The sequence below is a fragment of the Pipistrellus kuhlii genome, unplaced genomic scaffold (assembly GCF_014108245.1).
Source record: "Pipistrellus kuhlii isolate mPipKuh1 unplaced genomic scaffold, mPipKuh1.p scaffold_m20_p_9, whole genome shotgun sequence".
Classification (NCBI taxonomy): domain Eukaryota; kingdom Metazoa; phylum Chordata; class Mammalia; order Chiroptera; family Vespertilionidae; genus Pipistrellus; species Pipistrellus kuhlii.
In genome coordinates, this window is record NW_023425595.1 from 29,813,487 (window position 1) to 29,941,131 (window position 127,645).

The 127,645-nt window shown below is 52.4% G+C and overlaps 6 protein-coding genes across 8 annotated transcripts; 4 read left to right on the forward strand and 2 right to left on the reverse strand.

The window, feature by feature from the left end:
• Positions 1–775: 775 nt before the first annotated feature.
• DCHS1 (dachsous cadherin-related 1) lies at positions 776–34,666 on the forward strand. Of its 2 annotated transcripts, none has more exons than XM_036427265.1 (21): positions 776–1,084; positions 14,080–15,988; positions 20,982–21,170; positions 21,268–21,499; positions 21,627–21,863; positions 22,198–23,223; positions 23,463–23,656; positions 23,890–23,986; positions 24,079–24,236; positions 24,441–25,308; positions 25,403–25,642; positions 25,781–25,906; positions 26,764–26,973; positions 28,275–29,153; positions 29,273–29,386; positions 29,587–29,798; positions 29,886–30,040; positions 30,217–30,347; positions 30,464–30,747; positions 31,108–31,246; positions 31,589–34,666. In XM_036427265.1, the coding sequence occupies exons 2-21, from the start codon at positions 14,201–14,203 to the stop codon at positions 34,198–34,200; spliced, it is 9,891 nt and encodes a 3,296-aa protein (XP_036283158.1). In that variant the 5' UTR covers positions 776–1,084; positions 14,080–14,200; the 3' UTR covers positions 34,201–34,666. The 2 variants fall into 2 exon arrangements, with proteins under 2 accessions (XP_036283158.1, XP_045434035.1); XM_045578079.1 differs by lacking the exon at positions 776–1,084 and adding an exon at positions 13,728–13,746.
• A 709-nt stretch (positions 34,667–35,375) lies between these two features.
• On the forward strand, positions 35,376–43,434 carry TPP1 (tripeptidyl peptidase 1). Of its 2 annotated transcripts, XM_036427267.2 has the most exons (13): positions 35,376–35,468; positions 35,584–35,655; positions 35,924–36,063; positions 38,315–38,465; positions 38,688–38,815; positions 38,964–39,142; positions 39,417–39,615; positions 39,782–39,970; positions 40,201–40,270; positions 40,637–40,757; positions 40,861–41,019; positions 41,175–41,300; positions 41,481–43,434. In XM_036427267.2, the coding sequence occupies exons 1-13, from the start codon at positions 35,425–35,427 to the stop codon at positions 41,619–41,621; spliced, it is 1,719 nt and encodes a 572-aa protein (XP_036283160.1). In that variant the 5' UTR covers positions 35,376–35,424; the 3' UTR covers positions 41,622–43,434. The 2 variants fall into 2 exon arrangements, with proteins under 2 accessions (XP_036283160.1, XP_036283159.1); XM_036427266.1 differs by lacking the exon at positions 35,376–35,468 and having other exon boundaries at positions 35,490–35,655.
• Positions 43,435–43,902: 468 nt separating this feature from the next.
• TAF10 (TATA-box binding protein associated factor 10) lies at positions 43,903–45,263 on the forward strand. The gene is made up of 5 exons (XM_036427271.2): positions 43,903–44,176; positions 44,295–44,449; positions 44,642–44,706; positions 44,795–44,909; positions 45,093–45,263. Exons 1-5 carry the CDS (start codon positions 43,945–43,947, stop codon positions 45,180–45,182), a joined length of 657 nt encoding a protein of 218 aa, XP_036283164.1. The 5' UTR covers positions 43,903–43,944; the 3' UTR covers positions 45,183–45,263.
• ILK (integrin linked kinase) lies at positions 45,232–51,860 on the reverse strand. Its single transcript, XM_036427269.2, has 13 exons — positions 51,746–51,860; positions 51,147–51,281; positions 47,755–47,920; positions 47,509–47,604; positions 47,216–47,312; positions 47,042–47,125; positions 46,856–46,941; positions 46,630–46,739; positions 46,396–46,523; positions 46,190–46,311; positions 46,019–46,118; positions 45,785–45,915; positions 45,232–45,637 (listed from the first exon to the last, which is right to left on the reverse strand). Exons 2-13 carry the CDS (start codon positions 51,233–51,235, stop codon positions 45,488–45,490), a joined length of 1,359 nt encoding a protein of 452 aa, XP_036283162.1. The 5' UTR covers positions 51,236–51,281; positions 51,746–51,860; the 3' UTR covers positions 45,232–45,487.
• Positions 51,861–51,913: 53 nt separating this feature from the next.
• Positions 51,914–56,294, forward strand: RRP8 (ribosomal RNA processing 8). Its single transcript, XM_036427268.2, has 7 exons — positions 51,914–52,136; positions 53,971–54,334; positions 54,536–54,995; positions 55,085–55,214; positions 55,394–55,500; positions 55,587–55,683; positions 55,906–56,294. Exons 1-7 carry the CDS (start codon positions 52,038–52,040, stop codon positions 56,023–56,025), a joined length of 1,377 nt encoding a protein of 458 aa, XP_036283161.1. The 5' UTR covers positions 51,914–52,037; the 3' UTR covers positions 56,026–56,294.
• An 8,647-nt stretch (positions 56,295–64,941) lies between these two features.
• DNHD1 (dynein heavy chain domain 1) lies at positions 64,942–118,972 on the reverse strand. The gene is given in 43 exon segments (XM_045577898.1): positions 64,942–66,156; positions 66,344–67,161; positions 67,376–67,525; positions 67,687–67,778; positions 69,048–69,249; positions 69,336–69,452; positions 69,657–69,843; positions 70,039–70,998; positions 71,129–71,307; positions 71,483–71,635; positions 71,875–72,144; positions 76,161–76,632; positions 76,848–77,279; positions 77,425–77,607; positions 77,861–78,010; positions 80,964–81,066; positions 81,142–81,346; positions 81,595–81,791; positions 81,981–83,586; positions 86,458–86,734; positions 86,969–87,161; positions 87,317–87,494; positions 87,706–90,595; positions 90,723–90,820; positions 91,138–91,263; positions 93,327–93,528; positions 94,036–94,127; positions 94,474–94,672; positions 94,779–94,906; positions 96,973–97,255; positions 97,257–97,487; positions 97,977–98,134; positions 100,845–101,088; positions 101,185–101,462; positions 103,478–103,529; positions 103,662–103,799; positions 103,911–104,165; positions 107,568–107,724; positions 109,913–110,023; positions 110,117–110,317; positions 113,307–113,477; positions 117,200–118,101; positions 118,895–118,972. Coding segments are annotated over 43 exon segments (14,472 nt in total). The 3' UTR covers positions 64,942–65,802.
• Between the last annotated feature and the right edge of the window lie 8,673 nt (positions 118,973–127,645).

A 127,645-nucleotide genomic window follows, 5' to 3' on the forward strand; every position in this document is an offset into this window, starting at 1 on the left:
ATCTCTGCTCCAATGCCCTCCAATCTCTAGCCTCAAATCTTATAAGAAAGAGGTTAGGGAATGAGAACTAAGCGATGAAGAGGAAAAGGGGATAAAGATAACGGGATAAATAGAAGTGACTAGGAGAGGGCAAGGAGAGATTAAGGAGGGAAAAGGTGGGAAAGAGGAGGCCAGAGACAGGAGGAATGACAGAAGGGAATGGAGGGAAGGCAAGGAGGAGAAGCGGGTCTGAGGAAGAGACGAAGAGAAAAGGGACGGGGAGAAAGATGAAGAGAGGAAGAGATGGGGGAAATGGGGTGGGAAGCTAGGGAAGGGACAGGGGCAGAGGAGAAGAGCTGGGGAGAGAGGACCGAGGAGAAGGGATGGGGAGAAGGAGCGGATGGGGGAGGACGGAGGGAGAATAGAGGGAAAAGAACTGCGAGGGAGAAGGGCTGGGCGATAGAGAGAGAGAAAGCGGACAGTGAGGGAGAAGAGGGGGCGAAGGGGGAGTGGGCGGCGGGAGAGAAGCTGGAAGGGGAGGACGAGGCGAAGGGGGCGAGGAGAGAGGACGCAGAGAACGGGGCGGGAGGAGGGGACGGGGCGCAGTGACCTGGAGCAGGGAAGGGAACTGGGAGGGCGCAGAGCCCGGGCTGGATCCGGCGCCCGGGACAGGGGCCGGGAAGTCGAGGGGCGGAGGAGGCCGGGCGGGTGCCGGTGGGGGGGCCGCCTCGCGGGGCGCGGGTGGGAGCGGGGGCGGGGGCTCGGCGGGCCGAGGGGCGGGGGCTCGGGTTACCGCGCGGAGGGCGGGGGAGGAGGGGAGGGGAGGGGGCGCGGGGCCGCGGCGGCGGAGCTCGCATCCTCCGCGGGGCGGCTGTGGAGGAGGCGGCGCCCCGGTGGCGGCGGCGGCGGCGGTGGCGGACGGACACACCGACGGCCGGGCGCGCGAGGACCGACGGCGGTCTCCCCGGAGCTCATCGCGGGCCCGGAGGCAGCAGCGACGGACGATGCGCAGCCCCAGGCCCCGGGCGGGCGGGCGCTGCCCGGGGGGCTGACCGCGGCCGGACGGCACCCCTGGACCGGGCGGGAGAGCCCGCGCCGCGCGGAGGTCAGTGCCCGCGGCCGCCCGGCCCCCTCGGCCGCAGCCGCCAGGCCCGGCCTCTGCCTCTGCGGGGCGCGGCGGCGGCGGTGCAGCCGGGGGCTTTGTTCTGAGCCGGAGACAATGGGGGAGGGGGGGCCTGGGCCTGCGGGGCGAGGGGGAGCGTGAACGTGTGCGCGGGGGCAGGGCGGGGGGGGGGGGATGTCTTTGTGTGCGTGTGTCCTCCAGTCAGGGTGTGTGTGTGTGTTGGGGTGAGAGTGCCCCCGGGGTGCGGGGTGCGGGGGGGGGGGGTGCAGGCAGGGTGTGTGTGTGCATCCTACTCCGAGGGTGAGTGCATGGGCTGTGTGAGTGCGTGTCACCAGGAGGTGGTGTGCCTGCGTGTGTCTGCTGGCTGCGTGTGGATGTGCGTGTCACTCCGAGGGTGTGTGGGTTAGAATGAGTGTGTGTCATGGGGAGTGAGTTCGTGTGAAGGAGTGTGTGTGTGTGTGTGTGTGTGTGTGTGTGTGTGGCTGCCTCTGTGGGAGCCATGTGTCAGAATGTGGAGGATTGTGCGTGTGTGTGTGTGTGTGTGTGGTGTGTGTGTGTGTGTGTGTGACACAGAGACAAACGGAGACAGAGACAAAGAAACCGAGGGGGGAGAAGAGAAGGGAAGCAGAGGAGAGACAGGCAAAGCCTCAGGAGGAGGCTGGTCACCTTCAGGTGGATGTCCTGAGTCTGTCCTGCACGGGGGACGGAGGGAGGTCACCACAGGCCTGGTTCCACGTGGAGGGGGTGGGGAGAGGGAGATCTAGCAGCACAATGAACTCAGTGTGGCGTGGGCTGGGCCCGCCGCCATGGGGTTATAGGCCAGAAAAATATTGTTGCTTATGTCAACTCCTCAAATACCCAAAGGGGACACAGTCATAGCCCTACTCAACCCACAGGGGACCCTGTCCCAGGCAACACACACATTTGGAAGAAATGCCCTCCGAGCCATCACACACACCCAGAAAGCGCAGTCAGAGCCAACACACACCTACGGAAGATGCTCTCAGGACAACACACACCTACGGTAGGAATGATACAGCCAATACATTCCCACACGATCACTGTCAAGACCAACACGTACTGTGGGGGGTGCGGGGGGCCACTGTCACAGCAATACATATCTATTGGAATCCTTGTCACAGTCAACCCACCATCTAGGTTATCCTGCAGCAGAGCTGCATACAAAACAGGTATCCCAGCTCCGACACGGACAGGGAGCTGTATTGCAGTCAGTCACCCTTACCACACACCTACCTGTACAAGCCACAGGAGACACGCGTTTAGGTGACAGGCACACAGCACACCACCGGGTGAGCTGTCCCAGCTGCTGAATAAACTCCCATTAACTTATGAAGCTCACACCATGACTCCTCATCTCTAGACTGCCAGGCTTACCCTCCTCAGGCCTGAAAATTTGGGGGCCTGGATCAGTCTTCCCCCGGCCCTATATCCTGCCGTAGCTCTAAGGGTCCCTCCAAAACGTCAACCTCACAGTTCCTTAGCTCCTGTTACCTTCTTCTGCCTTCCCAGAACGACTCTATGGAACTGATCCATCTCTAAAATTCTAAACTTCTGCATTCCACTCTCTGCCCCAAACTTCCTGTGTCCTTCCACCTCACTTCCATTATACTTATGCTTCCACTCATAATGATCGTTTGCCCTTGACCTCTTTGCTTTCTCCTAATCTGCCCCACCCTGGCTTTGTGCTCTTCTTCCAGTTTATACTGCACACGTAGGACCCTCCCTTCAACCACTCCTTGGTCACTTCTTGGTTACGTTGTCCTCGAGCCCACCCATCCCACAAAACCTTAACCCTAGCTGGAATGAGCTTTCAACCTCACCAAGCGATGCTTCTATCAATACATGCTTCTATGAATTCCACCCTCAGCGAGGCCCTCCGTAAATAAATAAATAGATGACTTTTCTTTTTACATTTTTGCCACACCCCTTAACCTCATATCCCTCACCCATTGTTTTCAGCAGATCCATCAGTCATTTGCTGGCTCGTTCATTTAGCAAACACACGTGACACACTTAACTCTGTGCCAGGCAGTGTGGTAGGTGCGAGCATGACAAGGGTGAACGGAATGGCCGTGGTCCTTGCCTGTACGAAGCTGACAGGCTATGGAGGAAGTGCTACAACCTGGCACCACGTACGTAGCCAGTGCAGTGAGGTCAGAAGAGGCTTTCCGGGGGAGTGACAGTTCAGCTTCAGGTTGATGGAGAAGTAGGAAGTTGCCCAAACAAAGGCTAGGTGGGGAGAGGTGGAGGTGAGGTGGATGGGTGGAGAATACTCCAAGCCAAGGGAGCAGCGGGAGAAAGCCCACGTGAAGAAAGTGATGTACGTTGAGGTATAAAGCAATCCAGTGCGCCTGGCACTAATAGCACTGTGTCCAGAGAGGTGAGAGTCGGAGAGAGAGAGAGGTCGATGGAGGGTTTAGTTCTATCATGCGTTTTTATAGTTCATGGGGGAAAATGTGTATCTAGCCCAAGAATAACGGAACATCACCAAACCAGTTAAAGTTGTGATGCGATAGGACCAGATCTGTTTTTTGGAAATACCACTCTGACAGCCGTGTGGAGACTGGAGGGAAGAGTCTGCAAAGGGGGATAGTTGGCTGTGGCTGGAACCCGGGAGGGGATCTCGCTGGCCTGGACTGGAGTGGTGGCGGTACAGAGGGAGGAAGTAGATGGTTTCAGGAGGTCTTCAGGCAGCAAGGGCAGCAGGGCTCTCGGGTAGAATGGACGTGAAGATCGAGGAGAGGAGGAGGTAGGAGCACCTAGCCTGGTTCTACTTGAACACGGAGAAGACGGAAGCCATCCCGCTTAAATTCCTCAAATTTCTGCCTCCTCCCTCAAATTTTACCTGCCTCCTCCTCAGCCTCTTCTGCTTTCCTGTAAGAATGAGGAGGCAGCGCTTCTGTTTCAGACCTGTCCTTCACCGGTGCCGTGGGTCCCATCTCCTCCATCTCCACAGGAGCATGACTCAAGTAATTACTCCGTGTCTTGCCCAGGTCTCCAGTTTCTCTCCATAAACCCAGTTGTCCTTTGAGCATGTGACTAGCCTCCGGTCTCTCCTACCTGCCTTAGCCCTGTAATATCCAGTTAACCAAGAAACTCGCATTGCTTCACTGCCACACTTTGTGTCTCCCGCACAGAGCTGCTCCCACTTCTTCATTCCCACTTACTTCTGCCCTTCCCATGTCACTGCTCCCCCTAAGAGAAGGTGGCCTCTCGCCTGCCAGATCTAGGGACTCTTTTCTAAAGTCTTAACCTGCTTGACCTCTTGATGACCATTCTCTTCTGTTTGAGTCATTTTTGTCTGGTGGCTTCTGAGTCGTTATTTTATTCTGTCAACACTTAATGAGCTCTCGTGTGCCAACCACACTGCTAGGTAATGGGAATACTATGATGGAAGATACTATTCCTACCCTCAAAAAGCTTAGACCTCAATAAGAGAAACAGGCAAAGAAACAAGTGATTACTGGTATAGTGTGGTGGGAATATGTGCATCTCTCTCCTGACTGCTCCTTCTCAGTCTGCTTTAGAGGGTGTGTTGGGTGGCCTCTGAATGTTCCTGATCCTTAGGGTTCTGGCTTGGACCTTCTTATCACTTTCCTATATACACTCCTCTGGGTGACCCATCTCGTTCATTTCCAGGGCTTTAATTATCATTTATTTAAGCTGATGACTCCCAAATATCTACCTCTTTCAGACCTCTCTTCTGACTTCCAGACCTTCTGCCTCCTACCTCATCTTTACCATATAGCTCACAAGCCCCTTAAAATGTCCAAACCTAAACTCATCATTCCTTCCTCCCCAAGCCATCCCCACTCAGTTATCAAGCTACAAACCCAGAAATCAACGGTAGCCACTCCCTTCTCCACACGTCTCCTAACTCAGTCGTTGGAACCTGTTGGGAGATCCAAATCTGTTGGGCCAGGTGCCTGCTGGGGTTCTTGGAAGGTGTGAACAGTGAGGAAGCTGTGACCTGCCATCAGGCCCCCTTCCCTGGAGGTGCTATAGGCAGCTCCTTCCTCTAATGCCCCCTTCACATGCATCCACTCCACATCCTCCAGCTCCTGGCACCCTAGCCTCTTCCTTCTCCTCCTCAGATCAAGTTCCAAGATACTGTGCTCTTGCCTCTTCCCTCTCCTGCCTTTCAGCGGGAATGGGAGCAAGACTGGACTCTCTAAGCGCCTGGGTACCTGCAAAACAAAAGTCCCTCCCAGGGGTTCGTTTTGTTGGATCCCTTTTTTTTCCTGGCTTCCCCCTGCCCGCCCCTTCCTTCATCTCCAGTGTCAGTATTTCCGGGGTAACCCTCTGATGTCCAGGCATTTTCAATCAACGCCACATGGAAAGGTCTTCTCGGTTCTTGTGTCCCCTGGCGAGAGGGTACTTCCTTCAAGAAATCCACGTGGAACCCCCAGGCCTGAGTCAGGATGCCCCACTGTGTTCTGCTTAGCATACTAGAATTTCTTTATTTATGTTTCTCTCTCTAAGCTACTCAAAGAAAGGAGCTGTTGTCTTTCAGGGCCTAGAATTCCCATAAGGTTGGAGAGGAAGGAGGAGGGGAGGGAGGGAAGGAGGGAGCAGGGGTACACATCGGACCTTCCAGCCACACCATCTCCACCTGATTGACCCTAGCTTCTCTGAAGTCCCCTTTCCTCCGGTGAAAACGGAGGTAACGTTAAGGGCGTGGCTTTGAGGATTCAGAAAGAAAACTATTAAGTGCTCAACTTTAACTCACGTAGTAAATTTTATGTCCAATGTCTCAGTCCCTCTGCTGTGCTCACCTGCCTCTCAGCCTCCTTCCTCCCACTTCCCCAAACTTGTTCTTTCCTCTCGACATCTCTGGGTTGCTACATCTTCAACTTCTCTGCTAGCTCCAGCCGCATTGGCCTCCTCTGCAGTCTGGAATCCGCTGGTCAGGGTCAGGACTTAGGACCAGGCCCTTGCTGCCACCACCCCTAGATCCCTCACCATTTCCAGGTCTCCCTACCTGTGGACACCACAAAGGCACCAGGAACCCAATCTCTCCAAGTCCCTTCTATTTCCCTACTGCTTAATATGGTGTTTGGCAGATGGTAGGTCGTCAGTAGATATTTGTTGAATAAATCTACTGATGAATCATTTCTCAAGCATGTCCTAGGCCTGCCTCTCCCCGCTTTTTTTTCTTTGTCTTCTGCAGTCCTCCAAGCATCCTCTGGTTCCATCCCCTATATCACCACCTGTCTCCACACCCACCCGGACTGGCAACTACCTCACCATTGATTTTCTCTCTTAAAGCAGAACTTAAAGCTCACTCTCCCCTGCTCTGCCGCCTGGCCATGACCTTTGTTCAAGTATTTCCAAGCCCTCCGGCAGAGAGGCAGTAGTCTTGGGGTCCATCAGGGCTGTGTTCCAGCTGTCTCTCTGCTACTTGCTCTGAGCCTCAGTTTCCTCATCTGTGAGATAGCACTTACTAGTATCGCAGGGTTACTTGTGTATCTAGAACACAGTAGCCACTGATATTCATCGAGGCTTCTCTGTATGCCAGACACTGTGCTGAATTTTTGTAGCATTCGTTCATTTAACTCGGTACAATGATAAAGTAGGCCCTGGAATCCCCATTTTACGGAAGAAGAAGCTAAGAGTTAGAAAGGTTAAACAGCTTTCCCAGGGTTACGCTGTAAGTGACAGAGTCAGAATTTGCACTCAAGTCTGTCTGACAACAACCCATCTTCTCCTCCTTTTTAATCCTTACCCAAGGATATGTTTATTGGGTTTAGAACGGAGGAAGAGAGAGAGAAACATCCATCAGCTGCTTCCCATACACCTGACCGGGGATCTAACCCACAACCATTTTTCGGGGTACAGCATGACACTCTAACCAACTGAGCTACTCGGCCAGGACGCCCACCTTCTTTTATTTTTTATTTTTTATTTTATTGATTTTTTACAGAGAGGAAGAGAGAGGGATAGACAGTTAGAAACATTGACAAGAGAGAATCATCGATCAGCTACCTCTTGCACACCCCCTACTGGGGATGTGCCCGAAACCAAGGTACATGCCCTTGACCGGAATCGAACCCGGGACCTTTCAGTCCGCAGGCTGATGCTCTATCCACTGAGCCAAACCGGTTTCGGCAACACCCACCTTCTTAACCACTGCAATACTAGTTCATGCTTGCACACTTACAAGACATTTGCTGTGTGCCAGACACAGTTCATATTGCAGTAAGTATTAGTATTGCCCTTACTTTATAAATGAGGAAATGGAAGCACTGAGAAATTAAGTGGCTTGCCCAAGGTCACACAGCCAGTTAGCGTGAAGCTGGGCAAAAATCCAGTTGGTTTGGTCCCAGATTCCACATCGTCACCCCTATCCTGCCCTGCTTCACTGTGATATATTGCCTTCCTATTCTGGGAGCTCAATAAGTGTGCATTGATGAATGGATCTATGCTGACATCTTTCCTATGGCTACGTTCTATTCAGTTCATCCCCTCTCATTTCCCACTGCAGCAGGGTTGCACCCTTATGGCTCTCCTTCACTGTGCTCCCCAAGGTCGCTAGTAAACTCCTCATTGATAAAGTCAGCAGCCACTTCTCAACCCTCCTCTTACTTAACTCTCAGCAGCATTGGGTGCTGTTGATCTTTCCCTCCTTGTTGAAATGTTTCCTCCCTCTGTGACCCTGTCTCCTTCTCCAAGAAGAATCAAGTCTCCTCAGCCTGCACTTGAAATGTGACTGTTCCCCAGGATTCTGTCCTAGACTCTCTCTTTTTAAAAAAAATATGTTTTATTGATTTTTCACAGAGAGGAAGAGAGAGAGATAGAGAGTTAGAAACATCAATGAAAGAGAATCATTGATCAGCTGCCTCCTGCACACCCCCCAGTGGGGATGTGCCCGCAACCAAGGTACATGCCCTTGACCAGAATCGAACCTGAGACCTTCCAGTCCACAGGCCGACGCTCTATCCACTGAGCCAAACCAGTTTCAGCTGTCCTAGACTCTCTTCCCACTCTACTTGTCCCGATGGTCCCCACACCCATGGCTTTCCGTTGCTCCTTGATTTGTCCAAGTCCGGACCTCTCTCCTAGGCTCCAATCCAGCTGTGCCTGGAGCGATTCCACATGGAGATCCTAACCAGCCCCCCAAAATGGCTTCTCCGGGGTACCGTAATGGCACCACTTTAGTAATCAGGCCAGAAGCCTGGGCGTCAGGTCTGGAGCCCTTCTAGTCCCTCATCCTTCCTGAAGAGTCCGTGACCAAGTCTTGTCAGCTTCAGTTCCTTGCAGCTTACTTCTCTGTATCCTTAACACACTGCGCCTGACCTCATTCCTGTCTCCCTCCTGCAAGTTCTCTTCTCCAGGTCTCCCTTAGCTTGCCAGGGACTCTCTCCCCTCAACGCTCCTGTAATTTCTTCCTCTCTCCATCTTCCCCTTCTCCCTGAATCCCAAGCAGTGTGGGGTGCACAGTGCTGGTTTCAGATGGAGAAACAGTGCTGTGTTAACTCGGGGAAGTTGTTTCACTCGGAGCTTCGGTTTCTTCAATGGAAGGCGGGACACCTTCCTCACAGGGTTGTTATGATGATTAAACAAGATACTGTCTGTGAATTGCCTGGCATTGGGCCCAGCACACCATAAAAGCTCAGAAAATAGACTTTCTTTCTGCTTCCTCTGCTCACATCCGTCCCAGCCTCTCCCTGAGGTACCTTCTGGGAGCCAGCCCTCAGGAGAGCCAAGCTCCAGGTGCTGCCCTGGCCACTGGTCTCTGTCCCTTGGGAAGCCAGCTGGTCATACTTTTCCTCCCGCTCTTTTCCTTATTCTCCTCTCTGCCCCCTACCCTTCCAGCTCCGCCTTCTGCCTCTGTCTGCTTCCCCATCCCATCGCTCCAGGCCCACTGTTCCTGCCTCTGACTTACCTCCCCTGTCTGCATGAACTCCACTCGCTCTCCTTGGCCATGTACACTCACTCCTCCTGTCATCCACCCACCAGAACTCTTTCCTCTCTCCCTTAGGCCTGGCCCTGTACCTCCACCTCCCTTTGCTCGCCTAAGCCACCCTCTTCTTCCTCCACTTCGGTGCCACTCTCGCTCCAGTAGCTCTCCTCCTCACCCTGTTGTCTTTCTGGTCCCTGCCCCTCCCTGGCGCTGGGACAGGAAGTTGAGGGAGGAGGCCTGAGTGGTGCCAGCTCCCCCAGCCTGCTTCCCCTTCTGTACCTCGGGCCACTCCTCTACTTCCTCCTGGAGTATCCCCTTCCCTCGTGGTCCCCCTATTCCTTCCCCAACCCACTTTTCCTTCCTCTCCCATGTTCCCCTGCTCCCAGGCGCTATAGACACACAGGCGGCGGGGTGGGGGGAGGATTGACATCACATTGCAGGCCCCAATGAACAGTCTCGCCCCTCCCCCTCCTAATGAGAACCAGCTGTGGTTCCAGAGGCCCAGATGTGGGGGGAGAGGGGGAGAGCAGGATGGAGCCAGAGGACAGAGTAACAGGACGGGGACAGAGCGAGGGCATACAGCAAGGCAGAGCTGGGTGGGAGAAGAGGTGTGACAGATCCGGGGAAAGGAAAGATAGATCTGGGCGGGAGGCAGGACAGACAGACTGGGGAAACACAAGATGGATGGTTGATCTGGAGGAAGGGATGGGACAGACCTGGAGAGGAAAAGAGACAGGAACAGGGAGGAGGAGCAAGGCTTGGGGAAGAGGCAGTGAGAAACACTGGACAGATGGGGGAGAAGGTGCTGAGAAGAGAGTTGGAGAGAGGATGAGACAGTCTCGGGAGAGAGTCTGGAGTTCGAGTTTGGAACTGGAAGCCCTGGAGCAGGAAGTGGTGAGGCAGAGTCCAGACAGAGGCCCCAGGGACCTAGAGGTCACAGCTGCAGCCACAGAGCTGACCACGAGTGCCCGGCAGCATGTGCGAGAGCATGCCTGCGCGTGGGTGGGTCTGCAAGTGTGCGCGCGCGTGCCTGCCTGTGAGGGACTGTGCGTGTGTGAAGGTGGGTCTGCCTGTGCGTATGGGAAGGCAGTGCCTGGGGGTGTGCCTGTGCGCATACATGGGAGGGGTGGGGTACCTGCTTCCCCATGTGCCTGTCCATGTGAGGCCTATGAGAAAGCACCTTTTTGTGTGTGTCTATAGGTACGCCTGCATGTGAGTGTTTGGGGGCGGGGGAGTCCATGTGAATGAATTTGCACATCTGTGTGTGTGAAACATGTGTCTCTGTCTTTGTGAAGAGGATATCTGTGTATGTGCCCTGGTTGTGTCTGTTGTCGCCTGTCCACGTGTGAATGAATGTGTGTTGAGTGTGCTTGTATGCAAGCAAGTTAGTGCACGTGTGGACCTGTGGCTTCTGAGTATGCACCTTTGTGTGTCCACTGTGAGAGTGAATGGGGACAGTTGGCACTGGAAAGGGATCCAGGCTGGGTGATGAGGAGGGCCACAGTGTGGAAGCAGGGCATCTGCCCGAGTCTGAATCCCTCCTCTCCGTAGTCGATCTTTCACCTGAGCTTATATCGCATACCTTTCGTATATCCTTTCATTCAGAAAAAAGTATTGATCATGTACTACGTGCCATGCTCTACGCTATACACCAAGGTGAATAAGATACAATCCTGGCCTTCACATAGCTGACATTCTGTCTCTGGGTGGGGAGGCAGAGAGTTATAACACTGTGTAATAAGTACATCGACCTTACTGTCCATTCTCTCCTCTACCCACCAACCATAACGGCTTTCTCTCTACTGACTGATTAAATGAATAGAACCAACTTTTAACCCTTATGTGGAACCCAGTCTCTGGCCTTGGGCCATCCCTGTACTTTCATTCTCTCCCCTCTTTGAATCAGGCCGATGTTCGGTCTGACCTCCTTGTTCTGAACTTCTCTGACCTGTTGTCCCTTACGGCAGCTCCATGGGCTCCTTAGTCTTAAGCCCCGGGGAAACCCCAGAACTCTGAAGCTGGGAAGAGGGGACCCATGAGAGAGCATCTACCAAATGCCAGCTCTGGGCTCCTTGCTTCCATTGCCTCGAATTCTCACAAAACCCCACAGAGCAGGTTCTTACCAGAGCCGTTTTAGAGATTAGGAAAATAACAAGGACCGGACTCAAATCAGCTCACACTCTGGAGACCCTGCTCTTTTTGTAGCCTCGCACAGATGGGAGAGGGTGGGCGCTGGGAGTGTAAGAGTGGGGCCAGAAACTCTCCTTCCTTAGCAAGACGGGAAGTCCTAGAGAGCAGAGCAAGTCTGTATAGACCCAGGGACACACTTTTGTAGCCACAGGACTAACCATGATGTCTCAAGGGCACAGGCTTACATGTGTTTGTCATCTTACTTGGCATGACCATGACTGTTTCTCTCTGAGTCAGTAGGTGAGTGTGGTGGTGTGCAATTTGGAGGCGCCAACCATTCAGTCAGCACTGGTTGCCTGCTGACTCTATACCTCTACCAAACGCTGGAGAATCAGGGACTAAATAGGACCCTCAAGTTGCTGTCCTCAGGGAGCCTCCAGTTCTGAAGGGAGGCAGGCATGTAAACAAACCAGGGCTGCTATGCAACTAACGTCAGTGTGCACCCAAAGCAGTGGGAGCCCAGCAGAGGATCCAGCTGGTTCCGTAGGGGGTGATGGAGATGTAGGAGATCCCACAGAACACAGGACATTTGAGTTGTATCTCGAAGTTTGAGCAGGAGATGGCCACTTGGAGAGGATTTATAGGGGATATCTCAGGCCGGGAGAATACTTCATACAAGGCAAGGAGTTGGAGAGGAACATGATAATGGGTTAGTGTTGGGATGCAGGGCATGGTGGGAAAAGGAAAGGGCTGGCACTCTGGAGAGGTTGGCAGGACTCAGATCAGGAGGATGTATGAAGGAGGTTGTACTTTATATTTTCGGCCAGAAATTCTATACCTAATGTCCATGAACCCTTGAAACTACGGGCACAGTTTGTGAGTATGTGATCTGATTTTTTCCTTCTGGAGACGCAGTAGTTTCTGCGCTAAGTGGAAGCCTTTTGTCAGGAGGGGTTTTTTGAGAGCTGTGTGGATACCTCCAGTCAGGTGGAGATGGATCAGATGGTCCAAGCCAGGAGGTTGGGGGACCCGTAAGGAGCAGAATTGAAAGGAGAGAGGACAAAACTGGCTCTGGGACAGCAGCAGTGGGAAAGAGGAAAGATTCGCCCTTGAGACGTGTCTAGTGGAGATGGTTAGGTTGGATAACTAATTGGAAATATGACTAAAGAAGAGCAAGGAAGCCAAGAGAGCTTCCAGATTTCTGGCTTGGACACCTGGATGAGTGGTGGTGCTGTTCCTGGGAAAGGGGCTGGAGGAAGAAAGTCAGCTTGAGGTAAAGGCTGGGGATCCGCTGTGAAGGAAGTCCAAAATATGGCTGCACATGTGTCTCCAGAGCTAGAAATGGAGATCAGAAAGTTATTAGCAAATAGGTGATATATAAAAAAATGATTGCTATGCCCTAGCTGGTTTGGCTCAGTGAATAAAGAGTCAGCCTGCAGACTGAAGGGTCTCAGGTTTGATTCCGGCCGAGGACACATACCTGGGTTGTAGGCTGGATTCCCAGTGAGAGCGTGCAAGAGGCAGCCAATCAATGATTCTTTCACATCATTGATGTTTCTAACTCTCTCTCTCCCTCTCCCTTCCTCTATGAAAGCAATAAAAAAATATTTTAAAAAAAATGATTGATACATTTGAATTGAAGGCATGGGAAAGGAAAGGAGGAATGATGTGACCAAGATTGAGTCCTGAAAAGAACCAGTTTTTAAAATCTTCACCCAAGGATATGTTTTTCATTGGTGAGAGAGAGAGAGAGAGAGAAATCTATCAGTTGCCTCCCATATGTGCCCCAACTGGGAATCGAATCCACAACCTACGTATGTGTCCTGCACGGGACGACACTCCAACTAACTAGTCACCCACCCACCCAACTAAAGAGCACCAGTTTTTAAAGGATAGGTAGAGGAAGACCTTGCACAGAAGATGGAGGAGTGAACAGAGAATGGAAGGAAGAGGTGGGGTCACCATGTGAAGCCAAGATGAGTAGGCTCCAAGAAGCTAATGACCGTAATCCAGTGTTCCAGAAGGATTAAAAAAAAAAAAAAATGCCCATTAGATGTAGGACATAGAAATGAGTGGAAGCTGAGTGAAAGCAATGTCATAGGAGAGCAAGTCTCACTTCATAGAGGGTGGAGGGTGTGAGAAGTGAGAAATTGGAATAAATGAATCAGCCTTCCAGAGAGGGTGGCTCTCGCTTAGTCACTAAGTGCCATCTTGAGGCTTTAGGTCTCCTCCTTCTTGAACTGCAACAGAATTTGAAATCCTACCTCTCCTTAACTTCAGAGTACCTCCCCTCTCTGGTTTTCTGTCTTCTCTCTCTCTCTGACCAAAGATACCTTTGTCTAGTTCATAGTTCAGGCCAGAAATTTGCCCATCATGCTTGACTTCTCCCACTACCTCCTCCTTTGCCTTCAATCACTCATCAAGCCCTGTCTGTTCTACCTCCTGCAGACTTAGCTACTCCTGAGGCCCTTTCCACCACTGTCATGTTCATGGCGAACACTCATCCAAGTCCCCATCCAAGCCTTGCCAGCGCCTGGACTCCCACAAGTGTGTTACAAGGGCTGTCCTAAGATAACCATCTTCACAACATGTCAGTCAGATCTTGGCACATCCCTTCTCAAAACACTTTTGTGGCTTCCGTTTGCTTTCAGGATAAAGTCAAACCCCATCCATATGGCTTATGAGTCCCTGCCCCACTTGGGAATCTGAGGGCATTCAGGCCTGAACAATAGGAACAAGACAATCTGCTGCGAGCAGGGTCAGGTTGGGATGGGAACCTGCCAGGGAAAGGTGAGCGGGTCCTTGCGGAGTCCTGAAAGCAGAGGTTTCCTGGGTGTGAGGCAGCACAAGGCCTAAGCCCCCGTCTCCCTGAACTGCTGATTCCTTCCCCCTCATGACCTTTTCCCTTCCGATTCTCTCCCAGGTCAGAGAGCCTGCACTGGAGTCTGTGCTCGAATTGGACCTGATCCAGAGCCTGAGATCAAGCTGGGCCCAGAGCCTGGCCTGGAGCCAGAGCCCCAGTCACATCTGGTCTCGCGCCTGTCATGCAGAAGGAGCTGGGCGCTGTGCCTCCCTGCGCTGGCATGCAGGGCCCCGGGCCCCTCCCCCTGCTCCCACTGCTGCTACTGCTGCTGGGGACCAGGGTGCCAGGAGCCTGGGGTCAGGCGGGGAGCTTGGACCTGCAGATTGATGAGGAGCAGCCGGCAGGCACACTGATCGGGGACATCAGCGCAGGGCTCCCGGCAGGCACGGCGGCACCTCCCATGTACTTCATCTCTGCGCAGGAGGGCAGCGGCGTGGGCACAGACCTGGCCATCGACGAGCACAGCGGGGTGGTCCGGACGGCCCGCGTCCTAGACCGGGAGCGGCGGGACCGCTACCGCTTCACCGCGGTCACCCCTGACGGTGCCACCGTGGAAGTGACCGTGCGGGTGGCTGACATCAATGACCACGCGCCAGCCTTCCCGCAGGCGCGCGCTGCCCTGCAGATACCCGAGCACACAGCGCTCGGCACTCGCTACCCGCTGGAGCCGGCTCGGGACGCGGACGCTGGCCGCCTAGGGACCCAGGGCTACGCGTTGTCCGGCGATGGGGCCGGAGAGACCTTCCGGCTGGAGACACGTCCTGGTCCGGATGGGGCTCCGGTGCCCGAGCTGGTGATTGCGGGGGACCTGGACCGAGAGAACCGCTCACACTACATGCTGCAGCTGGAGGCCTACGACGGCGGTTCGCCCCCCCGGAGGGCCCAGGCCCTGCTGGATGTGACGCTGCTGGACATCAACGACCATGCCCCGGCCTTCAACCAGAGCCGCTATCACGCCGTGGTGTCCGAGAGCCTGGCCCCCGGCAGCCCGGTCTTGCAGGTGTATGCGGCCGACGCCGACGCCGACGCCAACGGGGCCGTGACGTACGAGATCAACCGGAGGCAGAGCGAGGGCGACGGGCCCTTCTCCATCGACGCGCGCACGGGGCTGCTGCGGCTGGAGCGGCCGCTGGACTTTGAGCAGCGGCGGGTCCACGAGTTGGTGGTGCAGGCTCGGGACGGTGGGGCTCACCCTGAGCTGGGCTCGGCTTTCGTGACCGTGCACGTGCGGGACGCCAACGACAACCAGCCCTCCATGACCGTCATCTTCCTCAGCGCCGACGGCTCCCCCCGCGTGTCCGAGGCCGCCCCGCCGGGCCAGCTCGTGGCTCGCATCTCCGTGTCGGACCCGGACGACGGTGACTTCGCCCACGTCAACGTGTCCCTGGAGGGCGGAGAGGGCCACTTCGCCCTGAGCACCCAGGACAGCGTCATCTACCTGGTGTGCGTGGCTCGGCAGCTGGATCGGGAGGAGCGGGACGCCTATAACTTGCGGGTGACGGCCACCGACTCGGGCTCCCCGCCGCTGAGGGCGGAGGCCGCCTTCGTGCTGCACGTCACCGACGTCAACGACAACGTGCCCGCCTTTGACCGCCAGCTCTACCGGCCGGAGCCCCTGCCTGAGGTCGCGCTGCCTGGCAGCTTCGTGGTGCGGGTGACGGCCCGCGATCCGGACCAGGGCACCAACGGGCAGGTCACCTATAGCCTGGCCCCAGGCAGCCACGCTCGCTGGTTCTCCATCGACCCCACCTCGGGCGTCATCACCACGGCGGCCTCGCTGGACTACGAGGTGGAACCCCAGCCACAGCTGATCGTGGTGGCCACGGACGGGGGCCTGCCCCCTCTCGCCTCCTCCGCCACCGTGAGCGTGGCCCTGCAAGACGTGAACGATAACGAGCCCCAGTTCCAGAAGACTTTCTACAATGCCTCACTGCCCGAGGGCACCCCGCCGGGAACCTGCTTCCTCCAGGTACACAGCGCGGGGCTGCTATGGGCGGGAGAGGGTCAGAGGGCCACCGGGGAGCTCAGAACAAGAGCTAAGCCTTTCAGGGGCCTCTGTCGATGGTGACGTACGCCAGAGGGTTTGGTTCTGTCCTGTGAGCTCCAAAGTCTGTGCAGAAGATAAGGGTTAGTGTAAAGATGAGAGAGCAGGGTGCAAGAGCTGGGTCAGGCTGTCTTGGTAGCTGGAATGAAGATTGGGTCTAGAGGAATAAAATGTCTTGTGATGTTTAGAATTACCCACTGTAAGTCTTGCTGGGCTGGGTCCTGGGAGTAAAGAAAGGTGACGGTCTTGGTGGAGAGCCACACCAGTAACCAGTGCGGTAGCAGGCCGCATAGGAGCTGCTGTGGAAACCCAGAGGACAAGCCTTTGAAGAGCCAATGAGACTTTGTCAAATGGACGATACAGGGTGTGTGACTAGGCGCTCCAGGCCTACAGAAGGAGCTGCAGAACACCATGATGTGTTCAGGGGACTTCACTGTTCAGATGAAGTTGTGCTGATGAGAAAGCGTTGGAGGGAGATGAGACAAAATTGTAGACAGAAACCAGATTATAAGCTTTGACTTTATCTTAAAAACCATAGGGAGCCCTGGCCAGTGTGGCTCAGTGGGATGGGTGTTGGCCTGTGCACCCAATGTTTGTGCGTTCGGTCCCTGATCAGGGCACTTACCCGGGTTGTGGCTCATTCCCCATTAGGGAGCATACAGGAGGCAGCTGACCATGTTTACTAGTACTCTCACAACAATGTTTCCCTTCCTCTCTAAAAAAAAAAATCAATTAAAATATATATTTTTTAAAATCATAGGGAGCCAATCGATGAAGGGCTCTAGGCAAATCTGACATGTCTTTTGGAAAGATTGCTTTGGCTGCACCATGGAGTATGGATGCCAGAGGGGAGACTGGAGGTAGGGGGGTCTCTTAGGAGACTAATGCTTGAAGTCTTTATGTCTCAGAAGTCCACCAGACCCCTGAACATCTTCTCAGGGGCTCCTTCTCAGCTAGACTTCCAGGCCAGTGCCAGGGCGTGGCTGACCCTCTCCCTTGAGGCCAGACTTAGGTTGTTTGCCTGCCTGCTGCTGTCCAGCTCCCACCCACACTCGCATGCGTTTACTGTCCCTCCTGGCCCAGGACCAGTGGGCTATGGCTTCCAAACTTCGTTCTCCTCACCAGTGCCTGAAGCAAGAGGGCAACTCTCCAGGTGGTTTCCTGGAGTTTTTACTGTTAGTAACCATAGGGAAGCAGGCGTAAAAATAACCAGTGGGTGTTCATAGTGGTTATAAGAAGTCTTAATATTCGATTCACTCAGCATACATTTAGAGTATCTATCAGGTTCCAGTCGTTGTGTTAGGAACACAGAATGAATGAATCATTCAGCTCCCCTCCCTTAACACCCCACACACACACTTCATGGAGTTTATAATGGAGAGGGGAGATTCATGTGCAAAGAAACAGTTTTACTGCAGCAAGGAAACATCCATGATGGGGATACATGTGAGGTACAGAAAGGCAATATAAATGTCTTCCCAAAGGTGAGGATCCTTGAGCTCAGACTTAAAGGGTAAGCAGGAGTTTATGAGGGGATGGGACAGGGGAAGGCACCAAGCAGAGGTGACATGCACAGAGTGGGAGATGCTGATTTGTTTGAGGTTGTGAGATGGGAGGGGGGGAGATGAGACTGTGCAGGGAGGCCAGACAGGAAAAAAGTCCAGCCAAGTCACGAGGTGTTAGGGAACATTGAAGCTTTCTGAGTAGAGGAGTATTTGCTTTCTCAAAAATACTTTTGATGATCAGTGGTTCACAGCTTGAGGCGATTTTGACCTCTGGAGGGGACATTTGGCAATGTCCAGAGACTTTTTTTATTGTCACAACGGGTGAGGTGCCACTGGTATCTAGTGGGTACAGGTCTGGGATCCTATAATGCACCAGGACAGAGAGCTGTCTGGTCCAAGATGTCATTCGTGCTGAGTTGAGAAACCCTGGTGTAGAGGAAGGATGGGGGATCAGACAGCTGTGAGATGTGAACTTAACAGTTCAGGGGAGAGACAACCCAAGCCTAGGTCATGACAAGTGATAACGGTGATGGAAGGAAATAGACAAATAGGAGAGATAATGAGGATTTACTTAGTCCCTGGCTGATTGATATACCGGGAGAGGAAAAGGGAAGAACACATTTCTGGCTTGAGTGACTGTGTGGATGGAAGAGTCATTAGAGAGGGATTTGGAATGATCATGACTTTAGTTTTGGACACAGGTTGGATTTAAGGTGCCTGTGAGGACATCCAAGTGGAGATGTTGAGCAGGCACCTAACAAGTTTGGAGCTCAGAGTACTGATCTGGGTCAAAGTATAGACAATGATCAGAGCCACAGAAATAGAAGAGAAGACCTTAAGCAAGTGTGTAGCGTGAGAAAAGGCCAGGGAGAGATTCCAGGAAACACAAACTTGTAACAACGGGCAGAGTAAGGGGAGGTCAAAGGAAGATGGGGGGAGGGAGGGAAAACGGGGAGGGAGGGAGGGGGAACTGGAAAGCGTAGTGTCAAGAAGTCAAAGTGGGAGAAACACCTGGGAAGGAGGTCAGGATGGGCTGGTGCAGTACATCGGTGGTCTGTTAGGAGTTTCTGAGAGTTCACAGATAAGGGTCTTTATTTTCTTCCTGAAGTAGTGCATTTGATGGGAGGTTTGGGTGGATTAGAGTTACAGCTTTGGGGAGAGATTGCTGGGCAGCAGGGCGGAGAGCCTGCTGAAATGGAGATTGTGCATTTGCAGCGGAACCTCTGAGCAGGGCCTGCAGAGGCTGGGAAATTCACCTCTGCCTTGGTCATTTCCAGTCAATGGCTGCTGCGCCTTCTGGGGTCAGTTCCTGACAACTTCCCCTGACCGCTATTTATTGCTTTCTTCCTGCAGCGAGTCAGAGGGCAAAGGTCTTTCACAGCTTCTGGGGATGGTGTCGCAGCTGTGCCGCAGCCTGCAGGCTTGGTGCGGGGGAAGTCTGTCTCCTGGGATATCGCGCCCCCCCCCCCCCCCCCCCCCCCCCCCCCCGGCCACAGTAACGAGTTGGAGCGGGAGCTGTTTCCAGGGTCCAGCCATGGCAGGGTCTCAGTGTCTCTCCGGAGGGTAAACAATGGCACAAATCATTTCTGTCGAGGGCCCAGGCAACCATTAGAAGTCCTTGGCCAGCCTTCTCCCTGAGCTGCAACATTTTCTGGCTCGGGAAGGGGAACTCTCCAGCTTCCTTTTACAGCATGTCGTGACCCTGAGGCCCTCGGATCCACAAAGAGCACTTTGTCACAGGCTACCACCGTCGGCACCCGTTAGCCCGCTATTGAGGCCCTAATGTGCACCCACGATATAAAAGTCAGTTTGAAAGAAGTTTTTGTTGTAAGGCAGGGCCATCAGAATGTCCGTTTACTCAATGAACAAATACACGTAGAGGACCGAGGGTATGCCTGGCCCTCTCCTGGCCTTGGGGCTCCCAGAATGGTGTCTCCTGCTGATCCAGCTCTGAAATTTTCAGAGGCTCCTGATATCAGTGTCCAATCACTCAATTGTTTCAGTCTGGGAGGTTTTTATCAAGAATTAACCAGGAAAGCCTGGCCCTATTTCTTAGTTTTGGAGAGCCCCTACATCTGAATGACTTCAGTATTGGACTTGCAATATAGACCTGCAATTCTCCGCCCACCACTTCCAATGAAGTTTGCTTGCGAGGTGAAAGGGAAGCTAAAGTTGCATGAGCCACAACCATAAAAATCCATAGAGCAGACCCTGATCACTTCAGTCATCAAATTCTAGTATCAATCAGACCTCATTCTGTGATGACCAAACTCAGTCAAGAGTGGCCCTATGACGTCAGCCTCTGTGGTTTTATCAGTCAGCCAGTTCTCTGAGTGGAGTGATGATGAGACTTGGTGATGCTATTCACTCCCTGGGACCCACCAGGAATTTGCAGGCTCTTCATAAGTGAAGTTGGTCCTCATTCTCTGCAGATTTCATGTCTGTCAGTTTGCTGACTCTCCAAAATGTAGGTGTGACCCTAAAATCAATCCTTGTGGAACTTCTGCAGTCATTCTTGGACGTGGGCAGAGTGATGAAAAACTCGAGTGACCTAACGCACAGTTTCAGCTGCGGCTGAAGATGGCCAGGCTCTGCCTTCACGTTTCAGTTCTTATCCTGTAAACAAGAGTCCTTCATGCAGTCTGTTTAGTGCCAGGTTTTTTTTTTTGCATTTTTGTGCTTTTTGTGGATGATTTTGCTGTTTAAAGTGGTCCCCAGGTGTGGTGCTGAAGTGCTGTCTAGTGTTCCTAAGCACAAGAGGGCTGTGATGTGCCTTATGGAGAAAACAGTGTGTGTGTTCTGTTTAACTTTGTTCAGATAAGAGTGATAGTGTCATTGGCCATGTGCTCAATGTTAACAAATCAATATATATATGGGTGGTATATGGCTATATATAGCCAGCGACTAGAACACAGGAACGACCCAAGGACTTGAATGACCCGTCATTATGATGCCTACTGCACCCGGCCAACCAGCTTGATCAATCGATCGATCGATCAATCGGAGGAGAGGCCGGCCGGCCAACCTCCCCTCCCCCCCAAATCTCCCCCCTCCCTCCTCTGGCCCAGTATGATAGGCCCACATGGGGGCGGGTCAGCCGAACCCCACCTGTGCATGAATTTGTGCACCAGGCCTCTAGTAATATATATGAAGTTTGGTGTCTTTAAACAGAAACACACGTAAAACAAGGTTATGTATTGACAAGCTGTCAAAAATATTGTGACAAGAGGCACACAGGAACTTCACCCAGGCAATGTGTTTTGGTGTATGTCCTACTAATTCCCTCTGTGTGTCCACCATCTAGATACTTTGTGCCCCCAGTGGCTCAGGGCCTGCTCCTCCTAATTGCCATGTATCTCTGGCTCTTCTGGCCAAAAAACATGTGGCAACACTCACCCCAGCCTCTCCCGCAGGTGACAGCCACAGATGCAGACAGCGGCCCGTTTGGCCTCCTCTCCTATTCCCTGGGTGCCGGGCTTGGGGCCTCGGGGGCTCCCCCTTTCCGCATTGATGCCCACAGTGGTGACGTGTGCACGACTCAAACCCTGGACCGCGACCAGGGGCCCTCAAGCTTCGACTTCACCGTGACGGCTGTGGATGGGGTGAGTGGGCAGGCCGGGGGCAGGGGGGGACACTGGGATAGAGGGCGCATCGGGGCCAGGTAAAGCCCACCTGACGTACGGCTGCCTATCTCACCAGGGAGGCCTCAAGTCCATAGTGTATGTGAAGGTGTTCGTGTCGGACGAGAATGATAACCCGCCTCAGTTCTATCCCCGGGAGTACGCAACCAGCCTGAGCGCCCAGAGTCCACCAGGCACAGCCGTGCTGAGGGTGCGCGCTCATGACCCCGACCAGGGGCCCCACGGGCGGCTCGCCTACCACATCCTGGCTGGCAACAGCCCCCCGCTCTTTGCCTTGGACGAGCACTCAGGTGAGGATCCTTCTCTACCCAGGGTTTATCCCACACCCCTTTCCCACCGGCCTACATGAAGCACACTGCCCCCCCTTTCCACTCTGTCGTTTCCTTATACACGTCTGCTCTCTCTCTCTCTTCCCAGGGCTGCTGACAGTAGCCTGGCCCTTGGCTAGGCAGGTCAACTCTGTGGTGCAGCTGGAGATTGGGGCTCAGGATGGAGGTGGCCTGAAGGCAGAGCCCGGTGCCCGCGTCAACATCAGCATTGTGCCTGGAACGCCCATACCGCCCATATTTGAACAACTGCAGTATGTCTTTTCGGTGCCAGAGGATGTGGCACCTGGCACCAGTGTGGGCATAGTCCAGGCACACAACCCACCAGGTATCATTCATCCTTAGTCCCACTTAGCGCCACCCCCAGGCACCCCGATATAACCCTCGGTTTCCATCTCAGGGTACCCAAGAGAGCCCCAATACAAAACACTCTGGTTCCAATTCCCAACACCTTCCTGGGCAGGTGCAGGCACTCTGCTTCATCCTCGGGCACGTGAAGATCACCCTGCTGCCATCAGTTTCTCTGCCAATGCCTGCCCCGCCCCCCTATTCCTTTGAAAGGCACAGGAGTGAGCATTGTGAAACCCCTCTTGGGATCAGAGTCTGGTCCCAGCTCAACAGGTGCCCCTCCATCTCTCTGCTGACCGGTCTCTCCTCCCTAGGTCGCTTGGGGCCAGTGACCCTCGCCCTCTCCGGTGGGGACCCCCGAGGACTCTTCTCCCTGGATGGGGCCTCGGGGCTGTTACAGACGCTTCGCCCTCTGGACCGGGAGCTGCTGGGGCCGGTGCTGGAGCTGGAGGTGCGGGCAAGCAGTGGAGCGCCCCCAGCTTTCGCCGTAGCTCGGGTGCGTGTGCTGCTGGATGACGTGAATGACAATTCCCCGGCGTTCCCTGCACCCGAAGACACAGTACTGCTGCCTCCAAGCACCGCCCCGGGGACCCTGGTCTACACCCTGCGCGCTCTGGACCCAGACTCGGGCGTTCACGGTCGAGTCACCTTTAACCTTCTTGCCGGAGGTGGCGGGGTCTTCACCGTGGACCCCACCACGGGCCACGTACGGCTTATAGGACCTCTGGGGCCCCCGGGGGGCCCAGCGCATGAACTAGACCTGGAAGCCCGGGATGGAGGCTCCCCGCCCCGCACCAGCCCCTTTCGACTGCGGGTGGTGGTGCAGGACTTGGTGGCCCGTGGGCTGGCTCCCCACTTCGACAGTCCTACCTACCGCGTGGACCTGCCCTCCGGCACCACCCCTGGAACACAGGTTCTGCAGGTGAAGGCTCGAGCCCCTGATGGGGGCGCTGTCACCTACCACCTGGCAGGAGATGGGCCCAGCAGCCCTTTCGGCCTGGAGCCACAGAGTGGGTGGCTGTGGGTGCGGGCAGCCCTGGACCGTGAGTCCCAGGAGTTGTACACACTAAAGGTAATGGCAGTGTCTGGGTCCAAAGCCGAGTTGGGGCAGCAGACGGGCACGGCCACTGTGAGGGTCAGCATCCTCAATCAGAATGACCACAGCCCCCGCCTGTCCGAGGAGCCCACGTTCCTGGCCGTGGCAGAGAACCAGCCCCCGGGGACCAGTGTGGGCCGGGTCTATGCCAGTGACCGAGACTCGGGACCCAACGGACGCCTGACCTACAGCCTACGACAGATGTCAGAAGACAGCAAGGCCTTCCGCATCCACCCCCAGACCGGTGAGTACTGGCACCCAAATTCGGAGGCCCCGTGACCTCATCCTCAGATCGGTTGAAGCATCAGACAGGATCCCCAGAGCCTGGTCGTGAAGACCAACCAGCACTCAGCTTGGGAGTTTCACCCTGGGTTTCCCTCCCACACTCCTCCAAGCCCCAGCTTCTCTGCCTCATCCTCAGCCTCAGCCTCTGGCTCTGCATCCCCAGCTATCTCATACGTGACCCCTCTCCCGCACTCCCAGGAGAAGTGACCACCCTCCACAGCCTGGACCGCGAGCAGCAGAGCAGCTACCAGCTCCTGGTGCGGGTGCAGGACGGGGGCAGCCCACCCCGCAGCACCACAGGCACCGTGCACATCGCTGTGCTCGACCTCAACGACAACAGCCCCACCTTCCTGCAGGCTTCCGGGGCTGCTGGCGGGGGCCTCCCTGTGCAGGTATGTGACCGAAGGGGGGGGGGGGGGGGAGAAGGACTCTGTCCTGAAGAAGTGAGAGGGAATGGGCATCTCCCCATAAAGCTGTAGGTGTAGGTAAGAGAGATGCTTTTTGGAACAAGTGTGAGAGCAAAAAAAGGGGGCTCTGTCTGCACACACAGGTGAGGGGGACTCCATCCTGGGTTGTCTCAAGAACAGGAAAGAGACAACCGTAGGCAAGCTGTGTGTCCCCACAGGTACCAGACCGAGTGCCTCCGGGGACGCTGGTGACTACGCTGCAGGCCAAGGACCCGGATGAAGGGGAGAACGGGACCATCCTGTACACGCTGACTGGTATGGAGGTGGAGAGAAGTGGGTGTGGCACACCCTGGTGACCTGCCCAGCTCTGGGAGCCAGGACCTCACCCTTCCACTACCTATCCCCAGGTCCCGGCTCAGAGCTCTTCTCTCTGCACCCTCACTCAGGGGAGCTGCTCACCGCAGCACCCCTGATCCGAGCAGAGCGGCCCCACTATGTGCTGACTCTGAGTGCCCATGACCAAGGCAGCCCTCCTCGGAGTTCCAGCCTCCAGCTGCTGGTGCAGGTATGCCTCCCCCCCCCCCCCCCCCCACACACACACAATCTGGCCACTTGGCCACTGCTGTGGACCCACCCCCAATAGCTTCACCTTCATTGGGTCCTTTTCCCCTCTCCTAAGCACCCTTCCTGCTGCCTACCCATGGGCAAACCCAGACCCCCTTTCACAGGGGTCCCCCTGCTTGCTTCCTCCTGTCTCCATCCACAACAGGTGCTCCCCTCCGCTCACTCGGCCGAGCCTCCACCAGATCCTTCAGAGCCGGACCCAGCAGCACCCGTGCCCGTCGTGCTGACGGTGACAGCGGCCGAGGGGCTGCAGCCGGGTTCCCTCTTGGGCTCGGTGGCGCCGCCTGAGCCGGCGGCGGGCGTGGGACCGCTCACCTACACGCTGGTGGGCGGCGCGGACCCGGAGGGCACCTTCGCGCTGGAGGCGGCCTCGGGGCGCCTGTACCTGGCGCGACCGCTGGACTTCGAGGCGGGCCCGGCGTGGCGCGCGCTCACGGTGCGCGCCGAGGGCCCGGGCGGCGCGGGCGCGCGGCTGCTGCGCGTGCAGGTGCGCGTGCAGGACGAGAACGAGCACGCGCCGGCCTTCGCGCGAGACCCTCTGGCGCTGGCGCTGCCGGAGAACCCGGACCGGGGCGCCGCGCTGTACACCTTCCGCGCCTCGGACGCCGACGGGCCGGGCCCCAACAGCGAGGTGCGCTACCGCCTGCTGCGCCAGGAGCCGCCCGCGCCCGCGCTGCGCCTGGACGCGCGCACCGGGGCGCTGAGCGCGCCGCTCGGCCTGGACCGCGAGGCCACGCCCGCGCTGCTGCTGCTGGTGGAGGCCTCCGACCGGCCCGCCAACGCCAGCCGCCGCCGCACGGCGCGCGTCTCAGCGCGCGTCTTTGTCACCGACGAGAACGACAACGCGCCGGTCTTCGCCTCGCCCTCGCGCCTGCGCCTCCCCGAGGACCAGCCGCTCGGGCCCGTGGCGCTGCACGTGGTGGCCCGCGACCCGGACCTGGGCGAGGCCGCGCGCGTCACCTACCGCCTGGCCGCAGGCGGGGACGGCTACTTCCGGCTGCACTCCAGCACGGGTGAGTGGTGTCGTCGGGGTGGCCTGGTGCGAGGAGGGTGGGATGTGAAGGGGATGCGGAGGTTTCCTTCCAACCCGCCCTGCTGATCGCCTAGGGGCGCTGTCCCTGGTGCGGCCCCTGGACCGGGAGCATCGAGCCGAGCACCTCCTGACCGTGGTGGCCTCCGACCACGGCTCCCCGCCGCGCTCGGCCACGCAGCTCCTCACGGTCAGTGTCGCTGACGTCAACGACGAGGCACCGGCTTTCCAGCAGCAGGAGTACAGCGTCCTCTTGCGGGAGAACAGCCTGCCTGGCACATCTCTGCTCACTCTGCGGGCAACCGACCCGGACCTGGGTAAGACCTTGTGGGGTGGGGAGTTGAGAGAGGGATGGACTAGGGCCTAGGGCAAGAAAGAAATACATATACATATATGTGTGTGTGTGTGTGTGTGTGTGTGTGTGTATAATCACACTCCATGCTGCCCCTCCTCAGGGGCCAATGGGCAGGTGACCTATGGAGGCATCTCTGGCGACAGCTTCTCCCTGGACCCAGACACTGGAGTTCTCACGACTCTTCGGGCCCTGGATCGGGAGGAACAGGAGGAGATCAACCTGACAGGTACACATTGACAGGACCCTGAAAACCTGAGAGGTGTTGTAATCCCCAGTGTTACGTAAGCAAAACCCCCCAATTACCTTCTAGAAGTTTCCATCCATTACAGCACAGCTTCTGTTACATTTTTAAAAAATATATATTTTATTGATTTTTTACAGAGAGGAAGGGAGAGGGGTAGAGAGCTAGAAACATCGATGAGAAAGAGACATCAATCAGCTGCCTCCTGCACACCCCCTACCGGGGATATGCCTGCAACCAATGTACACGTCCTTGACCGGAATCGAACCTAGGACCTTTCAGTCTGCAGACGGAAGCTCTATCCACTGAGCCAAACCGGTTTCGGCCTGTTACATTTTTTTTTTTAATCCTTTTGGGGAGTCAGCAGTTTGACAGAGTGCAAGGTGCCAGCTGATTCTAGGCTGTCACCAGTGTGACACAAACTCAAATGCATCATGTCACAGCTATGCCCTCTAGGATTCCCGCAGATCAGACTACAGACATTTCACAGAGGAGCATATTTGAGTACCTAAGAGGTGAACTGACTTGCTCAAGCTAACACAGCTTGAAAGGGGCAAAACTGGAACTTGAACCCAGATCTTTTGATACCTTATTTAATGTCACACCACCGCTACAGCTTGCATGCACCAAGCAGGGGAGGTGAGAAAAAAGTAGCATCTCTGAAACCTGTGTATCTATGTGTGCATGTCCACATGTAGGCACCTATGTGCTTGTGGGGCGTAGAGAGATGGACATTGTCTGTTTTGTGTGTGCACCTGGTAAACGCGTGTGAACACTGTGTGGTATGGATTTCTCCGTGGGACGGGAGCAGACTAGAGCTCATTGATTTTCCTTCCTCACAGTGTATGCCCGAGACAGGGGATCACCTCCGCTGTTGACCCATGTCACCGTACGAGTGGCTATAGAGGATGAGAATGACCATGCGCCAACCTTTGGGAGTGCCCATCTCTCCCTGGAAGTGCCCGAGGGCCAGGACCCTCAGACCCTTACCACGCTGCGGGCTTCTGACCCAGATGTGGGAGCAAATGGGAAGTTGCAGTACCGCATCCTGGGTGAGAACCATGTACTCCATGTTGGCCTATGTCAGACTCAAGTCAGTGTGTCAGGGTCTCCTTTTTCTTCTCCTTATGTATTCCTCTTCCCACTCCCCCTCCCCCGTGCATGTATCTTTGTCTCTCCGTGTCTCCTGTGCTTCTTCAGCTCTTTATCTCCCTCTATGACTCTATTTTTAACTATGCTTCTATTTCTTTCTTGTCTGTCCCTGTAGAGCAACAGTTGCTCTCAAACATTTTAGTCTTGGGAACCCTTAACATGCTTAATTTTTAAAAAAGAAATGGTGCTTTTACAAAATGTTTTTATTTGTTGTTGTTTTTTAGAGAGAGAGGAAAGATGAGGGATAGAAGGATGAATAGAAACAGAAACATGGAGGAGAGAGAAACATCATTAATTGGCTGCTTCCTGTATGCCCCCTACTGGGGATCCAGCCTGCAACCCAGGCCTGTGCCCTGACCAGAATCTAATCCAAGACCTCTTGGTTCCTGGCTCAGCCGCTGGGCCACACCAGCTGGGCAACATGCTTAATTTTTGAGATCCTTGAAAAGCTTTTATTTATATGATAAAATTGTGTGATACAACATCATAATAAATATGTAAGATAAATATATATGTTTATCAATGTTATATCTTAAAGCTAAGAAGATATAAAATATTGCAAACCAAGCCAATGAAGTATACTACTTGACATATTTCTGCATAGGCACATGTTAGGGTTTCAAATAACAGTTTGTTGGATAGTAATGAGGTTGCAAAGATTGTAACAGGTATAAATGAAGGTAAGCCAGCAAAAACTTAATGAATCTCTGAACATGTTTATATATCCTAAACTTCCTACCTAGAATATTCCAGAAAACACAAGAAACGTATCAGCACACATTCCATTAACCATCCAAGTGATGATGTCATAACATATACCATCTGGACTCCACACTACATTGTGAGATAATGAGAATAAAAAAGGCATTTAATGTCTTAGTATTGCTATGAAAATAGTTCTGATCTTATGTACTCTCATGAAGGGGTCTTAGCAGAATACTAGAGGTTCCCAGAACACACTCTTAAGATCAGCTGTTTTATAGTAAGGTATTTCTTCACCTTCTGTGTTTATCTTTGTTTCTCTGTCTTTCTCCTAATTTCTTTCTCTTTCTCTTTGTCTCTTTCTCTTTCTCCTTTTCCTCTCTTCCTCTCCTCTCTCTCCCGCCCCATCCTATCTCATTCTTTGCTGTTGCCTGTAAATCAGTCCCCACTCCCATGGGCTGATACATGTATGTTTATGTGTGTATGCCCTTCTCTGCAGATGGGGACCCATCAGGAGCCTTTGTCCTAGATCTAGCCTCTGGGGAGTTTGGTACCATAAGACCACTGGACCGAGAGGTGGAACCAGCCTTCCAGCTGCGCATAGAGGCTCGGGATGGAGGCCAGCCTGCTCTCAGCACCACTCTGCTGGTGACAGTGACAGTGCTGGATGCCAATGACCATGCCCCAGCCTTTCCTGTGCCCGCCTACTCCGTGGAGGTGCCTGAGGATGCCCCTACAGGAACTCTGCTGTTGCAGCTACAGGCTCATGACCCTGATGCTGGGGCCAATGGCCATGTGACGTACTACCTGGGTGCAGGGGCAGCAGGAGCCTTCCTGCTGGAGCCCAGCTCCGGGGAGCTGCGTACAGCCACCGCCCTAGATAGAGAGCAGTGTTCCAGCTACTCCTTCTCCGTGAGTGCGGTGGACGGTGCGGCCGCTGGGCCCCTGAGCACCACGGTGCCCGTCACCATCACAGTGCGCGATGTCAATGACCATGCGCCCACCTTCCCCTCCAGTCCCCTGAGGCTGCGCCTGCCCCGCCCAGGCCCCAGCCTCGGCACCCCGACCCTGCCTCTGGCCACTCTGCGAGCCGAAGACCGTGACGCTGGTGCGAATGCCTCCATCCTCTATAGGCTGGCGGGCACACCGCCTCCCGGCACCACCGTGGACTCCTACACCGGTGAAATCCGTGTGACCCGCTCCCCCGTAGGCCTGGGCCCCCGGGAGCGTGTCCTCTTCATCGTGGCCACTGACCTTGGCCGTCCTGCTCGCTCTGCCACCGGCGTGGTCATTGTGGGGCTGCAGGGGGAGCCTGAACGTGGACCCCGCTTCCCCCGTGCTAGCGGCGAAGCCGTGCTCCGTGAGAATGCACCCCCAGGTGGGTCCCAACCGCGCCTCCCAGCCTCGTGTCTCTGCGTGGGCTGGAGTTACTAAAAGTGGCCCCCAACCTCCCTCAGTCTAGTGCTTACAGTCCAACCAATACCGTCCTCTCTGCAGGGACTCCCATCGCCTCCCCTAAGGCTGTCCACACGGGGGGCTCAAATGGACCAATCACCTACAGCATTCTCAGTGGGAACGAGAAAGGGACATTCTCCATCCAGCCTAACACAGGTAAGGGGCAGGAGCAGGGTGCTCTGTGAAGGGACAGGCTCCTGGAGGAGCTCCGACTTTGGGCCCAAGGAGACTCTGGGATGAGGGCGGGGGGGGGGGGGGTGGGGGGGGGGAAGGACTGCCTGTGAGTAAGAGGCCTCAGAGAGGAAGGCTCCAGGACAAGGAAGGGGCATTCGGTGATGTATTCTGCCTTCTCCCAGGAGCCATCACAGTTCGCTCAGCAGAGGGGCTGGACTTTGAGGCAAACCCACGGATGAGACTAGTGCTGCAGGCAGAGAGTGGAGGAGCCTTTGCTTTCTCCGTGCTGACCCTGACCCTGCAAGATGCCAATGACAATGCCCCCCGCTTCCTGCAGCCCCACTACGTGGCCTTCCTGCCTGAATCCAGGCCCTTGGAGGGGCCCCTGCTGCAGGTATGGGATGTGATGGGTAGATGGGGGGAGGGCTGGTCAGACTCGTCTGTGCCCAGGCCAGTGCCAGCAGCCTCCTGCTTCCACCAGGTGGAAGCCGATGACCTGGACCAAGGCCCCAGTGGACAGATCTCTTACAGTCTGGCTGCATCCCAGCCAGCACGGGGACTGTTTCATGTAGACCCAGCCTCGGGCGCCATCACGACCACAGCCATCCTGGACCGTGAGATCTGGGCGGAAACACGGTGAGCCCTGGCTCTGTAGACCCCATGACCCCATCCTGGGTCCACCCAACTTCAAGTCCCTCCTTGAGTCTCCCTCAATATTCCTAGGCCACATTCTGAGCCTCCCTAGCCCTGCCCCGTGTTCTCCCTCATCCCCGGACCCCTCCCTGAATTGTGCTCCACCTGTCTATGTCCAGGCTGGTACTCATGGCCACCGACCGAGGAAGCCCAGCCCTGGTGGGCTCAGCTACCCTGACGGTGATGGTCATCGACACCAATGACAACCGACCCACCATCCCCCAGCCCTGGGAGCTCCAAGTATCTGAAGGTGAGGGCTGGGTAAAGTAAGAGGTACAGAGGGTGGTAGGGTGGCACCGTTCCCCGCTCCGGGGCTCCAGGGGCGTCGTGGGCCACGCCAAACACATTTGCCCCGCGTCATTGCAGATGCCCTGTTGGGCTCGGAGATCGCACAGGTCACAGGGAATGACGTGGACTCCGGCCCGGTGCTGTGGTATGTGCTGAGCTCATCCGGACCCCAGGATCCCTTCAGCGTGGGCCGCTACGGAGGCCGTGTCTCCCTCACGGGCCCCCTGGACTTCGAGCAGTGTGACCGCTACCACCTGCAGCTGCTGGCGCACGATGGGCCTCACGAGGGCCGCGCCAACCTCACGGTGCTCGTGGAGGACGTCAATGACAACGCACCTGTCTTCTCACAGAGCCTCTACCAGGTACCTGTGTCCCTGGGTGCCCCCACACCCAGACCCAGGTGGGCTGGTGCTGGAGAGAAGTGAGGAGGCTGGACGTGTTGTTTGAGATTGGCTGGACCTTAGAATTGACCCTGGGGATGGAGCTCCAGGGGGAAAGGGGAGAGGTCCCATCTCAAACCAGCCTTGCAAGTCGTGGGAACTGTATCCAGGTTCTTTGCCCCACGCCCCAAAATGGGGAAAGGTGGACAATTCAAATATCAAGGAGTAGGGGCTCCAAGCTGGAATGGATACCAAGTACGGTTCCTGAAACCAGCCTCCAGAGCACAGGCCGAATGGGACAGCAGGGCAGCGTGGCCATAAACGTTTGTCCTCACACCTCAGGTGACGCTGCTGGAACACACGCCCCCGGGCAGTGCCATTCTCTCCGTCTCTGCTACCGACCGGGACTCGGGTGCCAATGGTCACGTCTCCTACCACCTGGCTTCCCCTGCTGAGGGCTTCAGTGTTGACCCCAACAATGGTGCGTCCCGCCCCCCTGGGTCTGACCCTGCGTCTTTGACTGTGTTGGTCCATATTCTGACCTCCTTCCTACAATTTCTTGTCCGAAATCTTAACTCCTAGATCTCGTATCCAAAGAGGACATTTTCCCCTCCTTTGTCTCTGTTTTAATCCCCGTCCTGGCTGCATGTCTAGAAGCTGTCTCCTGAATCCTGGAGGCCATCCCATAATCTCCCAGCACACGGGCTTAGTCCCTGGAGTCTGACTTCTGGGGCCATAGCCGGGGCCCTGAAGGGTCACTTGCTCTGTTCACCCATAGCCTCTGCTGAACTCATGTTTCTCTCCATCCCCCTTCTCACCTCAGGGACCTTGTTCACGACAGCGGGAGCAGTGGCTTTGGGCCACGAGGGGCTAGGAGCGGTGGACCTGGTGCTGGAAGCTCGAGATCACGGGCTGCCGGGCCGGGCGGCGCGAGCCACGGTGCATGTACAGCTGCAGGACCAGAACGACCACGCCCCGAGCTTCACATTGCCGCACTACCGTGTGGCTGTGTCCGAGGACCTGCCCCCCGGCTCCACCCTGCTCACCCTGGAGGCCACCGATGCTGACGGGAGCCGCACGCATGCCGCTGTGGACTACAGCATTGTCAGTGGCAACCGGGGCCGCGTCTTCCAGCTGGAACCCCGCCTCGCTGAAGCTGGGGAGAGCGGCGGGCGAGGCCCCCAGGCGCTGGGGTGCCTGGTGTTGCTTGAGCCTCTAGACTTTGAAAGCTTAACCCAGTATAACCTCACCGTGGCGGCAGCAGACCGGGGACGGCCGCCTCGCAGCTCGGCCGTGCCGGTCACCGTCACCGTGCTGGACGTCAACGACAACCCGCCGGTCTTCTCCCGGGCGTCCTACCGCGTGGCCGTGTCCGAGGACGCGCCCGCCGGAGCGGAGCTGCTGCGCGTGGAGGCCTCGGACGCTGACCCCGGCCCCCACGGCCTCGTGCGCTTCACCCTCAGCTCGGGCGACCCCGCCGGGCTCTTCGAGCTGGACGCGAGCTCGGGCGCCCTGCGGCTGGCCCGGCCCTTGGACTGCGAGACCCAGGCTCGGCATCAGCTGGTGGTGCAGGCCGCGGACCCTGCGGGGGCCCACTTCGCTCTGGCGCCGGTGACCGTCGAGGTCCAGGACGTGAACGACCACGGCCCAGCCTTCCCTCTGAGCTTGCTCAGCACCAGCCTGGCGGAGAACCAGCCTCCCGGCACCCTTGTGACCACGCTGCACGCGCTGGATGGGGACGCCGGCGCCTTCGGGAGGCTCCGCTACACCCTGCTGGAGGCTGGCCCCGGGCCTGAGGGCCGGGAGGCCTTTGCCCTGAACAGCTCGACCGGGGAGCTGCGGGCACGGGTGGCCTTTGACTACGAGCACACGGGAAGCTTCCAGCTGCTGGTGGGCGCTGCCGACGCCGGGAACCTCTCCGCCTCGGTCACCGTGTCCGTGCTGGTGACGGGCGAGGATGAGTATGACCCGGTGTTCCTGGCGCCGGCGTTCCACTTCCAAGTGCCGGAAGGTGCCCGGCGTGGCCACAGCCTGGGCCACGTGCAGGCCACGGATGAGGACGGGGGCGCCGACGGCCTGGTGCTCTACTCCCTCGCCGCCTCCTCTCCCTACTTTGGTATCAACCAGACGACAGGTGCCCTGTACCTGCGGGTGGACAGCCGAGCGCCGGGCAGCGGGACAGGCCCCTCCGGGGGCGGGGGCCGCACCCGGCGTGAGGCACCCCGGGAGCTGAGGCTGGAAGTGGTGGCGCGGGGGCCTCTGCCTGGCTCGAGGAGCGCCACGGTGCCGGTGACCGTGGATATCACCCACACGGCGCTGGGCCTGGCACCTGACCTCAACCTGCTCCTGGTGGGGGCCGTGGCAGCCTCCCTGGGGGTGGTGGTGGTGCTTGCGCTGGCAGCCCTGGTCCTGGGGCTGGTGCGGGCCCGTAACCGCAAGGCCGAGGCGGCGCCTGGCCCCATGTCCCAGGCGGCACCCCTAGCCAGCGGCTCCCTGCAGAAGCTGGGCCGGGAGCCACCCAGCCCACCGCCCTCCGAGCACCTGTACCACCAGACTCTGCCCAGCTACGGCGGGCCAGGAGCCGGAGGCCCCTACCCGCGGGGCGGCTCCCTGGACCCCTCCCACTCGAGCGGCCGGGGCTCGGCAGAGGCTGCGGAGGACGACGAGATCCGCATGATCAACGAGTTCCCCCGCGTGGCCAGCGTGGCCTCCTCCCTCGCCGCCCGCGGCCCCGACTCGGGCATCCAGCAGGATGCAGACGGACTGAGCGACACGTCCTGCGAGCCGCCTGCCCCCGACAGCTGGTATAAGGGCCGGAAGGCAGGGCTGCTGCTGCCAGGAGCAGGCGCCGCTCTGTACCGGGAGGAGGGCCCCCCAGCCACTGCCACGGCCTTCCTGGGGGGATGTGGCCTGAGCCCTGCGCCCGCCGGGGACTATGGCTTCCCAGCCGATGGCAAGCCGTGCGTGGCGGGCGCGCTGACGGCCATCGTGGCCGGCGAGGAGGAGCTCCGCGGCAGCTACAACTGGGACTACCTGCTGAGCTGGTGCCCTCAGTTCCAGCCGTTGGCCAGTGTGTTCACAGAGATCGCCCGGCTCAAGGATGAGGCGCGGCCGTGCCCCCCGGCGCCCCGTATTGACCCGCCGCCCCTCATCACTGCCGTGGCCCACCCCGGAGCCAAGTCTGTGCCTCCCAAGCCAGCCAGCACAGCCGCAGCCCGGGCCATCTTCCCGCCGGCCTCTCACCGCTCCCCCATCAGCCACGAAGGCTCCCTGTCCTCAGCCGCCATGTCCCCCAGCTTCTCGCCCTCACTGTCCCCTCTGGCTGCTCGCTCGCCCGTCGTCTCGCCGTTTGGGGTGGCCCAGGGCCCCTCAGCCTCAGCACTTAGCGCAGAGTCCGGCCTGGAGCCACCCGATGACACGGAGCTGCACATCTAGCTGTGGCCCAGGCTGGGCCCCGACCTGGGACACGCACAGTGTCCCCAACGCAGGCCCCATCTGAGCCTGCCCCGGGCAGCCTCGGACCACGATTGGCCACAGGGGAGACCCGCCCTCGCCCCGTCCCAAATTTCCCCGTGGGAGCAGGTCGTACGGCTCACCCCGGCCCCATCGGAGCACCACCAGCACAGAGGCCCTGTGGGCACTGACCCGTGGCCAGGTCCAGTGTGGGGAGACACGTGAAGGAGGCAGCAGCCCTGGTTCTCCTCAGCGAGGGCTTCCTGCCCTGTGCCAGCACCCTGAGATGGAGCTGAGACTTTATTTATTGGGGGGTAGGGGGGATGGGGGCGGTCCTCCAGCCTGTTTGGGCCCAGCTCCTTTGGGTTCCACTGACACCCCTTCCCCTGCCCAGAACCAAGTGCCAATTCTCACTCTGGAGCCTTAATAAACTGCAGTTTGTACCCAGCGTCCGGCTCAGTTCTGTGGGGGCCAGAGGGACTGGAAGGCATCGAGCACACTGTGGACACCTGGGGGCACAGAGGGGTGGTAGACACAGGGGCATCCGGGGTGGGGGTGGCACTGGGAGCCAGCTCTCTGCCGTCTATCTTTCCCTCTAACAGGCAGCAGGCCAGGAAGAAGGCAGACGGTGACCCAGAGAGAGGCTGGATGGGTGAGGAGAGGTCTTAGGGATGACCAGCTCTAGGCCTTAGGGTCTTCAAGGAGGTGGGGTGGATATAGGAGCAACCAAGTGGTTTATGTGTTTTTCTTGGGGCCGCCATATATTCCCTTGTAACAGGACTCAAATGTGTTGAGCCTTGCATTCAGACTTCTGAGGGATTTGCCTGTTTTATCTGTAAGTTTTATTGCAACCCAATGAGACAGGCCACTTTTAATATAAGTTTATATTCTAAATGAGGAAAGCTCATCTCTGAGAGGTTAGGTGGGTTGTTTTCCTGATACACAGCTAGGAAGGACCCTGGTCTTTGGATCTGTGGGCCCAGGGCTCCTTTCTTAGGCCCCCCTGTACCCTCTGGTGAGTCGTGGTGGAATCTCAGTAGGAGGAAACTGGGCCAAAGCCGGCCAGATGGGCCGGATCAGGGGAATCCAAGCGCAGTCCCGCCCATTCCCCCAGCTTTCAGGACCGCCCACTTGGGGGAGGAACCAGCACGTCACTAGTTTCTAGGCTGAAGGGTGGTAGACTTTACTGTCCATGTGATCTGTCACATGACAGCAGACCTGCTGAGGGACGGAATGAAACTCGGAGCCTGGTAAGAAATGAGGGGGGCCTGGGGGACGGGGATCATGTCGGAGGGAATGCATGTTGGAGGGTGGGGAGACCATCACAGCCCAGTTGCCGATGAAACCCACCTGCCATTCCTGCAGCCTCCTAGGGCTCTTAGCCCTCTTCGGCGTAGGCAAATGCACTTACAGCCCGGAACCCGACCAGCAGCTCACGTGAGTTGATTCAGCGCGACCTCGCCTTCCCCGTGTGCCCTGTCCTGCACCCACTGCCCTGTTCCTCCCCTCGCTCACCCCCTTACCAGCTCCTGGCATTCACTCCAGAGTCTCACCCCCAGGTTCCCAGGCTCAGTCACCTAGCATCCACCTTCATGAGCCATATCCGCTGCTGGGGTCCTTCCCACGCTCTCAGCCCTTAATCCCGAACCTTCTGTGACTGTTTCCCATCGCCACCCTAACGAAATTCATGTTCCTGACCCCGCAGGCTGCCCCCGGGCTGGGTGTCCCTGGGCCGTGTGGACCCTGAGGAAGACCTGAGTCTCACCTTTGCTCTGAGACAGCAGAACCTGGAAAGACTGCCCAAGCTGGTTCAGGCTGTGTCGGATCCCGGCTCTCCTCGCTACGGTGCCTTCGGGGCGAGGGATGGGATGTGGGATGCAGTGCAGGTCTGGGCTGAGCCTGGGACAGTGCAAAGCATGTCAAGGTCATACTCTCGGGGCCTACCAGGGGGTGATATAGGGCAGATGAATGGCAGTGGCTCTCATTGAAAAGTTCCTGAATGAAAGATGAACTGAAACTAAACTGTCCAATACTAATTCATTCTGTCTCTAAATCTTGTTCATCCGTGTTTGTCAGGATAGGAACCTAAAAGCAGATGTGGTTAAGAGCACAGGCTTTCCCTTGGCTGATGTGGCTCAGTTGGAACATCCTCCCAACCAACTGAGAACCATCACAGGTTTGGTTCCTGGTCAGGGCACATACCCAGGTTGCTTTTCCATCTCTCTTTCTCACTCTCTTTTCCCTTCTCCCTCTCCCTCTGTCTCTCCCTTACTTCCTCTCTAAAATAAATTATTTTATTTCTTTTAAACTTCACCCCAGGATATTTTTTCCCCCATTGATTTTTAGAGAGAGTGGAAGGGAGGGAAAGAGAAAGAGAGACATAGATGTGAGAGAGACATATTGATTGGCATGCATACACACAGAGACATACAGATACATACACATACCAACTGACTGGAGCTGGGGATCAAACCTGCAACCCAGGTGCATCAACTTAAAATATATACATATATATATATATATATATATATATATATATATACACACATATACATATATATATATATATATATATATATATATATATATATATATTTCAGGAAGGAAGGGAGAGAGAGATAGAAACATCAATTATGAGAGAGAATCGTTGATCTGCTGCCTCTTGCACACCTCCCTCACTGGGGATCGAGCCTACAACTCAGGCATATGCCCTGCCTGGGAATCAAACCCTGACTTCCTGGTTCTTGGGTCGATGCTCAACTATTGGGCCACACAGGCCAGGGCCCAGGTATATTCACTTGAACCCGTGATTCTTTGGTGCACAGGCCGATCCTCTAACCACTGAGCAAACTAGCCAGGGCTTAATTTAAAAAGAAAAAAGGCACAGGCTTTATGTTCAGATCTGGATTCAGATTGTGACTCTACAAATGGAGAAGTAGCATCTAGTACAGATGCTTCTTGACTTATGTTTATTGGGGGTTACATCCCAATAAACCTACAAGTTGAAAATATTAAGTCAAAAATGATTTTAATACATTATAGCTTTGCCTAGCCGGTCTTAAATATGTTCAGAACATAAAATCCAAGACATTGGTAGAGGACCAGTTGCTTGCCCTCGTGATCACGTGCCTGACTGGGAACTGTGGCTCCCTGCCACCGCCCAGCATCAGCAGAGGGTACCATACCACACTGCAAACCCCAGAAAAGATAAACATTCAAAGAAGGTTTTCTGTAGTCGGTCTGCGTCGGCCTGGCACCGTTGCAAAGTCAGAAAATCGTAAGCTGGGGACTGATGAGCATCTAGGTGCTCACCAACTCAAGTTCCCCAAATCCACTTCCCTTTCCTCCTCCACTCAGATGCTGAGGCTGCCGCTTCTAACTCTAAAATAGCCTTTGGTGTAGTTCACTTCTCACTCCCGTTGTTGCCACCAACTTAGTTTATTTTCTCACGTGGCTGCTGCCAGCCCCGTGATTCTCTTCCCCTCCTCTCCTCCCCACTGTCCTCCACTCCCTGCTCTAAAAGAGTCGATGTTTCACTCCAATGGTCAGGCTGGATTGTGTCCTTCCCCTGCTTGCAGCCCTTCATGCTGGGTAGAGCCGTGGGGGAAGGGCGGTCTCAGAAGCACCCAGGAGGCGAGTTCTAGTGTGCATGGCTCCATTCAGGAAAACGGTGACTTGCCATCACGTTAAACTTAATATCAACGTGTATGAAAATTTGAGCTAGATTAGATATCATTTTATCATTGGCTCTGAAAGTTTCAAAAACTGTTACTGGAAATAAGCTTCAAGTGGAGTTTTAATTTATGAACCTCACGTGTTTTTCATGATCACGGCAGTGCAGGCTGTGGTGCGGCATTTGCAACCTGGTAGCCTTTAGGGTAAATCCACATTCCTGGCCCTGGCATTCCAGTTCCCTCCGGCTTTTCTTCCCCTGGCCCCCAAGTACAATATAAGCTGCGCCTGCACAGGCTACCAGGTTGCCATAAAGTCCCTCAAGACCCTTCTCCGGGCTCCCGGTGCCTCCTGGTTGAGGTCCACAAAGGGAAACTGGGAAAAGCAATGAATGAAGGCAAGAGCCTCCACTGAATCCCTGCAGGAAAATACCTGAGCCTGGAGGAGGTGGCTGAACTGGTCCGGCCATCACCACTGACCCTCCACACCGTCCAAAAATGGCTCTTGGCGGCTGGAGCCCGGAACTGCCAATCAGTGATCACACAGGACTTTCTGACCTGCCGGATGAGTGTTCGGTGAGAGAATCATTGCCTTCCCCCCCCTCCCCCCCGGGTGGGGGGTACTAATTGTGCCACCAGGGAGACTAGCCACCCCAATGGGAGGAAGCTGAGAGCTTGCTGGGGGCTATGGGTCAGAGCTAACGCATGGGGAGACAACTAACTGCCTGGCGATGCTCACACAGCCGTCCGCTCTGTTCCATGCTTTCTGACCTCTGTTCTCTGCTCTCTGACCTCCAGACAGGCAGAGCTGCTGCTCTCTGGGTCTGAGTTTCACCGCTATGTGGGGGGACCTGCAGAGACCCATGTTGTAAGGTCCCCACGTCCCTACCGGCTCCCGAAGGCCCTGGCCTCCCATGTGGACTTTGGTAACACCCGATGGGGTTGGTGGGGTTGGGGCAGGCAGGGCCAGGGGCTGGAGAAGTTTAGATGCCATGGGGGGAGATTGGCGAGATCGGCAGTAAAGTGGAGGTTGGAGTCTAAAAGATCTCTTCAAACCTAATCTCCTTTCCACAGTTGGGGGGCTGCACCGCTTCCCCCCGACATCATCCTTGAGGCAACGCCCTGAGCCGCAGGCGGCAGAGACTGTTGGCCTGCACCTGGGGGTGACCCCGTCCATTATCCGTAAGCGATACAACTTGACCGCACAGGATGTGGGCTCTGGCACAACCAACAACAGCCAGGCCTGTGCCCAGGTGAGCCAGGCAGGGGCCTCGGGGTCCTTGAAGCCTCCTCACGGAGCCTGACCAGCCAAGGGCCCGCCCTTATCCCCTATCCACCACGGGGAAGGTTGGGGAGATCCTCAGTAAAGTGGGGGTTGGAGTCTAAAAGATCTCAAATCTGATCTTACCACATTGGCAGGGGAGGGAGGGGGGGGGCCCTAGTGTGCTCTAGGATGGTATCTCTTGGGGCCACGTCCCATGGGGCTGTGTCCTCTGACCCACGTATCTGCTCTGGCTCCCTCCGTAGTTCCTGGAGCAGTATTTCCATGACTCAGACCTGGCTGAGTTCATGCAACTCTTCGGTGGGGACTTTGCACACCAGGCTTCAGTAGCCCACGTGGTTGGACAGCAGGGCCGGGGCCGGGCTGGGATCGAGGCCAGTCTGGACGTGGAGTACCTGATGAGCGCTGGCGCCAACATCTCCACCTGGGTCTACAGTAACCCTGGTACCGGCAAGGGGCTTGGTTGGTGGGAAGAGGGATGGGAATGAGTGTTGATCGTTGCGCCTCCAAGAGAATCGCGTGATCTAGAGGGAGATCCTGAAACTCCCCCCCTCCCGCCCACCTCCTTCCAAACGACTGCCTTGTGCTCCCCTTCCCACAAAACATCCAGGCCGGCACGAGTCACAGGAGCCCTTCCTGCAGTGGCTCCTGCTGCTCAGTAACGAGTCAGCCCTGCCACCTGTGCACACCGCGAGCTACGGAGATGACGAGGACTCCCTCAGCAGCGCCTACATCCAGAGGGTCAACACGGAGTTCATGAAGGCTGCTGCTCGGGGTCTTACCCTGCTCTTCGCCTCAGGTGACCTCCTACTGAAAACTTAGATTCCCCCCAAACCGAGAGCACTGACCCCCACAGGGACCCCTCATCCTGATCTCTGACTCATACTCTGAACAGGGACCCCTGACCTGACCTCTAAACTCCTCTGACCTCTTGCACGAAGGACTAACTCCTGAATTCCTCTCCGTCTGCCAACCCTACATCCCAAGCTCTGACGGATTAATCTGAGTGCTGAACTTGGTCTCCCTCAGGTGACAGTGGGGCCGGGTGTTGGTCTACCTCTGGGAGACACCAGTTCCGTCCCAGCTTTCCTGCCTCCAGGTAAGCACTCCAGCTCACCACTCATCGGTGTCCACCGACCTTTCAACTGTGACCTTATGATCTGGAACCTTTGCCTTGACTCCACCGGGTGCTCCTACGGCTCAACCTCAGCTTTACGTGCCCTGGGTGCTGCACTCCCCTTTTCCCGGGGGTCCCAGGCATTTTAGTGGAAGATATGGTGGGTGTTCTGTTAGGAAAAGTATGCAGTCACCTCAGCCACGCCTTCGAGGCTCAGAACCTTAGTCATCGCCACGTACATGCTTCCCCATGGAGGCCAGCATCTCCAGCAACACCCCAGGCCATCGCCACCCGTTTTGGAGGAACCCGTAGGACCCCTGAAATCTGAGTGCTGTCTTCTGCCCTCAGCCCTTATGTCACCACGGTGGGAGGCACATCCTTCCAGAACCCTTTCCGAATCACCAATGAGATTGTTGACTACATCAGTGGCGGCGGCTTCAGCAATGTGTTCCCACGAGCTCCGTATCAGGTACGTGTATGTTGATGTGGCTGGATGGGAATGGGGGGGTGGGGGGGGTGAGGTCAGGAATCCTCAGTGCAGGAGACATAACACACTCCATGATGCTTTTTAGGAGGAAGCTGTAGCCAAGTTCCTGAGCTCCAGCCCCAAGTTGCCACCATCCAGTTACTTCAACGCCAGTGGGCGTGCCTACCCGGATGTGGCCGCACTCTCCGATGGCTATTGGGTGGTCAGCAACCGCGTGCCTATTCCATGGGTGTCTGGCACCTCGGTGAGAATCAGCCTGGCCTCACACCGTCAGGAACTACCCTCAGCCTTGTACCCCCAAGACCTTGTGCCCAGAACCCCAGACTTCTCAGAGACCTCTGATCCTTTCCAACACCCCTTCCCCCAACAATCCAATTACTTGCACCCTCACTCTTGCAGGCTTCTACTCCAGTGTTTGGAGGGATCCTATCCCTGATAAATGAGCACAGAATCCTCAATGGCCGCCCCCCGCTTGGCTTTCTCAACCCAAGGCTCTACCAGCAGCATGGGGCAGGACTCTTTGATGTGAGTATGGAAGGGAGGCGTGTGAACCTTCTCAGAAGAGTATGGGGAGGGCTAAGATAAACACTTAGGTCAGTTCTGCTGGGGTAGGAAAGCCTCTGAGATCTGAATACAGGGTGAGGGGGTATAACCTGTTAGTATTGGTACCAGCAGGCCCAGATCTGATGTCCACCTTATCCCTAGGTAACCCGTGGCTGCCATGAGTCCTGTCTGAATGAAGAGGTGCAGGGCCAGGGTTTCTGCTCTGGCCCTGGCTGGGATCCTGTGACAGGCTGGGGAACACCCAACTTCCCAGCTTTGCTGAAGACCTTAATCGACCCTTGACCCTTTCCTGATGGGAGAGAGGGCCTATCCCCCACCCCACAGCTGGTAGCTTGTTTCCTTACCCTGCCCTGTTGGAAGCCCTGCTGACCCCTTGCCTGTTGACCGCTGCAGACAGCTCATGTCCCGAACCCTGAAGTGCTGTGAGCATGACTTGACTCCCAACCCTACCCTGCTCCATCATCTCAGGTCTCCCTACTCCTGCCTCAGGTTCCTCTACATATGCTATAGTCAGCACCCTCCCTGCCCCCCCCCCCCATTCCTTCTTTCTCTCTGCAACCAGGCTTTTCCCAAGGGTTGTCTACACTGTCTGTGTACATGATTTTACTTTGTTTGCATCTCAGTTCATTTCAATGAGACTTCTGTTCTCACTTTTTTCCTCTTTCCTCCCCTGACACAGAAACAATGGTCTCCCTGCTGCTTCATCAGGTACACTTCTCCCAATCTTTACTTTATGGCCCTCTGTCGTCACAGTTGCCCACTCCCTTTCTTTCCTTAGCTTCTAGGGCTTAACTTCTTTTCTGACCATTCCTTCTTCCTTCTCTTTCTCTGCTTCCTCGCTGATGTACTTCACTACTGCATCCTTACTCAGTCTTTTGCTCTCCTCACTCTATCCATTGTCCCCTGGAACAAATCAATGATTGGCATCCACAGTCATCACCGTCTTACTAAATCAGACATTCTATCCAACAGTGATTGATACCTCAAATGCAAGATGTGCCGTTCTCAGCACTTCATCTCTCTTCCTCCTTCCCAGTCCTTTATTTCTTCTTGGTACATATACCATGCTTTTTCCAACCAAGCCAGAGAGCTAAGTGTCTTTCTAGGCTCCTATTTCCATCACTACCCCCCTTCAATTAACAAGTCCTGCTGACTTTACCTCTGACTTTATCAATCCACAAGTCCTGCCAGTGTTACATTTCCTATGTATATCTAGAACTCATCTGCTTCACTCCACCTCCACTACTGCTGCATTAGCTTAAAGCCACATTCTCTCTCCTTTGAATTGTAGGCTCTTACAAAAAGTGACCTTTCTTCCTGCTCTTTCCTAAATCATCTTCCGGAGATAAAATGAAAATCACATCAAGCCATTTACTTAAGACCCTTCAAAGATTATTGGATAAAGCTTAGTAGGCTTTTTTTTTTTTTTTTTAATCATGACTCACAAACCTGACCCCTTCCTTGATATTTGTTCCTGAGTAACAAATTGTTTATCCTCCCCTGCTCTTCCCTCAAATATATTCTTTCACTTTTGCTCAAGATCTTCGGCGCCCTTAACACTGCCCCTGACTCCCCTTGGCTTGATTGATGTCAAGGATTCTTTCCAGACTCAGTTCAGAAGCCACCTTCTCCTGTGAACCTGTTGGCTCCCTGAAAACTGGTTGGTTTGGGGATAGTACAAAAGTCCTAGAACCTGAAGCCAAACTTGTTTGATTCTTGCTTCTAATCCAGACTAGTGGAGAGCCTTGGGCAACTAAATTCATCTCCCTGAGCCTTGTCCTCACGTGGTAAGTGGGGATATCTCTACCGGTCTCTCCTAACTATCAGTGAATAATTAAATGGAATAAAGGTGATAAGAGTCGGCAGCAGATGTTCGTTCCCTTCATGTTTTGCACTGCACACCCTGTGTCTACCTCTAGTATTGTAACTGCCACATAGTATTGAAACGGCCAGTTGACCTGTTTGCCGCCCTTTCCAAGACCAGTTAGTGCCTAGAGGACTAGAATCTTGTTTTACTTAACTTTGTATTCCCAGGCCCCTAGCTCCGGATTGGCAAGTAGGAATTAAATAAATGTTTGTTACATCAAGAACCTCACTCTTGCACTCACTGTGATTTTTGCATATGTTGTTTACTCTGGATGAATACTTTCCAGTCCGCTGCTGCCCTGTGTGCTCTCTCTTCGTGCAGCTGGCGGGGAGGGGGCTTCCCTCCACTACGAACCCTAAAAGGCGGAATGAGGGAACTAGTAGAAAGGATGCCGACTGACAGGGAACCGGTGGTCGAGGGGTGTCGGGCGGGGCCGATGAGTCCAAAGCAAGGCCTTTGGGAGTCCGCCTGAATGACGGTCCCAGCCCGTAAGAGACAGACCTCCACACTCCAGGATTCCCGAACCGGCGGAACCGGCGGAGGCGGGGAGGCGAACCTCCGAGGCGTGGGCCCCGCCCCCGTCTGTGTCAGCTAGCGGGCATTTAGGCTGCCGGTGGGCGGGGAGCCCCGCGGTCACGGCGTGGGCGGGGCGAGCGCGGGACGTCTGACGTCACTCGTGCGTGCGTAGCGTGAGCGGAAGCGGAAGCGGCTCTGTTCGCCGCCTCTCCCACCGGCCCGATGAGCTGCAGCGGCTCCGGCGCGGACCCCGAGGCGGCCCCGGCCTGCGCTGCCTCGGCCCCGGGCCCGGCCCCCGCGGTCTCGGCCCCCGCCGCGCTGCCCGCCGGCACCGCTGCGGAGAACAAGGCCAGCCCCGCGGGGACGACAGGGGGCCCTGGGGCTGGAGCCGCGGCCGGGGGCGCGGGGCCCGTGGCTGCGCGGGCCGGGGAGCCGGCGGAGCGGCGCGGGGCGGGTGAGGGCCCAGGGCGGGTGAGGGAGCGGGAGCGCCCCGGGCTGGGCCCGTCGGCGGGAAAGGCTGACCCAGCCGGGCCCCGGGCCCTCCACTGGTCACAGCGCTGCTTCTCCTCCAGCTCCGGTGTCGGCGGGCGGCGCGGCGCCCCCGGATGGGGCCATGTCTAACGGGGTTTATGTGCTGCCGAGCGCGGCCAACGGAGACGTGAAGCCGGTGGTGTCCAGCACGCCTCTGGTGGACTTCCTGATGCAGCTGGAGGATTACACGCCTACGGTGGGCTTTCTGCCACACCGTCTGGATTTCCAGCGTCCTCCTCTTGTATTTGCCCTTCTGCTAGCTCTTGTGATTTACCCCCTCTGCCCACGCAAACTGTGAGCTTCCCATAGCCAGGCCTGCCCTCCTGCCCTCACCTGAGCCCACCAGTGCACAGGGCAAGCACTGACACATGTCTCATTGGTTTCTCAGATCCCAGATGCAGTGACGGGTTACTATCTGAACCGTGCTGGCTTTGAGGCCTCAGACCCTCGCATGTGAGTAAATTCTGGACAGGTTAGAGCCTTGGGTGCTTGTGTGGTGTTTGCCGTCCCATCATCTTATGCTAGTTTTTTCTCTCTCTAGAATACGGCTCATCTCCCTAGCTGCCCAGAAATTCATCTCAGACATTGCCAACGATGCACTACAGCACTGCAAAATGAAGGGCACAGCCTCTGGCAGCTCCCGAAGCAAGAGCAAGGTGTGAGGGGAGACTCATTGAATCAGTAATTACCTCCCACAGCAGCGGAGGCTTAATTTATCCTGAAACCCCCCTGGGGGAAACTCGACCCTAGGGGCAGTAAAAAAGCCTACTCAGGGTCACCCACCTGGGACTGAAAGCACGATTCCTGTGTTCAGCAGGTACTCTTCCCTTTCCCCCCAGGACCGCAAGTACACTCTAACCATGGAGGACTTGACTCCTGCCCTCAGCGAGTATGGCATCAATGTGAAGAAGCCGCACTATTTCACCTGAGCCACCCAACCTACGTGTACTTGTCTGCGTCCTTATCCCCACACCAGCCTGTTTTCATAATAAACTTTATTGTGACAGGTAGGGCTGATCCCTCCCATGCTGGGAGACACCGTGTGGCAAGTGACAAAGCTCTGAGCCCAGCCCCTTTTTGGGGCCACAGTGCTAGGAATGGGGGCAGGGATGGGCCCCTTGGCTGGGGTAGTACCATGACTGGAGGCAGGGGAGGCAACCAGAGGCCTGCTGCTTTGGAAGGTGCATTCCCCCGTGTCCCACATATCTTGAGTTTAGGTAAGGACTTTCCAGCCCTATTTGTCCTGCATCTTCTCCAGGATAGGCACGATCATGTCAAACTTGGGCCGCTTCGCGGGGTCTTCGTTCATGCAGATCTTCATGAGCTTACACACATGGGGAGAAATGCCTGGTGGGATGGTAGGCCGAAGGCCCTCCAGTGCCACCTGTACATGAAGAGAAACACAAGGTGGGTCTTGGAACATGAGTCTTATCAGGGATGGGCCCCTTGGCTGTATATTTGAACAACTGGGAAAAGCCCAGCCCTCTACAATTGTCCCTACTACCGTCATTGCCCCAACACGTGCTCTCACCTTCATTCCAATCTCCATGTTGGAGAGGTCAGCAAAGGGTACTTCCCGTGTCACCAGTTCCCAGAGAAGCACTGCAAAACTCCACATGTCTGCTGAGCGTCTGTTTGTGTCTTCAGGCTTCTTCTGCAGGGCTGGGGGGAGAACACTTATCTGTCCTGGCTGCCTACCCTGTCCTGTCTCTGCCGCCCTCCACTGCTACTGAGCTGCCCTTCTCTACCTCCCACACAGCCTCACCTTCGGGGGCCACCCAGGCAGGTGCATACATGCGCCCAGGACATTGGAAAGAGAACTTGACGTCAGCCATGCTGATGCGGGCAGTCATGTCCTCATCGATCTGAGGAAGAGAAGATTACCAGATAGGGAAAGGTCTGGGGGCCTGAGCCAGGAGAGAAGTTGTAACCTCACCATTACACTCCGGCTGTTGAGTGCATGTCGTGGGATGAGGGGCTCTAGCGTGTGTAGGAAGGCCATGCCCCTGGCCATGTCCAATGCAAACTTCACAGCCTGACTCTGGTCCACAACAAAATCTAGGAGAGGAGGCAATAGTCAAACAGCTTGGAGAGGCTCCATACCTCTCCCCGCTTCAGGGACATCTGGCATCCGCTACTCACTGGTGCCTTCATGTAGTACGTTGTACAAGGATCCATATGGCATCCAATGTGTGATGAGAATCGGGTGAGGAGCAGGTGGAGCCTGACAGAAACCTAGCACTGGGAGCACATTCGGATGCGAGAAAATCCTGGGAGAGGAAGAGAGTGTCCCTGGCTGAGAACGAGAGTAAAACATCTTGGGTGTTAAGTCAGCTTCCTTGGAAGTGATAGCTCCCAGTTTAGGCCTTGCCCCACCTGAGCCGAGGACACTCCTCGTTGAAGTCCCTGCTCTTCCTTGTACTCCAGTCTCGAACCTTCAGCACCTTCATGACAATGTCATTGCCCTGCCAGCGGCCCTTCCACAGCTGAGGGACAGGTAAGGGGTTAGGAGGCGTTAACTTTCAAGCCACTAACAAGAAGAAACAGGAGGAGGTGCAGATCATGTAACTGGGGAGGGAGGGGCAAGAAAGGCAGGGGTCACCTCTCCAGAATGATTCTCGTTGATCTTTGTCATGAAGTGGAGTTGTTTGAAGTCAATGCCGGAGTGTTTGTTCAGAGTCCCATTTCCTGAGAGTGTGAGCAGGTCAGGTACCCAGCTTCCCGCTGACCCAGCTGGAGAAACCCAGGATTGTTCCCTACACCACCCCTTCCCTCACAATTGACTCACTGGGCCGAGTGCGGGTGGTCCCCTTCCAGAATGTGTCCTTGTATGGAATACGGGTGAGATTCTGGCCCATCTTCTCTGCCCGCTCTAGGGAAGAAAGACAAACGGCCTTGGCCTCAGCTGAAGAGACAGGCAGGGACAAGACAAGAGGACACAGCTGGGGGTTGGGAGACAGACCTCGAAGCAGCTCCCTCAGGGGTGCCTTGGCTTTGTCCACAGGCATTTCTCCGTATTTGTTGCAGATGCTGACAAGGGCCCCATTAGCCACCAGGTCCTGGAAATGAAAAGGTGGCTGTGATGACGGCCCCTGCCACCTCCCTGGCAATCTCAACAACCACGATCTCAGATGCAGTACAAATCCTATGAGCGCCCTGTACTCTGCAGTGCTCACAGGATAGGATGAGGACTCCAGATCTCCCATGGGGGCTCAGACTCCCACCTGTCCCAGGGCTGAGGGCCTGAGTACTTACCTCTGCCACCTGGTCTTGACCCCAAAAACAGGCATAGTGCAGGGGCACATTCCCATGCTCATTGACTGCATTGATGTCAGCTTTGTACTGCAGCAGCTGGTTCCCAGGGCCAGAAAACAGAAGAGGCAGAAAGCGCAGTCAGTCCCAAATGAGACAGGTGTGGAGGCAGGTGAGGGAGAGGAGTACACTTTCCCCAGCATGGTATAGTGCCTGTGACAGGTAGGGAGCGGAGGGGATCATACGTACCTTCTGTACAATATCACGGTGCCCGTGACTAGCTGCCAGGTGCAAGGGTGTGTCATCCCCACGGTTCATCACATTGATTCGTGCCCCCCGCATGATCAGCATCTCGACCACAGCAGAGCGGCCCTCTCGGCAGGCCCAGTGCAAGGGGGAGAAGCCATGATCGTCCCTTTGAAGGAAGGGGCCATGGTCATTTATCTGGAGGTGGAACGGGGCAATGGCCTTTTATAGTCCCTCTATGTGCTCACCCCGGGCAGCCTTACCTCTCCAGGACTCCAATTCTCATCCCAGTTCAGACTCACACACTTCAAACCCAACCCTCAACAAGTCTCTAAGATTGATTGTTTTCATCAACATCTCCCACCAGCCCTTCTTCTCTGGAATGCCCTATCTCATTAAGTGGTGGCATTCTTTATCTGGTGTCCTCTGCATCCTTTTTGCAACATCTGTTGGTCCTTTCTGTTTCCCACTGCATATTGCACATCCCCCTACTATAATACTATAACACTGGACTGTAAAAATCCGTGAATGGGCTGTCCTGTCAGATTGCAAGCTTCTCGAGAGAATGGATTGACAATGGGTTCAGTGCCTGTTGCGGGTGCAGTCATGGAGAAAGAATGCCATAATTCACGGAGAGGGGGCAAACTTACTGATTGGCTCTGGTTGAAATTAAGATTTAAAAATGGAAAGGAATTTAAAAAGTTTTGGGTTTATAATGAAAATGAGAAATGCTTTTGATAAGCCATTACTGATAAGGCACTATCAAACTACCACATAAAACAGGAGTCTTTTACACAAACAATCCTAGGCCCAGAAAACAGAAGAAAATCAGAATGTCTTCTGGTAGAAAGAAACTGCTTGACTTTTTTCTTTTCCCATGAACCTGTATTTTATAAAGTAAAAGACCCGTACAAACACACACACACACACACACACACACACACACACACACACACCCCAAAGCAATCGGGTGGGAGCAGGGCCTGCCTGACAGCCTGGGGCCATAAAAGGAAATTCCCTCCAGTCCCGGAGGCAGATCCAAGGGGCGGAGCTGGGGTTGGTCTGTGGTTTGGGCCGACCGCCTCCGGATGCCTTAGTGCTGTGGTCACTTCCGTGTGGGGGCTCTGGGCCCGGCCTGGAGCTGATCAGGGGTCTGGCCTCCGCAGGCCAACCAGAAGCCCCAATAGCTCATGGGAGTGAGGGGGCGTGGCCTTAAACGTAATGATTTCCTTCCGCAGCTGCCTTCATCAGCTCTCAGCCAAAAGTTTTCCTGGGAGGTGGGTTCCTCCCCCTCCCCTAAGCAGTTACCACCCCCTGCTTATCAGTCAGTTTTACTTCCCAGCACTTTAATTTATGCCTTGGCTTATCATCCACCCACCCCCCAGACTATGGCCCCAAAACAGGCCAGAGCCTGAGAGCAAAAGTATGGGTAGGCTTCTGCCCACTGTCAAACGCATAGTGACCTCAGGGCCACGACTCGAATCCCAGAGGGGCCTGCAGGGAATTCATCCCAAACTCATAGCCATCATATGGCCAGCTTGGGCCCTCAAAACATATCCCCTCAGAGGGGATGTGTGGGAGGGAGGGAGGGGGGCAAAAAAAATCAATAAAATATATTTAAAAAAAACAAAAAACCTATCCCCTCAAACCAACAAAGCCTTCCAGTTTCACTGCCACCCCTTCACTTTTGGACAGCAGAGTCTAGCTGGGTGCCACACCCACTGGACAACTTCGCCTAAGCCTTTGTAACCCCAACAAAACAGTAACAGTGCCCCCTGACTTTATTAGAACACCCTTTGAGTGACGGAACGAGTGACTTCGAATTATGGAGAAGTAGTATAGAGCCTAATGGGTACCAATGAGCCTTGTGGGAGCCTGGATGAAGAAGACAGGTGATTCTTGCCTCTCAATCTTAAAAACTAAACTCCGCCAGCCTTAAAAAAAAAAAAAAATTTTTTAATGAAATTAAAATCCATCATCCTGAGTCAACATCACGACTGCTTTTCTTGTCTTCCAGTCTTATCCAACCACATCTCTCATTCAACCTAGTGGCACAAGGCCCCTCCTGGAGGTATTGAGTCTGAATCCCCACCTTCAGTGCCCAGCAGAGGTGGTGTATGTAGTACAGCACCTTAAACGGAGGAACCTGTGTAATCTGGATTCTTCGCCTGTTTTCCTCTGCAACAGCCCTCACAGAGATCACCGGATGTAAATGCAGCGGGTACTGTAAAGTGTTTAAGTTCTTTGATCTCTCAGGGGCCTGTACAATGCTGACCACTCCTCCTTCACTGAAACATTCACTTCTCTATGCTTCACCAAATTTTCCTGTTTCTCCTTCAACCTCCAGTTGTTCCTTTTAAGTCTTGCAGGCTTCGCATCCCCTCTCTTTCACACCATCTTCAGGTATCATCTACATGCTAATATCTCCCAGATCTGTGCCTCCAAGTCAGACAATTTTCCTGAAATCCAGATCTGCATGACCAACAACTTGCTCAACATTTCTACTTCCCTTACTGTCACTTTAACGCGTCTAGAGTGAGCTTATCATCCATCTTAGTTAAAGGAACCACCATCTACCCAAGTGCCCAACCCAGAACCCTCGTCATTGTCTTTGACCTTACTTCCCACACCAAGTCTCACCAAGTCTTTTTTACGTATTTATTTGTTCACTATTCTTTTTTAAAATGTCTTTCCAATTACAGTCAATATTATTTTGTATTAGTCTCATAGTGGTTAGACAACCATATATTTTACAAAGTGTTCCCCTTGACGCTTCCACCAATTCTTTATCATAAAGATTTCAGGAATCTGATCTCTCTTTCACCTATCCACTCCAGTCTAAGCCGCCGCCACCACCACCACGTCTGGGATGAACTAGGCAATTGCTTCTCTTCACTCTGCCACCGCCTTCACAAAGCATCCAAGATGACCCTTTACAACTGGACAACCTCACGTCACTACATGGTTTTAAACTCTTTTCCTTAGAACAAAGACCTTATTTATAGCCTAAATATCCTTGCATGGTCTGGCTGACCCTCGCAGACCTTTCCAGTCTCCTGCGGTTCTCCACTTGCACCCGTGGCTTCTTATCCTCCGGCCATAGGAAATTTGACAATCTCTGGGCACTCCCCACTCGGTCTTGCCTCCACGCCCAAGAAGTTCCCTGAGGCTGGAAAGCTCTCTTGCAGCCAGGCTCTGCCAATAAAACTCTTAACTTAGCAGTCAAGGTTCAGCTCAAACACAGCTTCCTCTGTGGAGCCCCTGTGCCCTCCCCGCCCCCCCCCCCCCCAGGCTGTGCTTGGCACTCATCACACTGGAGAGGATGGAAGTCAGCCGCTCCGGATGAGCACCCCTCATGCCCTCCCTCTCACCCCACACCGGACACCTCCGCTCACCCCTGGTTGAGGTCGTTCTCCGTGTTGTCCAGCCACAGGCGAACGGCTACCGCGTTGCCCTCCCGGCACTGGGTGAAAATGTCGTCCATCGCAGCGTCCCGGCTCGGAGTCCCCTGGGTTGGGGAAGCCTGGGGACTGTGGAGAGATCCAGGGGGCGGGGGTGAGCCTCAAACTTTGTCCCCTCAAGTGCACAAGTATCTGCGTTGGGGGTGGGGGTCTGGGTGCTGCGTCCCCAGTCAGTGCAGGTTTGGGAAGGAGTTCGGGGAAACGGGAGGATCCCCAACTGGGTGTCCCCGGATGAGAGAGAGAGAGAGAGAGAGAGAGAGAGAGAGAGAGAGAGAGAGAGAGAGAGAGGCAGGCGAGTCCGGGCGAGATAGGAGGAGAGTGGGAGGAAGCATGTCTCCAGAAGGGATGTCAGAGAGCACGCACAGGGACCCAATTCGCTCACAGCTGGAGGAGGGGGGTGGGGGGAGAGGTTCGGACTCCCTATTTCCTGGGGGAGGAGATCGGGGGTCCTTCCTGGGGGTGGCCCCGTCCCCGATTCCGAACGGAGGAGTGGGGGCGCCCTGGGGAGGGGGCACGGATGTCCCCGCACTCACCGGGACTCGGGCTGGAGGAGCCTTCTTCGGGGAACTCCCGTCCGGCCGCGCCCGCCGCCCGGCCCCGCCCCTGGCCCTCGGCAGCCCGCGCGGACCTCCCTTCCTCCCGACTCCTTGCCCTTCTAGCCCACCAGGGCGCGCACTCGATGGTTCTCGGCGCCGCGCCGGCCGCTCTAGCCGCCCGGCGTTCCCAGCTTGGTTTCCGGCGCGGGGCGCTCGGGTTCCCGGAGACGGACGCTCCCCGCACGTGGAGAGGCGCAGGCGCCCCGCCACCCCGCCCCGCGCCGCCCAGATGTTCGAGGAGCCCGAGTGGGCCGAGGAGGCCTCCTTGGCCGCGGGCCTCGGGCCGGTAGCCTCGCGGCCGCGGCCTGCGGCAGCCTGCCAAGTCAAGGTGAGTGGCCCCCGGTGGCCCCGGGGGCTGTGGAAGGCCCCGGAGCGGGTTCTCGTGGGTCACCGCGCTGGCCACGCCGCGCGCACTCCGCGAGTAAGTGTGTGTGTGTGTGTGTGTGCGCGTTTACGCGCACACGCGCCTGTGGCCGAACTGAGATCGAAGATCTGAGCTCTTCCACAAGAAAATGACGTTGGGCCGAAACCGGTGTGGCTCAGTGGATAGAGCGTCGGCCTGCGGACCTGGGGGCGGGGTCCCAGGTTCGATTCCGGGCGAGGGCATGTACCTTGGTTGTAGGCACATCCCCAGTAGGGGGTGTGCAGGAGGCAGCTGATCCATGTTTCTCATAGATGCTTCTAGCTTTCTCTCCCTCTCTCTTCCTCTCTGTAAAAAAAATCAATAAAATATATATTAAAAAAAAAGAAAGAAAATGATGTTGGAACTGAGAGTTGGTAAGTAGCACTTAGTGAAGCAAAGACAGGTTTCTCGGAAGGGAAAGCACGTGCAAAGGCCCTGGGTCAGGAGACCGTGCGTGTCCTATGAGGGTAAGGTGACCAGACGTCCCGCTTTTGGTGGGACAGTCCCGATTTTTAACAATGTGTCCCACGTCCCGTGGCGTTTTAAAAAAAAGTCCAAAAGATTTAAAATAATCTTTCCAAAAATCGGGACTTTTAAAACGCCGCGGGACAAATTGTTAAAAATTGGGACGTCTGGTCACCTTATATTGGGGTCACACACAGAGAAATAATCTGTGTCCTTGGAGCCCCGAGAATGAGAGGGGAAGCCATTGAAGTTGAGAGGTAAGTTAGTGGTTTTGCATACTTTAAGGGTAGACAGAAGTCCATGAATGGTTTTAGTAGGGCAAGGATTCCTTCAGAATTGCAGTGTGGAAAGGGGACTTGAGAGAGGGAGAGGCAATGACAGAGAAGGGTTGTCCGTGCTACCCTTTCCAAAGCGGTGTGGAGGGGGTACTAAGAGCCTCCCAGCTAAGTACCTGCACTAAGCCTGCCCAGTTGGACTTCAGTTCCCAAGGCCGCCCAGACAACAGACCTTCTCCTCTAAGCTTTTGCTGATGGGAAGACAGCAGTACTTTTCAGGCTCTTCCTACTCTCCGTGAGCTTCCAACATAGAATCTGTCTGCTTCACGCCTCCTCTTCATTCCCTTAACCCATTGCTATAATCCAGGTCCCGCTGTCTGCCTCTTGTCGCTTCGGTGCTCTATACTGCAGCCGAGTCATTTTATATAATAAGCGTCTCTCTTTTCAGGAACCTTCACCTTCCACCAGCTGGAGGCAAACACCTCAGATGGAGGGTTGGACCTCCTGGTCTCTGGCCGTGGTCCTGCTGCTTGTGGCTTTAACACTTTTCTTGGGGGAACCTCTTTTGAACATTGAAGAAAGTGGGATGGGCGGTTTCTCTATCTTCCAGCCTCCCAAAGGTTAGGATGGCAACTTGAAAGTTCTTCAGGGTCTGACATGCTTCGTGACAAGCTCGTTAACTCGGAATAATCCAGATATCGTTGCCAGTGTTTGAATCAGGTCCCTATCTCTCCCTTCTCGTTCCCCAGGTCCCATCCATTCTCCTCCCCACTGCTTTTATTCCTTCTTTTGTATATGTATATTTTTATTGATTTCAGAGAGGAATGAGAGAGAGAGAGAGAGAAACATCAGTGATTAGAGAGAATCATTGATTGCCTCCTGCACACCCTCTACCGGGGATTGAGCCTGCAACCCAGGCTTGTGCCCTGGACTGGAATAGAACCCAAGACCCTTCAGTCCACAGGCCGATGCTCTACCCACTGAGCCAAACTAGCTTTCATCCCTTCTTTCCTCTCTAGGGCTCCAAGCGCCGACAGCTCTTGGCCACGCTACGGGCCCTGCAGGCAGCATCTCTCTCCCAACAACTCCCCAGCCTACCTGGCAGCGACTCTGAGGAGGAGGAAGTGGTGGAGAGGAAAAAGAAACGCCCCAAAAAGGCCTCATTGGCCAGTGTTCCTACTAAGGCAGAGCAGAAAAGGAAGAAGCAGCATCAAAAACAAGGCCTACCTGGCAGTGACTCTGAGGAAAAGGAAGTAAAAAAGAAGAAGTGCCAGAAAAGGGCTCTTGAAGGTGATTCTGCTGCAGAAGACAAAAGAAAGGGGAAATGCCGGAAACAGGCGCCTTCAAACCCTGCCCAGCACCTGGACGGTGTTGACCAAACAGGTATTTGTGGATGCATACGTGTGTGGGGTGGGGGTCATCTGATCTTATATCTGACCAAGGTCACTTCCCAGAGATGAGGTTAGGCAGTTAAAAGTACCTTCCATCCAGGCCACAGTCTCTGTCTTGGCCAGGATGAATGTGCCAAGCCTCTGAGTTCAGTGGATCCTGCCCCCAATATGCCTTTCCGTCTTCCCCCGACAGGTGCCACAGCTTGGAAGAGTGGTGCTACAGATGACCCGTCCAAGCCAAGCCCTGTGACCACGTCCCCCCACACTCCCCATGCCTTGAGTCGCAAGCAGTGGCGGAACCGGCAGAAGAACAAGCGGAGACACAAGAACAAGTTCCGGCCACCTCAGCCGCCGGACCCGGCCAAAGCCACAGCCACAGCCCCCACAGAGGAGACGGAGGTGCCCCCCGCCCCCTCTCAGGATAACCACGAGGCCCGCGCAGGAGCCCTGCGCGCCCGCATGGCGCAGCGGCTGGATGGTGCTCGATTTCGCTACCTCAACGAGCAGCTGTACTCGGGGCCCAGCAGTGCCGCACAGCGCCTCTTCCAGGAAGACCCCGAGGCCTTCCTCCTCTACCACCGCGGCTTCCAGAGCCAAGTCAAGAAGTGGCCGCTACAGCCGGTGGACCGCATCGCCAGGGACCTTCGCCAGCGGTGAATGGGGCTGGGCACTGTGAAAACCAAGGTTGGTCAGTCATGGGCTCAGCCCAGACCAGTGAGTGACCCCTCCCCTCCACTCCCAGGCCTGCGTCCCTGGTGGTAGCTGACTTTGGCTGTGGGGACTGCCGCCTGGCTTCAAGTATCCGGAACCAGGTGCACTGCTTTGACTTGGCCTCTGTGGACCCCAGGGTCACTGTGTGTGACATGGCCCAGGTAAGCCCCTTCATCCCTCTGTGTGTCTGGCCTGTGTTTGAAGTCCAGGCGGCATGTGCTGGTCTCTAACACTCCCTTCCTCCTCCCTGCCCACACCCCATCCTGGTGTCCAACCTACCCCTCGCTGCTGGCCTTCTCCCCAAATTGTGTGCCTCATACACCACCCCCACCACCCACAGGTGCCTCTGGAGGACGAGTCCATAGATGTGGCTGTGTTCTGTCTTTCGCTGATGGGAACCAACATCAGGGACTTCCTGGAGGAGGCAAATCGAGTGCTGAAGCCCGGGTAAGAGCCTGCAGGGCACGGGTGCGTGTATATGTGTGTGTGCATGGGTGTGTCTGCACTTACACAGAACTTTCCGTTCTTCTCAGGGGTCTCCTGAAAGTGGCTGAAGTCAGCAGCCGCTTTGAAGACGTTCGCGCCTTTTTGGGAGCCGTGACCAAACTGGGCTTCAAGATCATCTCCAAGGTGAGGGCCAAAGAAGTCTGTCCCTGTTTTTGTCTCACGTGTGGCCCTGTTCAGGGTAATGGTGTTCAGGAAGAAGGCCATGGGCCCAGACATTTGCTTCTTGAAGGCATGACTCCTGGGAGAGCCCCGGGAAGCTTTCTGAGCTAGGGTGGGGCATAGACGGAGGTGTTTTTAATGGATGGGGTGAGGGATTGGGACTCACTGGGTCTTTTCTGCCCCTAGGACCTGAGCAACAGCCACTTCTTCTTGTTTGATTTTGAAAAGACTGGGCCCCCTCGAGTGGGCCCCAAGGCTCAGCTCCTAGGCCTGAAGCTTCAGCCGTGTCTCTATAAGCGCAGGTGACCTCTGGACCCCCCTTGAAGGGGGATGCGTGTCTTGAACTCCATAACCAGCCGGGCTGTGACCCAGGACCGGGTTCCGCCCTTCCTCTATCCCAAGAACAAAGTGTGATGAAACCCGTGGTTCAGCCCTGCTCTACTAAAGGATTCTGGTTGCAAGAAGCATAAAATCACTCGGGCTGGCTAAAGAATACGGAAGTTATTATGAGTACACAGGGATATCTGGGAATTATGGATCCCCTAGGTGTCATGGACATTAGATTATTTGGAATTATTTGACTTTTTTTTTTTTTCTGTCTCTTAGGAGCCACGGGGGCTTTCTGTCCTGGTGTCTCCATTCTCTCTTCTCATCTTCTGTCTGCAGACCAGCTTCCTCTGCTTACTCAGAACTGCTGCCTCTTCAGCTTTGGTCTGCTTCTTGGCTTTGAACAACTATTAGCCCACTAACTTTCTGGCTCAGTACAACAAACTGGGTTTCTGAGTCAGGACTGTTGTATTGTCTCTGCACTAAACACTTCTTTCCCCTCTAGTCTCGTGTCCACCTTTGCAGCTACATGACTCAAACACTCCCAGCATCTGTTGTTGCCTGTGGGGCCCTGATGTGTGTCTGGTTGAGAGCACAGATTTTATCGATAGAATCAGGTGGACCTGGCTGAGAGTCATTTGATTTTTGAATGTCACATTCCTCATATGGAAAACGGCAGAATTCCCGTCTCATGGACTATTGTGGGTCAACTGAGGAGATCTATAGCCAGGCCTGGGTACCGAGGAGGTGCTCAGTAAACTATAGCTGTAGCTCGGTATTGTGTGTTGTAAGCTTCATTGTTCTCTAAAGACCTTCTCTGGACTGGGTTGGAGGTTGGAGGGTAGATTTTCTTCCCCAAGAATAGATTTGTTGCCCTAGCCGGTTTGACTCAGTGGATAGAGCGTCAGCCTGTGAACTGAAAGGTCCCAGGTTCGATTCCAGTCAGGGGTACATACCCGGGTTGTGGGCTCGATCCCCAGTGGGGGACTTGCAGGAGGCAGCGGATCAGTTATTCTCTTTCATCATGGATGTTTCTGGCTCCCTCTTCCTTCCTCTCTGAAATAAATTTAAAAATATATATATTTAAAAAAAACCAAAAAACTAGACTCAATCAACGAGTTATATCAGCCAGGGCAAGAGAGTAGTTTTTGTTTGTTTTTTTTAATATGGAAGGAATGGGAAGGTTGTCAGTTGTCAATTGCTATTGAAAGGTGTATTAAGATGAGAAATCAGATTGTGGTGGGATGAGGACTGCTGAGTAATGTTGAGGGCCTTTTTGAACATATAAAGGTATTGTTTATGAATTTATAGTTATACCCCAGCCTAATGGTGTGGCTGTAGAAACAGCAATAAGATCGTCCAGAGTTGAAACCTTGCCATGCAAAAGAAATGAAAGGAGCAAAGTAGTTTCAGACTATTTGCAGGTAAGTGATTGCTATCCTGGGCCGTGGAATTTTGTAGAACAGATAGGAGAGTGAAAACAGGAGTAGGTTGTTATCCTGGTAGTAACTGAACAAGTGACCTGGGAGGATGGGAGAAGGTGGTCAGAAATTGGAAGACTTAAGTTGTAATTATTGGAAGCAGATCAGCTCCAGGTGATGGCAGAGTCCAGAGTGCAGTGACCATGGCGAGTGCCTGAGAGACATTCAAGGGAGGCTGCCTAAAGATTGGTTAGCGGACTGAGGGCTCGGTATTTGTATGGGGGTGGGCTGTTATCGTGTGGACTTTGCAGTTGTCTAGGATGGTGGTAGAAGTTGGCATGGAACAGGTGCCAACCTCCTGAGGGAGGAAACCAATGTAGGAGATCTGCAGACAAAGGGAAGGAGAGAATAATGGCATAAATTTCAAAAGTGCTGAGGGTTCACCCAGCCCATTAGAGACTCATTTGGGAGTGGAGCTGGGTGCCAGGCAGCTAAGATAAAGTACCCTGACAGTCCTCTCCAGTTCCTCAGGACTACCCGGGGATTGCTGGGGAGGGAGTATTGTAGCAGCTCCATGGCCAGGAGCCTCCTGCAATAATGGGAGGTGAGCCACAATGTCCAAGGGATGTGTTGTGGTATAGGGCATCTCACTGTAGGACACCTTTTATAGCTCCTTATCAGTGTTCTTTCCCGAATGTTTTTTATGTTTCTAGATCTTGACTAATCTTCCCCGTTTTCTTGGCATGCTCAACAGAACAGCTGGAGTCTGCCCTCCTCCCTCTTTTGCTTTCCCCCCTTATTCTTCTCCCTTGGCCTGTTCTGGCACCGGCCACCTGAGTAAACATCTCTCCTGGTCTGACTCAGACCCCAGGTTCACTCTAACTCAGCCCAGTCCCCAGTAGTGGCCCATCAATCACTGATTATGAAAGCAGCACTCTGCCTGACCTGGGTCCCCCCCACCACCCCCTCCATCATCAATTTCAGGACGAGCTTTTTTGTTCAAGTCCTTGCTTGGATTTCAGTGTCTAATGTTGAGATTCTAGAATGAAGAGAGAACAATATGTGTTTCTTTAAGAAATAGCAGCATGCCAGCTGTTTAAAGAACAATGAGTCCAATTTAAGGGACACTTTGAGGACAGGGAAGGAGTGGCAAGAGTAGTAGGCAAATGAGAATGGGAGGGGCTGCCGGTTGTGAAAGGCAGTAGTTCTCAAAGATGCCAGCGCAGTAGAATTGTCTGGAAGGCTTGTTATAATGCAGATTGCTAAACCCTCCCCCAGTTTCTGATTCAGAAGGTCAGGATAGGGCTTGAGAAGTTTTTTTCTGCTTGCTTTGATTTTCCTCAATGAAGCGGGAAGTAGACTTTGAGTTGAGAATGAGGATAGGGGAAAGGGGGTTGGAGTTTTGAGGAGAGGAAAACATGAATATTGTTTCTAAGAGAGGGAATGAATGAATTAGGAAAATGCAGCATGATTGCTAGAAGTATTTATAGCACACCCAAGGCATGAGGTCAGAAAGGATAGGACGGGAGGAGACCAGGGTGAGATTGCTTTCTGAAGAGCTTGTTACTGTGAGACAGAGTACACCTGGACTGTCAGAATCCACCCACATCTTGTGGGACAGGCTGGTTTCTGCCCTTTTACCCCACGTCTCATTGGGGATTCCACTGGGACCGTTTGGGATGCCTGAAGTATTTAATTCTACAGCCAAGGAATGATGAGCCGGAGTCTGACTCCTGCCCTGGAAATGCAGAAAGCTAGCAGAGGCTCACTGACTGCTTCAGTGTGGAGCCATTGGCCTGCATTCCCAGAATTTGCCGGGGCACCTGATGTATGAGTGCATCCTACACTCCTTGCAGGAGAGAGGACACATGGGTGGTCTTGGGTCCTGTCCAATAGGACCATTGGAAGAGGCAAGGATACCTCAACACAAAGGAGCTACCATGTACCAGGAAAATAAGACCTAGCGCAACTTTGGGAGAAAAAATTAATATAGGACACTGTCTTATTTTCGGGGAAACAGGGTAGGAGTGCCATGTGGACCGAGGAGGAAGTTGCAGGAGACCATCCAAAACAAAGCCGCACCACCAGGTCAAGGGGACAGCGATGTGCCCCCTGTAAATATCTGCGTAGTCTATAGGGCTCAGAACCACCAGTCAATCAAGAACCGTTTTATTCCCTGACTTCTCTGCACTTGGGCTCAAAGCAATCAGCACCTAATAGGTGGAAAAGAGCAGAGATTATTCTGCCCTTCCATAGCAAGCTCTTGTATTTAAGCAGAACAGAATTGGGAAGGGAAAATAGATAGATACAACAGGTGCAGATTATTTATTGTTGCATAGGATTAGACATTCTAATAACTTGGATTTGTGTTTGTATCTTAAAATGAGCACAAGACTACTAACTGAGCTGAAAAGTCACAGGCTTGCTACAGTTCTTTTCCAGCACTGGGCAAGAGTACCCCCAAATGAAAGAAGTCTGGAGGGGTGGTGAGAGACAGTAATAAAGTTGGATACTAGGCTTGTTAGCATCCCCTTTAAAGGCTTATTGCTTCTGCATATATTGGTGAGCTCCAGCTTTTGTTCCTGTAAGGTAGTCCTAAGAGAATACAGTTCCAGAAGAAACATGATCTTGGCAGAGACACAACTCGGCTCCAAACACTCAACTATTTCTGTAATCGCACAAAGCCCTTAAGGCTTTTTAGAGACTTGTAATTAGACCTTTTTACCCCCATGTTGCCCTCTTTCCTAGGTGACTTCTCAGACTGGTCACCTAGTTCTAGGATATATGACAAAACTCAGTCACCACCTTACTGGTCTCCTCTCTCCCACCCCTCCAAAGCAGTTCATTTTGCACACAGCCAAGTGATCTTTTTTTAAAATGTAAATCAGATTTGTCACTTGTCTGCTTAAAATTCTTCAATGGATGCTCATTGCTCTGAAAACAAAAGACAACTTTCATTCCCAGGCCCTGTGTGATCTTGCCCAGGCCTTCCTCTCCAACTGCATCTTAACCCACTCCTTACGAAACTCCAGCCACACGGGGTTACTTTTCATTCCTCCGACATGCTAAGCCTTTTCTGCTTCTGGGACTTTGTACAGGCCGCTCCATCTTTCTAGAGTGCCCTCCCTGGTGAGCTCATTTTCATCTTCCAGATCTTCACACCGACATCACCTTTTCTAATGTGGAAGAAACTGGCTAGTTGCCCACCAGAATGTCCTTTCTCTGGACAGTTAAACTCCATTTCCCAGCTCCTTGCATGAAGGTGGGGCAATATGAATAGTCCTCATCAGTGGAAGGGGGGTAGGAGAGATGTTTCACTATTACACCAAGGCACTTAGAGAGCAGATGAGCCTTCTCCATGTTGTGCCACCCCCTCCTCCACCTTCCAGGGTGACCTTGTAGCACATGTTTGAAGGTGATTGAGTAACAGCATAGAAGAGGTCTGGATAACTGAGTCACTCTTTGGGAGGAAAGCTGCTTGACTTCAGAACATCCACATTGAACTTTGAACAGGGAGTTAACCTCTACTGCAACAAATTAGTGAATTTTGGGAGATTTAGGGCAGTTAGCGTTATATATCCTGGCTAATAGATCTTCTCTAGTCATTCTATCCCCTTACTCTTGATTACAAAACCCTTTTTGTTTCCTTTGGGTGCTTCAAACACTTAATGTCCTTAGCAAATGCTAGTCAGTACTTTCCACCTGTGCCATTAATTTTCATCTTAATTGGGGGGAGGGGGCTGTTCACATCAGGAAGTTGAGATGCTTATGTTACCAGTTACATTTTGTGTCAAGAAAAAAATGCCACTAAAGAATGTCTTATGTTAGAATTTCCTTCCTGTATCAATAGAAACCTAAAGGTTGGTGGCTGTGGGCATTGGTTCTGGAACTTGAGGATGCTAGCCATTAGGTCTCGGTCATTCTGTTGGTCTTTTGATACTCATATTCACAAGATGTTATGTTCTTGATTAAGTAGGGACACCCAGCTTACTATTTACTAATATACCTCTTGGGAATCTCACTGATTGCCTCAGTCTTTTTGGCCTTCAAGGGTCCTTCTACATTGTTAATACTCTGGTGTAGGTATGTTCCATTATTCCCTATGACATGGCTGAGGCAAAGGTCATGGTTCCATTCCCTGTCAGGGCACATGGGTGGGTTGTGGGCTCAATCCCCAGTAGGGAGTAACGGGCAGCCAATCAGTGATTTTTTTCTCATCATTGATGTTTCTATCTCTTATTCTCCCTTCCTTTCTGGAAAAACAAAACAAAAAAACAGAGAAAAGCTTTGGTATCTATGGTTAGGCAATGAGCTTTAAACTTGACATTGAAAGCATTATCTTCTATATAATAAAAGCCTAATATGTCCCCTTGACCAGGAGTTCAACCAGGGAGTGGGGCCCGGGGCTGGCTGGGGACTGCATCCCCTCTCCCTGGCCAGTCCGGTCCAATCACCCTGATCAGACCCCACCTGTGCATGAATTTGTGCACCAGTCCTCTAGTGCTCTATAAAAGGAAATGAATAAATTGGATTGCATCAAAATGAAAAACCTTTGCTCTATGAAAGACCCTATTAAGAGGAAGCAGCTGCAGAAATAAATTAGTTTCAGGTGAGCTACAGTACCCTAGTCAATGGCATTTTTGGTCTTTGAATCATTAGTGCATATTGTGGACAGAGCCGGGCACAAATTTCCTCATCAATTTGGATATGCAAATAAAATTCAGTTCCTTTTTCAATTACTGATTTTCTTCATAAGTCTCACTCCCTGTACTCCACCAAAGAGTGGAAGGAGCTAGAAATAATCCAGTCTCTGGGTTTCATCTATCCTCTTTGAAATAAATGCTCAAAAACAAATTCCTCCATTTTGCCTCTGCTTGTCTCCAAAGAGACATCTGGGTATAAAGGGAAGGGCATTTCGGTATCAGAAGGAAGGGGTTCCCTGGCCTAATACTGGTTCTTGGGTGTGCACAAGCTGGAATTTTCTGGATACAGTTGGCTCAGTATCATGCCTGGGCATTCTGCCAACATTTGCTTCTAACGCTGATGAATCGTCTTGTCTTTTTTAGCAGTCAGGGCCCGTGCACGCCCACTGGCGTTCCCCCCACCCCCCGCCATCGCCACCCTGTTTTGGCTTCCTTACAATAACACTGTTCCATCACTGATTTTCTGCCTCATACTCCCTTGAGCCTTAAAGGATCTGTACTCAGCATCCACACCATATAGGAATAAAGAAATACCTTTTCCAGACCATGCTGCTCTGCCCTCGTAATGCTCTTGGGGCCTCGCTAAATCTGGGCTGCAAAGCAGTTTCCTTCTAAAGCCCCAGGAAGGAAAAAGCGGAAGTCTCTTTAGTCCTAGTATGTCATTTTACTGCCCTGTCCCAAAGTCCCCGGTCATGTTCCACTGCTCTGGCCTCTACTCCATCTACCCCCATCCACTGGGACAGGACGCACATACTTCTCCCCTTTGTTCTGTGTCTCACTTCCTACTTCCTTTCATTGTTTGGGACTTGAATTTCTTAATGGGATTTTAATTTATCTGGCTGACTGAAATTGTCAAACCTGGAACATGTTTACGCAGTAGTCATTGTATTTGGACTATACTAATAACCTCTAATTGACTCTGTTTAATAACTGGGTTTAATAACATAATTCAAGAATGAGCGTCAGTCCAGAGAATGGTGTGGATTTGTAGAAAATATTCTGTACCAACAAATTTCAGATGGTTTTACAGGTACCTTATCATTCCCCGCCTCCACTGGAGGGTAAATAGTAGTGATGGTAAACATGGGTAGAGTTCATTTATCCAAAAGGACTTCTTCAATATTCTGCTAATCTTTTTTTTTTTTTTTTTTTAATATATTTTATTGATTTTTTACAGAGAGAAAGGGAGGGATAGAGAGCTAGAAACGTCAATGAGAGAGAAACATCGACCAGCTGCCTCTTGCACACCTCCCACCGGAGATATGCCCGCAACCAATGTACATGCCCTTGACCGGAATCCAACCCGGGACCTTTCAGTCCGCAGACCAACGCTCTACCGCTGAGCCAAACTGGTTTCGGCTCTGCTAATCTTCTTTCCTGGAGGAACACCCATGCCTCTGGTTGACCGCAGGAAAGAAAAGGGAATGGCTTCTGAGAAAAGTGGAGGCTTTTGTTCTCTGTTTTGTCTCATGTTCAAAGGCATCAGTTGCACCACAGTCACGAGTGAGTGGGTGACTGTGAAGAAGTTGTGCACTTCTTGAATTGCATTTCCTCCTGCCATGTAGCTTATCCTAGCCAGAGGGAGATGAGTTGTACCTGGTAAATGTTGGTGCTAAGGTCAAGGAGAGGACACCATGTAGGCCTTTTTAGCTCTGCCATCCTCTAACCCAGTTTTTACCTGAGAAGTTTGCCCTGGGGTAGTATGTAATCGCACAGCTATTAATAACTCGGAATATTGAAGTAGAATTCGATTCTAACTCCTAACCTGTTTCTCCCTCAGATTACCCATCTCAGTAAATAATGTCACGATCCACCCAGTTGCTCACACCTAAAATCTAGGACTCATCCCAGGGTTGTCCTCTTCCCTCACTCTTCACATCTAACCCATCAGCAAGTCCTGCTGGTTTTGCCTCCAGAATATTCCCTAATTACGTTCATTCTTCGCCTCCACTGTTATGGCCCTTGTCCAAAATCCATCATCTCTCACTTGAATCACTTCAATAGCCTTCAAACAAATATTCCTCCTTGTTACGCTGGATTTTCTCCTACCATGGAACAGCCAGGGTCATCTTTGAAAAATTCAGATTAGATCATGTCATCTCCCACCTAATACTCCGATAGATCTCTCCTTGTGCTTTTAGAAAATACAAGTTTATTGCCATGAAAAAGCTCTATGTGATCCCCCCTTTCCATACCTTTCCATCCTCTTGACTCACACTGACCCTCACTGACCATGCTCCAGCTACACGTTCTGGTCCTTGAACACCCCAGGCTTGCTTTGCCTCAAGACCTTTGTACCTGCCCAGCCAGTATGACTCAGTGATTGAGTGTCAACCTAAGAACCAGGAGGATGCAGTTCAATTCCTGGTCAGGACACATGCCCACGTTGCAGGCATGATCCCCAATGTGGGGTATGTAGGAGGCAGCCAATCGATGATTCTGTCTCATCATTGATGTTTCTATCTCTCTCTCCCCCTTTCCCTTACTCTCTGAAATTAATAAAAATATATATTTTTAAAGACATTTAAAGAAAAAATGACCTTTGTACCTACCGAGCACTGTACCAGAAATACTCCTTCCTTTCAAATATACCACCCAAACTGTATTAACTGCTCCCCTCTGATTACCCTCTAATACACATGTGTCAAACACAAGGCCCGCGGGCCAAATCCGTCCCGCCAGGCCTTGCAATGTGGCCCGCATCGCGCTGTCATCACTGCACTCCGCTGCGTTTCCATCACAATGACAGTTTATGACTGTTCAGTAAACCATTCGGCCCGAGATTTAGGCTGGATTTTAGATTTTGGCCCCTTCTCTGATTGAGTTCGACACCCCTACTCTAATATATCAGCCTACTTTGTTTTCCTTATAGGACTTAAAAATCAACAAATTCATCTTTCTTATATGTTGGCCTTTTTTAATGTTTTTATTGATTTTTAGAGAGAAGAAGGGAAAGGGAGAGAGGGAGAGAAACCTTAAAGAAAAAGTAACATTTATCAGCTGCCTCCTACTGGGCAGAACCTGACCGGGATGAACTGGTGACCTTTTAGTGCATGGGTTGATGTTCAACCACTGAGCCACACGGACCGGCCTGTGCTAGCATTTCATTGTCGGTCTCTATTAGAACAACCTCATTAGTGCCTGCAAGAGCACCTGGTTCAAAGGGGCACTCAACAAATAATTGTTGAACAGATATAGGACCTTGTATCTTACTTTGCTTGTGTTTGGGTGTATGGCTCACCCAGAGAATCCATTGTAGAGGAAGGGAGACTGGTAGGGCAGGATTGGGGCTGTTCCAATAATACCACTAAGTGCCATAATAAATAATTTTGAGTTCTAATGTTATGCCTTTAAAAATACCCTTTGTAGATTTAGCACAAGTGCTGAGACCACAGTAGAGAGCTGGGCAAGGACTCTTCCCAGGCCCCTTTGTTCAGAGTCCCCACACTACCCTCCCTGTTGCCAGGCACACACCCTCTTTCTTTTGCCTTCTATGTGAGCACATCTCGCCTCTGTTGTGCACACTGCTTGGCCCTCAGTGTGTCACACCCTCGTGTGTCACACCCTCAGACACTCCTCATAATCTCAGAACTCTTTCACTGAATTACTTCAGCTTTATTTTGGTTGAGGGCTCAGGGTAAGGGTGGGCTGCACACATGGACTCTCCGTTGAACACAGATGGCGGGGCTGAGCTTTGTGGGCATGGGCAGATACATCAGGATATTCTTGCTGTTCAGGCTAGCAGTGCCCAGGGGCCCTTCCATGTACACAGGACAGGAATACACAGGCAGGCCAGTGAAGGGTGGCAGGTCATTGGTGTCCCGGGCCTGGGTGCTGACACTGACTGGAGGCAGAGGACTGGGCTGGCTGGTGGGACCATCCTTCAAGGCTCCTGCTAGCGGATCCCACTGGGCATTCCAGAGCTGTAGCCCAATCAGCAGCACAGCTCCTGCCTCTGGAACCATGGGCTTTGGGCTGCTCACCACCTGGGAACATCAGAAGCTGGTCAGGCAAGGCTAGGAAGCTACGGGGTTTTCCTAGAGTGGGATCAGGGAAGCAGATGGGGCCACTGAGGGGGATAGGATCACCAAGTGGCAAAGTAATGTAGCTTCTAAGTGTAATCAGGAAGGTTGAGGGGGTGGAATTGGAATTGAAGGGGCTGCTGGAAGATACCTGAAGGTGCAGAGGGCTGCTGTTCAGCTCCTGATATTTATGGGGGAAATGCCTAGAGCTGAGGCCTTCGGCGCCAGGCACATTCGAGCTGGGCATGTAGTGGTCGAGGGGGCCCGTAGCAAAGGCGGCCTCCCAGCGCAGTGACAGCAGCAGGCGGTGTGGGTGGCGAAAGGCTGATAGGTGAAAGATGCGCTTCGGTGCCGCAGTGCCCACGCCCAGGTAGCGAACTAGCTGCTCCCCACGGCGCGACAGCTGTCGCAGCCAGTGCCAGGGCGGCTGCAGCCAGGCAGGCGCGTGGCGCCTCCAAGGCAGGGGTAGGCGGCCAGTCCACAGAGCGTTGGCCACCGCTACACAGCGTTGGGAGAGGCACGTGTGTACTCCTTCCAGCTGTTGTGACAGGCAACTGAGGTCCTCCTGCAGCGTGCTCACCAGCTGGCTCAGTTCCTGCACTTCCATCTGAAGGAAGCCCTCCACAGCTTGCCCCGCATTGAGCCCCATCTTCAACCACCTGGCACCAGAGGCACCAGACTCTTGGTGAGTGGTCTGGGTCAGCAGAGCCTGCAGCGACTCCAGTGTCCGCTTGGCTAGAACCAGGCGCTGCTGCAGCCGCCTTTGCCTTTTGGCGTGTCTGGAGCCACCTGGCGCAGACACCCAAATGAGTGAACACCGCTGCAGGGCACGCAGGAGAGAGCGACTCTGGCGTCGCAACAGCCAGGCCTGGGGCCCAGCACTCAGTCCACAGGTCCTGGGTTCGGGCGGTGTGGGCAGTTGGTGCATCTGGGCCTTGCATTCTGACAAAGCATCCAGCTCCTCTAGATCTTGGAGGTGGAGGTAAGGAGTGAGAGACAAGGTGGACTCAACCCACCCCAGACCCAGGGGAGTAGGCCTTCCTCTGACAGGTCCAGCCATCTCCCCACAACTGTACGAAGACCACCCCCTCCTACTCCTTTGTTGCCATGCTGTTCACATTCCCAAGAGGATGGCACTACACTGCCTTTCCCCACCCCAACACAGATACCTGATAGAGCTTACCTGGGCTGGGTATCAAAGTGGCCAACAGATACTGCGGGGTGTGTGGTTGGTCCCAACTCGACCTGCTGGGGCTCAGGCAGGCATGTATGAGGCTAATCAGGGCCTCCCTGTCCTTGTTGTCTCCCACGGGACCTCCATAGAAAACTGAAGCTGAAGATGAGGGTAGAGCCCTCAGTTCCAGACCCTCCAGTTTCCACCACTTCCCAAACCAAAGCTATAAATGATGTGCCAGTCTCAGTACTCCCACCTCCACCCCTTTCCAGAGCTGTCCTGGGGGCAGATGACTACACGGGGGACAGAAAGGGTCTCACCAGCCAACTCCTCCATGGCAGCCTGGGGATTGCTAAGGCTGGCCCACAGCTGGTCTTGCATCTGAAGGACCTGAGTCAGGGTCACCTGATTCCTGGGGCAGAGGAGAAGGAAGTAGGGTTTCAAAATTATTTATATGCCGAGGACTCACATCTTTCCTCTCTCCTGAGCTCCTGACTCATGTGGGCTCACTAGTCATTGCCACTTGGCAACTCGAATACAACTTGCTTTCAGTGGAAATCATTTCCCTCCACACCCACCACCCAATTGTTCAAGGCAGAAATCTGGGAGCCATCCTTTGACTACTGCTCTTCCTCATCCAATATATACTCTCTACCACTGCTATGACTACCCTAGTCCTACCACCATGATCTCTTTCCTCGAGACTTCCAGAGTCTTCTAAAGCTATTCTGCTTGCCTCCAGCACAATTCTGTCTGGCCTATCCCTACACAATGATGCCAGAGTGATCTTTCCAACAGACAAGTAGGGTTGTATTTCTTCTCCTACTTAAAACCCTGCAGTGGTTTCCTGCTGTCCTCAGTATAAAATCAGTCCCCTTGCCATGGTCTTAAAGACCCTTTACCACAAGCTTCACCTCTTCCCCTTAACCCCCAGCATGTCCACCGTAGGCACACTGTTGTCTTCTCCCTCCTTCTGAGTTTAGTTCCCTCTGCTCAGAAAAGCTCCATCTCCACTTAATCTGCCCCTGCTTATAAGACTCAATTCAAAGCGAGATTCCCCAAGTCCGTGGAGAAGGTTTCCTTGGCTTCCCCGGCCTTCTCACTTTGGTACTCCCCAGAGGTGAATCCAGCCTGTGGGAAAACAATGTTTGCTTCTGCTGGAAGCTAATTCCAGCATGTCATAAATGCAAGAAGTTTCGTCAAAAGGTTGATGGAACCTTGAGGATTGCCTGCTGGAAGTGGTTAAGAGCATTTCCCCATACCTAAAGATATTTGGATAGATGATTCCTTGCTGCCAGACACCAAAGGCATTTTAATCTACATGTTATTGCCTCCTACTGGCCAAACACCTGAACAGCCATAGGCAGTTCCCCCAATCTGACAATGGATTTTATATACTAAATCTTGCCTTTGATTTGTATATCTACTTTGCCCTTAGACAATTTGTGTTAATAAAAAGCAAGGGGTCTAGAGTTACAGAAGGACTTGGCTTGGACTTGGTTTCTTTAGTTAAGTCTTCTCTGGCCCCCCAAAATGCCTTCCAAAATTATGTTCTGTCTCTAGGCTTTTTAATAATTTACAGCAGCCCTTCTCCAGATTCCTAAAATCCTTCTAGATATCAAGAAACACACACCAGCAGCTTTGGGACTGACTGACTGAGTAGAATGGGTGTGGTCCTCACCAGTGGCCCCTGTGTGCCTGCAGCTTCATTCCATAGAGCTGCCTGTGAAGTAGGAGGCCATGTAAGACGAGCAGAGGCATTGTCCTGGTAAGGGGTTGCACATGGAGTTCTTGCTGGGCTAGCTCCACATTGTCAAGCAAGACATGGCCCAGTTCCAGGGACTGCTCCCAGAAAACAGGCATGCAGTGATGAGTCAGCACAGCTGGAGAGGAAGGAGAGTGCTGAATCAGCACAGAACAATTGCCCTCTCCTCTTCCATCTGAGAGCCTTTGGGGCGGGGCTCCTTACCTGGTAAGGAAGCAATAGACTCTGCAGATGCAATAAGCCAAAGACGAAAGTCTTTGTGGACCATATTCCTGCTTGCAGATGAGGCTAAAAGCAGTTCTGACTCCGGGTCTGAGACTACTAAGGGAAGGACATGGGACTGAAATTAATCACTGGGTAAAGAGGGTCAGACAAGTCTAGAGATTGGACTTGAGGCTAAGGGTTCAGGAGTCAGATACAGGGGACAGGCTTGAAGCTAGGGATTGGTCATGAGACCTGAGAGTTCAAGCTTAGGCCCAAGTGTAGGAAAGGGTAGTAAGAATGATCTTTCAGCAATAAACCCACCCTCGGCTCCATCCAGCAGTCGCAGCAAGGGCTGTAGCAGCTCTTTTGGCCAGTGAGGCATCAGGTGACAGTTCTCCAGCACCAGCCAGTGCCCTTCGTACATAGCCTGGCATAGAGTGCTGACCACATCAGAGACTGGGTTCCAGGCCTCAGAGCCCAAGGCTATCACCTCCAGATGCTTCTGCCCCTGAGAACCACAGAGAGATGTCAGAACAACTCAAGGTGATACTGGGGTGCCCCAAGGGACTCTGAGTAACACCACAATGACCCCAAAAGTCTCCGAATAAGCCAGAAACGTCCATGAGAATGTTGGGACGCCATTCCCACCCCATTCTAGCCCAGAGGAGCCTGGTTGCTTTGTGGCCAAGAGGTTGGTTCAAACCTGCTCATGCTGGTCAGCCAGTTTCTGGATGACAGCCAGGGGATGCAAAGTGGCTGTGGGGTGACCAGGTGGTGGCAACAAGACCAGCAGGGGCTGAGTAGCCTGACTCTGTTCAAAGGGTATGGTGGAAGGACCCAGGTTCTCATCCAGGGGCCGGCCCAGGAGGCTGGTGGTGAAGTCTGCCAGGGCACCTGCAAGGCACTCGGGTTTCAGCACACGCCACAGGACCAGCTTTTGGAGGAGGCTGAGTAGGTCAGGCCCAGGTGCAGGCCCCAGCACTGTGGATGACAGGGACAGGTAAGACTGCCAAACACTGGAGTGGCCTGCCAGGGATACACGCAGCCCCGAAAATGGGGGCAGCAGCTCAAGCATTCCACATTCGTGCCAGGCTCTCATCCCTAGCCAGGCTGGTCGAGCCACACCTGGGATTGGCTTGCTAGAGCCCATGCTGGGAGAGGCTTCCAGTCCAGGCCAGAGTGCCAGCCTCTCCAGAAGTGGTGCCTTCCTTGTCTCGCACAGCAGCGCCAGAGCACCCAAGGCACCTACCAAGGGCATGTGGGTCAGGCCCAGTGCATCCACCATGCTGCCCAGCAGCTGGCGGGTCAGCCGTGCCTTCAGCTGTAGCAGATGGCTGTTGAAGTCCTTCCCTGGATGGTTCTCACACTGCTTCATGCTGTTCAGAGCCCGCTTGGTGGCTGCCAGCCAGTTCTCTGGGCTCATACGGAAAGGTGGCAGCAGGTCTTGCAGTGGGCTAAGGGCCCTGATAATGGCTATCCCATGCTGGACCACCTCCTGATAGGGTACCCACTGTAGCATCTCCTGCAGCTTCAGGTCTTCTAGCTCCTCGCGGTAGGCAAGCAGTTGACATAGTTCTGCCTGGTCCCTTACCATGCCCCGCAGGAACTTGCCTAGATGATGATCATTTGGGGTCTTGTACAGCAGCCTCAGCAGGAGCCGCTCCTGCACACAGTCATTGTTGCATGGATTTGTCCCTTTCCCCCACAGTCCCCTGCAGTCTCCACTCTTCTCCACCCCCATACCTAGGCCTCTGCCAAGCTCATCCCAGCCCATATAGCGGTCCCCTGAGCACCTGAACAGCCTCCACAGCTTTGAGGGTATCCAAGGTTCTCATCTGGAGGTTCTGCCAGCGGCTCTCGAACTTGGGACACTCCATGCACAGGATTTCATACAGCATCTGTTCTTCTAGGATGTCCATGTTCAGACCCAGATCCAGCACATTCAGCACTTTCAGCAGTTCACAACCTAGCACTTGGGGTGATATGGGAGACCCTTGACCCTTTCCCTTGGCAGAGCCAGAGGATGGGGTGCACAGAGAGTGTGGTTCCCTGCTGTAGTCCTGAGCCCGTTCTGGGCCAGATTGAGTGAAGCTGGGGGCCTAGTATGTCCACAAAGCTGTGCTAGCAACTTACCCACTGGCCCTCACCTTTTTTCAAGGCACCAAGGGGGAGGGTGGTGCTCAGATAGAGACAGAAGCCAGGCTGCACCTGGGGTGGGCTCAGCTGCTCCCGCTGCAGTAGCCATGGCAGTTCTTGGCACCTTAGTCCCAGCTCCACATTGGTCAGTAGCACAGGCAGGCCTGTGAGGGGGAAGCAAGGACTCTCTACCCACCGTGCCAGCACCAGGCCCTCCATGTGCAAAATCTGGCTCTGATGAGCTCCTCTCTGACTGAGCAGGGCTCCCTCAGGGCTCTTGAACAGAGTTAGTGCCCAGGATGAAAGTGGGAGCTGAGGTCAGACCGGGCTGTGAGAAGCCTGTGGGTCCACAGAGTTGAGGGAGGACAGAAGGGAGACGTGGTGGGCAAGGATCAGTTCTTACCTTTGGCAGCTGCCTCCAGGAGCTGAGGACCCAGGTCTGGGTCAGAGCCTGAGAGCACACTGAGGTAGGGAAAGGGCGCAGACTGGGTGTCAGAGGCTGGCCTTGACTCCTGGCTCTCTGCCTCATCCTCCTTGTTCTCTTGCTCTTCTTGCTTCTCTTCCTTGTCTATCACCTCCTCCTTTCCATTTTCCTCTGCCTTGGAACTCTTTTCACTGTCGTCATCTTCCTCCTCTGCATCCTCTTTATACTCTTGACTTCTGTTGCCCTTCCCTGTGCAGAAAGATGCAGAGGAGCTCTTCTCAGAGGAGGAATTAGCCTGCTAGGGAGCACTGCCCACCCAAGGGCTCCATCTCATGAGGGACGTCGCTTAGATTCCTTGGGACTCAGTTTCCTTATCTGCAAAATGGGGTTGCTATCAGGGAGCCCTGAAAGGTTACTGTGAAGATGACATGAAATAGCACATAGGAAGCACTTAGCTGGCACCTCGTAAGCAGTCAATAACTATTAGCTATGGTTATTATTACTCTAAAATCCCAGGGAGGGATTCTGGTCAGCCCTGAAATTGACCCATCTCTGCTTTCTGTGGGTAGAAAGGTCAGTGCATTCCCCTTTTTTGCCAAAGCTAATCTGTGACTAACAACTAAAAGAGTCGTCACTAATACAGAAATCAGTGCTTGTAAGTGTAACACCGGGGAGAGGGGGGAGAAAGGTCACGAGAGCCAAAATTCTGCCTACCACATCTGGCTATTCAGACTTCTGAAAGAACTTTTGTTTTCCTGACAAATGGAATGACTATCAGCGACTCTGACATGATGCTTGGAGGGACAGCAGCCAACTAGGTAACAGATTATCACAAATACAGTGATAATCTGTTAAAACAATAGAAACTTATCTCTCATAGGTCTGGGAGCCACAAGTCCAAAATCAAGGTACTGGCTTTAAGGGAGATTCCTTCCTTGTCTCCAGCTTCCAGCGGCTTCAGGAGTTCCTTGGCTTGTACCTACATAACTCCGCTATTTGTCTCCCTCTTCACTTGGCTTTCCCTCGGTGTACTTGTGCCTTCTCTTCTCTCCCTCTTTTTCTTTAAAATCTTACTTTTTATTTATTGCAGAGAGGAAGGGAGAGTTATAGAGAGATTGAAACAACGGTGATGAGAGAGAATCATTCATTGGCTGCCTCCTGCATGCCTCACACGGGACGGAGCCCGAAACCCAGGCATGTGTCCTGACTGGGAATCAAACCATGACCTCCTGGTTCATAGGTCAACACTTAACCGCTGAGTCATGCTGGCCAGGCTCTTCTCTCTCTTATAAGGATACTAGCCATTACATACCCTAATATATGGTCAACTCAATCTAGAGTGGTTTCATTTCAAAGTTCTTAATTACATCTGCAGATGCTCTTTTTCCAAATAAGATCACTTTCATAGGTTCCAGGGGTTAGGATGTGGATATATATTTTGAGGGTCCACCTTTCAGTCCACTACAACGTGATAATCCAACATGCTAAAGACCATAGAGCAGAAAGATGGAAGAATTTGGGTGCTCGAAGGCAACATGGAAGCCCTGTACTTATCTCATACTTATTATAATGTGAGCTAAACATTGCTGGGACCGGTTTGGTTCAATGGATAGAGCGTCGGCTTGGGGACTGAAGGGTCCCGGGTTCGATTCCGGTCAAGGGCATGTACCTTGGTTGCGGGCAGATCCCCAGTAGGGGGTGTGCAAGAGGCAGCTGATCGATGACTCTCTCTCATCGATGTTTCTAACTCTCTATCTCTCTCCCTTCCTCTCTGTACAAAATCAATAAAATATATTAAAAAAATAATAATTATGTGAGCTAAACACATCCCTGTTTGTTTAAGCCATGGTAAGTTGGGTTTTTGTTACTGGCAGTGAGCATTCCTAACTGATTCAGCACGGTGGAGGTTGGAGGAAGCCACTTTCTCTACTGGGAAGGTGGCTGGGCTGTGTGGTAGGTAAGAAGTTGCTTTATCTCATGAGACTTAGACCATGTGCTCACTAAACTTTAGTGGATTTATTAGAAGATATTGGAGTGTGCTAGCTACTTCTCTACTTAGATGAGAGAAAGTTTAAGGAAATTCCTTTCTGCTCATATCAAGCAATTTCAGACCACAGATGATAAGACAGTCAAATCTCTGACTGAGTTATAAAAATGATCCTCTAACTCATGTTGCATGGAATAGGAAATTATGGGCTTCCTGATTCTCTAGGTCCATCCCAAGCACTTCTCTCCATGCACGCCCTACTTAACAAAGATAAATCCTTTGGATTTGGATACAGCTCAAAGTAATAGGGGCTAAATTTCATGGCCAACCAGCCTCCGCTCACTACCCAGACTATTTTCTTACTTACAGCTCTGAGGTCAAGGCCGAGATTTAGATGTGTGACAATTACACCAAGGCTAAGTGAAATTGGTGGAGCCCCCAGAATCAATGTTAAGAGACAGAAGCTAGAAGTTATAATTTAAACTCAAGACTGAGAATGTACCAAGGTTTCTTGTATTCTCTAATAGCTAGTAGAGTCCTTCTGAATGAAATCTGTAGTAAAAAGATGAGCTATTTAAGGGAGTTAGCCAGAAAAACCTCCCATCTGGTAACAAATTATCTGGGTCTGTTTAATTTTAAGGCAAATCCTAAGTTCCTATACATTTAAGGCAGAACAGCTACAAACAGGGGACTTCTTACTCCACTTTCCTTTCATAGGTAGCCCTGAGGGCAATGGGAAAAGAAAATTACACTAGTTATCAGAACACCGGGCAGCTGACCTGGCTGTCCAAGAATTCCGTAGCCAGTGAAATAATGCTAATTATTTGTCTTATTATCTCTCTATCTGATACACAGTACAAGCTAGAGACTAAAATAGAGTGTTTCTTACCCTTGCCCAGTTTCTAAGCAGGAAGTTTATAGCAGTTATCTTGATTTGATTTTGCTTCATTTTGTATATCAGGTATGTTGGTTTGGTGAGATGACATGTAATCTACCATAGGTTAAGAAATCACAAGGACCCACATCCAAATCTAATCAAGAGCAATGAATAGCATTCAGAGTTCCTGGTCTCAGAATTAAAGAGTGTCTGTTAGGTGGTGAATTCAATGGAGTTACACATGTGATCGTTATATAATGGGAAGTTTTAATGGTGCATGGATACAATGGAAAGTAGTGCTGAATAGCCAAGGGAAGGACTGTAATAATGGTAGCAGTAATATATTAGTAGTAATAAAGACTAACGTTTTGGAGAACTTATTATATAGAGTGTTCCCCCCGCCAAAAAATGTATACACACTTAGAAGAATTCTAAAGGCAGTGTTTATTAAAATAAATTTCATTTTCAAAATTGGACTAACAACTATTAAAGTGTATGTACATTTTGGGGGGACACCCTGTGTGTTAGGCACTGTGCGAAACTATTTTATGTGAATTACCATACTTAGTACTCACAACACTTTATGAGATGGATATAACTAAGACCCTAAGTTTATTGTCAAATAAACAGACTTAGAGAGATTAAGTAACTTGCTTTAGGTCAGCGGTTCTCAACCTGTGGGTCCCGACCCCCCCGTTCAGAGGGGTCGCCTAAGACCATCGCAAAACACAGATACTTACATTATGATTCATAACAGTAGCACAATTACAGTTATGAAGTAGCAATGAAAATAATTTTATGGTTGGGGGTCACCACAACATGAGGAACTGTATTAAAGGGTCGTGGCCTTAGGAAGGTTGAGAACCACTGCCTTAGGTCAACAGCTAGCAAGAGACAAATGAATGACCCAGACAGTCTGATTATAGAGCCTATGAAACAGACCCCTTTATCATACACCTCCTGTTAGAGATACCTGCTATTCTCATCCCTAACCCCTTCTTCTGGGAAATAAACACCCTCCCTCCCTTCCCTTAGAAAATGTTCCTTCTCATACTCCACCCAGATGGGTCTCTGACCCAAGCAGAGCCAATAGAAATACTTCCCCAGAATTCCTGGACATAAGGACAAATTTGGATGGTAAAGCTCTGAGCTGTTAGCCAAGTTTCCAGTAGTGCTAAGCCGACCAGGGAAGTGGAAGATCATGGACTGGTCAGACACATAGGTTCAGAATCATTGCCATTTGGGCCAAAAGATGTAAATGTGACCTAATTGAATAGGCTGGTGAAATCTGGGGTTCCTTGGCCACAAAAATGTAATTATGAAAGGGAATATCACTGTGGCTCCGGTGCCGGGCGGTTCCAGACACCCGAGAAACGCTATGATCATCATTCCTGGCGTTACCTCCGTCCTCCATGGGACCTGGGGCCAGCAATCTAGCATGTTCCAGAGGCAGTGGGTTCAGCCACATGAGGGCCTGCTTGTTGGGGTCAAGCACCAGAGGCCAACGGCAGCTGAAGTAGTGGGTGCGACTTCGCAGAAGCAGGGCTGCCAGGCGAGCTGACTTCGCCTGGGGCTTCAGGTCTCGGTCCCACTGGAACTGTTCGGATTCAGAGCTCAGTAAGGACAGAAGGCTGAAGGAAGAGCACGTGGAGACCAGGGGCTTTTTTGGTGGCCTGATGACAGGTTTCTGATTCTGCTTCAGGGCCTGTGCCACGTCGTCTGGGCCCAGAGTCTCCTGAAAGCCCTTACACAGAGCCAGCCACTTTGCCAGCAGCTCCTGGCGCCGTAACGGTGGGAAGGGACCCAGGTAAACGATGGCAGCTGAACACAGGAGGGCATCGCCAAACACGGTCAGGCACTGCTTCTTCAACTTCTAGTGTGGAAGGGAAAAACCAGAGGGCGTGCAGGCCTGTGAGGAGGGTAGAGGCAGAGGGTCTAGCAGAAAAGGGGCAAGGCAGGGTATGGAGGAAAGCATGGCAAGGGGGCAGAGTGAGACAGAGGGAGGCAGGGAGGGCACTGAGAGGAGGAGGAATGCGGGCAGTGGTACAGAAATGAACTTTGGGGGGACATCTGGGAGGGGCTGGTTACCTGGAGCTCCGAAGTCCAGGAATGCATGGGCGCAAGCAATGCAGACTTTATGGGCCACTGGTATGACTGGTCAGTCTGAGTCCAACTGAACCTCTCTGCCAGATGGCCGTGGGAAACCTGGATAGCTTCCAGCTGCTTAGTCAGGGCCAGATTGCGCTCCAGGGTCTCCTTAATCTGGAACTGGAGGTGGGCCAGTTGCGCCTGCTCCCGAGCCAGTGTCGCCTCTATCTGCCGCAGCAGCAGGCCTGTGGGCAGTCCTCGGAGTTGTGCCAGCCTGTAGCGCAGAACAGCCCAGAGCCAGGCGGCCAGGCTTGCTGCAGGTGCGCTTACTGCTCGCAAAGCTGCGTCACTCATACCTGGAGCCTTCAGGACAGCACGCAAGTTTATTATCTCTGAGTCTGTCATCTTCTCCTTGGGGAAGAACACCAGCTCCTGGGAGAGTTTATGTTCAAAGGAATGGAGGGGGAGGATGGGAGGATGACATAGATGCTCGGAACCTTACTCCAACATTCTTACCTTGTCAAGTGTCCCTTTTACACCTCTGCTCTCCTCATCCAGGATGGCCCGCACTCCCTACCTGATAAAAATCTTCGGTGCATAACAGCTGCTTGGCACTGGCCCAGCCTCTTTCGCGGTGGAACAGGTCACACAGTGCATTGGTCACCCGGATCACAGATTCCGGTGGCGCTCGGTAGCTTCGTATCTCCTCAAAATCAGTCACCTTCAGCTGGCTCAGGGGCCCAAGAAATGCCTTGCCCATCTAAAGGAGGACAAGTTCACTCCTGAAGTGAGTTCTTAAAAGTGCCCTCTTTGTTCAAGGGATGGTCAAGAGGGATCATCTCCTCTTAGGAGCCCCCATAAAGGGGTCATTCCTCAAGCCATCTCATTACTGTTGTCCCCTCCCCCAGGAGACTCCATGGCAAATCACCCCATCCTCTCCCCTGGGCATCCTATCAGGAGCTGTCTTCTCCCCAGAGAAGAGCAGTTCAGGGCAGGTGACAGAAAGAGCCCACCTGCTCCAGGAAGGCCTCATGCTGAGCCCGCAGGGCATCCCACTGCTTGGTCAGGTTCCTAATGAGGATCTCCTGCTGCTTACACTCTGCCAGTTGCCGCCTATACAGGATCTTGCTTTGCTCTAGTTGCTTACGCAATATGCTGATTTGCTGTGAACACAGACCCAGGCTGTAACTCCAGATCCTAGACCAGGTAGGGGGAATACCCCAGGGAAGACTCCATGGGCTTGGGGCTCCAGCACACTCTTCACTTTATAGTCAGAGTGATCAAGTTGAACTCCAAGTAAGCCACTGATATAGACTGAGCTCTGGAGCTGTCACTTCCTGGTCTGTGAGTGACGATGCAGCCCCATCAGGCTTCTCCTGGCCCGCCATACAAATCCGGGCAGTCTGAATTCGACGCCTACATGTTTCACCATTTTTCTACCCTTTTCTCTTACAAGACCCACTCTGTGGCATTTGTCACAGAGACAGTTCTCTTCCTCTTGAAACATTTCCTCCCCCCTGAGTTTCATGATACCGTGTTCTCCTTTGGCTTTCTCCAACTTCTGTGGCTGCTCTTTCTCAGTCTTTTTCTCTGTCACCCCTTAAATATTCCTCAGCAATTTTTTCAGGACCCCTTCTCTCCTCACCCCATATTTCAATGTGCCCTCTCTAATCTCATGGCTTTTATTGCCATTTATACTTTAACAACTCCCAAGTCTCTATCTCTAGCCATATTTTCCCCCACACCCTTCACCCTTGTATCCATCTGCTTAGTAGGAACTTCCTCTTCATTGTCTCACAGGCCCCTCAGACTCCACATGTCGAAAAAAAGTGTATATTGGCCTCCTCAGATCTCTTGCAGTTTTACTCATCTATTCATGTGTTCTTTTTCATAGAATTGTGGCAAGATAAACCCAAGTTTCCCAAGCCTAATTGCTATCCTGACTCCATCTCTTCTCTTTCCCTCAAACCCTACGTATTTCCTTTCAATTATACCTCCTGATGTCTCTCATGTCTATTCCCATCCCCAATATCCATCACCTATGCCTATGCTTTCTTCACTCTGACCTTCTATACTGGCTTCTACTCTTTTTTCTTTTTTAAAAAATATTTTATTGATTTTTTTACAGAGAGGAAAGGAGAGGGATAGAGAGCTAGAAACATCAATGAGAGAGAAACATCGACCAGCTGCCTCCTGCACACCCCCTACTGGGCATGTGCCAGCAACCAATGTACATGCCCTTGACCGGAATTGAACCTGGGACCCTTCAGTCCGCAGGCAGATGCTCTATCCACTGAGCCAAACCGGTTAGGGCATGGCTTCTACTCTTAATCCCCTCCTCTAATCGTTTTCCATGCTGGAGCCTGATTGGTTTTCTAAAAACCAAATATTATCATCATCATGTCCCTTACCACACCTGCCATTCTTTCATTTGGTTTACAATGCCTCAATGACCAGAAAGCCTCTACTCATCATTGCAACTTCACCTCCTTTTCCTTTCCCATTACTCTACGCTCCAGTCATTTCTGACTTTCAGTTCCTCCAATGTGGCACACATTCTTTTGTGTCTGGGCTTTTGCATATGCTGTTACTTCAGCCTATGACATTCTTCCTCTCCTCCCCCATTTATGCAAAATCTTACTTAATCTTCAGCTATCAACTTTGATGTACTACAATCATTTGTTTACATATTTAAAAAATGTTTTTGAGTGCCTTCTTTGGCACTATGCTTCTTTCTTTTTAAAAAAATATATTTTATTAAGAGAAAGGGAGAGGGAGAGTTAGAAACACCAATGAGAGAGAAACATCAATCAGCCACCTCCTGCACACCCCCCCACTGGGGATGTGACCGCAACCAAAGTACATTCTCTTGACCAGAATTGAATCTGGGACCCCTGAGTCTGCAGGCCGACACTCTATCCACTGAGCCAAACCGGCCAGGGCATGCTTTCTTTAGAAAGTTTTTTTTTGTTTTTTTGTTTTTAATACTTCAGAGTATCCTGGACTTACTCTGTCATTACACACTTTTAATTACTTGGACTCATTTATATCTTCCAGTAAACTAGGCACCATAAAAGCTAAGACAATGCCTTATCTTTCTTATTAGGAGGCACTCTCACCTAATAGTAATAGTAGTTAACATTTATTGAAACTCTTACTATGTGCCAGCATTTTTAAATGTTTTACATGTAAGATCTCATTTAATGCTCATTCTAAAGCTCTCTGGATTTCAGTTTTCTCATCTGTAAGATGGGGGGGGGGCACGGAAGGGGTAGGGAATGGCTACCTTAGAAACTTGTGGCAATGATTCTATATCTATCTATCTATCTATCTATCTATCTATCATCTATCTATCATCTACCTACCTATCTACCTACCTATTTACCTATATATCTATCCATCTAGATGTAAACATAATATGTAGATGTAGACCAGTGGTTGGCAAACTAGTCGACAGAGCAGGAAACCGAGGCTCGCGAGCCACATGTGGCTTGTGAGTCTCAATTTGCTGACCACTGATGTAGACATTGACATAAATATTAATGAATGCCTGGACAAAAAATATGGACTTCAATTAATTTTTGTTGAGTACAGTAATGAATAAATGAACCAACTGAATATGAGAGAAAAGAGAGAGAGTTATCCAGAATAACTTCTGGGATTTGGCTTAAATGACTAAGTGAATGGATAGTGCCATTTCCTGGGGTGGGGAATATTGAGAGAAGCACACACTTATCTTGGCTGTTGAGTGAATGAGCAACAGATCTGATACTGATAGAGCATTCAGGAAAAGAGGAGGCTCAGAGGGAGAGGTGACCATGAGACTGTAATCCCTGCCCCATTCCTAATGGAATCTACAAAGACCTTGGGGAGCATTCTGAACTTCACACAGTCAAGCTACTAGGGGAAACCAGAAGCTACACTTGGGTTTCATGATTTTAGAAGAATCAGCCAGGTCTCAGATGTGTTATGGGGAGTTTTGGATCAGCATGGAGCAGAGAGACCACATGAGGGAAGGGGGATTCTCCAGGGTCAAGAACTAAGGTTCAGTTTGGTTGGTTCCTCCAAAGTCCCCTTTGGGGCTCCTGCATTGGACCATAGTCTTCTCCCTCTTACCTTGTAGGAGTCTTTCATCTCCTGTTTCATCACAGTGACCTGGTTGGTTTGGACATTGTGTTGCTCAAATATTGCTGTCAGATTCTCCAGGGCATTGTTGAACCTGGAGATACAGTGACCCAGTCAGTGTATCTGAGGGAGCAGAATGAGGTACAGGACAGGGAATGGGACTGCTCACCGCTGAGCCTTGTTCTTCATCTGTAGGATCATCTGTTGTTTCAGCAGCGTGAAGGTCTCCAGGAAGTCTAAGAAGGTCTTGGGGGTGACGAGTGGCAATTCAGGGCACAGGTGCCCATGGTAGCTGGCAGCCGAAAGGTGGATGAAAGCCATGGCTTTGGCCAAACTGGGAATTGAGGCCTGGAGGTCTGGGTACTTCAAGGTATCTGCAACAGACATGAATTTAGCCTGGGCTAGTGAGTTTGTAGAGGAATGGGAAAAGAAAGGGACCTTCTCCTGGCACTGAAAAAGTGAAGGGGATTCACTAGGTGTGTGTGTGTGTGTGAAAGAGAGAGAGAAAGAGAGAGAGAGAGAAAGAGAGAGAGAAAGAGAGAGAGAGAGAGAGAGAGAGGTAACTAATAATCCTATACAGAGTCTGTTTGAGATGAGGCACAGACAAGTAGAAAGTGCTCACCATCATCAAGCGGTAGATTCTGAGCACTGTTCAGATGGTGCCGAGCCACAGTGATCAGGGAGTCTTGGTCCCAGGGGTCATAGTGGTCAATGCTGGTGAAGAGTCTCCAGAAAAGGGTGGAGGGCAGTTGTTTGTGGGCCTGGTCATCTCCAATCAGGATGAACATATGCAGGTGGCTGCATACTTGTTGGTAGAACCTGTGGGCCAGGAGCTCAGATACTGTCCTCCCCTTAATCTCTATTTGCCCATGCATGTCCCAGTCCCAATCCTGAACCCTTAGCTCTGACCTTCTGAGCCCTCACAGAAACCCCTACTTTTCTTTTTGGCCTTTTGGCCAGAATGGAGAAAGAGCAGAGATGCCCCTAGAATAGGGCTCTTGGCCTCACCTCTGCAAAAGCATTTCCTTCCTGGTGGTCTGCTTGACATCTTTGAGGACATGTTCTTCAATTTTTTCCAGCTGTGCTTCTGTGTACTGGCCAGGGAAACTGCCTGAGCTTGCCAAGGCCAGCAGACAATGAAGAGTGGTAAGATCCACACCGTTGGGCACCAGAAGGGCTACTGGCTGACCTAACACGCCAGCATGCCAGCTGGCATCCCATAGACACTGGAGAATGGCCTTCTCTGGCTGACATGGCAGATAGAAGGTACGGGCCTGACAAATGTTAGCTGCCAGAATGATGGCAGTACAGCGCCCAGTGCCCAGAGCCTCTGAGAGCAGAAGGCCATGCTGCCGGGGCCTGGCCAGCACCCGGACCAGGCGGGCCACATGCTGGGCCATTGAGTGGCCCCGGGCAAGGTGGGGATTCAGCTTTAGCTGAGCGGCAGACGTGGCCAGCTGCTCCTCCAGGCTCTCCCACTGCCGTTCCAGGTACATGTTGGGGCTTTCAGAGTTGGAACCCACTGTTAGCTCCTGACTAAAGATCAGGTCTGAGGGCTTTTCCTGGGGACAGAGTAGTAGCACTGATAGCAATAGGGGTAAGTCCTGGTCCAACTGGAATGACTTCTGCGACCCATTCTTGAATCTCTTTATTTGAAGTTTGTAAGTGGAGGCCCTTGTGTTTTCCTCCTGATTTACCATTTGACTTATGTTCTCTGTGCTCTCCCTCTCTACTGTGGCAATGGATGACACACGACTTGAGTAGCCGGAGGGTGGGCCTGGGGTGACCCAAAGGTCATAAGTGTCCTCCTCTTCTGTCTCACTGCTGCTATTGCTTAAGTCCTCCCACTGAGCCAACTCCCCTTCTGACTCCACTTCAGGCACCCTCTCCTCCTCCTCCTCTCCCAGCTCCTCCGCCTCTTCATGGCCCTTTTCCAGGCTTTGGAACACTGGCGCACAGCAAAAGACACTCTGAGCTACTTCTAGGAGCAGCGTGGCACAGTGGTCACGTTCCCTGGGGCTGTCCAGCCGATCACAGAAGGTTCTCTGCGCCTCATGCAGCCAAAGGCGCACCATGTTGCGCATGGCCATCATAGTTATCAGGCGGGTGCCGCGCAAGCCCGACACCCGGCGCAAGTGCTCCTGGTGGTTGGGATAGTCCAGAAAACCTCGGGAGCCTGTTCTGGTTGGCAGCAGCTGCAGGCTTCCCAATAGCTGGCTCACAGAGTGCAGGGAGAAGCGGTAATGTGGGTGGAGGGGTGAGGGCAAAAAACAGCTGCCCACAATCTCCCAGGCCTCCATGGAGGCACAGACCAGGGCTCTTGCTAGAACACCTTCCCTCTCCACACAGTGGAAGCGTTCAAGCCAGGCCTGGATGATAGGTGTGTGCCTGCTCAGCAGCGTGGCCTGGTTCATGTCGGCCAGGGCTAGCACTGTAAACAGCCGAAAGAGGCGGGGACACAGTGGGCACTCACAGAAGCCTGGCACTGTAGCTGTGGCAAGGAAGTTGACTATAGGCTGTAGTGTCTGCAGTTCCAAGGTGCTGTGGGCACACACAGTGCCATTCATGGCCTGGCGTAGAGCCTCCAACACTGGCTGGCAGCTCTTCTCTGGGTCTGTGGGACATTAAGAATAGCGGTGAGGCCGAAACCTGTTTGGCTCAGTGGATAGAGCGTTGGCCTGCGGACTGAAAGGTCGCAGGTTCGATTCCAGTCAAGGGCATCTACCTTGGTTGCAGGCATATCCTCAGAAGGGGGAGTGCAAGAGGCAGCTGATAGATGATTCTCTCTCATCGATGTTTCTAACTCTCTATCCCTCTCTCTTCCTCTCTGTAAAAAATCAATAAAATATATTATAAAAAAAAAAAAAAAAAAAAGAATAGCGGTGAGGACATGTTTGAGTCCACATGGCAGTGTCACCTTGTTCCTCTATCCCTGCCTTGCTCAGTTTGCTTCTGAACACATAGGATTCTGAAGGAATTTTGTGCATCTGATGTACTGTACTGGGTTTTGGTCACGTCTCAGTTGCTCTCTCTCCCACACACTCTCCCTAAAAGTGAGTAATTTCTTCTCTCTTCTCCCCCAAATCCTACCTTTATGGCCAATTATTCATTAGCTGAAGTTTAATGAATAAGAAAGTTTGGAAGCTGAGACGCTTGTAAACCTAATCTGACCAAATCAGTCATCACCGAGAGTGTGGAATTATATCACATGCACACTTTCATAAAATCAACTTTATTAAAATACGACTCAAATATAGGTACCCTACATAATAAAAGGGTAATTTGCAAATCGACTCAACGGCCAGTCACTATGACGTGTTCTGACCACCAGATGCATGCCACAGACAGAATCCAGGCGAGCACAGTAGCGGTGGCAGGAGCCTCTCCCGCCTCTGAGGCAGCTAAGGAGCAGGGTGCTGAGCAGTAAGGAGCAGCGAGCAGGCAGGTGGTAAGGAGTGAGGGCTCCCAGACTGCAAGAGGTCACAGGCTGAGCTGAGGGCTCCCATTACCTGGGGGTGCACGAATTGTCGTGCCCTGGGCCTCTAGTATATATATAAAAGCTCAATATGCAAATTGTCCCCACAGGAGTTTGACTGGGAGACCAGTCACTCACTATGATGTGAACTGACCACCAGGGGGTGGCACGGAACGAAGTAAGGCCTGGCCGGTGGCCCACAGTCGGCAATGGGAAGGCCCTGATTGTCAGCCAGGCCTAGGGGCCCTACCCTTGCACAAATTCATGCCCCGGGCCTTTAGTATAAAATAAAATGTAGTTATTTTAAAAAGTATAGTTCAATGAGCTTTGACGAATGTATGTACTTGTGTAACCACCAACCCGATGACATTTAGAACATTTTCACCACCCCAGAAGTTCCTTCATACCCCTTGCAGTCAATCCCCCCACCTCACTGTCTCAGGAATTTCTATCACTATAGATTAGTTTACCTATTCCAGAACTTCATATAAGGGGAATCATACACTATATGCAATTTACCATTCTAGCTTCTTTTGCTCAGCATGATTCTGAGATTCATTCCTGTTTTGTGTGTACCAGTAGGTTGTTCTATTTGGTTGCTGAGTAGTAGTCTACTATGAAAATACCATGATTTGGCCCTAACCAGTTTGGCTCAGTGGATAAAGTGTCAGCCTGCAGACTGAAGGGTCCCAGGTTTGATTCTGGTCAAGGGCATGTATCTTGGTTGCGGGCACATTCTCAGTAGGAGATGTGCAGGAGGCAGCTGATCCATGTTTCTCTCTCATTCATATTCCTAACTCTCTATTTCTCTCCCTTCCTCTGTGTGAAAAAACAATAAAATGTGTTTTTAAAAAGTGAAAGAAAATACCACAATTTGTAAATCCATTGACAGACATACTGATGGGCATTTAGGTTTCTGCATTTTGACTATTTAGGATAATGCTGCTATGAACATCCACATATACATTTGAAAACATAAATATGATTTTATTTCACTTGGGTAAATACTTACAAATAGAATTGCTGGGTCTTATGGTAAGTATATATTTAATTTGATAAGGAACTGCCACACTCTTTTCATAGTGGTTATATCATTTTATAGTCCCACCAACAAAGTGTGAGAGTTTCAGTTGCTCTGCATTTCCCAACACTTTCTATTCTCAGTCTTTCTAATACTCTTTCTAGAAAGTTTGAACTACTATCTCATGATGGTTTTAATTTTTCAGTTCACTGATGCCTAATAGCATGGAGAATCTTTTCATGTGCTAATTGGTACTATATCTTTCTTTCGTGAAGTGTCTGTTCTTTTGTACATTTTTTAAAATGGAGTTTGTTTTCTTATTGAGTTGTACATCATTTTATACTAGAGGCCCATTGCACGAAGAGATTTGTGCAATAAGCCTTCCTTCCCTTGGTTTCCAGTACCGATTTTCCTCTGGCATCCAGGACGCAGGCCTTTGCTCCAGCCAGAGTTCTGCTGTCTTTGCTGCAGAGTCCCACCAGAGTCTGCCCTCTTCGTCTTCGCTGTGGCTGGAGTGCAGCTCCTATAGATCCCTTCTCTTCCCACCCTCCTTCTCATAGCAGTCATCCTGCCCCATCCGGCCACTCTATGCCTGGGGCAGCTGGGCAGCTGCCATTTTGTCCTTCTAATTTGCATATTTCCTCCTGATCGGCTGATGGGTGTAGTGGAGTGATGGTCAATTTGTATGTTTCTCTTTTCTTAGTGTAGATATTCTGAATTTAAGTTCTTTGTCAGAAATGTTTATCATGAACATTTTCTGTCTATGGCATGTATCTATCCAGTTTGGGCAATAAATACTACTTATCAAAGAGACTGTCTTTACACCATTGTATATCTTTCTCTCCTTTGTCATAAATTAATTGACAATATAAGTGAGGCTTTATTTCTTGGATCTCTATTTATTCCAATGACCTATTTATCAGTTTTTATGCCTGGAGGTTCAGGCTTCCTGGAGATATTGCCTCCCTCCCTTCCTCCCAGCTCCTCACCAGAAGCAGCCAGGTGTAGATCCTCCAGCATGAAGAGCAGGGAGCCTTTAACATTCAGGTGGTGCCTGGTGTGTGATTGGCTCTGGACCCCTCGGCTCAGCAGAAGGCGAAAGTGCATGGTAGTGAAGGCAGGGTGGATGGGCGTGTAGATGTAAGGGTGATGTGGTTCCACCAGCACCTCCACAAAGGCTGACTTCCCTGTCGCGGCCTCTCCAGCCAGCAGCACTGGGTATCCCTTTGTTAGAAGCAGATCCACCACGTACAAGAGTCGTTCAGTCTGCAGGACAGGAGCAGGGCTTACTGTGGCAGCTCCGGACAGTAATCCAGCTGAAAGGAAAGGTCTAGGGAATCTTGTCTTAAAGCTCTACTTGCATAATACTTTGTGTGTTTTTTGCAAGTTGTGAAAACATGGCCAAGAAAGGGAGCAAATAGGCCTTGGCTGCCCTGAACGTGGCCTCTCCCAGGAGAGCCCCTTGAGCCCCAACCCCAACCCCAACCACTGCCCTCACACCTGGGGAGAAGGACTGAAGGTGCCCAGAGATCCCTTGATGTGGCTGCCCATGTATTGCCCGGTGAAGGGGACCAGCGTCCCATCTTCAGGGCATAGATGAAGATCGAACACCGAGGCTGAGGTCGATGGCTCGGGGTAGGTGGGGAAATAACTAATAGAACCCCTCAGGAAGGTATCGAAGACGGGCCAGAGCCTGCGCAGACAGACACACAGGCAGCAGTGTCAGAGTTACAGCAGCTCCATTTGTGACACCCTCCACCCTCCCGGACAGTGATCCCCTGGGTTTGACTCCCACCAGCCTGTCCATCTCGGCCCTCTGCATCCGCCACTCCCCATCCCCGTAGATACCTGGAGGGAAGCTGGGCCCCAAAGCCCCAGATAAAGGCAAAGAGAAAGCTGCTGACAACCAGCAGGTGCTCCCTGCGCTTATTCGGCACATCACTGGTGTCAGTCTGGGACCGGGTCGGAGAGCTGCTTTTCGAGGACTTGAAGCTCGGGGTTCCAGAATCACTATGACTGAGGTCTTCTGCAAAGTTCCCTGTGGCCAGAATAGGAGCCCCGGTAAGAAGTGGGGGGGGGGGGGGGGGGGGGGAGTTGGCCCTATTATTTCTCACTTTCAGTCCCCAAGCCCAAGTCCAAGTCCACCAAAGGCCCCACCCCCCGGGCTCCAGCCATATGCCCGCTGACCTCCAGGCCTCAGAGATCTCGAGCCAGCCCTCTCTTTCCCATCCCTTCACCTGGGACAGGAGTCTCCTCGTCTGTGCGTAGGTGGGTGTCAAGCAGGCAACGCAAGAGGCGAGCCAGGCTGGTGATTTCCGCCACCCCCGGGCAAGCCGCCCTCTGCCCGTGCGCCTGCAGCACGGAGCCGGCACCCTGGCTGGCGAGGAATCGGACCGCTGCGGGCACCAGCCCTTCAGCCAGGTGGTTGAGTTCGGCGATCGTCTGGGGTTGCAGGCAGTACTCCTGGGACAGGGCCGTCATCAGGGCTCTCAGCATCCCCTTCCACGTCTGCTCCCCACCACACCAGACCAGGGCACAGCGGCCCACCACCGCGGGGGGCATCCCCGTGGCATCTCCCACCTCCATCAGGAGGAAGATATCCGGGGACCGTTCTACCTGCTGGCCGCTGGGGAGGATAAGCTGAGGGGGGTCGCGCAGGAGGCACGTGACGGAGTCCAGCCAAGCGGCGCTGGAGACCCCGTCACATATCACCCAGTGCTGGGTGCGCGCCGGCCCCCGGGCCTTGCTCTTGGGCTCCGCGGCCTTGCACTGGCTGGTTACCCGAAGCAGCCTGGGGAGGATGCCTTGGTGCCAGCAGGGGCCCTCCTGCCACCCCAGGAACTCCTCGGGGCTGAAGACACTGGGGTACAGGTGTGTGATTTCCACGGGCAGACAGCCCTGGGTTGAGGTGCCCTCCGAGGCCGCCAGCTGGTTCTGGATCTTATACAGGCTGTGCCAGCAAGTGGTCTTGCCGCTGCCTGCGGGGCCCAGGAGCAAGATGCCCGGGGTCTGGCCCAGGGCCTGGCTCAGCTGCTCCAGGGAGCCCAGGATGTCCGCGCTGGGATGCAGGCCCGACTGCTGCAGCTCCTCCACCAGCAGCGGCTTCCTCAGCTTGGGGGCCACGAGCTCTGCCAGCACTTGTCTGGCGTTGGGGAAGGTCCCGCAGAGCAGCTCTCGCAGTTGCTGAAGGCGGTCCCCCTCCAAGATGCTGAACAGCGGCGAGTGCAGCAGGGCGCGCAGGAGGGCCCTCTCCTGGATGGCAGCGAGGCTGAGGGGCACCTGGGACTTGGGCTCCTCCTTGGCCGCATTCAGAGCCTGTATTGTGTCCGCCAGGACCCACTTGAGCAGCGGCAAGCGGGGGGGCAGGGGCCCGGACGCCAGCTCGCGCTCCAGGGCGAAGAATTTGGACAGGCGGGCGGCCAGGAGGGAGGCCTCCCGCAGCCCCGCGCCCAGCAGCGTCAGCTCTGCCACCCGCTGCAGGTTGGGCTGTGTCAGTGCCACGGGCCGCAGCAGCAGGCGCAGGTTGGCGGGCACCGGGGCGCTCAGCGAGCGCAGCGTCAGGAGGCAGCCGTAGCCGAGGCGCATGTCCACCTGCTTTCTCTCGAAGAAAGCCCTGCCGAGGAGCTGGGGGCAGGTGGGGTCGATGGTACTGGCGCTCCGGGAGACCTGCCGGGACAGCGGGGCGTACAGGCCGTGCAGCTCTGCCAGGCGCTGGCCCAGGGCGGAGAGCAGGCCGAGGGGCAGGTGCTGCGCGGCCTCCAGCAGCAGCCAGGCGCCGCTCTGCAGGGCGCCGTTCAGGTAGCTGCTCAGGCTCTGGGCCCCTATCTGAGGCAGGCAGGGTATCTTCACCAGCTGGCGCCCCAGGGCCTGCGCCAGGCTCTTCACCGTGGCCGCCTTGCCCATGCCATCGGGCCCCAGCAGGGTCCCACAGGCCACCTCCTCCAGGGCCAGTAATAGTGCCAGGGCCGGCCACTCGGGCAGCAGGCTGGGCAGAGACCCTAGCCTGGGGCCCAGGTACTCGTAATTGTACAGGAAGGAGCGGCCCAGCACGTCGACCCAGCAGGCGGCCGGTGACGGGAAGGTGTCCGCCGACGCAATGGTCCTGAGACTCTCTAGGGGGCTCTGGGAGGCGACATGAGATGAGCCCAGGTGGTACTTGAGCTGGCGGGCCCAGTGGAAGTCCGCCAGGCCCCTGACCTGGCGCTCCTTCAGCAGCTGCGCTATATCCCGGTGCATCACGGCCATGGCCACCAGGGCACTGAGCAGGCTGGTCTCGCGGACAGAGGGCAGGGGCAGGGACTGGCCCCCCTGGGAGGCCTTCTGGATCCGCACAGAATGCGCCAGCACCTCCAGCTTGCTCAAATGGGTGCGCACCATGGTCGGGGCCTGCCCTTCGAGGAGGGCCTCCTCCATCTCGGCCCGCCACACCATCTCCTCCGCCACCACCACACACTGCCACGGGAAGGCCTTGATTAAATCCAGCCAGTGGTGGACATGCTTCTGGCAGGACAGCCGGCCCCGCTGGGCCAGCTCCCTGGATAGGGACGGAGCCAGAGCCACACCGCGCTGCAGACGAGCGGCCACACAGCCCTGCAGCAGGTGCACCAGCGCCAGGCGCAGGCCCCTCTCCAGAGAGGCCAGCCACCTGGGGAAATCCGGGTGCAGGAGAAGGGGCTCCTGCAGCGTCACCTTCTCCCCACCGGCGCCGAGCACTTCGAGGCCCTCCACCTGAGGCTGCAGGCCCGGCCTCGACTCCGGGCCGTCCGGAGGCTCACCCGACTGGCTGGACTGGAAGCTCACAGCCACCACGTGAGGAAAACAGCGTCGCACCCATATCTGGGCCTCCCCCGGCTCCAGGCGGGCCACCAGCAGGTCCACCAGCTCGCTGTCACTGAGGAAGAAAAGGCGGGGGAAGTGAACGCAGAACTCATACAGCACGCTCTTCAGAGCCGTGATGACGCCCTCCAGCTCCGCCGAGCCCGCTAGCAGCATCTGCTGCAGCTTCTGGCCTTGGAAGGAAGGGTTCCGCTGGCCACCGGGCACTACGAGCGACAGGACCAGGGGGTCGGCCACAGAGGTCTGCATCAGGGTCCGATACTGATCGTCCACGGCCTTGAAACGAGAGTTCTGTGGTGAGGGAGAGGGTACACGTGAGGGTGGATGGGAAGAGGCACCTCCCCTCGCCACTGCGGCTCCCCCCACTGCTCAGCAGCCTCTGTCCACCCTGCCTCACCCACCCACCCCCCTTCCCTACCAGATCAGCACTGGGGAACTGGATCTTCATCTCGTACAGAACTTTATTCAGGAAAATCCACTTCTGCTGGAAAGTCACCCACACCTCCAGGATGTCACCTGTGCGAGCAGCCAGAGCAATGCTGGGGGAATTCCAGAGCTGTGGCAAGGGGGTCCAGCCTGTTCCTGACCTCTCAGGTTGTCCCACCCCAAAATATTCTACTCAGCAGGACCCAAGGACCTCGCCCCGAGGAGAGAAAACTTTCACTGTGAATAAAGATGCGGTCGGTCCCCTCGGCCCACGCAGGAGCCCTGAAGGAGGCCCTCACTCTGCCTGTCAGATCTTCCGCACCCAGCCCCCACCTCTCGCCCTGTCCCCTCTGGGCCATCCCACTGCAGGTCCCACACAGAAGCCCAGCTGGAGGCCTTGCACTCACTCAGGCTGTGCAAGATGGTCATCCACGCCACAGCTTTTTTGTAAAGCTCTCCCGACTTCTGGAGGGCCAGGATCTTGAACAACACCTGAAGGCTCTCCTGGGCGGAATCCTGCAGGCTGTTGTAATCTGAGGAACGGTGGGCTCAGCTGAGCTGTGCTGGCAGGCGGATGGGGCAGGGGCAGGGAGTGGCTAAGGCCCCAAATTCACAGTCACAGATCGCCAGCTGTTCTCTGGAAGACCCGGCCGTTTCTTTCCTGCCGCCAGTTGAGCTGTAGGCTCAGCAAGAGCCACAGTGTGTTGGAAAACCTGCTTATGTGAGTTATAATTTCGATTACAGAATTTAAGCTGATGTCATGTTAACCGCTGAGATATATGGGTGGGGGAAAGAGCTACTGGTTCTGTGGAAACCAGGGTAGGCTCTCAGGAAAGGTGAGTTGATAAAAAAAAAAAAAAAAAAAAAAAAAAAAAAAAAAAAAAAAATTAAAGTAGGTATAGGCCAGCCAATTTTCAAAAATTGGGAAATTATAATAAAAATCGAGAAAAGTTCTGGTCTCAGGTAACTTCACAAATGTCTTCATGGCATCGCTCAACTTTACAAAGAAACTGAAACTGGAAATGGTAGACAATGCATGAGGGCGAGAAAGGAGGTGGAGATTCTGCCAGTCCCCTAACTAATACCGCCTGGAGCGCCTGTACCCATGCTGTCCCCTCTCCCTGGCTGCCTTTCCGCCCTGGCAATTTGAGAAAATGCCTCCTCCTTCAAAAGTCAGCAAAAGGCCTCCCCCTAAGGCAGTGGTCGGCAAACTCATTAGTCAGCAGCCAAATATCAGCAGTACAGCGATTGAATCTTCTTTGGAGAGCCGAAAACCGACTTCTGCGCATGGGCCACGAAGTTTCAGTCGCACCGTGCGTGCGCGCCCGCACGTGGTGTTTTGTGGAAGAGCCACACTCAGGGGGCCAAAGAGCCGCGTGTGGCTTGTGAGCCCGGTGTGCCGACCACTGGCCTCAGGGAAGGGGAGTTTCTCTGACCCTCCCTGGTCCTTTGAAGCTGCTTTCTGAGATTCCACTGCCCTCAGTGAGGTGCTCCACCATGCACTTCTCTCTCTAGTCTGTCCTCTCTCTCTCTCTCTCTCTCTCCTGGGAGCTCCTAAGAGACAGGACTTCTGTCTGGAAATCTCAGGGTCTCCTGTGTTTGGCTCAGCGGAGGCAGGTGGGTTGGATGAGGAAGCGAAAAAGGAATGCGTGAGCAGGGCAGAAGGCCAGGCAGCAGGGCACGTGCTAGAGGACAGAGGGTGGAGAGGTAGAGAGAGGAAAGAGGATGGTGAGGTGGAGAGAGGACGGAGGATGGAGAGGTGGAGAGAGGACGGAGGATGGAGAGGTGGAGAGAGGACGGAGGATGGAGAGGTGGAGAGAGGACAGAGGATGGAGAGGTGGAGAGAGGACGGAGGATGGAGAGGTGGAGAGAGGACAGAGGATGGTGAGGTGGAGAGAGGACAGAGGATGGAGAGGTGGAGAGAGGACAGAGGATGGAGAGGTGGAGAGAGGACGGAGGATGGAGAGGTGGAGAGAGGACAGAGGATGGTGAGGTGGAGAGAGGACAGAGGATGGAGAGGTGGAGAGAGGACAGAGGATGGAGAGGTGGAGAGAGGACGGAGGATGGAGAGGTGGAGAGAGGACGGAGGATGGAGAGGTGGAGAGAGGACGGAGGATGGTGAGGTGGAGAGAGGACGGAGGATGGAGAGGTGGAGAGAGGACAGAGGATGGAGAGGTGGAGAGAGGACAGAGGATGGAGAGGTGGAGAGAGGACAGAGGATGGTGAGGTGGAGAGAGGACAGAGGATGGAGAGGTGGAGAGAGGACAGAGGATGGAGAGGTGGAGAGAGGACAGAGGATGGAGAGGTGGAGAGAGGACAGAGGATGGAGAGGTGGAGAGACGTGACCGTGAGGCGTTTCTTAATTCACTCAGAGAGGGATGGGAGGACCTCTGCTGAAGGAGCCAGGCGTCGCGTGGGAGGGAGGGGCTGGGAGCTCCAAGAAAGACATTGTCTCAGAACAGAATGATGTCGCAGGCGCTCCAGCAAGGATGGGGACCTGGGCTAGAGAAGCCAGATGCGCCGGCTCCGGGGATGCGGTGGATGAATATGGCCCCCCGCTGGGGGACTTGCCCTGGGCCACAGGGCTGCGTCTCACCTGAAAGGACGAAGGTGCCGCTGTCCTGGGCCATTATGTCCCTGCGGGCCGCCTGCCTCTTGGAGCGCCCCGGGGCGGCAGCCGGCTCGCAGGGCACCTGCAGGATGAAGTTGAGCAGGCGCAGCTGGCGCGCCTCCCAGACCTGCTGCAGCTGCTGCAGGGCCTCCCGGGCATGAATGTGCTCGTTTTCGTTCCGCCAGATCTGCAAGAGCCGGGGCTCAGAAACCAGGCCTGTGCAGGGGCTCAGGGATTAGCACTGGAGCTGGGACTCAAGGGCCAGGCTCAGGGGAGGGCGGGTCTCGAAGATGGAGAGTGCAACCAGCAGGCTTCAGAGATGGGCCACCAGCAGCACACTCTGACCTAGGCTGCTGCCCCGAAACCCACTACGCCGCAAGGCTCCAGCTGGTTCTCGTGCTCTTTGGGGGACAATCTGCCATCCTCGGTGCCCACAACTTTGGGGCCGCCACCTACTCCCTTCCCCTGGTGGGGCGGGTGCATACTGTCGGTCTCACAGAGCCTGAACCACCCGTCAGATCCCCACATGCTCCAGGCAGGCCAGCAGTCTCAGCCCCAACCCTGCCCACCCACAGGCCAATATCTATTACCCCCTTGTCTCAAGGGGGCCTTACCCGGCTCTATTGGAGCTTAGCAAACAGAACCTGGGGCCACCTCCCTCCCTCCCTCCCTCCCTCCCTCCAGAGGGCCCCACCTGGTTGATTTGATCTGCAAAGTCCAGCAGTGGACAAGTGAGCAGCTGGCCCAGTGTCAGGAGTTCTACGTTGAGATTGCCCAGCCCTAAGGCTAGAGGTAGAAGGGACAACAAGTCGGAGCAACACCGGTATATGGCAGGTCCGGGACCCAGAGCCCAGCCCAGCCCAGCCCAGCGCCCAGATGCCGATCTGAGGGCAGCATAGAGCCAAGAACCCCAAACCCAAAGACCAGTGGTGCACAGTGCAGAGCCCAGAGCCCAGACTGCAGCCTGAGCCAGCCCAGGTTAGCAGGGAGGACCCACATGGTGCTTTGGGGGTGGCAGGGAGCAACCCAGGGAGGGAAGATGCTCCCAGCAAGAGTGCCTGAACTGTTGCACTGTTCTAACCCCTATGTCCTTCCCTTCCCCTCCTCTCTCTGACTCTTCTTATAAACACACATCGAATGAGGCCTTGGAAGTTGAGGCCATGCAGCTGGAGGCTGCTCAGCTTGGTAAGCAAGGGCAGGTAGCTGCGAAACTCCTCCAGAACGCGTATGCAGTACTGCAGGACTGGGCTGTGCAGGCCCACGGTGGCATTCAGCTGGGCCGCCTCTGCCAGCCAGCCCTCTATCTTCTCCTGGGCCATAGGCAGGCTGAACTGCGGGGAGAAGGGCTCAGTGTCAGCTGGAGACCCTCCCCCACCCCTCCACCCGCCTGCCGGCTCGCCATTCCTAGGCAGGAGCTCCAAGGAAGGGCGTCAGCACCTTGGCAAAAGCCATGCACTTCCAGTCACTGATGTGTTCAGAGGTGACTCGGTACAGGTGCCAGATGCTCTGCTGCTGCAGGATGGGATCGATCCCACAGATTGGCAGGGGCACAGGACTCTCATCCCCTGCAGGACAGGGCTGGCTGAGGCCTGGGTAATGTGTGGAGGCGGGGGCGGGGAGGGGGGGGGTTTGGGGGAGGGGGTCCGTCAAGAGCCCATGATGGCAGAAGGTAGGGTCCCAAAAGTGCCGGGAGGGTTGGGGGGGATCCAAAATAGTTTAGTAGAACAGTGGAGGTGGGGACAATCCAAGGGACAGCTGTCCCAAGGTTAAGCTCTCTGAGACGACCCTGTGGCAGTACATAAGAACCATTTCAAGTAATTAATAAACATATCATCTGCAAAGGGGGCAATCAGACTGATATCCGATTTGTCCACAATGCTACATGTTGAAGACAGTGATGTGTTACCAAACTTGAGGAAGACCTCAGAATTAAATATTTAGCCAAGCTGCGATATAAGGACATTAGAAAGAACATTTTTAGCATAGGATCTTAGAAATGTTAACCCCTCTAATTTTCTTCTTAGAAAAAAAAAAAATCAACCCTCAAACATGACAGCCATCCAATGAAAGAATAAAAATAATGAAAAGATGCGGTATTTTTAAAAATGGTAAGTCATAATCAAAACCAGGAATCCTTAGATGTCAAAATAGTTGTTAACATAGTTATAAAACGAAGTAAAGAGTAAAAGATAAATAAAGGTCGTTTTCATCATCTAGATCTAAGACCCCAGATGATTTTAACAAAACCTGGGAGTCTGGCGGGGAGCCAGGGAGGGAAGAAAGAAGTAAAAGCCACCCTGTGGGGTTTCCTGGGCCTCCCACTACAGGGCCTGCACCCACTGCTGGGCTTTTCCACAAACATCTCCGAACCTAGCAGGAAAGGTCAAGGCCCGAGGTCAAGGTCAGAGTAGAGGATGAGGGTCTCCCAGTACTTAGCTAAAGGAAAAGCCCCTTGCTTGAGGATGGTCCCAGTGTCCAACCTCTCACACTTGGCCAACAGCCCTGAACTTGGGAGGCCCACAGGGAGAGGTGGTCGTAGTGTGGTTCGCCGAGAAGCAACCGAGAAGCAATGTGCCTTTGAATGGACAGAAGTGACTGACAGAAGTGACTGCACCCGAGGAAGAAAAAGAACTTGAGCCCTAGCTGGTTTGGCTCAGAGGATAGAGGAACCTGTGGACTGAAGGGTCCCAGGCTCAATTCCAGTCAAGGGCACATGCCTGGTTTGTTGACTTGATCCCCAGGAGGGGGTGTGTGTGCAGGAGGCAGCCACTCGATGATTCTCTCTCAATGATATTTCTACTGTATCTCCCCCTTTCCCTTCCTCTCTGAAATCAATTAAAAACAAAAACAAAAACAAACAAACAAACAAACCAACAAAGCCGAAACCGGTTTGGCTCAGTGGATAGAGCGTCGGCCTGCGGACTGAAAGGCCCCATGTTCGATTCCAGTCCAGGGCATGTACATGGGTTGTGGGCACATCCCCAATAGGAGGTGTGCAGGAGGCAGCTGATGGATGATTCTCTCTCATCAATATTTCTAACTCTCTATCCCTCTCCCTTTCCTCTCTGTAAAAAAATCAATAAAATATATATTTAAAACAAAACAAAACAAAAAAACACAAAAAACTTGAGCCCACACCGTTCTTTACGGGCAGAAGGGAAGGAGTGGGGCCGCTGTGTGGAAGCCGAAAGACCAGTAGTGCTGTGCTGTGGACCCGCTGACCACACCACCCTGGCTGGAAGCAGGAAGACCATGCTCACCGGGGCCCCCTGCCCCATGCGGGGCTGGGTTGATCAGGGCTACACAAAGGCTGGTGCTACAATAAGGACACCTTCCCATTCTCCTGCACTGGGGTGGCCCTCTGACCCCATCCCATCCTAACGGAGCATCCTCCAGTCCAGTCTTCCCTCCCGGACTGGGAGTCCCATCTCCCCACCCGAGGCACCGCCCTCTACCCATTGTATAAAGATTCTATCCTGCCATTTTCATACATGAGAGACCGGAAGAAGGTGTGAGATCCCCGGAACTTGCTTAGGGGCACCCAGGACACAGGACCTTGAGTCCAACCCCTTCTCTCAGCTGGGGGGCTGCCCACAGGGCAGGGGTGGAGGGAGCGGGGGAGCCCCGGTACCCGTGAAGGAGGTGTAGGCGTGGTGCAGCTCGCTGAGGGAGCTGGTGGTGGCCTGGAACTGATGGCCCAGGGCGATGAGCTGGCTCTCCGTGCTCTTCTGCTCCTGTGCAGGGTCCATGAAGGGGCTGGACAGGGCCTTCCCGATCAGGCCCTCCAGCTCGGCCAGCGCCGCCGCCATCAGCTGCTGCAGCTTGGGCACGATGGCATGGCGCTTGCTGAGCAGGAACTCCGAGGCCTGGCTCCTCTCGAACTGAAACGCTTCCCACAGGTCCAGGAGCTGGGGGGGGGGGGGGGGGGGGGGCAAGCAGAGGGCAGTCAGGTCCGCGGGCTTGTGGGGAGGAGGGCCGGGAGGGAAGGAGGGGAGACTCCTGGAGGAGCCGCCTTCTCACCGAGATGTCCCGCGCCTCCGTCTCCGCACTGAAGAGGCTGTAGTGGTTGCGGATGAGATCGTGGAGGCCCCGTATGTACTCCACGCGCTCCTCCAGCTCGCTGTACTGCTCGTGGGCCTTGTTCAACTGCAGGGGCCGCGGTGTGAGGCCGGCACCCCTCCCCCCACACACACACACAACCCTGCAGCATCCCCTGCTGCACGCCCACCTGCTGGAGGCTCCATACTCCAGCTGCCTCCTTTTAACCCACTGGGGTCACGCCAGCCCAACCGCCCGCCCCGTCTCACCCAGGCCTCTCTGCAGACAGCACGGCTCCTCCCCCTCCACCTCCTGACCCTGCAGCAGGGCCAGGGCCGCCCATGCCTATCTGACTGGATGGGAGCAGACCTTTTTCCTGTCTCTCTCTCTCTCTTCTCCCGGGGGCCTCCCCCTGCCCTGGGGAAGCTGAGCCAGGAGAGCAGGGCGAGAGGTAGCAAGGGCAGGTCACCCCGTGAGCCCAGCCTAAGAGCATCGGGTCCTGCTGGGAGTCCCGCGGGGTCCTGCTGAGCCATTTGAGCAGGATGCCCCCCCCCCCCCCAACCAGGAGGCTGGGAAGGGAGGGGGGGGAGGGCCTACCTTCTGGGAGCACAGGGCGATGGTGTGGATGTCGGAGTTGATGGCTTGGAAGGCCTCGATGTAGTCGGTGAGCTCCTTCATCAGCTGCTGGCTGCGGCTCCAGCTCTCGCCCTGGAAATGCTCGAGAACCTCCTTCCTGATGCGCTCCAGCTTGGACGCTGCACACGGAGGAGGGTGAGGTGTCCAGGGGTGCACAGCATCAGGGGCGCAGAGGGAGTGCTGTGGGCCCAGGGTGGGAGTGGGAAGGGGACGCCAGACCGTGAACTCATTCCCTCACTCGCTGAACACTTACTGGAGCCCCGTCCGATCCACCTTAATATACCCCTTAAGCTCAGAGGTGTTAAAATAATGCACAGAAGAGCATAGAAATATGGTATAAACTATACCACAAAACACAGTATCCCTACATGCCTACAAGTAGATATAATGTCATCTACTTTACCTGTATGAGCCCATTTATTTATTTATTTATTTATTTTAAATATATTTTATTGATTTTTTTACAGAGAGGAAGGGAGAGAGATAGAGAGCCAGAAACGTCGATGAGAGAGAAACATCGACCAGCTGCCTCCTGCACACCCCCTACCGGGGATGTGCCTGCAACCAACGTACATGCCCCTGACCGGAATCGAACCTGGGACCCTTCAGTCCGCAGGCTGACGCTCTATCCACTGAGCCAAACCGGTTTCGGCAATGAGCCCATTCAATCCTCACAAAAAACCCCTTTGAGGTATACAGTATATACCGTATATTAGTATTGTCCCTGTCTTACAGATAAGCAAACTGACGCTCAGAGTGGTTAAGTAACTATCAACATCACACAGCACAAGGGTTCAAACTCAGGCAGCCTGGCTCCACTCTGTTATATATATTCTTTGTGTTGAGGGGTGAAAAATAGATCAGCTTATCCCCTATGATCATGGTTGGCAAACTGTGGCTCTCAAGCCACCTGCGGCTCGCAAGCCATGGTTTGCCACCCTGTTTGACTAATGAGTTTGCCGACCACAGGGATAGGGGCTTAATCACTAGGAACAACAGCAGCCTGTAATCCGTGGTCTGCAAACTCATTAGTCAACAGAGCAGCAAACTGCGGCTGGCTCGTGAGCCGCATGTGGCTCTCGAGCCGCTGCAGTTTGCCGACCACTGCCTGGGAGCATCTCTCCCACTGCAAAGGGGACCCATAATTGAGATATACCAGGAATGGCCCTTTTGGGGTCTGGGAGAATGTAACCAAGAGGACTGGGCACCGAGAGCTGAGAAAACCCAGAGAAAGGGAACTATTGAGGAGCACCCAAGGTAGAAGAGAGCACAAGGATGCGAACGGACCCCTTTCAAACCATCCCTCTGGCCTAGGACAGGAGCGAGGCCATTGCCAGGATGCTGCTTTTGGACCCGCAGCATCAGGCAGTGAAGGCAGAGGGGAGCTCAACAGCGACACCGTGTGGCACAAAGGAGCAATGGCCTGATAAAGTGCGGCGGCTCGTTAGGCTGAAGTTGGAAATGGAGGGGAGGAGTGGGGGGGGAGGAACAGATTTGAGAGGTATCTAGGAGACAGAAGAATGGAAATGATTTGGCGACAGGTTGGATGTGGTGGGGAGTCAGGGAAAGGAAAGAGTAAAGGATGAAGTTAAGTTTTTTAAAAAAATATATATATTTTATTGATTTTTTACAGGGAGGAAGAGAGAGGGATAGTTAGAAACATCGATGAGAGAGAATCATTGATCAGCTGCCTCTTGCACACCCCCTACTGGGGATGTGCCCGCAACCAAGGTACATGCCCTTGACCGGAATCGAACCTTGGAACCTTTCAGTCTGCAGGCCGACGCTCTATCCACTGAGCCAAGCCGGTTTCAGCTGAAGTTAAGTTTTTGGATGAGAACAACTCACCATTCGCTGTTCCAGGGAGCCCAGGGAGAAGAGGAACAGAGTGGGAGGGTAAAAAGGTAAACTCAGCCAGAAGGATTAGAGCAGAAGGAAGAGGATAAGGGGACGTGAAAAAACGAAGCACCCGCTGCATGCCATACTCCATGCCGGGAATATCACGCATGGTATCTCATGCAGTCTTCCCTGCCGTGACCCTGTGAGGGACTCATTGTTCCGCCCGTGGTACAGACCACACTGGAGCTCAGGGACCCGCGGTCACACACAGCGGTGGGAAACAGAGCCCCGATTCTGAACCCCATGCTTCCATCCGCTCTTTTTGAAGAAGCCAGTTGGTTCTGGCCTAAGAATCAAGAAGCCAACAAACCGGAAAGGATGCAGTCTCTCCAAGTAACAGTGGAGCCAAGGCTGGCCCCGAACAGGGTCCGAACCAAAGCAGGCCAATCACAGGCCCTCCCTGCTCCTTCCTTGCCAGCTTAACCCCGTGGGTACATTTAGGACCCAGGGTGGGGGGGGGGCGCGGAGCACTTTAGGCAAATGCTTCATCGGTCGAAGAGCAAAGTCAGGGAGGGCTGGGCAGGCAGGTACTTTCATGAGGCAAACTCTTCCAGGCCCCAGCTCCACGGCCTCCCGCCTTCACAGAGAAGGCACAGGTCCGAGAGTATCTCGTCCCTGCAGGGAGTGGACACTAGGGTTTCTCTCAGTTGCAATTCGGTTGAACTCCCCGCCCGTAAGAACAGAAAGCAATCAGGCGACGGGAACAGGGTTCTGAAGGAGAATGGGGAAGGGGCAGAGCCAGAACAGATGGAGAGGCTGTCCTCTTCAGGGGTCACACCTGCCGATGCACAGGGAAGGGACTGGGACCCGGGGCTCGGGGAAGCTCTGGGGCTCCAAGGAGGGGCCTGCAGCCAAGGTCCCTGGCGGACCTTCCAGACACCCTGAGGGAAGGAGGCGGGAGGGAAAGGAGGGGAGGGAGGCGGCACTCACCCAGGTCGGCCTGTATATCACCGCAGTTCAGCAGCAGCAGCTTGCCTTTTGTGACCAACACGGCGGGTATGCGGGAGACGCGGGCCTGCCAAACGACCAGGTGGCTCACCAGCGTCTGGTAGTTGTTGACGGGACAGCCTCTCATGGACTCCAGCTTCCGGGGCCCCCAGGCTTGCAGGAACTTGTAGAGGCCTGTCATCCAGTGGTGGTCCCCGCAGAACTCCTGCACCTCCCACAGCATGTCCTGGGGGCAGACGAGGTGCTTAGGGCCGAGGCGGGGGGGACTGTGGGGGGCTGGGCAGGCAGGGCAGCCTCCCGCTCCTGACGCGTCTGTCCTCACCTCCAGCAGGGCCTGCTGCACGGCCAGTGCCTGCTGGATGCCGGGGTTGTTGTTCAGGTCCTCTTGCAGCTGCTTGTACCTGGGGGGCAAGTACTGGCTCCGCAGCCGGCACCCACGGACCTCCAGCGCTTGGGCGCTTGTGTGAGACTTCCAGGGCCACACCAACCCCACGTTCGGGCCACAGAAGATCTCCACAGCATCCTCCTGGGACCTGGGCATCAGGGTTTCCGTGGTCAAGCTCTCCTCCTCCTCCTCCTCCTCCTCCTCCTCCTCCTCCTCTTCTTTTTCTTTTTCTTTTTCCTCTTCTTCCTCTTCTATTGGGACACATGCCATAATTGTCCGTGAGTGCCCTCCAGGGCCCCCACACAACTTCCCTCTCTAAAATGTGTCCACACACACACACACACCCTGCTCATGAGTGAGTGTACACACATGCATCTGTTATATATTACAAACAGGGTGCACCAGACCCTCGGAGGAATTCATTAGTTAGGGTTCAGGTGGAGAGAAGAGAGTTTGCTCCAGCGAGTGTAAGCGGGATGGACATTACAGAACACTAAGTGGGTTGCGAATACACAGAAGAGCTGAAGAACACTCTAGCTGCAAGGGGGTCTGGGAAGCGCTGTTTTTTTTTTTGGGGGGGGGGCGGGAAAGGATGTTGAGCGTGCCAGCGCTCATCCTCCTCAAGGATCCCTCAGCCCGGCCTGCCTTGTGACTTCTTAGGATCTGGTTAATTGACAAAGTCTGTGTTTGCATTAAAAATTTAGCCCTAGCGGTTTTCTCAGTGGTTAGAACATCGGCCCACTGACTGGCGGGCCTAGGGTTTGATTCTGGGTCAAGGGCGCACCTCCGCTGCAGGCTCAGTCTCCGGCCCTGTGTGGAGGCGACCCATCGACGTGTCTCGTTCACATAGATGTTTCTCTCTGTTTCTTCCCCCTTTCTTCCACTCTCTCTAAAAATCAGTGGGAAGCTGAACCGGTTTGGCTCAGTGGATAGAGCGTCAGCCTGTGGACTGAAAGGTCCCGGGTTCGATTCTGGTCAAGGTCATGTACCTTGGTTGCAGGCACATCCCCAGTAGGGGTTGTGCAAGAGGCAGCTGATAGATGTTTCTCTCTCATCAATGTTTCTAACTCTCTATTCCTCTCTCTTCCTCTCTGTAAAAAATCAATAAAATATATATTTAAAATAAATAAATAAAATAAAAAATAAAAATCAGTGGGGGGAAAAATATCCTCAGGTAAGGATTAACAACAACAACAAAAATGTTATTAAAAAGGGGGGGGGAGGCATCAAAATGTTTATAAATTAGATTCTTACTAGCAACACCTAACATTGTAGTGCCTGCCCGCCCCCCGCCCCCCCCCCCCCCCCCCACACACACACAGTGCTCAGATCTCTTATCATACTCATTTTCCAAGTGAGCTCATCCAGGGCCATGGTTTTAAATACCATCTATTTGCTTCCAGGTTTATCTTTAGCTCAGATCTCTCCCTGAATGCCAATCCCATTTAAACATCTGCCTACTCTACCTCTCTACTTGGATGTCTCATAGGCACCTCAACAGGACCAAAAATGAGCTCTGAGTTCTCCCTCCCAAACTGCTCTTCCTGCAGTCTTCCAACCGCAGCAAATGGGAGCTCCATTCATCCAGTTGCTCCAGTCAGAAATTTTAGTCTTTGACACTTCTCTCTCTCTCTCTCAACACACAGCCAGCTATCACAAAATCCCTACATTAAAAGTGTATCCAGAATCCAACCCATTCTCACCATCTCTACCACTGCCTGCCCCTCTGCTTAGCCCATCAAATCTCATTGTCTTGATGGCAATACTCTTCTACCTCGCCTCCCTACTTCGGCTGTGTCTCTCTCCCTTGCCTCCCCCTTCCCCCTGATTTTGCTTGAGGATCGGATGCTTAGATCTGCAGCTCATCCGTCAGTTATGTGGCAGTAAGCCAGAGCGTGAAGACGTTTGCTGCCTCTCTTACCGCACACATGCCTCTAAGCAGATCTGCCCTTACTTATAGCTAAGCCCAGGAAGGAGTTGGGGAAGGATATAAAGAGCCTGGTACTTGCTGGCGTGTTTTTGTTTGTTTGTTTGTTTGTTTGTTTGTCTTTTTGAGCCTGGAAGCACCTACCTTGTGACTTCTTGTTTTCATGGTTTGACCCCTCTTACGGGGAAGGGAGTGCTCAGGTTAGAAATCCACACCCAAGGCCCGACTCCCAGGCAATGCCATTAGCGCGCTGCGTGAGCCCTCCCCCCTTCTCCTACCCTCAGCCTACGCCTCCCTCAATACCTTCACAGTTCCGGGAATCCCTAAAGCTCTTCACGTCCATAGACTTCATTACCTGCACGTCACCATACGGTGAAGGGGCAGAAATGGAAAGCAGCGAGCGTTAGGACCAGGCTGAAAGCTTCCGATGACAGAGGATAAAAATCTGGGAACTCCTACAGCCGGGGCCCCTGCCCAGCCAGCATACCTTCAGAGCGGAAGTCTTGACAAACTGTAGGCCCCCAGTTATGATCTGGATTATGTTTTCAATAGAGGGCTCGTGAGTCAGGTGGCCACTACTGTCAAAGACCAGCTGGGCCGAGAGAAGGGGATTCTGCCTCGGGGCCTGTAAAGAAGGGTCAGGAGAGGTCATGGCGCTGGAGGTCAGTATCCGCTCCCCGCCAGCTGGCCCTCGGCGGCCGGCCCCCTCCACACATGCCGCCAACCACCGCCTCACTTTCAGGGTGTTGGCCACAAAGGCGGTTATCTTCTCCTCTATGATCGACACGACGTTCTGGCAAACCATGTAGTGCACCAGGCGGGCCAGCTGTCCCAGCTGCAGCAGCCAGGTCTCCACTCGCTTCAGCCTCTGCGCCAGCTGCTGGCCCTGCAGCTTCTTCAGGTATATGGAGCCTTGGTCTGTTCGGATCCTCTCGCAGTTCCTCACTCGCTCCTGCAGGCCCTGTTGCATCTGATATGTATCCTCGTGAACCTGCCAGCCCAGAGAGTGGAAAACTCACTGGAGAAAGAGGGATGGCCCAGCCGGGGTGGCTCAGTGGCTGAAACAGGAGGTCAGGGTTCGATTCCCGGGTCAGGACACAGGCCCATGTTGCGGTCTCTATCTTGGGTGGGAATGAGGGAGAGAGAGCAAACTGGAGACCTACTAGTCTGTGCAAAATGCTCAGGTCTTGGAGCCAGAACCCTAGAACCTATTGTAGATTTACACACGGAGGGCTGCTTTTTAGTGGAGATAGCCCCAGACCTCTTTAAGTGACCAGGGAAGAAGTGAAATTGAGGATATATATTGAGAGGCCAGACCTGTTTTGATAGGTCAGACCTGTCTACGAAAAGCCCCGAGGGGGGAACTCAAGTAGGGAAATCTGTGCAGGTGTAAACAGGGAGGTCCACATGGCACAGGTTAGACAGAAGAGGAGAAAGGTTGGTAAGGCCACAATAGTTCCAGGACGTGGACTCAAATCACTGGGCTGGGTGGTGTGGCCTGCTGACCAGCAGAACACTGCCTTCTGTCAGAGCAGAAGCTGTCTCTGTGTACTGACTCAGACTTTCTGTGAGATAAAAGTCTGGGAGCCTCTCTGTGGGTTCATCTCGCATCTGGGAGGGGCCCTAGTCCACAAAGGCTGCTGACAGGTACCAGCTCTCGGGGCCCGTCTTGTTGAGGAGCAGAGGGGAGATACCAGAAAGATATTCTTGGCCCAATGGACATTTTGTCCTTGTTGCTCTTTTGTCCTTTTTGATGCTCCATAGAGCTTGTAATTAAAAAGAACTAGTGACTATGAGCTGCTTTCTGCTAATCCTCAGCTCAAATACAAGTGTTCTGAGACCCAGACATAGACCCATTGTGGCTTAAGCCAAGCATGTCACACACACGTGCCCTCAGACTTGGCGAGACAGCCTCGTCTGTGCTCCAGCAATACTCTCAATACCGCTCGGCCAGTGTGGCTCAGTGATTGAACATCCATCCCCATGAACCAGGAGGTCAGGGTTCCATTCCTGGTCAGAGCTACTGGACTTGATCTCCAGTAGGGGGTGTCAAGAGGCAGCTGATCAATGATTCTCTCTCATCATTAATGTTTCTCTCCCTCTCTCTCTCTGAAATCAATTAAAAAATATATATATATTTTTAAAATGCTCTCAAAGCATTATGCTAAGCGAGATAAGCCAGTCGGAGAAAGGTAAATATCACATGATCTCACTTATGTGTGGGATATAACGATCAACCTGAACTGATGAACAAAAGTGGATCCAGAGACAAGGTGGCACTGAGCAGACCGTGAGACCTTGGGGAGAAGGCGGGGGCGTTAGAGATCAACCAAAGGACCTGTGTGCATACATATTAGCATGAGCAATGGACACAGACACTGGGGTGGTAGGGGCTTGCCTTTGGGGGTGGGAGTGACGCGGGGGGTGAAGGGAGAGGCGGGGGAGGGAGGGTTAATCGGGGGAAAGGAGACATGTAATACTTTCAACAAACAAACAAAATGGAACATGAAGAAAAAAGTGTTCTCAGCACTGAGTGCTGCCCACTTTAGGGCCAAGTCCAGGGCATCTTCATTGTCTAGTGACTTGTGTGACTCGCCCGCGGCACTGTGAAATCTTGGAGGAGGAGGCCTCCGGCACACATTTTACTTCTCTATTGCCAATGCCGGGCACTGGCAGTTCCACAGTAAATATTTGTAAAAGAAATCTGTCACCTTGCATTAGGGGCACTATCTTCAAAGTTCTGAGGACATTTTTTTTTTAAACAGGAATTCTAAATCTAGCCACAGTATCGCTGATGTTTGAGAATATAAAGATATTTTTAGATATATAAACACTCCACACATTTACTATAATATTTACAGATTTTTCTCTTAAACAACCAACCAAACCCAATAACAATAGTATATTTCTGACAGAGAAATAAATGAATACAAGAGGATGAAATGGTCTATGAGTTGATTTAATGAGCACAGAAATTTGTGAAACATATTGTTAATTCTAAATGGGTAGGCTGTAAAACAAGAATGTTCAAAAGAAACCAATTTAAATTCCAAGAGATGTTAATATGAGTACAATAGATCGGGTAGAGGGTGAAGAGAGAAAGAGGAGAGGAAGGAAATTAGGAGAGTGCTAAGATTCTTACATTACTTGAGAGAAAGATATGGATACAAATTCACACTGGACATTCATTCATTCATTCATTCGTTCAACAAATACTCACTGAGCACCTACTGTACAGCATAACCTACAATGAGCATTAGGGCCCGAGGACTGAGGGGTTCTGGGTTCCATTCTGGTCAAGGGCACATACCTTGGTTATGGGCTCAATACCTGCCAGGGAAGCAACCAATTGATGTGTTTCTCTCACATCAATGTTTATCTCTCTCTCTCGGTCTCTCCCTCTCTTACACTCTCTCTAAACATCAATGGAGAAAATATCCTTGGGTGAAAAAAAAATATATAGATCCATATCCATATCTATATATCCATATATCTATTTACCTATATATCTATATATCTATACATCTATACATCTATATACTATACATCTATACATCTATATATCTATATATAAACTACTAACTATAAGAAGGTTATAACTAGTTTCATAACATGAAAACAAAGGTGGAACTAGGCACTGGAGGTAGGGAAAGGCCATGGAGCACCTTTCGCCCCATTCAGTTCAGGGCAATGCCAGGTGCCGCTATTGTTGCCAGGAGGCTAAAGACCATTTCCCCGTATGAACGCACCAAGGGCCTCCTTCACACCATTTCTCATTTTCACAAAATCTGGGTGGGCCCTCTCTCTCAGAACTAGACTATCTACAGATGGCAATTCACCGGAGAACTTTGAAAGTCATCCAGCCCCACCTGACGGACAAAAAGCCACGATGATAGGTCATGGAGAAGAGGCAAGCACACAGCAGGGCCTCCCAGGCCCCTCGGCAGGGGGCGTGCACCGCGGATGCAAAGTAGGCCAAGTTAGGAAGGATGCTGTCTTTGGGTGCTTCTGATAGCCACGGCACCTGCCAAAGTCGCAAGATTGGTTCAAAGATAAGCCGAGCAGTATGAGAGGTCAGGATTGGAACTCTCAAATTCCCTAGTGCCCCTGGCACCAACAACTGAAAAATAAATGTTGCTACGTTCCTTCTCCTCCTCCCTGCTCCAGGCCAGGACCAACCCTTAGGGAACGGCTGAGTCCAAGTCTCTGCCCACCTGTTACTGGTCCAGCCAGCCCGGGGCGGAGGCTGCTGTTGCCGGGCAGAACAACGGCTGAGCCCACTGCAGAGCCCAGGCCACGCCGGCGATCCCAGCAGAAGCTCGAGCCAAGAGGGGGCTGGGACTCTGGCAGCTCAGCTTGGAGACAGGGGTCACAATACCCTGGAGCCTCTTACCAGGTTAAGGATGGACTTGCAGAGGTGCAGGCAGCGAGAAAGCAGCTGCAGGGCCCTGTGGTTCTCCTGGGCAAGAGCCCGCTGCAGGTCCAGCAGCTCGTAGCCCTGGTCCAGCTCCTGGGGGAGCCAGGACATGGAGTGCAGCTCCTGCAGAAGCCTGCAATCAAGGGCCACGCTGGTCAGAGCCACTGCTCAGCCCTCTCTCCTGGGACAGATTTGACCTCTTACCAGCTCAGCTCGCCTCAGAAGGAGCAAAGGTTTAGAGAGATTATGATATCCCCCCATGACCGACAGCCACAGCTCCCTCTGGAGAGTTCTTTGGAAGAATCCAAGCCCAGGAAGTTGCTGGCAGGGGAATTCTTCGGGAGAGGCCTGGGGCACGTGCAAATGTTCACCCTGTGTGACCTTTCTGCCAGGAGGAAGGCTCAAATGGAGCCCAAGGTCTGACTGAGATGGAGAGACTGAGGAGGCTTCCTCCTTGGACCAGGGGAAGCTGAGGGCCCTGAAAGTCTAGATGGACAGGGGAGTTTAAAGATGAAAGGTGATGATCCTGCCCTGGCTGGTGTGGCTCAGAGGGTAGAGCATCAGCCTGCGGACTGAAGGATCCCAGGTTTGATTCCGGTGGAGGGCACGTTCCTGGTTGGTTGGCTCGATCCCCAGTGGGGGATGTGCGGGAGGCAGCTGACCGATGATTCTCTCTCATGATGTTTCTCTCTCTCTCTCTCTCTCTCTCTCTCTCTCTCTCTCTCTCTCTCTCTCTCTCTCTCTCCCTTTCCCTTCCTCTCTGAAATCAATAAAAAATATATATATTTAAAAAAAAGGTGATGGACCTGCCACTCCCCTATAGGCTGACTATTCCAGAGGAATCCCACTTCTGTTACCCATTCCCCACCACCCACCCTGAAAATACCACATCTCTAAACATCCTTAAAAGGGGAGAGAGAGAGAGAGAGAGAGAGAGAGAGAGAGAGAGAGAGAGAGAGAGACGAAGAAAGATGTAAGATCTCTAATGAGCAGAGGATGATCCTAATGGGTGTCATTTACTCGGTACCTATTATGAGGCACTGAACATGGTACTTTATAATCCCAATCTCATTTAATTCTCACTACAGCTGTGCAGCAGAAATCTGTAGCTCTACTCAGGCCAGGAAACTGAGGCTCAAAGAGTCAAGCCCCTTGCTAGTGTTCAGGACTTAAATTCGGGTCAGTCCAGCCTCCAAGCCCTGTGCTGTTCACTAACACCACGATGAGTAGGCTAGGCGGGAGGACGCCCAGCGTATAGGCTACAAACTGGCGGCCCCCGGGCCACATTCCCGCTGAACGGGTGTTTTCATAAAAACGTGAGCTCACCAGGTAAAATTAAGAAATGTTACAACAAAATGTGGATTTCCAGGAAATCCTGAAAAATAAGGTGGCTGGCACGCTGGACCTCTGTTCCCGACGGCAACGGCCCACGAGAACCGAGCACAACGGTTCTCTTCCAAAGCCATCTCCAGCTCCCGGTCCCCACCCTGGGTCAGGTCTTGCATCTAGCCCACTGCAGTTCTTCCACAGCTCCTGTGGGGGGCCATTAGGCGTTTGGGATTGCGACTCCTGTCACAGGAGATAATTGGAAGTGGCTGAGGAGAGCAGAGGATGCAAGAGCATACCGAAAACAGAAGAGGCAACTAAGCTTTCCCAGAGAAAGAACCCAAGTGACACTGCGGAGTCAGACACCTGAGCTCGATCCCCCGAATGTGATACTTAATAACGGTGTGACCTGGGGTAACCTGATGTAGGAATGCCTAAGTACACAGTGATATGTTATATGTTTTTCAGAGGTTAAAAACGAACAAACAAGCAAACACAAAACGTGTTACTTAACAATATGTAAAGTCTGATTACGGTTGTATGTGAGGTAGAAAACAAGATAGAAGAATATGCAACAAAATGTTCATAAGTGGTTACTTATGAGTGGAGGGATTAAAACTGATTTTCCTTCGTTGCTTCTTTGTATTTTCCAAATTTTCTACAAGGAACATGTTACTCCTTTATCTTTAAATATATTTTATTTATTTATTTATTTATTTATTTATTTATTTATTTATTTTTTACAGAGAGGAAGGGAGGGAGAGAGATAGAGAGCTAGAAACGTCAATGAGAGAGAAACATCGACCAACTGCCTCCTGCACACCCCCTACTGGGGATGTGCCCACAACCAAGGCACATGCCCTTCACCGGAATCGAACCTGGGACTTTTCAGTCCGCAGGCCGATGCTCTATCCACTGAGCCAAACCGGTTTTGGCTCTTTTTTTCTAAAAGTGGTTTTTAGAAGCCCAGTGAAGCTGCGCTCTGAAGCCCTCACCTGCTGATGTGGAGCAGCGCCACTCCGAAGTGGGGCACGGCAAAGAGCAGGTGCCGCCCCAGGAACGCGCGGCACCGGCACAGCCGCTGGAACTTCACCATCTTCCTCCAGCTGCGGATCGGATCGGAGGAGCGGCCACATGCAGCTTGCTCTCTGCATCACGCCCCCCACCCCCACCCCCACCCCACCCCCACCAACGCCTACCGGGCCCAGGCCTTGCGTAAGAGGCAATTCTTGAAGAACGGAATGAGCTGGAGGTGCTGCCAGAGGACGAAGTGGCGGTGCCAGGCACCCAGCGTCATTGCCTCGGTGGCCTCAGGATGCACGTGCAGGATCCCAAAGGGCGAGAAGATGTAGTGCTCAGGGTTCACCTTGTCTGGTGGCACCACCACCAGGCTGTAGGGCCTTTAAAAAGGGGGCTCAATAAATATTTATTAAAAAAAATAAAAAATAAATAAAAAGGTGGCCCTGATCGGTGGGATCCCGGGAACTTGTGCAGGCTTCAGGAAGGTTCGAAGGAAGGGGAGATTTTTTTTTTTTTTAAAGGAGGCAGAAAAGAAGGCTGTAGAAGAGGGAAGAGAAATGATATTATAATAAATAGCAGAATGATCTTCAAAATAGACAGATGGGCCAACTATTATTAAGAAGAAATAGAAGCCAAGGATAGATGGAAAGAAAAAGAGAGGCACCTAGACAATTCCAAGTTCATCTCTCCAGACCTGGATATCTTACATCCCCCATCAGATATAAGATTGCCATTCATTGTAAGAGGCAGTGTTTTTTTAATGAAGAAAAAAAAAAAATGCTCCCAATATGATACTCCATCCATCTGTGAGATGCTTTGCAATTCAGCGGTTTTGAAATGTGGGGAAAATGTGCAGCTTGGAAATGATAAAGTTCATATATCTCTACACACTGAAATAACATCAGAGATAATCACGGCATGCCACTTGGAGTAATTGAGAATGGGGAAATGCAAGGGGCGACGAGAAGACTAGACACAGGCCAAAAAGAGGAAAACGGCCACCTCATGAACAAGACAACCCTACTACATCGTCTTACTGTGGAGAAATGCACCTACATTCCACCTTCAAGACAATTTGCATGTAGCCATATAACAACGGTATGTTGGTGCAGTAAACTCGTTAGCTTCCCACCAAGGCCAATCGGCATCTCATGCCACAGCATTACCATTACTAACATTACTGCCAGACAGTCATGCGTGGCCGCCACTAGGTGGCAGTAGGTAGCTCATCACATTCCACCAAAAGTGATCATTTTCATTATTTGTGATGGCACTACATGCCATGGATTATTAATATCCCACTAATATTTCCCATTGGCAAGGAGCTCATTTCCTGCGACTACTCATAATACCAAGTACTGTATCTGTCAGGGTCCCATCAGGAAAACCGAAACCACAGTAGACAGTTCAACAAAGTGAATCCAATAGAGAGAATGTGTGTGTGTGTGTGTGTGTTTTGTTTTTTTAATCCTCATATGAGGGCATTTTCCCCATTGATTTTGTAGAGAGTAGAAGAGGGTGAGGGAGAAACATTGATGTAAATAAAACACATTGATCGGCTGCCTCCCTCATGTGCCTGGAACTTCACCATCTTCCTCCAGCTGCGGATCGGATCAGAGGGAGCGGCTGTGCCCTTGATTGGGCTTGAACCCAGCAACCCAGGTATGTGCCCTTGATTGGGCTTGAACCCAAGACCCTTAGGTGTGTGGGCAGATGCTCCAACCATTAAACCATATCAGTCAGGGTGAGAATGTGATTTTTAGTATCAGAGAACTGAGAAAGCAAACAAGGAACACTAAGGTAACGCAGAGATCATGACTGCAGGAAATGGGTGCCAGTGCCAGCACTAGAGCAGCAAAGGAAAGATGTTTAGGGTCTTAGAAGCTGTGAGCTTGTAGGGTTGGAAGTTGAATTTCCTGGCAGCTACCAGTACCTACGTATTTTGGAGGAGGGGCCTTGCAGAGTTGCGACTTGGAATTCTGATGGGAAGGTACCACCTGGCTGGCACTGGCACCTCCCCGGATCACGGAGAGGCTGTGGCAGAAAGTGCCGGCTGCTGTCGGGGTGAAGCAGCCTGGTGCAAGGCCGACAGGAAGAGCAAGCAAAGGAAGGAGAAAGGCCCTTCTCCTCTTCTCCTGCGGTCCAGCCTGCTCCCAGCACCCCCTTTAACCAAGTTTAACACGAGGCCAGCTGAAAAATGAGAAGTGAAGCTCACAGTCTCAGCCCAAGTATCACAAAGCAGGGAGAGAAGAGTAAAATGAGAACCAAGACACAATGGCTTAATAACTGGCCCAGTGCTCTCAGCGAATGTTTGTTAATGAATTGATTGGTAAATGAATGGATGGTGTAGATCAATAGTGCTATGTAAGTCCAGTAGAAAGAGATTGGTGTATATGGAAATAAGATGCTCAGACACTGCTTAAAAGCATGAGCTAGTCCAGCCCGGTCCATGTGGCTCAGTGGTCGGCTTATGAACCAAGGGGTCACAGTTCAATTCCCAGTCAGGGCACGTGTCTAGGTTGCGGGCTCGATCTCCAGGATGGGGCGTGCAGAAGGCAGCCAATCAGCGATTCTCTGTCATCATTGATGTTTCTATCTCTCCCTATTCTTTCCTTTCGGAAATCAATAAAAATATATTAAAAATAAATAAGTTAAGACAGTCCTAGGGGTAAGTCCTGTTTCCACCACGTGGCTTTGGGAAAGTCACTTAACCTCCCTATATATCAGTCTACTCATCTCACAAACGGAAACAATGCGGTGAGCCTTAAATAACACATCTCGTGGGCCTATTAACACAATGCCCGGTATATAGGAAAGCTCAATTAATGGTAATTATTATTATTACTTCTGAGAAGAGATGGGACTTGAACGGGGCTTTTGAAAATATGAACGATTTGGATCTAAGGGAAGAACGCGAATGAAGGCCTCCGGAGCCATGTGGGAGGAGGAGACTTGTTTTTATGGCCTCAGAGACCAGGCTGGGACTGAGAGGTAATTGTTAAAGGAGGGCAGATTTTGGTTCCGTCTCAGGAGCAGGATGCTTTGGGAAACACAAAACTTCCCTGACACTACAAAGACTTAAACAAACACCCGATTCATGCACTGGAGTGTGGAGAGGTCACCATTAAATTCCTTTCCTGGGGTAGAATAAAGCAGACAGAGCCAAAGGTGGAAAAGCGTGACTCGGACAAAAGGCCGTGAGGCTGAGGTGAAGGGAAGGGAGCGGGATACTGGGAGACAGGAGAAATGGGGGTGGTGTGTGGGGGCGGGGGGGGGGGGGAGAAAGTGCAGGAGAGCAGAGAGGGTGGAGAGGGGACACGGGAGGAAACCAGGGAGTGGAAGGAGCTGAGGTCTAGGTTAGGCTCTTACCTGAAGTGCCGGCTAGGAGCCACATTGAGGTAGAGGAAGTGGATCTTCTCCAGGTACCTCTCTGTCTTCAGAAGGGCCATCGCCTGGCTCCCCTGGAGGGAAGTCGGAAGGAAACTGCCAGAGATGCCCTTTTGGAAGGTCCTTCCAGAAACTTCAGAGCCAAGCAGAGACCTGGATGAGAAAAAAGTCAGGAGAGACGAGGCAGAGCAAAGGGAGTCAGGGTGCCGCTGTTGGCCGTGAGAGGAGGAGCTGGGTCAAACCGGTGCCGAGGGGGCCCGGGGTGGCACTCTGGGCCTTTTTGCCACCTACGTGAGCACACCCAGTCTGTGGCAACTGCGTTCACACAGACGTGTGCAGACCACTCCTCCCTCTCTGATGAATGGCCAGTCCCTCCAGACTGACTGCTTTTCCTGTGAAGTAGGTATCTGCAGTACTGAGTAAAAGGAAGGGGAGTACTCTTATTTCCCCAGCTCATCGCCTTGCATGCCCACGCCCTGGATTTCTCCTCTCTGGCAGCCTTCCTAACCTTCTAGAGCTCCTATCTTTGCTCCCATTATACCCGCTTCCCAACCCTACCTGATCTCCATGCCTGCGACTCTTCCTTGCTCTTCCCAACCTCTAGCTTCATATCCTTTCCATTCCAGCCAGGACCAAAGGGTGCATCCTTCAACTCCCCCTCAATCTTCTTGCACTTCTACCACACCAGTCAACACAACGAACGTGAAAAATTTTACCTGGACGAATGGCTTTGGTTGGAGTGACCTCAAGTGCGCGCATGCCCACACACACACACACACACACACACACACACCTCTGAATAATTAAACTTAGACTTAACCAGTCAAAGTAGACCAGTGTCGCTAATTTGATCCAAACACAGTACCATCCTATTCTAAAGTTCTTATCAACAATAGGGTTTAGGACCTTGAGGTTGGATCGGGACATCCTTACAGCGGTGTAACTGCTATTGAAGGTTCACTTCGGTAACAGTGAAAGTCCCCTGTGATCTAAGTGGGTTCAGAAGATCCCAGAACCAGGCATTCTGGCTCCTTTCCGTGTTCCTGGTGTCCAGCCTCTGCTGTGGGCTCGCTCTGCTCTGATGTCTTAGGAGCGGCCCTCGGCCAGCTGTCTCTTTCTGTGTCCTCAGCTGCTGGCCGGGCCTCCGCCAACCCCCACCCTATGCCCAACGCTGCCCAGCCCCTCCCTTCTCTGCCCAGAGGAAACTGAGGCTTTCAGCCACGGACTAACTACCCCACATCCAGCTGCCTTCCCGCGTATTTATCTGTACGCGCTCCCCGTGCCAAACTTGTCCCCCGATGTGAGAGGAAAGGGTGTCCTTTCTTTGTTTGTGTTGTGGATCCCCTATCTCCTAACCTCTTATCCTTATCATTAGCCTATGTTTATTCAGCCTATATTTATACATATATTTCTTGAACACCCATTTCTCAAGCACTGTCTTAAGGACTATGTACATCCCCCCCCCCTTTTTTTTTAAAAATATATTTTATTGATTTCTTACAGAGAGGAAGGGAGAGGGATAGAGAGCTAGAAACGTCGATGAGAGAGAAACATCGACCAGCCGCCTCCTGCACAGCCCCCACCAGGGATGCGCCCGCAACCACAGTACATGCCCTTGACCGGAATCGAACCCGGGACCTTCCAGTCCGCAGGCCGACGCTCTATCCACTGAGCCAAACCGGTTTTGGCTCCCCCTCCCCCTTTTTTTAAGAGTACAGCCCAGACACCATTTTTCTTTCAATCTTCTGTCCTACTGTATCTCCCTCCCTTCCAAGCCAGACATCATGAAAGAATAGTAAAATGTGATTTCTACTTCACCTCCCGTTCACTCCTGAAGGCACTGCAGTCTGGCTTCCTCCTCACACAATCCCACCAAAAAGGGCTCTCACCAACCTCCTCCTCCTCTGATGTGCTTTCCCCTGGCTGCACACGCGCGCACACACACACACACACACACACACACACACCCCAGAGGAGCAGCCAGATTTTATAGCGCTTAGCACAATTTGTAATTATATGTTCCTTGTATCAACTTATATAGCATTTACCCCCCCACCCCCCTAACTAAGCTATAAGACTCAAGGGAGGAGATGGAGTCCATCTTGTTCACTTTTGTATCCTCAGCATCTAGCAGCTCCTACTATATGTTAAACATCCATCATACATATTGAATAACGAATGCCTTAAAGACCAGTCCTGGAAAACTTCATGCAAATGAAGCCACGTTAGCTAGGCCTCCGAGGTTTGTCGCCAGGCCCGAGAGAGGGCAGAGAAAACTCGATCCCTTCCTTACATCTCAGCCCATTTTCACTTCAGTTAAGTTCCCCCGGGAAAGGAAACCTACCCGGAGGGGGGCACAGTGTGAAAGGAAGCCGGCCAGGGTTATTGAAGGCATAAATTGTAGGCGCTGGCCACCTGTCATTGGGGCCTCGGGGAGCCTGCCTCTCTGTCCACCATGAGGGCTCTAAGGCTTCAGGGAAAACCTGGCCCAGTTGTTACTACCTTAGAGCAAACACTGACAAAGTCGAGCTAGATTAAAGGCAAAACTAACCAGATCATGAATGTGGTCACGCATAAGCTGCAAAGCACTTAGAAAATCAACCCATGACCAGCCGGCATGGCTCAGGGATTGAGCATTAACCTATGAACCAGGAGGTTCAGTGCATGAATTTGTGCATGGGTGGGGTCCCTCAGCCTGGCCAGCGTTCAGGGCCAATCGGGCTGGGCTGTCTCCTCCAGTCCTCATGGGGAGGGACCCTAGGAGGTTGGCTGTGAGAGCACACTGACCACCAGGGGGCAGCTCCTGCATTGAGCGTCTGCCTCCTGGTAGTCAGTGCACCAGCCAGTCTTCTGATGGTCCAGTCCTAATGGTCACTTAGACTTTTATATATACATATGGATATATATGCAAGAAAATCAATCCAGAGAACTGGGGAGGGATTCCAAGACTAGAGTTAGAGAGCTCTCAGAAAAGGAGGTCTCTGTTGGCATTCCGAAATCCTGAAGAAAACAGTAAGAGCCAGAGTGGCAGAAGGGGGTAAAGGGGGAGGGGGGGGTCATCACTAGAGGGGCCAGGATACCCACACTGGCAAGGCAGGAAGAAGACCCTGGAAGGATCAGAAAAGTCCCCTCTGGCAGCGCTGGCAACTTGAAGCTGCCCCGGAGATGGCTTAGCTCATGCTGACGTGAGTGGGAAGGCCTCCAGACAAGCACTCACCCAGAAACATCCGAGGGGAAGACCTGTACGCAGCATCTAGCACCCAACACTAGGGCGGCCCAGAGGCCAGGCTCTGGGATTATGAATGAGTGAGAAAAAAAACTAAGGAGGCTTCCAGCACCATCTGAGAAAGAAGTCTGGAAACTCAAGCTGTCCTCTGAAAATTTGGCTTCCTCGTAGCCAACTTGATTTTCATAAGTTTCTGCATTTTAATTTTGTGTTAATTTTGCAGACAAAAAAGAAGAGAGGAGTCCTCGTTTGGCTCAGTAGATAGAGGATTGGCCTGTGGACTGAAGGGTCCCAGGTTCGATTCCAGCCAAGGGCACATGCCTGGGTTGCAGGCTTGATCCCCAGTAGAGGGAGTGCAGGAGGCAGCCGGTCAATGATTCGCTCTCATCGTTGATGTTTCTATCTCTCTCTCCCTCTCCCTTCCTCTCTGAAATCAATAATATATATTTCTATTCTATTCTATTCTAATTATTATTTTATTTTATTTTAAGGAGAAGAGGAGCAGCCTCACACCAGGTTGGCTTGGGTTAGGCTAATCACTAAAATCAATAGAGAGCTGCCTTTTGACAACCACACCCCCCAGGAGGCACCCATAACCTGGCTTCTTTCTCTGCTCCGCTCAGAACCCCAGCCTGAGTCCCCCACTTACTTGGTCTTTCTTCTTCCAACAGACTCCTCTCCTACGTCGTCAATGCCATTGCTTGCATACTGTACCGGGATGTCCGTTGCCAGTGCCAAGGGCAGGAGGCCGAGGCCATCTCGCCACTGGGCCTCATTCTGAGCCACCTCGACACCCACAATGCCCAGGCTGTGCTGCAGCTCAGGCAGAGTCAGGGGTCGCAGCCAGGTGGCCAGCTGCTCCTCTCCTTGCTGCCCAGTCCTCCTGGCCCGCACAAAAGGGCATGCTGGGAGCAGGGGCCCAGGATGGGGCCTCTCCTTCCGAAGACGGCAGTCCACATGGGAGGCGCTCTCTAACAAAGAGGTGTCCCGGGGAAAGGCCTGGTCTATGGCATCGAGCAGGTCCAGCTGGAGCTGGGCTTGGACCCAGGGTGCCCAGCGGTACAGCTGCTCCAGGAAGGGCAGCAAGTCCAGGTGGCCCCCTAGCAGGGCCTGGTACGGAGGCAGCAGGCGCAGCACTTCGTGCAGGTAGTGCCAGGCCGCCAGGCTGCCCTCCTGGAGCACAGCCGAGAACAGGGTGCGGAGCTCGGTGACCAGGAGCCGCAGGCCTGGCAGCGCCTGAGTCACTGCCTGCAGGAACTGCCCCTGTCGCTTCTGCTGTAACTCAGCCTTCAGGGCGTCATACCACGATGCCTCTTCGGGAGGAGATGCGTCTTCTGCCCTCGTCTCCGAGACCACAAGGAGCTGGGCATCCAGCTGCTGGCGAATTGACCCTGCCCACTGCGCAGGCTCCGCCTGCCAGTTCCAGGTTCCTGGCTGCTGGGCCTCACCTGCTCGGCCCAGCCCAGGAAAGGAGCAAGAGAAGAAAAGGGCCTTAGGCTCTGGTCTAGGGATGGTCAGGGTCAAGGGGTTGGGGGAGGAAGAGAGGAGGGACTTAGGACAGGGAAATGGGAGCTGCAGGGCAGAGTCAGGACCCTCAACCCTACCTACAGCCTCCGCAGAGACTCTGGTTAGAACCCCCCTCCCCCCCTCCCCCCCCAACCCCCACCCAGGACAGAGGTGGGGGCCTCCCTGCACAGGTTCCTTCCCACCAGCCGGGCCCCAGCCCCCTCACCTGGCCGGAAGGGTACAGGAGGAAAGGTGAGGGAAGGGAGAAAGAGCTGCCGGTGAGGTTTCATCACGGAGCACCTGTTGGGCAAACGGACCAACTTGAACTTGGCTCCTGGGCACAGACCATTGCTCACAGCCACCCGCACGCAGGGAGACTGGCAGACACACAGGCCTGTGACCTCCTCTGCAGATACACATGGGAAAACCAGCCCCAACAACCTCGGGAACCGAGGAGCCGTCCCTGGGGTGGAGCCTGCGACCTTCAGAGGAGGAGGGGGAGCGGGTCGGCACGGGAGCCGGCAAAGCCCGGTCCTCTCTGCGCTGCAGGGCCGCTGAGCACCGGGCAGGAGCGGCCACGGAGAGCGGCTTGTCGGGAGGGGCGGCGACTGGCGGGAGGAGGAGGAGGGGGAGAGAAGGAAGGAGGGGTCCCTGGGAGCGTGTGAGGAGGGGGCCTCCCCGGGGACAGCCGAGCGGGGTCCCGCCCGGGGAAGGGAAGCGGTCCGGCTCCTCGCAGGGGTTAGAACGGTTACTAGAGCCCCCGCGTGAGGCTCAGCGCTGCCGCCTGGAGCGCCGGGGAGGATGGGGTCCCAGGAGGATGGGGTCCCAGGCCGGATACGCAGAGATGAGGGGCCAGGGCCAGGCCGACCGTGCTTGGAGGGTCGGCGTGGCTGGTGTTACCCTTGCGCCGGTGCATTCGCTGAGCGGCTAAACCAGAGTCAGGCACCAACCACCTATCTTTGAGACTCTCCCAATGCCCCCCCCCCCCCCCCCCCCCCCGCCACCTCCGCCATATCCACCTGCCCCACCCACCTACCCCCAACCCCTAGCAAGACAAAAGTCTTGATCACAACAAGCTCAAAATAGGGGGTGGAGTTGAGGATGAACGATTTAAAACAAAAGTGGTGCTATTCAATGTCTCCGCTTGGATGTCTGATGAATAGCTCACATTTAGAAACTTTAAATATCCCAAACCAGACTCCTCACTGCCCCCTACTCTTTCTCCCCCTGCCCCAAAGAAACCTGCTGTTTCTTTCCCGGTCTTCCCCCTCTCAGGAAATGGCAAGGCAGTTTTTCCAGTTGCTCAGATTAAAACCTTAGAGTCACCTCTGATTTTTCTCCCTCTCTTCCCCCTCCAATCCCGACATCCCATGTCTCATCCTGCCAATTTTGTTGGCTGTAGCCTCAAAAATACCCATAATCCAACTCATTCTCACTACTTTAAGGGCTATAACCTTGGTCTAAGATCATTCCTGTCATTGACAGGATTCAATTCCTTGTGGTTGTAGGACTGAGGTCCCTGGTTCCTTCCTGGCCATTAGCCAGGGGCCACTCTCAAGTCCTTAGAGGCTTGCTATATGCGCCCTCCATCGTTAAGCCAGCAACTGTTCTTCAAGCACTTCTCATGCTTCAAATATTTTTGATGTCCTCTTCTGCAACCAGCCAAAGAATACTTCCTGCTCTTAAGAGTTCATGTGTTTAGGTCAGGCCCATCATCAGATAATCTCCCTTTCCTACAGTCATGTATGCCATATAATATAAACGAATTACAGAAGTAAACTCTCAAAGTTCTAGGGATTATGCAGGGTAGGGTATGTACGCAGAGAGTGGGAAATCTTGTGGACCTTCTTTCTTTCTTTCTTTCTTTCTTTCTTTCTTTCTTTCTTTCTTTCTTTCTAAACATTTCAGAGAGGGAGAGGGAGGGAGAGAAACATCAATGATGAGAGAGAATCATTGATTGGCAGCCTCCTGCATGACTCCTACTAGGGTTTGAACCCACAACCCCGGCATGTGCCCTCGACTGGAATTGAACCTGGGATCCTTCAGTCTATAGGCTGATGCTCTATTTACTGAGCCAAACCAGGTAGGGTCTTGCGGACCATCTTAAAATTCTTCCTACCACACATATACTATAATAACAAAAAGACCAAAATATACCATCACTTTGACATGATAGTTCACTTTTTTCTCTCTCACATAACTGTCCAAGTATAACCACTTCAGGACTAATAAGTCAGCCTTTTAGTTAGTTGTTCTGCTTCTCCAAAGAAATGGTCCTGGTCTGCAAGGTCCAAGAGAGTTTACCACCATATCTGCTAGGCCCATCCCAACTAGTGAGATGGGGGAATAGAGAAAGGAGAAAGCATGCCCTTACTTTTAAGAGCGCAGTCTGGCAATGCATACATCATTCAATCACACAGACACACCTAACTTCTAGGAAAGTTCCAAAAATCTAAATATTTTCTTTTAAAAAAATCTTTATTGTTGAAAGTATTACATATGACTCTCTCTACCCCGCCCCCCTTACCCCTTCTAGCCTGCCTCCACCTCAGTTTATTTTGTTGATTACAAATCTTTATTTTGGAAAAGTCAGAGATTCTACTAGTAAAGAAAGAAGGGGACAATGGATACTGGGGACAACTAGAGGCTTAAACCACAGTGAACATTCTTCGTCCAGATGTACATGAGGCTTATTCCCTCCTTTCACCTCTCTGCTCAGAGAATACATGATTAAGTTCCTCTCTGACCACCTAATTAATATAAAACAACTCTCCCCACCTTCCTTCTCCTTCTTAACCTGCATTAGTTTTTTCATAGCACTTATTACCATCCCTTATAAATATTCAGTTGCTCGCTATCTGTTTCCCTGACTAGAAGAATAACCTCTGTGGTGGCAGATTCTGATTGCTCTCTGCTCTCTCCCCAGCCCCCGTACTAGGCACTAAGAGTAGGTGATCAGGAAATATTTGTGGAACAAATGCATAAATTATATAGCAATCTTCATAAGTGAGAAAGGATAGATTCAAGTTAGATGCCTGGATTGAACACCTGACTTCACCACTTACTAGCTGTGGGATGTTTTACCTCTTTTTTTTTTTTTTTTTTTTTTTTTTTTTTTTTTTGTAAAATGAAGATGATAATCACAGTATCTACCTGTAGGTTTGTTGTGAGACTAAATGAATTAATGTGTATACAATGCTCAGAACAGAACCTGGTGGATAATAGCCACTTTCTATAATGATATGTGTTAGTTATATGTTTCTGTTGTTGTTTATGGCACTCTACAGAGTGCTGTTGACATAATGATGAACAAGTCATAATAGGGTTCAGTGACGGCATAAATAAGGGTATGGGCAATCCTTCTAGACAGGACAAAGAAGAGTCACAGAGTTGCAGTAGGCCTTAAAACTGAAGGCCTAAAACAATGGTTTTCCAGCGCTAGCCAGTTTTGCTCAGTGATTAGAATGTCAGCCCGTGGACTGAGTTTGCAGGTTTGATTCCAGTCAAGGGCATGTACCTTGGTTGCAGAGACAGGTGTGGGAGACAATCCATCATTGTTTCTTCTGTCTTTTCCCCTCCCTTCCACTCTCTCTAAAAATCAATGGGGGGGGGGGGAATCTTCAATGAGGATTAATAAAAACAAACAAACAAACAAACACACACACAAATACACTGATTTTGCAGATAGACAAGGACAGAAGGGAATTCTGTTCAGTAACATCTACTGAGCCCTCAACACCACCTAAAATTCTACTTGTTTCTTTTGTCAGTTCATTCTGTGCAAAGACTATCTCAGACTTTCTAACCCCCTACGCTCTCTCATATCCCATTTTCTTCCATTTGCCAAAACCGGTTTGGCTCAGTGGACAGAGCGTTGGCCTGCAGACTGAGGAGTCCAGGGTTCGATTCCAGTCAAGGGCATGTACCTTGGTTGCAGGCACATCCCCAGTGGGGGGTGGCAGCTGATTGATGTTTCTCTCTCATCGATGTTTCTAGCTCTCTGACCCTCTCTCTTCTCTGTGAAAAAAATCAATAAAATATATATTTTTTAAAAGCATTTTCTTCCATTTTACTCTCTGATAACTTCAGCTCCTATTAAAAAAAAAAAAAAAAAAAAAAAAAAAAAAAAAAAACAAAAAAAACAAAAAAGAACATATGCTATATCAATCAGGGTTTCCAGAGAAACAGAACCAATAGGATACAAGTATACAGAGATATATTTTAAGGAATTGGCTCAAAAGATTGTTTGGGGATGGCAAGTCCAAATAGGGTAGGTCAGCATGCTAGAAACTCAAGTAGAAGTTAATGCCTTGAGGTAGAATTTCTTCTCAGGAAAATCTGTTTTTATTTTTAAGGCCTTCAACTGATTGGGTGAAGCCCACCCACATTATTAAGGGTAATTTTTTTTCTTTTCTTTTTTTAATAGTAAATACTATGATTTAATATCAACTGTAATTAATTAAATTATTAACTATTAAACATTTCATAAGTTATTTTTCTCAGACATCATCATGATAAATATATAAAACAAGATCCAACAAAACACTGTTAAATTCAGCCAATCTACTCTTATTTCACTCATATTGCTCACACATGTCTGGATCCATATTGTTGGCATCTTCCATTAAGTCAGTAGGAGTTCCTTCCTGTGCTTAGTTTGGTTATTAAATAGATATTCAAAAAAAATTTTAGTCCAAAAATATATTTAACTTTATAGCTTAGGAAGTCATCAAAGCACCTACGGTAGGTTTTTTTTCCCTCTATTTTTTAAATTAAGGTATTATATGTGTACATTCTTACCATTGCCCCCCCCCCCCACTTCCATACATGCCCTCACTCCCCCAACCCCCGTTTTGCTTCCATTGGTTATGCTTATATGCATGCATGTAAGGCCTTCCATTAATCTCTTATCTCCCCCACCTCTCCCTAACCTTCCCACTGTAATTTGACCGTCTGTTTGATGTTTTACTCAGGCAGGCGTCTTCAAACTACGGCCCACATGCGGCCCGCAGAGGAGTCTGATCCGGCCCGCCAGGTTTTTTGGGCAGTGAGCGCAGCCGAGGTGTTACAGTAGGAATTAGTAGTTCATATAGTCCGACCCTCCAGCTCTCTGAGGGACCGTGATCTGGCCCCCACTTTAAAAAGTTTGAGGACCCCTGTCTGCTTCTGTATCTGTCTTTTTGTTCATCAGTTTATAAAGTTCTATATTATCCACATATGAGTGATATCATGTAAAATTTTTCTTTCATTGACTGGCTTATTTCACTTAGCATAATGTTCTCCAATTTCATCCAGGTTACTGCAAATGGTAAGAATTCCTTCTTTTTTATGGCAGCATAATATTCCATTGTGTAGATGTACCATAGTTTTCTCATCTAGTCATCTGCTGATGGGCACCTAGGCTGTTTTCAAATCTTAGCTATTGTAAATTGTGCTGCTAAGGGTAATTTCTTTTACTTAAAATCAATCAATTGTATATTTTTAATCACATCTATAAAATACCTTCATGGCAATACCTAGAATTGTGATGAAATAACTGGGTACTATAACTTAGTCAAGTTGACATGTAAAACTAACCATTACACATGCTATTTACAAGGAACTCTCAATCTCCCAAAATTATATAAAAAATAACTTAGATTTACTTTCATCCATCTCACTCTCTTTCCCTCCCTAAAGCCAAGCTCTAAACTTTTGTTCTATAACTATTCTCTTCCTTCATTCAACCAACAAACATGTACTGAGCCTCATCTCTGTTGGACACTATTTTAGATGGTTATCTCAGTGCACAAAATGCTAACAGCGAGCCGGGACCGGTTTGGCTCAATGGATAGAGCGTCAGCTTGGGGACTGAAGGGTCCCGGGTTCGATTCCGGTCAGGGGCATGTACCTTGGTTGCGGGCATATCCCCAATAGGAGGTGTGCAAGAGGCAGCTGATCGATGACTCTCTCTCATCGATGTTTCTAACTCTCTCTCTCCCTTCCTCTCTGTACAAAATCAATAAAATATATTTAAAAAAATGCTAACAGCGACAAAAACTGAATTATGAAGCTTACATTCTAGTGGAGGACACAAGTAATAAATGATAAACAGAATGAGTAAACTATATAAGCCGCAGCTCTACCGAAAAAAATAGAGCAGAGGTTAAATCCAGATTCACTTCTGTCTCTTCTTCTAATAAAAAGTCTTCCTTTTGTTATATGAATAGTAGATTGAGCTGGGAGGAGACCGAAAGATGTTTATCCAACAAATATTTACCAAGCACATATTATGTGCTGGGAATTGTGATAAGAAAGCAATGGTGAACAATACAAACATGGACTCTGACCTCATGAGCAACTGATAGAAGTGCATGCCAAAAACATGAGGAATTATGGGAACTGCAGTCTGGAAAGAGTTCTTTGAGGAGGAAGTATTTGAATTACAATACATACTCAAGAATGAGTAATTCAGTTGGTGGAGGGAAAGCATTGCCAGCCAGAAAACAGCAGGTACAAAGGCCTTGAAATGTAAGTGTATGGCAGGCTAGGAATCAAAAGGCTACTTGATAAGAGCAGAGAGGAGAGAGTGAGGTGTGGTTTTAGTCCAATTCAGCCAACTGTATTGACAGTTTAGTGTTTGACTCATGATAAGATACAGCTGAGGTGGGCAGGAGCTAGATCATGCAGGGCCTTGAAAGTCATGTGCAGAATGTCAGTTTTTATCCTAAGAATGGGAAGCTATTGCCAAGTTTTAAGCATCAGTTTGTGTTTTCTGGTCCATTGGAGGGGTGCAAAAATGGATATAGGGGGAAGCAGCAATTGAAAAAATCCTGGTGGGAGACTGTGGAGATGGAGAGAAACAGAATCCACACATGTCTGGATCCATATTGTTAGCATCTTCCATTAAGGCAGTAGGAGTTCCTTCCTATGCTTAGATTGGATATTAAATATTCAAAAAAAATTTTAGTCCAAAAATATATTTAACTTTATAGCTTAGGAAGTCATCAAAGCACCTATAGTAATATGAGGAAATATGTAGAACCGAGGATTTTTTAAAAAATATATTTTTTATTGATTTCAGAGAGGAAGGGAGAGGGAGAGAGAATCATTGATCGGCTGCCTCCCGCATGCCTCCTACTGGGGATGGAGCACACAACCTGGGCATGTGCCCTTGACCAGAACTGAACCCAGGACCTTTCAGTCTGCAAGCCAACACTCTATCCACCGAGCCAAACCAGACTTTTTTTTTTTTTAAATATATTTTATTGATTTTTTACAGAGAGGAAGGGAGAGAGATACAGAGTTAGAAACATCGATGAGAGAGAAACATCGATCAGCTGCCTCTTGCACACCCCCTACTGGGGATGTGCCTGCAACCAAGGTACATGCCCTTGACAGGAACCGAACCTGGGACCTTTCAGTCCGCAGGCCGGAGCTCTACCCACTGAGCCAAACCGGTTTCAGCCCAAACCGGACTCTAGATTCCAATAATTACAGGCTGTTGTTCCTTGTGATTAAGCCCCTAGGGCAAGAATGTTTTTTGAGATACCTAAGTGGAGAGGTCAATCAAGTGGCTCTGAGGAGGGATATGGGAGTCATCAGTAACCAAGCTCAGAGTGGGGATGAAATAATCCTATTGTAGAAAAATAGGCTGAGAAAGAACAGGACCCAGAGAAACTTAGATTTAAAGGCTGATTGATGGGGGATGAGCCTGCAAAGGAGGCTAAGAAGCTTCGGCCAAAAGAGGTAGTAATTAAAGTATGTGAGTGGAATCACAGATGCTAGGGGAAGACTGTTGATGAGAAACTAGTCAATACTACCAGATGCTACTGAGAAGGGAAGTAAGCTGAGGACTGGGAAATAGCCACCGAGTTTAGGAATGTGAAGGTCACGTGGTGAGCCAGTGTGCCTTTAGTATGAACTATGTCAATAGAATAAAGGTTGTAGAACTCAAAACAGACTGGTTAATGTGACTCAGCTGATAGAGCACTGAAGGATTGTGGGTTCAATTTCTAGTCAAGGGCACATACCTGGGTTGTAGGTTTGACCCTGAGCCTCAGTTGGGGCATGTGCAGGAGGCAACCAATCTGTTTCTCTCTCTTCACCTCCCTTCCTTCCACTCTCTCTAAAAAAATCCATGGAAAAAATATCCTCAGATGAGGATTAACAAAAACAAACACCAGACTGGGTGGAGGAATGGGATGGAGAGAGCCAAAGTATTCAACTGTTTTCAGTATAAAGTGGAAAAACAGGTTGGTAGCTGGAGAGGAAATGATGTACAGTGTGGTTTGGTTTTCTATCAGGGGAGTGTTTAGCATGTCCACACACTGATGAGAATTTAGTAAAGTGGGGAAAGTCAGCCATTCCCAAAGAAGGACGGACTAGGATTCAGGGCACATGAATTGGTACTGGCCTTTAGAAGAACGCTGGGCCTGTTCAGACAGTTCAGAGGAGAAAGATGCAGATGTAGGTGGGTGACCAGATGTGAGTTCTCAACGGACAGCTTTACGCAGAAAAGATAACTGGAAAAACCCAGTGGGATTATAGGGGCTCTGACTCCATTTGAAGTTGGTAACTCTGGATCTATAGTAATATAAATCTGCTTTATAGTGATTTCCTTGGGTGACCAAATGCAGAGAGACAAATGTTTCATTTTATCTAAGCATCCAAAAGAGATGAAAGGTAAGGAAACAGTCTATTCCAAAGAGAATCACTAGAACTTAAGCTCGATAGGAATCAAGAGAAGGAAGAAGCAATGGCCTGACCGCTCCAGTGAATCAAAGAATGAAAATAGAGGAATAGTTCAATCAAGTGAAAAGAATGTGGTCAGCAAATAAGATGCTGGGGCGAAGACAGTGGCCAGGACATAACTATGGGAGTGGATGCCCAAGGAAGTGGAAATCACTAGATTCTGTCAGAGAACTAAGAGACCAAAATATTGGAGTGTCCACATAAACATAAAAGTATCAATGAGAGGATAGGAAGACTAAGGGTTAGCTCCTTAGAGGAATGTAGGAGAGTGGTAGTTTCTAAGGACAAATAACGAGAGGGTGGTACACTTGAATAGCCTCAAAGGAATCAGACTTTGCAAAGGAATGGACAGTTATGCTCTGAAGCCAGAATGACAGGAGCACTAACCTCTCCAGTGTATGTGGTAATCAGATAGTTTTGTCAACCTTTATTCCCACTGTGTTTGAAACATCATATGTGCTCATTATGCCAATGGCAAGACCTGAGGGAGACTCCAGCAATAATGGAAAATGGATGGTAGGAATAAGGTTCTTATAAATATTAAGAGAAAAGAACCAGGATGTTAGAGATTGGAAATGTAGGAAAGAGAATAATTGATGGATCAGACTGAGGGACACTTGTTTCTCCATGCCTGGGGAGAGGTATGATGCAGGTGAATAAGCAAATAGAAGCTCTGGCAATTCAAAGGTCTTCTATGTTCCTAGCCCTTCTCCAGTAATTATTAATTAAATGACTTGGAAACACAGATTACTCACAATCACCTGGCAGTTTAATTACATGCAAGTTTGTTGTATGGACACTCACAAATGTTAATGTGGAAAAAAATCTTTCCACCAGCAATATGATATCTTGGGTC

Coding starts and splice junctions, on each gene's coding strand:
- DCHS1 (XM_036427265.1), top strand. CDS start 14,201: ATGCAGAAGGAGCTGGGCGCTGTGCCTCCCTGCGCTGGCATGCAGGGC. Junction 25,907..26,763: donor GGAGGAGATCAACCTGACAG/GTACACATTGAC, acceptor CCTTCCTCACAG/TGTATGCCCGAGACAGGGGA. Junction 29,387..29,586: donor CTCCATCCAGCCTAACACAG/GTAAGGGGCAGG, acceptor GCCTTCTCCCAG/GAGCCATCACAGTTCGCTCA.
- TPP1 (XM_036427266.1), top strand. CDS start 35,519: ATGTTGGAGGGTGGGGAGACCATCACAGCCCAGTTGCCGATGAAACCC. Junction 39,616..39,781: donor CTGGGTCTACAGTAACCCTG/GTACCGGCAAGG, acceptor CAAAACATCCAG/GCCGGCACGAGTCACAGGAG. Junction 41,301..41,480: donor ATGGGGCAGGACTCTTTGAT/GTGAGTATGGAA, acceptor CCTTATCCCTAG/GTAACCCGTGGCTGCCATGA.
- TAF10 (XM_036427271.2), top strand. CDS start 43,945: ATGAGCTGCAGCGGCTCCGGCGCGGACCCCGAGGCGGCCCCGGCCTGC. Junction 44,177..44,294: donor GGCGGAGCGGCGCGGGGCGG/GTGAGGGCCCAG, acceptor CTTCTCCTCCAG/CTCCGGTGTCGGCGGGCGGC. Junction 44,910..45,092: donor GCTCCCGAAGCAAGAGCAAG/GTGTGAGGGGAG, acceptor CTTTCCCCCCAG/GACCGCAAGTACACTCTAAC.
- ILK (XM_036427269.2), bottom strand. CDS start 51,235: ATGGACGACATTTTCACCCAGTGCCGGGAGGGCAACGCGGTAGCCGTT. Junction 47,605..47,754: donor ACCGTGATATTGTACAGAAG/GTACGTATGATC, acceptor CCTGGGAACCAG/CTGCTGCAGTACAAAGCTGA. Junction 46,942..47,041: donor GACCACCCGCACTCGGCCCA/GTGAGTCAATTG, acceptor TCACACTCTCAG/GAAATGGGACTCTGAACAAA.
- RRP8 (XM_036427268.2), top strand. CDS start 52,038: ATGTTCGAGGAGCCCGAGTGGGCCGAGGAGGCCTCCTTGGCCGCGGGC. Junction 54,335..54,535: donor GGACGGTGTTGACCAAACAG/GTATTTGTGGAT, acceptor TTCCCCCGACAG/GTGCCACAGCTTGGAAGAGT. Junction 55,684..55,905: donor GCTTCAAGATCATCTCCAAG/GTGAGGGCCAAA, acceptor TTCTGCCCCTAG/GACCTGAGCAACAGCCACTT.